General features: G+C 33.1%; 3 protein-coding genes across 4 annotated transcripts; 2 read left to right on the top strand and 1 right to left on the bottom strand.

Annotated features, from left to right (window-relative positions):
* The first annotated feature begins 3,453 nt into the window (after positions 1-3,453).
* Positions 3,454-4,293, top strand: LOC115886290 (U6 snRNA-associated Sm-like protein LSm4). The gene is made up of 5 exons (XM_030905381.1): positions 3,454-3,570; positions 3,625-3,666; positions 3,740-3,838; positions 3,892-4,075; positions 4,130-4,293. Exons 1-5 carry the CDS (start codon positions 3,568-3,570, stop codon positions 4,201-4,203), a joined length of 402 nt encoding a protein of 133 aa, XP_030761241.1. The 5' UTR covers positions 3,454-3,567; the 3' UTR covers positions 4,204-4,293.
* On the bottom strand, positions 3,647-22,732 carry LOC115886288 (protein FAM122A). Of its 2 annotated transcripts, XR_004050868.1 has the most exons (6): positions 22,407-22,732; positions 20,974-21,067; positions 20,673-20,911; positions 20,402-20,613; positions 17,941-18,218; positions 3,647-3,718 (listed from the first exon to the last, which is right to left on the bottom strand). XR_004050868.1 is itself a non-coding variant. In XM_030905379.1 (5 exons), the coding sequence occupies exons 1-5, from the start codon at positions 22,550-22,552 to the stop codon at positions 18,049-18,051; spliced, it is 861 nt and encodes a 286-aa protein (XP_030761239.1). In that variant the 5' UTR covers positions 22,553-22,732; the 3' UTR covers positions 13,126-18,048. The 2 variants fall into 2 exon arrangements, 1 of the variants encoding a protein (XP_030761239.1); XM_030905379.1 differs by lacking the exon at positions 3,647-3,718 and having other exon boundaries at positions 13,126-18,218.
* A 411-nt stretch (positions 22,733-23,143) lies between these two features.
* LOC115886329 (arf-GAP domain and FG repeat-containing protein 1) lies at positions 23,144-122,095 on the top strand. Its single transcript, XM_030905423.1, has 8 exons — positions 23,144-23,411; positions 100,790-100,990; positions 104,040-104,264; positions 106,368-106,465; positions 113,605-113,777; positions 116,858-116,981; positions 117,038-117,225; positions 120,987-122,095. The coding sequence occupies exons 1-8, from the start codon at positions 23,248-23,250 to the stop codon at positions 121,032-121,034; spliced, it is 1,221 nt and encodes a 406-aa protein (XP_030761283.1). The 5' UTR covers positions 23,144-23,247; the 3' UTR covers positions 121,035-122,095.
* The last annotated feature ends 1,162 nt before the right edge of the window (positions 122,096-123,257 follow it).

Here is a 123,257-nt window from a genome sequence, read left to right as displayed (position 1 = left end):
ATTGTGCCTATCATTTTAATTCACAAGCAGATAGTATTTTATGTAATTTTTGAATATTATCTGTCGAAATTTTCCCTGTCTCTGACTGTTGGACATTTAGGACATAGGCTCGTATGAAGTTTATTTTTATAAAATTAACCATAAATATATCCTTTGAATATTAGTATACAGGGTGTTCCTTAATGACGTGCTTATATACAGGGTGGCGCAACTCATTCGCCTCGGTTGATTTTACTGATAATTTTACTGTTCATTTTACGTAGAATTGACTGCAGCAAACCGTTTAACGATATTTCTAACAGATCTTGAGTTATTTGAGAATTTCTACAAAAGAAAAAAAATTCTCGTTTTACGAAATATTTAACAACGAATATCTCTGGAACAAAAAGTTAATAATCATTAAATCTCAAAAACGAAACGGATTTGTTTTATTTCATTTTTGAATTGTTGGGCATAAAATAAGTTATTTATTATGAAGGTTTAATATGTTTAAATGCTTTGGTTTTTCAGATATTTAAATATTTTTAAATATGCAAGCTATAAAAAATATATGTTATAATATACTTGTCTGACTAAACTTTGAATAAAAAGTGATTTTTCAATAAAATTGTAATCAAGATGGCTGGCGTCGCCATGGCAATTTTCTAGTGATATTTAGTAGCTATTTTTAAAATCGACATTAGTTTATGGACTTTATTTAAATTTATAACAGGTTATTTTAATTTAATTTACCTACAATAAGGTTAATAAGTTACTATTTATTATTTTATGAAGAAAAATGAAGCAGTATCTGCTGGCGGAAGGAATGGGTTACTATAGTGATTTTATTTTGTGAGGACAATTGCTTGTTGGCCTGAAGGGTATATGCTAAAACATATCCAAATACCAATTTTCTTGACAAGCGTTCCTTTGAAAAATTACTTTTCCTATTTCGCAGAGTTCATATAGTGTGGTATATGAAAAACCTATTAGGCAGAAACCTGTTTTTGGAAGTGAAGAAAATGAATTTGCCTTAATTGGTTTGGTTTGGTTCGTCGGTTCCGTGTGGATAGAAAGTCACAATTTATTTAAACACAATTTATTTAACACTAATTAACAAAATAAACAATAACGATAAAAGACTTAAAGAACTATTTACAAACGATTTACAACTATTTATCTAGAAAGAATTTATTTTTGAATTTAGCGCGTCAACTGTACTCGTCTATTTATATCTATCCTCCTCAGGTCCAGCCGTCTGTTTATATACCCACAGCTCTGGTTCTCGAATAATCCATTGCCGCCAATGACTAAAGAATCCACGGACAAATAACACCCGAGAACAAATTGTGACGATGACACCAAACAGTGCCGTGGTACATATTTTTCTTAACCTAGCTGTTTGAAGCAATATTTATATTTTTTGATAATTGTTTTGACTACGCCTATGGTGTTTCATCCTAATTAATTACGAAAAAAACGTATTAAAATGTTAACAAAAGGTACAAAACTAGTATCGATGTATAGCACATATCAAGTACATATAGATGTTAATTGAAATTGAAGAATAATTATCGAATTCAATAAGAAAAGGCTAAAAAGTTGGAGTGGACTGTTTATTTACCTATGAAACGTAACTCCTGGCTCTTTCTTATCGCTGCTGCTTTTACACTTGAAAGCTGAACAACTAATCACCATTGTAATAAAGTTTATACAAAGTTTACTACATACAAACTATTAAAAATCTCTAAAATTGTCGCTGGCGACCAAATGATGACTCATTGTTTGCCACCAAAACAAAAAAAAAGGTCACAAATTCTGCTGCAGTTCGTATAGAGGCGTTACATGTCCTTATATTCTTTAGTCATTGGTTGCCGCCGAGAATTTTCCAATCGCCTTTGAACGGCGCCAGGCGTATTAGTCAGCTTAGACCGGGCGGTCCGGGTTCACACGGGTCCACAACAATTTCTACAAGTCATTGTAATATAAATCAAAGAACTACTTGTTTATTTTTCTTCATAAAATAGTAAATACTTACTTATTAAACTATTGTAGTAGGTAAATTAAATAAAAGTAAACTTATAAATTTAAATAAAGTCAATAATAAACTAATGTCGATTTTGAAAATAGTTACTAACTGTCACTAGCAAATTGCCATGGCGACACCAGCCATCTTGATTGCCATTTTATTGAAAAATCGTTTTTTGTTCAAAATCTGAGTCAGATAGGTATAGGAAACCCTAACATAGTTTGAAAGAGTATTGAAATCTGCTTCGACTTTTTTTAAAAAATACATAGTGTTGCATTTGAAATAACGAAGTTTTTATGTAAAATAAATATTTAAAATAGACCAGGACTTTTTGATACCCCTGTATACATTTAAGGAAGCGATCAAATTTTTTAGTAAAGTTTATTTCTCTGGCTTGAAAGTCAGTACAAGAATTAATTCTCAAAAGTAATGTACAGGGTGTTGACAAACATTTTTATTATAGCATGCATATTTAAACATCTTTAAATATCTCAAAAACCAAAGCATTTAAACATAATAAACCCTTATAATAAATGCCTTATTTTATGCCAAAGAATCAAAAAATTAAATAAAATACCGGGTGTTCCATAAGAAAAAATATACCTTTGCTATGGATCTTAGTTCTGACACACCCTGTACATTTCAAAATAATTTTAAATTATGCACATTGCCTGTCTACATATACCCATAAAAAATTACTTATTTTGTTCCTGCATCTTTCCGTTTACATATAATCAACCGAAGCGAATTAGGTGCGCCACCCTGTATATGCATATGTAACGGAAAAATTGTTTTTTTTTAGGTTTCAAAATCGGTAGATCTTCCGAAATATCGGTAGAGTTGACATCACTGCTTATGATGTTCTTCTTCTTAAGATACTGTGGCCCCGAGTTCCGAATGTTTTCAACGCCCAGCCCGCCTTGCAGCCAGCCCAGAGACCCATGCCAGAGACAGAGATCCTATGTCAGCCTATGTCTCTGAGCCACTATTCCAGCTACTGCTTACGAAGATTACGAAGTTAACACGGTGGTTAAATTTTAACTCAGTAAACCTGTGGTTAAACTTAACTCATTACTAATAACCATAGATTAAGTCTAATAAACAAACAAACTAAAAAACTAAAAACTATGTAAAAGATTTCGAGTTAACGCAGTCTCCTTTTTGCTCTCAGGGCTAATCTGGACGGGGTCTATTTTGTTTACGCGGAATCCGAACCGCGGTCCTCGGCCATATCATGGTCAATGGCCTACCGACTTGGCAAGTGTCTAAATCGACTCTTTACTCACGAGATATCCGATCTCATCCGGCGTGAATGAGCGGTGTGTGTTAATAGATTTTACACTTTTGCCTTTTTTGGACAACAGCACGATACAGAGTTTCGAACCACTAGAACTCACTAGTATCGCCTTACATCTAAAAACTATGTGACCTCTGGTGCTGCCGCGCCAACATGGAAAAAAGAAGAAGAATATTTAAGGTTATGTACGTCATCCGGTATTAAAAATAAAAAGTATTTTGTATTTTGGTGATCTATTTATTTATTTCAAAAAGAAAAAGAAATGGTAAGAATATATTTTGTATTATGATACTCGTACTCTTAACAGAATAATTTCTAGCTACCTTTATCTCTATTACGAACGGCTCAAAATCATCCTATGGTAAGTTTTGAACTTCATCAAAATAAAGTATCCCTAAATATTGTATCTATATCTGAAAAAAACAAATTTTTAGTTAGTTGAGTTAAAAAATGGAGAAACATATAACGGACATTTAGTTAGTTGTGATAATTGGATGAATATTAATCTCAGAGAAGTCATATGCACATCGAGGGTAAATTATTAATATTCTTGTTTGTGATATAGGTACATAAATTTTATTATTAGGATGGTGATAAATTTTGGAGAATGCCAGAGTGTTACATTAGGGGTAGCACTATAAAATACTTGCGTATTCCAGACGAAGTCATTGATATGGTAAAAGAGGAGACCATGATAAAGAATAAACAATCGAGAGACCAAAAAGGAGGCAGGGGAGGCCAAAACCAAAGGAATAGGCCTGCTGCTAGAGGTAGGAGAAATATATAATTTCTGTCACTTATTTTATAATAATGATTATTTCTAGGTAATTTTGGAGGAAGGCCTAATAAACCAGGAGGCCAACAAAAATTATTTCAAAAACAAAAACCTAAACAGTAGAAAACCTTAAATTAGTTTCTTATTTATGATTATCTCCTACAATTAATTATATGTATATTACATTAATAAATAACACATCGATAATAATTTTCCAGATTGTTTTATTTGTGAAATAAATATGTATAACATTACACAAAATAAAAAGGGATTGTACAAGACAAAAAAACTAACTGTTTAATTTGGTTATTTAAAATTATCAGTCTCTATGTTTACACATATTGGCTATAAAAATGAACTCTGAGGGGGAACTCGGCTAAATTTACTTATCTATATATTTACCCATTTTTTCTACTCAACTAATTACATACCATTATTTAAAAAAGGTCTTTCAAAAGAATATGAAGCTATAATATTGTTTAAAACTATATTTGGAAAACCCTTTCTAAATTATAAAGTAATCTAAACTAATATACAAGTTATGTACAGCTATTATGTACAAAAACAAACTTTTTGGTATATACCAAAATAAAAACTTAACACCTAATTGAAATTAAATTTTGAATGAAGAAAATATTGATGTAAGACTAGAAAAAAAACAAGTTGTTTTCGATGACAAATATTCAAACGGAGTTTGTCATTTGAAATTGATCTTAGATGTTAATGGTAATTAGTTTTTTGGCCTTTTACATAGTATCACACTTAACTTGAAAATATATATTTGATAATTTTATTACAAAAATTCCATAGTACAGGGTGTCCCACTAAGAATAGCTCTCGGCTGTATCTCGGAAAGTATTAGCCGTAGCGGCTGCGGAAAAAAATATTTATAACTAAAGAGGCTATGGGAAATTGCTGGAAATTATTTTCAAGTTTGTAGAACGACCGCTAGGGGGCGCAACTGCAACAAAAAATAAGAAAATGGAGTTTTTACACAATTTTGCCTAGATAAGGTGTACTATAAAAGTAATAGCTTCATAATCTTCAGTAAATTTTGAATATTTTCTGTTAGAACCATTTTCCCCTATCTACCAAAATAAAGTGGTGGGGGAAGGTTAGATCTATTTTTATTTGAATATTAATAACTCTGGACTGGATGATCGGAATTCAACAAGCGAGGGCTCGTTTAAAACAGCGTTTCTTACTCTATATTGTACCATATAAACAATAATAATAAGCTTTTGAACGTAGACGCTAGGGGGCGTTGTCTTACAATTTAACAAACATTGCCCGTTTTTTCAAAAAAAATAAATAAATGCAATAGTATATGTAATTTTAGCTGATAGTAAAGAGTAGTAAAAGCTTAAAAAGTCAGCGAAAACCGCATCTTGATATCTTCTTTCAAACCGAAGATATTAGCAAAATTATAATAAATACCAAAAAATAAGCGCTTAATTACCTTATTTTTACAACACGGTATCAGTAGCCCTCTTGATTATGCCCATTCTAACCTAAAAATAAGATAGAAATAGTTAGTTTATTTTAAAATCGACCATATACCAGAATATCATAATATCAGATGTATTAATATCTAATAATTAAGATATTAATAATAGTGAACAAGAAACGATGATTCAGTGAAGTCATGGTAGGCTTTGGAAAAAAGTTGCTTTTGACGTAATAGTATAAACGTCAAATTGACTTCACTGAATCATCGTTTCTTGTTCACTATTATTAATATCTTAATTATTAGATATTAATACATCTGGTATTATGGTATTCTGGTATTTCGTCGATTTTAAAATAAACTAACTGTTTCTATCTTAATTTTTGTTAAAATGGGCCTAATCAAGAGGGCTACTGATACTTTATTGTAAAAATAAGGTAATTAAGGGCTTATTTTTTCTAATATCTTCGATTTGAAAGAAGATATCAAAATGCGGTTTTCGCTGACTTTTTAACCTTTAACTACTCTTTACTATCAGCTATAATAACACATACTATCGTATTTAATTTTTTTGAAAAAACGCGCTATGTTTGTTAAATTGTAAGAAAGCGCCCCCTAGCGTCTACGTTCAAAACCTTATTATTATTTTTATGGCATAATATAGAGTAAGAAACGCTCTTTTAAACGAGCCCTCGTTTGTCATCATCCAGTCCGGAGTTATTAACATTTAAATAAAGATAGATCTAACCTTCCCCCACCACTTTATTTTAGCAGATAGGGGAAAATCGTTCTGACAAAAAAATCCAAAATTTACTGAAGATTATGAAGCTATTATTTGCAGTACCCATTATCTAGGCAAAATTCTGTAAAAAATCTATTTTCTTATTTTCCATAGCAGTTGCGCCACCTAGCGGCCGTTTTACAAACTTGAAAATAATTTCCAGCAATTTCTCAGAGCCCCTTCAATTATAAATATTTTTTTCCGCAGGCTTTACGGCTAATACTTTCCGAGATACAGCCGAGAGCTATTCTTAGTGGGACACCCGGTACACTCATCGGTACGAAAAACGGACATCTTAAAATTTTGATGTATTTTAAAGTTAAATATATTTTGTTCTAGTGGGCCGATTTTGATTATTTTTTAAGCAGTATGTTGCTAAATTATTTGACTTTTTATTATCCCTTTCTACAATACAATTAATAATAAATAAGTTTCCATATGTCAAATATACGAGGGAAAACAGAGTGCTGATATTTTGGTGAAAGTTTGAAAACACCCTGTGGACTATGTTAAGACAGCAAGGAATTTAAAAACAATTTTATCCCCTAAATATGTCTTTTCTCGATAGTTTCATTTTCGGTTCATCTCAATAGCTTTATTTTTGTGGGAGATATGCGCTTTTGAAGAAGACACTAACATTTTTTGGTAATTTTTACATTAAAACCATGCCTTTGTTTTTGGTACTAATCAAGAGACCTAGTAAGTTGTGGTCCCAAAGCAAGCCTTCTTGACATAAGATTTACTTCGTTTAATCTTCTTACAGTCCATTAATTACATGGACCATTTTAATTACATCCACAATTACATGGACGTTCCTTGGGTGCAATTAATTGTAAATTTGAAAAGCTAGCTAACGGCGCGGCGGTTTCTTAGCGATAAACCTACAATAAGTCGATAGTCTCGATTGGAAGTTCTCTTACCAGTGGCGGACTAAGGGGAGGGGCGGAAGGGGCGGTCCGCCCCAGGCCCCGTCTTTTAGGGGGCCTTCAAATCTCAATAAGTAATTTTTTATTCAACTGGCGAACAAAACCAATATGTGTTCAGTAGTTATGAAGCAATTTGTAGGTGGAGTATGCAAACCATATGTATACGCAAACTATAAACAGTATAAATAGAAGCAGATATTTACTTAATTCCCAATTATCAGGCCCCAGTAATTCTCAATGGCATTTTCTATTTAGGAAATTAAATCAAGGGGTAATTTTCTTTGTTTAAAGTATTGAATAATTATTATTTTTTATCATTTTAAAAATTACAACAATTATGAATATAAACTTGAATTTATTTACTTTAGCTTTTAAGTTATATTTCAATGGTTTCATTATTTATTTTTACTGAATAAACATTTTAAATTACAACCAATGCACAGCAGAACTTTTATTCTAGTTTTCTAACCGATGCGATGGTAAGTACTGCCGTGTCTTTAGTATAACGGGGGCCACGAGTCTGAGACAGCGAAGGGGCCCCTCGAATTTTAGAGGACTTTAGGCGACAAAATCGCGATATTTTGTAGCGGTATTTCCCTGGAACGGTCGCGAAAGTAACGCGGCTCATTTGTGGAACCGATATTTCCATCACTTTGTCATCATAAGTTGCCATTAAATACAAGCGAACATTTGCTCGGGGATTTCAATAATTTAATCCCTCTAATTTATTACAGTTGGGTTTGGAACTTTTGGTATTACAACAGCAAAATAAAACACTAATTCACCACAATACACCAAAATACTTTATTTTTGCACTAGACGCGCATTTCGCTAACCATGTTAATATCATCAGCAGATGATTAAATCTTAGAGTTTTATGTATTGTGGGGAATTATTATTTAATTTTGCCACCTCTAATTTAGTTGACTATTAGGAAGTACCGGAAGTTGACAGCAACTTTCTTATTTTAAATGGGTGCCCCCATTTTTATTACATACTTATATTTTATTCTCTGTAAAATTCTAGGGATATTGATGTTACACTCTATACCTAACACTAACCATTTTTGAGAAAAAAAAATATTTAGAAATTTTGAACGAAAAAACTACCTGCCAAAAAAATTTGTATAGCCTAAAAGTCAAATTTAGCGAGCACAGCCACTGTGACATAAAGAGAAGGCATGTGGCTATCTATTTTAAAAACTAAATTGTTCAAATGTCATATAATAATGGCGGTGGCTGAATTACTAGCATTACATAAATCATTTTTTTGAAAGGAAACCCACTTTTTTTATTTCACTAGTGAAAAGGTTTTTCAATTCGTTACCAGTCGTTACTCTTTAACCATACATATTCCTATACCTAAAATAAATCGTTTTAAAGTTGTTTAAGATTTAGTTTGAAAAGATATATTTTTCTTGTCACTTAATGTCAAAGGAAGCTATATAAAATCTAGCTTCTTTTGACATTAAGTGTCAAACAGTCAGATCATTTATTTCCATCTGTCAGAAAACGAATTATTTGAATTTCCTATATTATAAATACAGCTGCTTAAAGTTTAAGAAGTGTATTTATAAAAATATATCTCGTATTTTCGATCTTTAGTGATATCTAATAGTTGATATTATTAATAATTTTATGCCGTATGATCGAAAAAAAAACAGCGCAAAGTTGACTTGGAAATGATTTCAAAGTTTCACAATATGACATGGCCAGATCTATGGTTTTATATGACTTGACGTTTAAAGTCATAGGCCAACTGGTTAAAATCAAGAAAAATATACGCTTTTAACTAAATCTTAAATAACTTAAGAACGATTTATTTTCGGTATAGGAACATGTATAGTCAAAAAGTAATTAATTGAAAAGCCTTTTCACTAGTGAAATAAAAAAACTAGATTTCCATTTGAGAAAAATGATTTATGACAATTTTTTAATCGCTCAATTCCATGACAGCTGCGGCCATTATTATATGACATTCGGCCACAATGCTTTATTCAGATAAATTTAATTTTTGAAATAGATAGCCACGTCTTCTTTTTATGGTACAGTGACTGTGGTAATCACTAAATTTGACATTTAGGCTATACACATATTTTTGACAAGAATTTTCTTTTGTCCAAAAATTATAAATATTTTTTTTCCTCAAAAACAGTTAACGTTAGATATAGAGTGTTTTATATCAAAATTCATAAAATTTTCCAGAAAATTTAAATATGTAAAAAAATGAGGGCATCCGTTTAAAATAAGAAAGTTGCTGTCAATTTCCGGTACTTCCGTAAGTGCCGCCATATTGAAAATGATTTTAATCGATAGATCTCGTTGTGAAACAATGATGTGCAAAAAATCTCCGATCTAGATATTGTATTTCTCTAGAAACTTCTAATGCACGCTCAGCCTGGGACACCCTGTATAAATACTTGAATTTTGTCAACCATTATACATACGTCATTCCATCTTTACAAAATGTGCGCTTTTTTTTAGAAGTATATCATTATCTGAACAGACCGGGGGCCACATTTAGCTTCGCCGCCCCGGGCTCCCGACAGGCTTAGTCCGCCACTGTCTCTTACCACGGTTTCTGGACATCTAGCATGTGAACTTGTCTCGAGGAAGCTACTACACTATATTTCGTGAACACCTAAATCTGTTAGCGACATAATTTTGATCTCTATCACCTTCAGTTAAAACCAAACCAACTATAGCGGATATAGCTTCTGGACTTAAAACCCCCATCTCTACTAGAGTAACTATCCAACAACAAACAGACAATAACAATATGATTTTTCAATAAGAGTGGCATTACATAAATCATAAACACTAGCTTACTTCTTATTTACTTTTTTTCTTATTAACGATTCTGAACCGTCCTAGAACTGTGATACGCATGCGCAGAAGGAAATATGGAGAAATTATTTCATTAGCGCATGCGCGGCAGAGTTCTAGGACAGTTCAGAATCGGTAATAAGAACCCGTACAAAGCTACTATTGTACATTCATAGGTCTGTTGACTGGGACCAAAAGTAAAGGCATGGTTTTAATGTAAAAATTACGAAAAAATGTTAGTGTCTTCTTCAAAAGCGCATATCTCCCACAAAAATAAAGCTATTGAGATGAACCGAAAATCAAACTATCGAGAAAAGATGTACGTAGATAATAAAATTATTTTTAAGTTCCTAGCTTTTTAAACATATTTCACAGGGTGTTCCAAACTTTCACCAAAATTACAACCTTTTGTGATCCCTCCTATAATTGACAGATGGGGACCTTCATTTTTAATTTAGAAAGAGACACTAAAAAGTCAAATAATTTAGCTGCAGATTGCTTAAAAGATCGTCAAAATCGGTCCACTAGAACACAATATATAAAACTTTAAAATACATCAAAATTTTAAGGTGCCCGTTTTACGTGCCGATGAGTGTATATTTTTATTTTTGATTCACACAAATTTATTACCCTTTTCAAAAGTTGCTAATAAAAATTTTAGTTTTTTTTATATTTCCAAAGGGCTATGCGTAACAGCACACCAATTTGGTGATTGGTGTAAATATTGTTAAAAAGATAATATGGCAACAAGAAATCTTGACAGGGAGTACGTAGAGTATCACACACCCTGTAAACACACTAATTACTTAAATACAAGCTTAAAATTAAATTTATACTAAATATATTACACTTTTGTTAAAATTAAATTGCTATAAATAGTAACAACTTAACAATTACACAAAGTAAAAAATAATACATTTTTGAATTTGCTCATGTAAAACAAATTATACTATAATCTAATATATTATGTAATATGATTTAAAATTCAAAAATAACAAAAATTTGAAATAAATATACTTTTAATTGGCTGAGTGTGTATGTTACAGTGAAAGTCACTAGGAAATAGGGTTTCTATAAAGGCTTTTAGAAATTCCGGACAAGTGAACTAAGAAATCCGGACAAATGAACTCTGAAATCCGGACGTCGCAAAAAAGTAACTATACATTTACTTATGAACTTTTATAGGACGCAAATAATAGCCCCGGAACCAAAAAATTATAAACCAAAAAAAAACGTTCATTTTCTAGGAGTGCACCAAAACTGAAAAATATATAAATAGAACATGGATTTCGAACGTGCGTCGGTTAAGTAGAGCTGTAGCATCGTAGAAACTAAAATATTCAGCAAAGTGAGAAATTAATTATGTAACGATTAAAATATTTTACTAAGTTAAATTGTTTTGCGACCATGCTTTTCCAAATCCGGGGCGGTCCGCCACTTTAGAAATCCGGACATGTCCGGGTAAATCCGGACGTACGGAAATCCTACTAGCCTTGTTTATACAGGTTGTTAATTTGTTTTTTACTCGCGGCAAGAGCTTTATGGTTGAAATATGGCAACCTCGACCCGCTCGTCGAGAGACGACGCGACGGACGAGACGAGTCGTCAGCTTAGCTTAGTACTAGTAAAATAAAAACACTAAATCACCACAATACACCAAAACACTTTTACTTTTACACTGGACGCGCGTTTCGCTAACCATGTTAGCATCATCAGCAGATGATTATAAACTACTATTATGAGTTTATAATCATCTGCTGATGATGCTAACATGGTTAGCGAAACGCGCGTCCAGTGTAAAAGTAAAAGTGTTTTGGTGTATTGTGGTGATTTAGTGTTTTTATTTTGCTGTGTAACACCAAAGGTTCCAACCCTCAACTGTAATCTTAGTACTAGTACTCATTTGGAATGTAGGTAGTGTTGCCATTCTGTTCCCCAATAAGTAACCGTCCAGTTAACAATCTGTATATTAACTAGTTATTCAGCGTGAGTTAGTTCTGGAAGTTCACTGATAGATGGCTACGAGAATTGCATCGCAGGAATTTCAAAAATTTGAATTTCTAATTAAGTGGGACAATCGCAAGAACGATAAATTTATTAAGTTAATAATTCTTATTAGTCAGAACAGTAAACTTATTAGGTTAATAATTCTTATTAGTTTACCGTTCTTGCGATTGTCCCACTTATCTATCAGTGAACTCTCAGAGCTAACTCACGCTGAATAACTAGAGTTAATATACAGGATTGGTAACTTGATATCTACGCATAGGAATTACATGCATTGGAATGAAACGCCTATAAAAAGTCTAAGCTTAAACAGAGATGGACAACAACTTCCCCGTTTCCACTTCCACTACGACTGTCGAGTTAGACAAACTCCAATAAGACAACAAATTTTGGAAATAGGACCGCCTCCACGCCTCCTCCCATCTACCTGCCACAGAGTTGCCAGGTCACCGCTTTCGTCTGTAAGCTACCGATCTACCGATTACAAAAAAAAGTCTAGCGATATGTTCAACTGCGTCTTTAGTCTTTACAATAGAAGCACTTTTAAAAATCTGACACATTTGGACTAAAAATTAAGCTACTATCGCATCGTAAACCCTATATTCTGACATTCGTAAATAGTATTGTTTATTAAATTTTGTTTAGAAATTATAGGTCATCGTTCTATCTGGTCGCAGAATTACGGAGACATTCTCAAAAATTCTTATTATCCTTGATTATGTGCTGTATTGCCAGCATTTCCGAAGATGATATATTTAGAAAATATTTTGTCTCATTCATTTACTAAAGTTGAACCCGCATTTCTCCCCCCAAAAAATAAACAAAGAACAAACTCTAGTTAAGAAACAAGCTAAATACGGACAAATATTTGTGTGCCTCTTCTGTTTAAAAAGTATATTAATAAGAAGAGAGTTGAGAGTTAACAGCTATGTTAACAGATATGAGTTAACCAACTTTGTACAAAGGTAAAAAGTGACTGATACCCCTACTTGTTAGTTTTAAATGTTTTTATTAATATATTAATATTATTTAAGTTAATAAGATTTTTTTATATTAAATCATATTATACCTAGCTATTTTTAATTCTTGTTATATTTGTTTTGTTTGTACTTTATTTGCATGTTCAATTTTAGGAACACATAGAAATGCTAATTTTGTACTTAAATATTATAATTTATTATATAATTTTCTAATTATTTTATTTAATAAAGCTTTTGATTTATAAATAAAAGATCATCAAATAGGGAAGAAATAAATTTACTATCTAACAAATCTGGCAACCCTGTTCTGCTACTCACCGCCGACGCGAAGCAGACGCTTGTGGTCCCGCCCCCGCCCCCTCAAGCAATCTTCTCACTCATCGTGTCACTTCTTCTAATCAGTGGAAGAGAAAACAGAGGTATATGATACAGTTATCTGTCTTTGTTACACTGCAGGGTAGACTGCAGCCGTGCCATCTTTTTTTATCGCATTGAGAATCTCCTATTGCTAACAGTAGCTTTGCCAAACGTGTATAAACAAGGCTAAAGGCTACTGGGAAACATTAACAATAATTATGCACTGGACCAGTGAACTTATAAGTTTTAGGAATTCCTAATGACATGACTATATCATTTACTAAAAGCTGTCAATAAAAGGTATTCTATTGTATAATAGGGAGCGCATTGGTGGAAAAGTTGGAACAAATAAAAGTTTTAAGAACATTGAATCACCTCCATATTAAAGGCGATCCACTCATCTTAAAATTACAACGAAACGATAATAAAACAGAAACACCAAAATTAAAATATTTGCTTTTATACCTAACCTTAAAAAGTTTCAATCGTCTAGCCGCTGCCGGGTAACAGGCTATCATTAAACATAAAGTTGCACAAATGAGTTTTGATTGCTTTTTTTAACCTTTTCCTCTTGTTTTGGTTTTAATTTTAATATGAATATGGTTGCTTTGAATATATTTATTTTAAAATTGAATGTCCCACGTCAAATTTTCAGTCGGCCACTTTATCAATATCACTTACTGGTAGCTGCTAGAAACTAGTCAAATAGCAAAGCGAACATAATTAAGTATAAGAAGTAAGCTTCACTAGTAAGAGTTTGTTGCAAAATTAGTTATTGAACTTTTACTGGCGTAGTGTTAGCAAATCAGTGAATGGCTAATAAGAATATCGCAAACTAGTAATTTAATCAGTGAATGTAAGCTTTAACTAATAATTATTAAAAATTAAACAACGATTTCCGACTTTCGCTGTAGCATATACATCATAAAATAATTGTCACTACCTACAAAAAAAAGTTAAGGTATATTTTAGATTTTGATCATCTTTACATCTGTCTTCAGAACAGGTAAGTTTTATTAGATACCTTAATAAATAATTGTGCAAATGAGAGAATATATTATTTTGAATATCTGTTCACCTAGTCTACTATTTCCTCTATTCTAAAATTAGTATCTAATTGCATTAATATCAGATATATGTGCAAAATACAGAATTACAGTTTGAAATGAATATTCGAAAAATGTATGTGAATATTGAGATATGCCATTAAAAATACCTATATATCATAACCATGCCCATACTTTTCTGTAAATTGCTACAAACTGGTGTTTTTCAGTTTTAGCTTGATAACGATTAGTGATACAACTGTCTCTACAAAATTTAATAAAGACAGCTCCGTAAATTGATGTTAAAAATTATTATAAACTGGAAATTTTTTACTAATTAATAAATTTGAAAAATAAAACATTTCACTAGGTAAAAAATCGAAAATAAAAAAAAATAATTAGAATATAATCTCCAATTAATTATAGTCTCAATGTAATTAAAGAAGACAGATTAAAGACACTTTCTAATATACACTAAGCTGAGATTCACAATATACAGGGTGATTTGTGGCGATGGCACGTTAGACGTTTATGGAGAACCGGTAATAGGATTCTTTTGAAAATATGGATTTTTACATAAAGGCCTGCTTCATCTGTCTAAATTATTTTCAGCATTAGAGTGTTGCCGCCCCAGACACTCGTGCTTTTCGTTTGTCTTGCTTGCACAGGCTTAAGTTATAATGCAAGACGCGGTGTGTGAGAGGTATCCCGTTGTCCGTCTTGTTTATAGTGTTATGCATGTTAGCTGCGCTTCTTATTTTGGAAATATGACTGATCTGAGACTGATGTTGCGACAGTTTCTCTCAGGTTTTATTGATTTATATAAAAAACATGAATGTTTGTGAAAAAGTAAGAGCAAGGAATATTCAGACAAAAATAAAAAAGCAGCTTACAGTGTTTTGATTTGGACCACATTTTTCAGGGTTTCTCTTTTTTTTTTCTTTTTTATGATTAGAACTGCTGCTGCACATAAAGCTAATTTCTCACAATCCATGGGTTTTTGACTGAAGAGAAAACTGCGCTTAAAACGGGGTGTGTGGGATTGAGTGCGTTCCGTCTTGTACTACAACTTAACACAGTGCAAGCAAGACGAGCTAAAAGCATGGTTGGAGCTAAAAGCATGGTTTGGTTAAATCCATTTAAATCATGAATTCGGCATATTGAAAGCTGAATTATTTTTTATAGGTTAAGGAAAGTCGACATATTCGATCTGTCTAAATCTTGTCTAAATCAACGGATGAGATCAACAAAAAAAATCTGTTTGTTATAAAATCCCTCAAATTACTGTTATTTTAAATTTAAGCCTATGTATATCATTTAAAAAATTAAAACACAAATAAAATTGCTGTTCAACAATATATCATGTCCCTATACCTAAAAATTCTAGTTTAATCAGTAAAGCAATTTAAAAACTTTGAATAAAAAGATTAAAAAGATAATCATTCTATTATAATTTTTTCGTTTAAAGTGAATTGTTACCATGACAAATATTCAAACTTTATATGTATCAATTAACTTTATTAACTATTATTTAATTTTATGTTTTTTAATTTTTAAATAGCTCTACTTAAAAACCTGGTAGGTTATTTAGGTATAGGAACATATATCGTTGAAAAGCAATTTTATTAGCCTTTTGATTTTTAAAAAATATATACATAGGGTTGTATTTAAAATAACAAATATTTGGTCAATTCTGTAACAAACGGAAATAATTTGTTTTTACTCTTCCTGTGTAATATCCAATCGGTTGATTTAGGCACACCGAATATATCGACTTCAGTTAACTTATAACCCAAATGTCAACTCTAAAAATATTCGATAAATGACTTTACCAATGCTTATTCAAAATCACGTTTTTGTCAATTTTATGCCGGCTCCAGACTCGCGCCGTGAAAAACCGTGATTGGCCTTGAATTTTGCGGATCCGAACTTCTCACCCACACTCGCAATGCGGTGATTAACCATAGTAAATTGTTGTTATTTTTCATATAAAATTCAATTGAAGTGATTAAAAAGTACTCCCTCAATACAAAAAGAAATGCAACGAAGTTACAATTAAGGAATAAATAATAAATCAAATTCAATACAAATTTCACTGGTTTGAAATGACGCATAGAAAATTGTGACGTCACCTATCAGCATTCGACTGAACAGTTGACAGAGGGCGCGAGCCTTTGAAGAATAATATTATGGCCTGTCTAGTTCTCTGCTACAGTATTTACACAATATATCTTAAAATCACGTTAGATTTTTCTATTTTTATTATGATCGTTAAAAAATACGTTTTTATGTAGGATTATTCTTTATTACCCCAATATTAAATTTACTCTTATATTTTTTACTACTAGAAATTAAAACTTAAATTTTTATAATTAACAGGTTACTGCCATTTTTATCGAAGCACTAAACACTACCAGTTGTTCGAGGGTTCGAGGTTAGATTTGTATTTTGTGGATTTTGCGTTTGGCGTTAAATACTTTGAGTTTTCAATTTTGTTTTATTGTACCCTCTTTATTATTTTTGTAATGAAGAGTGTTAAAGTTTGTTTTGTGAAGGGCTGTCTAAATAACTCTGAAGTCTCTCCAGAAAAAGTTTTTATAACTGTTCCTTTGGATGAAAGCCGTCGAAGAGCCTGGTTTGAAGCGGCAAGACAACAATATGTCAGCAAAAGTACGATATTTTGCCGTGAAGATCGTTTTAACGTAAGTTCCTTAAGTTTTATTTTACAATTAATTTTATATCTACTTTAAAATACATTTAGAAAAATGGTTTTTATTTACCTTTGTACCTCGTGGCAAACCGTGACACTTTTGATAGGTGACGTCAGAGATTGCAAAAGTGTAAATTTGAAATTCTTAATATTGATTATTTTTTTTTAAATGGGATGAAATTGAAGTAAAATAAAAAATACGGGTGTCATAAAATTGAATGAAGATTAATTATTTGCAATAAAAAAACTATGGTTAAACGCCGGATTGTTCGCAGTAGTGTTTACGCCTTCCAGAAGAAAAGATGAAATAATAATATAACTGCTAATTCTATTTTTCTCTTTGTATTTTCTATGTATGACATCCCATAAGACAGGTTCTTTTTTTTTGGTACTGTTCCAAAAATTGTAATTCTAAATTATTATCACACAGTCAGATAAAAAACCAAAAACAAAGCTAAAAAATTACACCAGCGACACGCACTATAAACATGTAATCTCTAAATAGATTTTATGCACAGCACGTCGTGAATGTGGAGAGCGTTCACGTTTCACGGGCGCGAACTCTTTGAAGCGGCCAAAAATACCGACTTCGAACGGGAAACGAGCCGCGAACATGCGCGAGCAGGTGCTTTTATGTAAAAATCCAAATTTTCAAAAAAAAATAATATCACTGGTTCTCCATAAACAGATAACGTACCATCGCCGTGAATCACCCCATAGAAAGAATATTTTTTAATAAGCATGTTTCATTATATCTATGATTATATTCAAAATATCTCACCAAGAATGGTCTAGTTTCCTACCACAATATATTTTAAATTTTTCCACTTATTTTTCTTTGCTCTTATGCCACCTTTAATTAAAAATCTAAACTCGGTATTGCACCATATTAACTAGGACTCTCAGTCATATCATGGTCATTCTTGCCCACAATCATAGGTTCTCCTTGGCCACCTTGGAGGGTTGGAGACGGACTATCGACGTTTCTGAAAGCAAAACCAGAACCGGGAGAGTCTGCACTGGAAAGGCTTTCTGGGGTTCCAACTGAACTTAAAGACCCTAGAAAAAAAATACAGCTACAGTACATCCAAATACATTTACAGATTGACAGCCAGGGCAGGGGTTATTTTGTTTGTGTCATTTAGTTTTAGTAGGTACTTATTATTTAGGTGTTCATACATTTTATTTTTGTACTTTAAACACAACTAAACAGTTTTTGTCAATATCTTTTTTGTTAATATTTGACAAATCTGTCTTTTAAACGCATAAATTTATCAACATGAAAAATAAATAGAAAAAATAATTATTTTAATATGAATTTAGGGGATATAATTTACCAAATGACTAGAATTTACCCAGTTTACCTATACATATAAATGCTTTAACAAACCAGTCATAATATAAACAGGGAAGTTCCAGTTTCCCCATTTTGCGGGAAACTGGGACACTATGTATCAACAATTATAAAAATAAATTTTATACTAAACCTGTTCCCATAACGGAGGATACATGGTATTTTCCTCCTCCGACAGGCCCTTTGGGTATGCCAACGATTTAGCTCTTGCCACCCGCAGTAAAAGGGCGGCAAGGGGGGGGGGGAGGGAAGCTAATGGCCTACTATCAGAAGACCTGTCTGTGCTGGGAAAATATTTCGCAAACTGGAGACCAGTCCCAAATATGAATAAAACTGAAGTGTCGTGCTTTCATCTCAATAATAAACAAGCACGCCTGGAGCCCCATGTATACTTCAATAACAACTTGCTACGTTATAACCCTTATCCAAAATATCTAGGAGTAACAATGGACCGAACACTCTCGTATAAAAGGCATCTAGAGAATACCGCAGCTAAAATAAAAACTAGAAATAATATAATACACAAACTTTGCGGTACTACTTGGGGCGCAAAGGCATCCACTCTTAAAACATCAGCTCTCAGCCTAGTTTACTCAGTTGCTGAATATTGCGCTACAGTTTGGCTAAACAGCTGCCACATAAAGATAATTGACACCAAACTTAATGAGACTATGAGAATAGTCAGCGGCTGTTTAAAAAGCACACCTCTACCTTGGCTACCCACTCTGAGTCATATTGCACCTCCCAGTATTCGAAGACAGGAAAGACTCATTAAGGAATATGAGAAAATATTATCAAATCCCCATCTCCCAGTCCACAACCAGATGCCCGTCTGCGGAGACTGGTCTAGATCCCCCCCACTACTATTAGCAGAACAACTTTTGGGAGAAAACTTCAGTATAAATGATAAATGGAGGGAGTACTGGGACTCTTTGAAACCAGATCAAGCAGCTTATGTCATCGACCCTACAGCAGCTCTACCAGGGATGGAGCTGCCCCGCCACGAGTGGAAGGTACTCAATAGGGTAAGAACGTCTCATGGTATACGTCGTGATTCTTTTTATAAATGGGGACTGACCGGATCACCGACTTGTGACTGCGGAGAACTACGTCAAACTGTTCATCACATTGTAACTGAATGCCCTCTTACAGCATGTGAAGGAGAAGCGAGTGATTTCTTTGAAGTCACAGACACTGTGTTGAACTGGATCAATAGCCTCGATTTTAAAATTTAAGTGTACTTTTGTAATGTGTTTTGTGTATAAATTTTTTTTATAAATTTTTAGATTTCTAGTTTTATTTTTACAATTTGTGACAATCTATTTACATGTTATATTGTGTTTGAATATATACATTTGATGTTGTAATTAAATCCATGTACGCCATACGCTAAATAAATTTATTGAGCTACAAATGAAAGGTCCAGGGGAAAAACTTGATAAGCGCCAATTTCTATGTTAGGATTTTACCTTTGGATTTTACAATATTATAGTAGGTCTAACTGGTCCCTACAAAAAGTATAAACTCTGCAGGGCAATAAATATGCCTAGTAAAAATATAGAATAAACTACCTGATAACCATCAGCCTTCCAGTGCTCTCCTGTAAAATTAGTAAAATGGCGTTTACCATTTTTTCCCCTGGACCCTCCAAATGTAACCCATTATAGAAAAGTCTGTTTACCTTTTACTTCTATACTTCTATTTGAATGAATGTAATTAAATAAAAATGTAATTAAATAAAAAATAAAAATCAACGCCAAGACGTTAACTTTGTTATAATTTCTTACACAATAGTATTGAGACAAATTCTGGTATTTGTTGTAGAAATATATCCTATCAAATACAAAAAATATATTATTTGGAAGAAGCTGTTACTAAATGCTCATACCTGGCAGTGAATTTGATGTGGTTGTAAGGAGACCTCTGCTATCACTAGCTGAATAACTATATACCCTTTTTGCTCTTGGACTAGTGTGAAAATCAACATCCTTATCATCAATTTTTCGCTTTACACCTAGTGGGCTTGGACGAAGCACAGGACTTTCACTACGTCTAATAAATATTTGTTTCGATCTTGTTGGACTTTGAAATCCATAACCCCTAAAATATGTATACTGTTTTAGCAAATTTCCTTAATGTACTTTTTATCTATTTCTTACCTTGTAGGCGATGGAGAATTAGACATAAAACTATTAGATGGTAAGGATACATGAATGGGCCCCATTCGATTGCTCTTGGTTTCATTTGAATTTTCTATCAAGCTAAGATCCTCCCATGATTGTGAAATTTGCATTGCACTGTGGATTTCTTTTTCGTGAGCCAATTCACGAGAATTAGATACGACTTCATGCTCTTCTTGTCTCAACTGATTTATTCTTGGTGTTCTTGGTCCCGATACCTAATTGGCAAAACAAAGAAAAAATGATTAAACCAAAAACAAAACTTTGTTGGAACACATACTGGAGAGCCTGGTACTGGACTAAAGCTTGCACTGAAGCGTCTAGTTCTTGTTGCATTTACTGTGCCAAATAAATTGTTGAAAGATGGTTGATTACTATAAATATAAAACATAATCTATTAAGTGTAATTGTATTTTTTTAACTATAGATATAGATATTTAATTATCAATACAGCGCCAAATCAAAAAAATACGGCGTCAGAGAGGGCTATGAAATGAAGAGCACTGTCATATTTTATATGAAAAATTATATGGGGAACGTCATCGATCGTCATTTCCAAGCCAACTGGACGCTTTTTTCATATGTAGATCTTTAAAATGGAGTTAAAATACCGTATGATCGAATAAAAACAGCGTCAGCGATGGCTATGAAATGAACATCGATGACATTTCCCATATAAATTTACATATATAGAATGACAGCGATCTGCATTTCATAGCCATCGCTGACGCCGTTTTTATTCGATCATAATAATACCAGTGATCGTGTTGGATGTCTAGACTAGGTACTTGTATATTTATACCTGAGTTGAAAAAATAATTTTTTTTATTTTTAACAAAACATGTGTTTTTTATGGTTTAAAACACTTTCTACTGTTTTAAGCATGGTTTCAATACTCAAGTCTGGATCGTGTTTGAAGAACTTGTTTTATATGAACGCTCTTTTAAACTACATAGTGTATATAGAAAAGGTAGCAATTTTTTTTTCTCTAAACATCAACACTTTTGTGGTAGGTAATCTCTGCGTTGTAGCATAGAGTAGTAGTAGCTTAAAGTGATTAGTATCATATTTCTTATGAATTCTGTTATCCGAGTTAGGAACATTTTTTCTATTACAAGTTGAAAGATTTATTTTTCCAGACAATATTAGGTTGAAGTGATTACTCTGTTTTATTCCTTTAGTACTAGTTTCTTTATTAAATAGTTGAGAGAACGTCTTATATTCATATTTTTTATTGAAATAAAAAACAATCTTACACACTAAACATGTTTAAAACAGAGTTTTAAACGAGTTTTTAACAATTTTTTTAAAAAGAAGTGTAACTAATAATGGTGTTTTAACATGACTGACTTGCTTTTAAACAAAATATTTAAAATGTAACATCCCGGTATATAGTTTTTTAAAGACATTTAACTATTAAGCAATATAAAACTTTAAAATAGAGTTAACATAGCAGTGACCATGTCAAATGTCTAGACTACTTGTTTATTTAAATTCTATTAAAAAATTATGAGAAATTTACATACAGCAAAGAATACAGAAACGTACATTTACAGTAATACTCTGATAAGAACATACTAAATTTAATACAGATTGGTGCTTTATCAGTAACTTCTGTAAAACATAATTCAACAAAAATTGGGAACATTCGCTTATTTTAAAATTCAAATCATTTAATAATAAGTATATAAAAATAGTATCTATTATAGGTACCTGGCTGTTGAATTACTAGAACTAGCAGATGTCATAGCTGAACTAGATGCTTCATTAATCATTGGAGCACTAGAACTTCTCTTTAAAGGGCCAGGGGCATTCCCAGGGGCCCCATCAACATCCATAGCAGAGTTGGACGACGACATTGGAAACACTAATCCATGTCACCATTTGACTTCTATTTAGGTATTTAATCCATTTCCCTTTAATGTCAGAAAATAATTTAGCGCTTGCAACGGATTCCCTAAAAATCCGACTCAAAAAGAGTATCTAAAAATTAAATTTTAATCTGATCAGAATTCCAATATTAAAAGACACCGACAGCGGTTTTGACGTTTGGAAATTGAAGAGAGAGAGAGGAAATTTGGAATTCTGTCAATGCTAGCCACTGTTGCCAAATTTCTTTATTTTCAGTTTCAAATTTAGACACCTGTTGTTTGAAAAGTGAGCCTTTCATATTTGCTCGTAGATGTCGCATGCTTTCCTTATTTTTACTTTATTTAAAATTATTTAAAACACACAATAATAAGTCGTAAAAAAGGTTTGTTTTATATAGGCTAATATTTCTTATTGCATAGAATTACCGACTGTTTTATTATAGAACATTTTACAATAAATTTTTGGACGTAATGGCTATGGTAATGGGATTATAATTTAAGAATAATATATGATTTTTCCGTACGTCCGGCAACGTTGCGCCATAGTGATTGATAGACAAAATACAAACTTGACAACAAAGCGAATTTTAGTTAGTTGCTTTTCGCTAACGTAGTGGTTGTGTTAGCTAGTTTATTCTTTATTTTTACGGAATTGTTTTTTATAGTGTATATAGTGCAGTGAAATGGCATCGTCGCGAAAAAAACAAGACGAAAATAACCTGAAAACTCTCAGGGAACTAGGCTCTTTACCTCAAAACAAGTTCTGCTTTGACTGTGGCCAAAGGGGCCCCACTTACGTAAATGTTACAATAGGATCTTTCGTTTGCACCAAATGCTCAGGAATCTTGTAAGTACCGTTTATAAAACCTACATTTTTATGTATCTAAACTGTACATCAATTTCTCTTTATGGTAATAAAAAAAAAACATAGGTAAGTTCTAAGCTAGGTACCTACCTATGCTTAAGCTTTTAAATGAAGGCATCTTGCATCTACATCTCTTAAAATATCCATCTATTTCATGCGCTTATAAACATTAAGGAACAATGGCACTGTCTTTATTTTTAGGTCGGTTGTTTATTTTGAATGAAATTTAGAAGTGCTCTGTCCTTGAAATTTTTCGTGCCAAAAAGAAAAACTTCTATTTTGTTTATTACTTTCGACAATTGGTAGACATAAACGCATTTTTTATGCTTTTCAGTTCACTAATAACCGTTACCCTAGATCTCAATTTTTAGTGTTTTTTCGACCATAAAATTCCCAGGAACTGAAACTTTCCTTTTATTTATAAACGTGCATTATCCAGGTACCACCTGTTCAATTGCAGTTTTGTCTAGACTTCTACTAGGTATATGGTATATTGTTATTTTTATTTCATTGTGGATTTAAAGTTTTACTAGGTAGGTATAATAGAAACAAGAATAATAACCAACCTTTGTCTTTGTATACGTATCATAATGTGAGTAATATTGACATTGTTATCAAAATTATTACAATCCATTCATAGGTACTCTCATCGCCGTCGTCGTCGTCGTCATAAGAATACATTGAAAACAATTCATTTTTTAATTTACGCGAATCGGTGACCTAAATACCTGAATGATTAACATGTCTAACCTCAGTCTCAGTAGCCTTAATTGTCGATGACATCCACAAGGGAAAATTGAACTTTTTAAAGATGTATTTGGATGAACAAGAGAAAACAGCTGCGATGTGGTTTCTGTGGTATTTAAGTATGATTGGAAAGCCGGACGCATTGGAAATTTGCGCTATCATCGAACTAAGTGAATGGTCTTTTTCTTCGCAAAGTAAAATTTAAATCAGCCTAAACTGAAATACAATGCAGATTAATCTAATATTTGTTTATAGGAAACGCCAACGTTATTCTTGACCTTTAATTTTAATTTGAGTTTTATTATGCAATAAAATAATTAAAAAAAGTACCTACCACACGTTCGAAAAAAAACGGCGTCAAAGACGGTTGGAGGACAATCGTTGATAATTTTGGCGAGGTCAATCTCTAGACGTCATTAATTGGCTCGAGTTATAATGGTAATATGCTGAAAGATTACATCAATCAGTATGGTCGAAAAAAAAAACGGCGTCAGCGATGGCTATAAAATAAAGATCGCTGTCATTTTATATGTAAATTTATATGGGAAATATCATCCTTATATCATCAATTAACTAATTGACTACAACTTTTGATTGTTAAATAACAGACTTGGTATTTTTTTTACTTTATTCGATAGAAAATGACACTCTACATCTATATCTCTGACTACTACTAACTGCTACTAACCAACAATTTGTTTTGTGTGGTCCTCGGTGTGATCTGTGGTCTGGTTTTGTTTAAATGTTTTGTTAATTATTCATGTTGGGGATTTATTTTTAAATTAATGTTAATCGTTAGGCAAACTCAAAATTGTCACTCTAAATTTGACATTACCAAAGTGTTACTCTAAATAAATAAATAAATAAATAAATAACGTCTTTATTTTTTACTCGGCGAAATTCAGCAGAGCTGTTAAGTTAAGCGAGCATATAAAAAAAGTAAATAATATAATACATTTTTAAAAAATAACATTCAAAGAAAAAAGAATTAGTAAGAAAAATGAAAATTAACAATATACTTTAGATAAGGAAAAATCAACAACTTAATAAGTTAAAGCAAAAACAGTAAAAAATGAAAATTGTTCCGTAAAGGATACAAAAATTAATAAATCAAATTATTGTGTAATTCTATATCCGCTCAACATATAAGTTTTTAATTTTGTTTTGAAAGTGAACGTCTTTAAATCAAGGGAGTATAGATTCAAGTTGGAATTGTACATCTTGGTTGCCAGGTAGGAGAAAGAACGCTGATATAGCGCCGTGCGATGTTTGGGAATTTCCATATTATTACACTGCCTTATAGCATAGTTAGAGTATCGAAATTTAAGTTTATTAGTTAAATACTCAGGAAACCCATTCCGCAAAATTCTGTGTAAAAAACATGCAAAATGTAACTTTTGTCTGTCTTCAATATTTAGCCAATTCAACATATCTAGTTTATATGTAACATGGTCTCTCGATCTTAATCCGTATATTAGGCGAATACATGAATTCTGTACTTTCTGTAACTGTCTCTTAGATTTTTGATCGAGACAAGGCCCGTAAACAAAATTACAATAATTGGACTGTGATAATACAAGAGCCTCACATAATTGCTTTTTTAATTTATAGTTTAGAAAATCTTTGTTTTTGTATAGGTTTCTTAAGGAGATGAACGATGCCCTGACCACTTTACTCACTTGAGATCTAAACCTCAACTGCGAGTCAAATATAAGTCCTAAATATTTTGATTCCCTTTCTACGGAGATAATCGAATCAGACATTTTATTTTCATGTTCTGGGCCGCCCAGTTATTATTTGGTCGAAGTAAACGATTACTGACTTTGTCGGATTTAGTTTTAACCCGTTCTTGCTGGAATAAGTGTATATTTTTTCTAAACACTGTTCAACTTTGTTCTGGGCTTCGTATGCTTCTGATTTTCTAAAACTTAAATGTAATTGGGTATCGTCGGCATATCTATGCATTTTGCAGTGGTTATCGTCCACTGCTATGTCCATGGTGTATATAATAAAAAGTAACGGACCGAGAATGGATCCCTGAGGAACGCCCTTAGTAGTAAACTTTGCCTCCGATTGATTACCATTCATCGAAACAAATTGGGACCTATCAACTAAATAGCTGTGAAAGAAATTAACAGCAGCCACAGAGAACCCGTAATACCCAAACAAGCAACATGTGGTCCAACGCGTCAAATGCCTTACTATAATCCAGCATTATCAAAGCAGAAGTTCGGCCTTCATCAGCTGCAGATATAATGTCGTCAAGCACACTTAATAACACAGAAGCTGCGCTATATCCCTTTCGAAAGTCTGACCGAGTGGGCGGTATAAGGTTCGAATCGTTCAGATAACTAACAAGTTGTATGTATATCGCCTTTTCAAATATCTTTGACAAGGTAGGTAAAAGGCTTATGGGTCTTAAATCTGAAAAACTACCAGGATTATTTATTTTAGGAATAGGCGTTACAGTAGCTACCTTCATTGAGTCGGATAAACTCTGGAAGTTATACATTCATTAAATATGTGGGCTAGAAAAGGAATAATCACTGGAGAGCACAACTTAATCATTTGTAGGGATAACCCATCAAAGCCACAAGAATTTGATTTTAAATTAGATATAGCATTCAACACATCAACTTCCAGTATAGTTCTAAATTGAAAAACATGATTCGAGCCCCGGCCATTTTCGTATTTTTTTACTATGTCAGAATCGACAGTCAGTGCTAGCTTATTAATGGAGTCCAGAAAGAAGTCATTAATAGAATTTGGATTACATAAATGCTTGGGAAGAGTTCTGCAGGTTTTAGCCTTACGATAAATATTCATACCGTTCAGACTTTTCCACAGAACTCTTCTATCAGTCGACTTACAAATATACTCCAGGTACGACCTTTTCTCATTTCGAACGGCTTGGGTGAAAATATTTCTCATATTTTTATAAGCGGCCCAGTCACATTCCTTTCTTGTTTTTTTGTACTTAGACATCAGTTTATTACGTTCTTTCTTCATAATCCTTAAGACATCAGTAAACCATGGAGCCTTTTGCTTGGTAATCCGTACAGTGCACATCGGCGCATGGCGGTCAAACAATTGTCTTACTTTATCAGTAAGCAGCATTACTTTATTTTCCACATTCGGTTCCTCAAGAACATCATACCAATGAGTGTTTATAAGATCCGCGTGGAACATTTCACTATCAAAATATTTAAAGTTTCTGTATTTAATAATTTTAGGCGCTTCTCGAGGAGCAATACAATTCAAAGTGCAGAAAGTGAGCTGATGATCGGTCTCTTCATGCATATCATGATGTAATACCTTTCCAACAATTAATCTGTCATTAGATGTAATAATATAATCAATAAGACTATTCTGATTATTTACAATTCGTGTGGGTTCTGCGGTTAATTGTTTAAGTGAGAAAGATGTGAGAAAATCGTTAATCGAAATTGTAGCATTATTATAGTTTAAAAGATTCACATTCATATCGCCCAAAATAAAAATTTCATCGGACATAGGAATAATTGTTGCCAATGCAGTCTCAATATGCTGCAATGCGTCAACTAAATTACTTTTAGGTGGCCTGTAAAATACACCTAAACCTATCTCAATATTATTAACTTTTATTACTAACCACAACTGTTCAATGCTTTCTGAATTCTCAATATCTATTTTTCTGCTCACTATATTATTCTTAATATAAATACCAACTCCACCCCTCGAGTTTCTCGATCATTTCTAAAAAAATTGTATCCGTCTATTTCTATGCTATTACCAGAAATTCGCTCTGAAAGCCAGGTCTCCGTAACTCCCAATATGTCCAACTCCAACCTATGAACAGAATCACTCACGCTATCCAGACTAGGCAACAGTGAGCGAATATTTACATGACCCAACTTAAGATTCTTTGTTGAAATATTTGCAGTAGCCATTGTGAATAATAAAAATAACAACAAAAATAAAGTAGTAAATCATAATGAAAAAACAAATATAGAAAACAAATATAGAAAACGTAAACAACTAAAAATAAAAATATGTATACATATATGTGCAAGCCCAACCGATTACAAATTTTCCAAAGAATTACACAGATCGTTCAACATGGTCTCATTTTTTATAACAATGACTTCATCATCGTCTCTTCTTCGCACCATCACTTTACAATTGCGATGCCATACATATTTATATCCACGAGTTTTAAGTTCTTTTGCCTTTTTGAATAGATGATATGTTTCCCTAGTTAATTCCTCGTCGATGAAAATGGGTTGGTCGGATTCGCCCAAGCCAAGTTTTCTGTGTGAGATTCTTCCTCGCTCTGCACGTGCTTTTAAAATGTTATTCTTCAAATCCGCATTCACCAGGGTGACACTAACCTTAGGACCATTTGGAGTATCATAAAGTCTAACACTTTCGAGATTTTCTTCTTTCACTGGCACACTTAATGAAGTAAAAAGTTTTATTAATTCCACTGGCGCAGATTTCTTATCTTTTACGTTACCAGACAGACCAGAAATGCATAAATTGTTTTTAATATTATTTGCGTACTGTTTACTAAGAGCATTTTCCAGTTTCAGCACTTTAGCCTTCAACACTTGATTGTCTTTTGAAATTTCCGAGAACATTTCGGATATAATCTGATTACGGTTTCTTTCTTCCTCGTATTTTTCGTTTAAGAAATCCATCGATGTTTTAATTTCCCTCAGCTCAGTGCGCAGCTCGCCGATAAGCGACTTCAATTCATAAATATCTCCACTGTTCCCGCTGCTTCCACTCCGAGTCAGACGTTGCGATTCTTGATAAATAGAGCTTCTTCGGCTTAGGCAACTCTCACATGTCCAAGGGGTTGAATTAGTTTGCATCAGTCTCGCGTCTAGTTCTGATACTCCCCCGCAGCCCAAGTGAAAGTAGCATTCACAGCGACCGCATTGTAATTTAATCTTTTTGCCAATACTCTTTAGACATTTCTTACATATTTTATTAACCATTTTCAATAGTTCGTATATTATTACTTTAAATTTCCAGAAAAATAATTAACAACGGCAACGTTGCAGATATCTTCACTGATCAACCGTACTATCAAAGGTTCAAAGTTCAATACAGGTGGACCATATATTAGTTTTTCGTGAATATTGCATGCTAGTGAATTAAATGTGTTTCAAAAAAACTCACCTACATACGGGTGAGGTTTCTGCCAGTTACCTCGACAATTTCAACAATTTAAATCACGGATAAGGCTACGAAACTTCAAATTTTCAGGAGATAAACAAAATAACCAACTAAACACCAATGCCACAACGTTGCCCATCGCTGTCTTTTTTAGACAGATGTCACTTGTCTTGTCATTATTATTCAATTCATTATTCGAATTCTTAGAATGTTGCTAACAAAAGTATGACAAAAGTTTCATCTTAAAATAAAATTTTAATCAATCACAATTGTTTATCTCCGTCATTTACCGGATTAATAATACAGAAATTATAGTTCAATTACAAACAATTCTTTATTTATAATGATTTACAGTAATTTTATTAAATTATACGAATATTCTCGTTATAATCAACGAGAATAGGTTTGAAATAAATATGACATAATACTAACTTAATTCTAATTCTAAGCTGGCAAATGAGCTAGATGTTTTACCTAGACCGTTATTCAGAAGCTATAATACAATCCTATTGATGAAAATATGCATGAAAATTTAGTTCCTAACACACAAGGTTGGTACAATATCAAGTTTATTATAGTGATTTTTTTAGCCGCGTATGGCACATATCGTTACCCAGTGTTGCCACAAGCTTATTTTTCATCGGGGTTGATTACCAAGAGATAGCGGGGTTAAATTGTTTTACAAAGGGATAGATCTACCCCGAATGGGGTAGCTGTGGCAACACTGCCCCTATCACTTTTCCTCTCGCTAGCTCGCACATGGCTCACGCGTCACGGCCGTCGTTCAAGGCCGAATGTCACGGCCCAAGTAAAGAAATTTCACCTCAAAAATACGTTTTTAGCGTTTTTTGCTACACTATGCAACGGTATTGCTAGTAACATCTCTGCGAGCATCTCGGACTCTTGGATATCTTTTTTGGCACGAATTCGCTTATTAGGAAGCACATCTTCGAGCACTTCTTTTTCATCTTTCTTTCAGTCAACTAGATTTAATATAGAATCTTATTAACTATAACACACGTTTTATTCGTGACATTGTATTTTGATCACCCTGTACTTACAGAAAACAATCTTCAATTTGTATGTAAATATCAAGGTTTTTAAAAAGCTGTGACGTAAAAGACGTAATAAGAATATTGTCGATTTGAATTTCTTTATCACCGCAAAATGTTTTGCTCATGCATGTATGAAGCGTAATTACTAATACTTAATTAGTGCGTATTTGCTTGATTTTATTGAGTAGAAATTATCATTATTTATTTTTAATATGATGCGAGAAATCATATTTCGGGTACCTACATAACCGGAAAACATTATCATCTTGGCTGACTGAAGGTCTTTGATAACTATCCTCATCCTCTATCCATTCAAAAACTGTTCAAAAGTTAAATTTATTATTTTTCATTGTCGCATTGCTTCTTTGATATTAATTTTGATATATTTATCATTAATCATCTTTTCTTTAAGATTGCCATTTTTTTATCCTTTGCCCTTAGTGCCAAAGTGTTGAGATTAGGGTTTCCAATTTTCGGGATCGGGATTCCGTTGTGAAATCCCGGGATCTCGGGATTGGCTGTCAGAATGAGAAATTTAATGTAAAGAAAAAGTACTTAATAAATATGCAGCTCATATATCAAAAACAAAATAAGAAAAGAGGTGTATTAAAATAACGAAACAAAGTAATAATCATATTTGTAATTAAAAAAAGTACAATTCTTGTTTTGCAAAAAAATATACACAGTAAACACGTCGCACAGTGGTTTCGGCAATGAAAAAAAAACAAAAAAGAGGGTGTTAAATCGGGTTTAAATTATCCTATCTTACATCGAGTTAGTTCAAAGACAATATAATAATATTACTTCTTTAATTTAATTACTAGTTTTGAATTTACCACACCTCCTTTTTGACAATTTTCTTAATATACGAAACGCGCAAAAATAAAGCGAAAACAAGTAATATTTTACAACCCTTCTTTTAATTCCTAAAAATCGGTATTACCCAGGCCAGGAACTGTTTCGTTTATCCATGGGTATTAAAAGTAAAAATCATTTTGCCAAAATATACCGTGCCTTTGATGCAGTTTAGTTCGAATCTATTCCTAATAAAATTACTTTACTTCTTACTTTAATCAGACTAGAACAAAAAAAGCTTTACTGAGCTTTGGTCTCGGATTAATTTGACTAAAAAAAGCAACTGTTAAAGTAGTGATTCTATAAATTTTATCGCCACATTCAGCCACGTTTGTTAAAAATTTAAAATAAAAGATAAACAGTGTGGAAAAAAATAAAAACTACATTCTTCATTTTTGCGGATGCCGATTCATTTAATATAATTTACTTTTTTGCCACTTAAAATTATATAAATATCATTATATTGTATAAGATTTAAATGTTATAAATTATAATAATTTGAACCACAGTGTGTAACTAAACTGAGCATCAATTGAAGCTTAAAGTGCAAATTTTTGCATTAAGTTTAACTTCTTGTATTTTTTAAACTTCTGAAGAAATTTGCCAGCCAGATTCTAAAACATTGTTTTATGGACTATCGAACCGTTCTTTGTAGTTTTTTTCAATTATTGGTCAGGACCCATAATACAGGGTAAAACAAAAATGCGCGCATTTTTAACAAAATTTTAAGTGAGCCTCATTTTGTGGAGGGATGGAGAAGATCCATTTTTTGTGGGTAGTTTGAAGGAGGTGTTTTATACCTCGGGACGTTTATGAGTTTTTTTGGCTATCGCTCTCCATTGCGATGTTTTCGATATTCTTATGATTGTCGGTAGAGTTTTAATACTAATAATTTTATCTCATTGTGAAATGAAGATATCGTATTTTTAAGCATTATGCATTTTAATGTATAATTAAATAAAACAAACAAATAATTTTATATAACTAAAAAGTGTTACAGTTATACAGGGCGTTAAAAATTTATCTAGCTGGTATATTGAAATTATATGAACAGGTTTTATTATGTATCTTGGCATAACAAAAGAAGCATTTAACACTTTTTCATTAACGATACAGTATAATCACTTAGTATAATCATTAGTTAATACGCATACTACTCAAATATACAATACATTAATATTTCATAATGAGATAAATTTATTAGAATTAAAACCTTACCGAAAATCATAAAAAAAAAGAAAAACATCGCAATGGAGAGCGATACCCAAAAAAAACTCAAAAACGTCCCGAGGTATATTGTATTTTTTTGTATTTGACTAAGAGTGGGTTCCAGGTGGGACCCTCCACTGCGGCCGCGAGGGCCTATTGTGGCTAGCCCGAGGTATAAAACAGCTCTTTTAAAATACCCACAAATAATGGAAATCCTCCATCCCCCCCACAAAATGGAGGTCATTTAAAATTTTATAAAAAATGCACGCATTTTTGTTTTACCCTGTATTATGGGTATTGACCAATAATTAAATAAACTGCAAAGAACGGTTCGACAGTCGATAAAAAAGCGTTTCAGAATCTGGCTAGCAATTCAAAACGCCTTCAATAGTTCAGAAAATACAAGAAGTTTTCAACTTGATGCAAAAATTTTCACTTTACGTTTCAATTGGTGCTCAGTTTACTTTTTTAAATAAATTTATTAAACCATGTTGTTTGATGTATTTTATTAAGCTGAATCGAATAAAATCCGTCCCAATGCGATTGGATTAACGGTTTAGGAAATATAGGGTTTTTTCGTTATATTATCAGTTTCACGCCACTGTGCGTCGTCCCGTTGGCTGGGAAATGACGATCGATAACATTTCCCATATAAATTTACATATAAAATGACAGCGATCTTCATTTCCTAGCCATCGCTAACGCCGTTTTTTCTCGATCATGCGGTATAACCTCGGATATAACTTTTAGGTATTGACGTTCTGCTTAGCATAAATAAAATATGGCCTTTGAAAGACTAAATTGTTTAAATTCGAATTATTTCAGATTGGGCATTTACATTTTTTGAGATTTTCTGGATCCGGGATTTAATATTCGGATTTTCAGGATAAACATATACCGGGATCCTGGTTTAAAAACCCTAGATAAGATGCTTCGGAAAATATGCGGGGGGGGGGCGTGGGGTTGAGCCCAGGGGGTCCTAGGTCTGCAAGGCCGGCATCCCCGGGCACCACTGTAGTTACGCCAATGTGTGTCCTGTATAAAGAGTTCATTTTTCTGTTCAGCTTTCTTGAGCTGTTGTGTTTTATAGCTTAACATGTTTAAGTTACTGAACGGTGCACTGTGCACTGCTTAGGATAAATCTCGCCAAGTAGCCATTAGCAATCATTTTGCAAAACTATATCTATTAGTCTGAGAGCCAGCAACGTTTTCGAGAAAGTATTTTAAGACATCTGGCTCTTTGATATATCTTTTACTATGCTCTCTGGAACAGCATGCGGCCCGTCTGGCTGCTGATACCCGTTGTGTTCACTACTGCGCATAGGAAGAAGATCCTATATTTTTTTTTAATTTAGTACTATAAATTCTAGTATTGAATATAAATCGAACATGTCTCCATAGCGCAGTGCGTAGAGTTTCCGACTACAAACCGAGGATTCAGAGTTCGAATCCGGGTCAGGGCAAAGACTTTTTTATTTTATTTTCGTCGAAATTTTCGTTTATATTCTGATAGTAAAGTATTAAATAATTCTGGTGATTAAAAAAAACAAAATTTAATACTTTACTATCAGAATATAAACGAAAATAAAATAAAAAAGTTTTTGCCCTGACCCAGATTCGATGACTCTTCGCTTGATAGGCGAAACCTCTACGCGCTGAGCTATAGGAACTTCTTTCAATGCGCAGTAGGGAACACAACGTTTACCGGCAGCCAGACGGGCCGCATGCTGTTCTAGAGAGCATAGTAAAAGATATATCAAAGAGCCAGACGTCTTAAAATACTTGTTTTTCCGACGTTGCTAGCTCTCGTTTCCTTTTCCAATAACATTGAATCAGATGCTGGTCGCTGCGACCGGTCGAGTATGTGCGACCAGTATGTGTGTGGTGTGACGAGTGTTAATATCTTGTTTGGTGCTACCAGGCTGCTCTACGTAAATTTATTTAATAACTCGGTTATAAACATTACTAGCAAACCAAGTTTGCAAACTAAAACGTATTAAATACGCTAAAAAATATATTTTTTTGATTACTATTTAGGAATTTGCTCGGGAATTTGTATTACGTTTTCATCTGAAATAATATATTATTTTCAACTAGCTAATACTATCATTTAGAGCGTGTGACTATGGTATTTTATTTATGCGAATTGTTTAGCAATAACAATAATGCCAGAGAAACTGACATGAACTGTTATTGAACTTAATACGTGTTTTATATTTAAGCAAGCTGATGTAGTTTTCAGGTGAATGACAATTCAAGATCGAATTTAAATATAACGAGGAACTGTTTTATATTGTTTTGGGCCGTTGAAATTATACAGGGTATGTTAATATTTAAGGGGGTGATTCTTGGACCTATTCAAAGAGAAAAACTTATGAATGTAGGTATGTCCTAAATATCTTAATTTCTCGGATACATCAGGTCGGTAAAATTTTCTAAAAATAACTTCTTTTCATAATTACTCTGATTTTATTATACATATCTTTATGAAACTTGTTTTATGCATCATAATACCTTTTTTGATGTACGAAGAATTTATTTATTTCAACCAGTGCCGTCCATATGGGTTTTACATTGCATATTTTTGGAGAAAAAGTGGTACACCACAGACTTCTCTTAAAATAAAAGGTACAATTACTTTTATTGTTTGTTTTTTGAATATTTTATGGGAATGTTTCACTTTAGATCCCTAAAATTTAAGAAATATGTTATAAAACGAAGTAGATATTCTGAATTTTTAGACAAAAACAAAAAGCTTAAAGTGAGGAAAAATGCAATTTTTCGTACATTATAAAAATTATACAGATCGTACTGCGAATAATTCTGACTGACAACGAAACCCATTAAAAGAAGAATTAAGAATTAGCAAGCAACGGGGAAGTCAATGTTAGTCGGGAACTATTGTGAACTAAAGACCTAGTTTAAGGAACTATACGTCTAGAAGAACTAGAATTACCATCTCTAGGCTGTAGAGGTACTGGTTCATCATCTGGAAGTGAAGAGTTGGAAATGTTAGCGACAGAAAGGGATTCTTTCAAATGTGTCATGCCGTCATGCCATCCTGTACGAGCGGGTAGCAGTGGTGCGAATGATTACGAATACGACTGATGGTAACGTTCACCAGATGTATTATTTTTGGCCCACCCCTGACTATCAGAATATCTACAGCAAACTTACAGGGTATACTCGACTGTTGATTTTAAAATTTATCCTTATAGCCGTGTTCGTTCAGTTAAATCACGATTGCTATCGTGCTGCAACAACAAAAATCTTGTTTATATAACCAATGACGAAACACGCTAATTAGCGAAGCGTTCAAAGGAATCGGGTTTTTGCCACCGTATTCATGGTCAATGTCAGAACGCCGCCACAGAGAACAACAGAATTCTAGAAACATAATCGGGGGTATCAATATCGCTATATTACCTTCGTCATTTTGTTCTGTACAGGGTGTTCCTATGAGGAATTCATTTTAAGGTGGAGATGGACTTGAACCGAGCGTTGTAATGTGACCTGTTCCATAACATAAGTCAATGCCGGGAAATAATCGGCTCGCGAAACAACGGTGCTCTAGGTACATTGAAAAATTTAATTTGTGAATTTAATAACAATATTGATGGTTATTTCTTGCCACAGATTATCGTAGTAAATTTACCATCCGTTCTTTAGTTTTACAACTCGTTCTTAAAATCGCTGTATGGCTAATTTGTGACATGTATGTAAATATGTTATAATATATCTTTATATTCACCCGAGGGGTTAACATCTTCTGGCAATGCTGTCACAAATTGTCGGCAATCGCTCGCAATTCATGGCAATCTCTATTCGCAATCACACAATCGCCGTTGCAATCGCACATATCTAAAAGAATTTATTTTTTTATTCAGTAAAACAGTGATATCCTAGTTAAAAAGTGAGAAAAAAAAACTTCTCAGACTTTTTTTTGACATATTTCAACCTAAGTGATGAAAGTGTTGTAACGTATTTTGAACAATACTTTCGTAGTTTTCGTCCTTAGAGTTCCCAAGAAACTCAATCAATTACTTCTTTAAACACGCTATGTTTGTTAAATTTTAAGAAAGCGCCCCCTAGCGTTTACGTTCAAAACCTTATTATTATTATTTTAATGGTATAATATAGAGTAAGAAACGCTCTTTTAAACGAGCTCTCGTTTGTTGGATTTTGATCATCCAGTCCGGAGTTATTAACGTTTAAATAAAGACAGATCTAACCTTCCCCCACCACTTTATTTTAGCAGATAGGGGAAAATGGTTCTAACAAAAAAAATCCAAAATTTACTGAAAATTATGAAGCTATCATTTATAGTACCCATTATCTAGGCAAAATTCTGTAAAAATTCCATTTTCTTATTTTCCATAGCAGTTGCGCCCCCTAGCGGCCGTTTTGCAAACTTGAAAATAATTTCCAGCTATTTCTCATAGCCCGATTAGTTATAAATATTTTTTTCCGTAGGTTCTACGGCTAATACTTTCCGAGATACAGCCGAGGGCTATTCTTAGTGGGACACCCTGTACATTGGACATCCGACAAAGTGCCGCTTTGTACAAATATTTTTTGCTTAATAATTTTTTTATCCATCAATTAATGGGTATTCATATAATTTACAAATACTTAAGTAAATGAGTATTTCTTTTTTATTTTATATTTTCAATAAATTTCAAGATTTTATTGATTTCTTGTCAGGAAATCTTGATCTTGAGAAGGAATTTCTTGCCTTGTCTTGAAAACCATAAATTATTTCTTGTCTTGAAATCAAGACAAGATCAAGAAGTTGCCAAGAAAATGACGACCCCTAAACATATTCATGTCATAGGTATGTATATTATTAAAATAACATTTGTAAGAGATAGAGCGCTATAAAAAAAATGACGTGAAAAATATGGCGTTTTTTGGAATAAGGGCGCCCAAAAATATGCAAATTAGCATAACGTAAAAAAAAATATGCAAATGGGTAACAGGTTTCAAACATCAAAATCACTGTAGATGTAGACCTGTGTTATCAGTCTATGGTGCTGCCTTTATTGACATTCTAAAATTAGAATAGAAGGTCTTTGGTACTTTAGTACAACTGTGTCAAATATATCTGTATGCAACAATATTTTGGATTTTGTCGATTTAGTTAATTTTATCCTCGGTTTTATCCTATACATTATTTGTTCACATGCTTTATATTTAGATATTTAATTATAGTACAGTTGTTTAATTAGTTATGCTAAAGACATCAAACAATTTGCACTTTCCGTAAAATGTCATGGGCAATATATTCTTCCAATCAGTATGCAATGACATACAAACAGACATAGCACCTTAAAACGTTAGTTTTAGATTTTATTACTTTACTACTTTTTAAAATTGCATTTTCCATTCTTTAGGTTGATCGGTTAATTAGCGATAATGTATTTCAAATGGCTATGAAGAAATCGACTATAATTATAAGAAAAAAAAATGAAGAACCTTGTTCGGGGAGACGGATTTCCCACAAGGGAGATTGTGTGTCCTTTTGTGAAATACATTTATAGGGCTAAATGTAATATAATTAATTTGTTAAGCTATAAAATAAACCTATAGTGGTAAGATTCGTTGCTGTTTTTGCAAATTTGTTTTAAAAATAACATATAAAAATAAAACTAAGTTTTGACACAAAGCTAGAGCAAGTTAGCTATTTTTATGTTATCTGTTATATATCTGATACTTAGTATTTATCTGTTATTGCCCTAGAAAGGTTTTTATTGCTGTTTTCATTAATACTCACTATATACCCGCAAGGTGGGTATTTTTTTATCCGTATTAAATATTCATTGTTGTGAGTGCCAGTGAGTTATCGCAATGACGATATCAATACAAGCATCAACAAATCTACCACCCCTATGGAATTGCGTGACGTATACCAATGTGTTCGTTTTCTTTATTCGTAACTATAGTTTCGATTGCGGTATGTTTTTCAAAAACTTTTTCAGGTAATAAAACGAAATTTGGTTGCGGTGGCTCAAGCTTAACAGCGCTTTCAGATGATCGGACAGTCCGCGAATTCGAGCAAGTACCATGCGTTTATACTAAGGGGCTGGCAAAGGTTAGTCTTGGGTCGAGATTTTGCTTATGTAAGAAGAGTACAATGCTTATATACTGAACAAAGAGAGAACAGTAAACACGTTGCCAAACGTATGAAATAAACCGAGAAACTGTGCACATTGCTAAGAGACGTGGAAGGGGATAAGCAGACTTGTCGCAGTCGACCGGTTGACCCAATCAGTACCTCTGTCAGTACTTAAAGTTCTAGGAAAGGTGTATATCATGCGTTCAGCTTCACGATTTAATTACGTCTCGTGATACTTTATTTGTTTATTTACTAACGAGTCGTAATTTTCCCCATAGCTTGAAAATTTTTAAATGCCAGTTCGAAACACTTACATTTTTCTTCTGAATTCAAAAATCGATATCTCGAAATCTAATAGAAATAATTGATTGTAGTTTTTCAAAAACTTTCTTCGCAGACACTATGTAAAAATCTTTATAAATAAAAAAGTTACACGATTGCTGAAAACTGCTATGCACTAAAAGTAAACGAAGGCAATGGCCTAGCTACGTTGAAACACCGGTTCCTATTAGAACACCGAAGTTAAGTGACGTAAGGCGATACTGGATGGACTGGTGACCGGTTCGAAACTCTGTATCGTGCTGTTGTCCAAGGGAAAAGTGTAAAATCTATTGATACACACTGCTCATTCACGCCGGTTCGAGGCCGGATGAGATCGGATATCTCGTGAGTAAGAGTTGATTTAGACGCTTCCTAAGTCGGTAGGCCATTGACCATGATATGGCCAAGGACCGCGGTTTGAATTCCGCGTAAACAAAGTAGGCCCCGTCCAGATTAGCTCTGGCAGCAAAAAGGAGGCGTTAACTGAAATCTTTACTTTTACTTAAAAGTAAACGGATGGGTTGTTTAAAATTTTAGAATGGAAAAAAACAGCCTTATCGAATTTTTCTTATACACATATTGTAATATTTCTTATGCACATATTGTAATTGATCAGATCTTCAAAATAAAAAAGCTTCAATATCTAAAGTGGTTCTAAGTTATGGCGTGTTATGTGTTAAAAAGTTGAATTTTTAAATTATTGCTGCCAATTATTACTGACGTTCTCTAGTTATAAAAAATGGACACCCTAACGATAATTCCATTTCAGATGCTCAGAAATATATCTAATGATTTTATCTAGTTACTTTTTCGAAAAAAAGTCTTAAAAATAAGTGGTTTGCGATCGTGATTTTACTTTATTGATAGGAAAAGGCGTACCGGCAACAACGCAACAGTACACCGTCGCATTTCTCTCACTCCGACTTAATAGATCCCTATGCGGTTTACTTCCACACATGTAAATACCGACCCAAAAGTAACAGTTGCCAGCACGGTATGAACAATTTTACATGGGCGCGTATGCTCTGAATCAAAAGCAGGTAGGTTCTACTTTTATAGTTTTTGGTAAGTTTTTGAATGGTGGCGCTAATCCAAATAATTTGCCTTAATATATTTATAGTTTATTTTTCTTGGTTCGTATCGAGGAAACTTTATCGTCTGGCGTGCGAGCGACTCGCAGGGGCTTCAAATCCAATTTCCCGACAGTAGATCGAGGATAATTAAGGGTCCCACCCACGTAGCAACTCGATAGCGAATCCTAATTTGCATTGACGCACGTTCCAGTCGCTAATTCGTTATCGATACATGCGGATATCGATCTGTAGCTACTAACTCTATCCGTTCGTTGCATAAAGGTAGTATATGTAGCTGGTTAAAGCAAAACAAATGCTATAAAATACAGGATGGTCTGAACTGTATTCGTAAACTTCAGTAGCATATATTCTGCTGTTTTTAATAATAATAACTTCTTATCCGTACCTGTATAAAACTACTGATTGAAAAAATATTAATTTCCATAATTTTTTACGTAAAAAAGGTCTCTTGGTAAAAATCGCTACGAGCAACCGTTCTCAAAATATTTAGAATAGTAATAATGAATACATCTCATTATTGACAAAAAATAAACATGTTGGGTATATTATTTTGACTGAAATGATAAATTTGGAATATTTTTGGAAATGTTTTTAATCAATCATAAATTTTTCTTTGAAAGAATTATGATAAAACAGGTTTTGTTGGACTTTTGGCAGCAAAACATTTCAATTTTATTATTTCAGTCTAATAGCTATCTCGTCAACATGTTTAATTTAATGTCAGTGTGATGACATGTAATGATTATTTTGATGACATACCGGGTGCGTCTCAAAAGAGGCTCACCCCTATAACTTTTTTTAAGTTAGGTTAGGTATTAACCTAAAAAGTGAAAAAATACCGAGTGTACCATTTAAAAATCAAAAGTTAAAACAACTGAATTCGTCAATCAATCCTAATTTATGCCATATACTAATACTGGGTGCGTCTCAAAAGTGGCTCACCCCTATAACTTTTTTATTTTTTTAGATAAAAAACGAAATTTGGTATGTTAGTATATGACATAAATTAAGATTGATTGGTGTATTCAATTGTTTTTGGTCACTTCCTGTTTTACATATTATTTTTTATTTTCATATGTCATTCTATTCAGAGTGACATTTTCTATCGAATAAAGTAAAAAAATACCGGGGGTGTCATTTAAAAATCAAAAGTTGTAGTCATTTCTGGTGAAAACGGAAGTGACCGAAAACAATTGAATACGTCAATCAATCCTAATTTATGTCATATACTAACATATGAAATCTCGTTTTTTAACTAAAAAAAAATAAAAAAGTTATAGCGGTGAGCCACTTTTGAGACGCACCCTGTATACCAAATCTTGTTTATTTATCTGAAAAAAAATGCAAAAGGTATAGGAGTGAGCCACTTTCGAGACGCACCCGGTCTATCTCGAGAACCATTACTCGTATCGCTTTTTACCGAGAGATCTTTCTTACGTAATAGGGAAATGTCTTCTCACTTCTCTTAAGCCCCATACTCACACTTCGCTACTTCCTAGCCTTACTTCCTCGCGTTACTTCGTCCAAAAATCTTATATTTACTATGGGAAATGTAGATTTTATGCGACTGTATGTTCCTTCGTTCCTTCGTCAAAACGCTCCTTCGCCCGTTTACTTCCTCGAAACGCTCCTTCCCCGTACTGTCGGTTTTTGGACGAAGTAGCAAAGGAATTATCACGATCACAAAAAAATATTAAATTATATAAAATATATAAATCGATCTTGGATTTCATTCGTAGTTGATTTCTTGATTTGGCAGTACGTCTGTACAGGGTGTCCCATTTTCGTGTGTTTTGCAGGGTTTCTCGTTTATGAGTCGAGATACAAAGATGCGGTTTTCACATTACGCTGTTACTATTTTATGAAACTAAAGATGCTACATACAGATATGTCCTAGCTCTCTTACTTCCTAAAATACAGGGCGAATCTGAAATTATTGCATTTTTCGATCCCCTTTGTATCATAAGTTATCGAAAAGGCGAAAACGGTCTCCCGTACAGTTTTTCACGTAGAATGCAGTGACGTAACTATTTCTTCGTTGGAATCTGTCTTTTTTTAAATTGACTAAAACCGAGACTAAAACTTATATGTTTTTTTAAATAGTATATTTTGTATATTATTTTATTTTCCTTGTTACGAGCTTTCTAAAATACTTATTTTCATAAACGGGGTAAAAATGCATTATTTAACTTTATTACATAGTCGGCCGGTTTAAATTAGGTAATCAAAACAATCAACTAATTTATTCGACGTAAAATGTTGGTGTTGTTGCATAATTGACTAATTTCCAAGCATCGAATGGACGAAGGAAGGAAGCGAAGGGACGAAGGAACGCGAGGAAGTAAGGCGAGGAAGGAGCGAAGTGTGAGTATGGGGCTTTACTGAAGTTCTTTTACTCAATAGTTTTATGCAAGTGCGGACGAAAAGTTATTGTTCTTCAAACAAGTTAAATATGTATTATGGTAGGAGTCATATTGACATAAAAATTTAGTCTGAAAAGGTTCAAACATTCACCATCACATGAACTAAAACAGACATGAACTTTTTTACTTATTACTAAAAAATCAAATGCTAATGTAATACATATTTTAGTTGTTAATTTATTTGGCCGCGCGCTGTTAAAGATATTTAGAATAATTAAATCAAGACGATATTACGAGAATCGGCTAAAGTGTTACAGAACGTTTACACACTAGATGATTGTAGGAGAGTTCCTGCGGAATTGTGGATCCAATTAAACGAGAGATGTGGACCAAGTGGCACGGTAGGTGAATTCGAGACGAGTGTTTGGAGGTAGAATTCGGTTTTTTCCTGTTATGATTAAGGAGTGGTGTTTTTACAGTGCGGTATTATTAGAAAGAAATGTACCTTGTTAAAATTAAACTCTCTATACGTCTTAATATAAACAATGTATGTTTTTTTTATTCTCTTTACTTTTTAAATTATTAGTGAGTGAATTCCAAAAATGGGTCGCATTGAATGAGCAAATAATAACTAAAAAATTAACAAGTAGATTCTTGCCAACAATACACGGAAAAAATGGTGAGAATAATGCTACAATAATAAAATCTTTTGTTGCGAACTGTAGTGGTAATCGGGAATGCAATCCCGCAAATGCGGGATCCCTCTGTGATTCCGCGGGATCAAATTTGCGGGATTTACAGTGCGGGATCGACACCAGGGGATTCCCCTTACGGCTTGGCCATTAAAAATAAGTGAAACAAACAGGTTAGTTGTTAGATTTCTTTCTAGCGTGACGTGAAAGTGAAGAAAAGCGTTTAACTAGTACTTGTGGACAATTTCGTTAAATAAACTGCCGGACATAATTATCGGGACAAGCAAAATTTTAGGGTAAATTTAATTTGAATATCTCTTGAACTAAAAAAGATTTTGGGATGCGGTTTGGACCAGGTTTGTATTGTGATTAAGATACTATCTATTGTGATTAAGATACTATGTGATTTTCGAAAATATATTTAGCGAATTCTCGTATACAGGGTGTTTTATAAGAGTGTGAAAATTTGGTTAAGAATCTTTTTTACCGCAAATTTACAGTTTTTAAAAAATCGATTTTTATCAAGTACGACTAATCTGTATTGAAATCAGAAAAAACAATTTGATAGTTTTTTTTTGTTTTAAGGAAAATACGACGTTTTTTCGAAAAATATGCATTTTTAGTCATACGATGGTCCTAAATGGTACTAACTTTGTACATTCTGCATATGCCAAAATATTATTGATATAGAGTGTATCTAAAAGCAGATAACTAACACAAATTGAAAAAAAAACCGTCAACATCAAAATAATACTTTTATTTATAAAATAAGTAGATAAATTATAATAAAATTTAAGTTTATTTAATATTAAATATATTTTTTGAACACCCTGTATACATCGGTCCAAATTTCTGTTCAGCTAGTTTAAGATACACGCTATATCAGTATATTGTGGGCCTATGAAAAATGTACAATGCCTTTTGTACCATTTAGGACCAAATGTATGACTATAAATGCATATTTTTCGAAAAAAACACAAGTTGTTTTTTCTAATTTCAATACAGATTAGTCGTACATATTTAAAATTTCGATTTTTCAAAAATTGTAAATTTTCGGTAAAAAAAAATCTTAACCAAATTCGTACACTATTATAAAACACTCTGTATACGAGAATTCGCTAAATATATTTTCGAAAACCACATAGCATCTTAATCACGATCGATGCGTCTAAAACCTGGTCCAAACCTCATCCCAAAATCGGAGAGAGAAAAGAAGAGCATTTATTGTTTACAATTCCGCAATTTTGCGGATCCGCGGGATTGATTGCTTTAATCCCGCAGGTTTGCGGGATTGAGATTTTGGTGCGAGATTGCATTCCCTAAGTGGTAATATGAGCCAAATACAAGTTGTAACAATATCTACTATTATGATTATTGTTAGTTCCCAGTAGTTAATATGCAGATAAAAAAATCGTGGGTGTTTGGGAAGGCTTGAAAGGAAACAATGTTTTTGCGACGTTTCGCGACTTTAAGAAAGCGAAACGTCGCAAAAACATTGTTTCCCTTTCAAGCCTCCCCAAACACCCACGATTTTTTTATCTGCATAATATCTACTATTTTTATTGTAGTTAAAAAGTTGCAGAAGCGGTTCACAGTTTTATTTTTATAAAATACGGACCTATATTTTTCATTTTCTTTTTTAAAAGCTTATGATTTCCCAAATGCGGTGATGTATCACAGTTGCACGGCGCTATAATTATAAAAGAATAATCTACCATTGCGATTACTAAGTAAATCTAAACAGTACCATTTCAGAATAAAGTTTTTTATTTAGTAGAATATAGAATACCATATCGTGCAATTGCCAAGACATTATAAGTATTACGGAAATATATTATAAAAATGTCTAATATTGGTACTAACAATTATTATAACAAAATTGTTGAATAGGTGCTTTAGTAGAAACTAAATAAATAAAACTGACTTGATTTGACATGATATCTTAAAATACACTTTTTATAGTGGAAGAATTGCGTTGCGAGACTTGACATTTTTTTATAGTCTATGTTTTTGATGGGATTCATTATTTTTAAAAAGTCTACAGTAAACGCATGTGTTCTTGTTGACATTATTTCTAAAACATACTCTTATTTATTGCCATTAAACATGACTCAATTAAAAAAACAAACATAATATACCTTAAAAAAGTCGATTGTTAATTTTTAAAGTTAAATTTTAGGAAGGTAAGGTCACTGAAACAAAAAGTACACAGTATTTCATTTATTAACACACTTAACTTTGTTATAAAATTTAAGGCCATACTTTAAATTTATCCATTTAAACTATTTTTAAGTGGCACACACAAATCTATACCAACAGGAAACCATTAAATGGTTCTAAAATTTATATTTTATTTGTATTAAAAAATTTAATGTATGCATTTCCCTGTGATCCTGTATCTTTTTTTAGCTTGCGGTTTTAAGTTCATTTATTTGTATTTGGATTTTTGCTTGGAAAAAAGTTCGGAAGTTTTGCAACTTTTGAGGTTTATAGGTTTTGGGGTCCCTAACTAAAATCCATAAAATGCACATTTCCAGATTTGCCGCCAGCGCCGCCATCTTGCCAAGATGGCGCCCAAAATCGGTATTTTGTGAATATCTAGAAAACTATGCGTTTTTCGCGAAAATTTGAGGAGAGCAAAATTAAAGAGAATAAAATTTCCTATAAAAAAGGTTTCATGAAAATTTTCACTAAAGTCAACCGTTTAGGCACAAAATCGCTGGAAATTTTACAATTTTGCGTAAAATATGATATATTATGTATAGTCGATTTTCCGAAATCAAATGTCGATTAGGGTTCACTAAAACTAGTTTTAGTTTAGTTTCTTCAGTTTTGTCATAAAACAGTGGCGTATCATTAATTCGCTCATTAATTTATGAATAATTAATTTTAATTATTCAAAATGTGTACTTGTTTCCACACCACCCAAGAGGTAAAGTATATGGCGCGTTTATTTTAACTTTAACTTATCTGCACAAGCCCGACGGATCCGGCTCATTGATGTCAAAGTCGATCGTGTCTGATGTGCTGGGCTCATCAGCGTGGTCTCTCAATACGTCCAACTCTTCATCTTCAGCCGCCAGAGGGATATCTACAGGCAAGTCCAACTCCTCTTCATCGGATTCGTCGAGTGACACTTCAATGACGTTGTCACAGGGTTTTCCATTGCAGTATGCACAAATCATTGAACATTTTCATCCTGCTTTTCTGCATCCGCAGGCTTTACCATAGTTGTTGGTTTTGCATTTACAGGATAAAAATGCCAACAGGGATTTTGGAGCTGGATTGTTCAACGTTGTGATTGGAGTAATGCCTGTTTTTGTTTTCTTCCAACCCCATTCTTCGGCATCTTTGGTACAACCAGACCAATGCTAAACCTGGTGGTAAGTTCGCAATGAATGCTGTCCAGCACGACAATTAACAATTCATAAATAATTAATAAGCGAATTAATGATACGCCACTGTTTCATGACAAAATTGTAGAAACTAAACTAAAACTGATTTTAGGGAACCCTAGTCGACATTTGATTTCGGAAAATCGACTATACATAATATATCATATTTTACGCAAAATTGTAAAATTTCCAGGGATTTTGTGCCTAAACGGTTGACTTTAGCGAAATTAGCGAATCTCTTTAATTTTGCTCTCCTCAAATTTTCGCGAAAAACGCATAGTTTTCTAGATATTCACAAAATACCGATTTTGGGCGTCATTTTGGCAAGATGGCGGCGCCGGCGGCAAGTCTGGAAATGTGCATTTTATGGATTTTAGCTAGGGACCCCAAAACCTATAAACCTGCAAAGTTTCAAAACTTCCGGACTTTTTTCCAAGCAGGCTCCTTTTTTGATCCCCAATGACTGAACTATTATGGTAATATCATCAGCGAATCTTAGATCATTCAGGTATTCGCTATATATATTTATTTAGACCTGTATTCTTTCATTTTAATTTGTCGAACTAAAGTTACTGTGAACAGTTTTTTTTTTGGAAAATTTAGTTCTAATTTTTTCGATTTTGGAGAATTCTGAAAGCACAAACAGAGAGGTTTGCATTTTCACTGATACAACTAAGTTTTGTGCGAAATTTGGTGAAAACTGTTTTTGTGACATTGTTTTATTCAAAGAATATACCTATTGAGAATATTTTTAAGATTTTAAAACTTCAGAAAGAAATCGCGATGTTTTTAAGGTTATCGTATTTTCTATTTATTAAACGTATTAAAGCAAAAGTAATACATATCAAATAGAAATTTAAAAAGTTGTTTAAAAATATACTAGTTTGTAAGTGTCGCTCCAGTTTCCTCTGATTTCTCTCTTGTTAAACACTCGGTTAAACATAAGTATTCACTTAATATTTTTTTTATTTCACTGTTATATTTTTAGGAAAGTGATGACCTCGGAGATGACAGATTAATTAATACTTCAATATAAATATTTAATTTTAGGGGGCATCTATTAATTGCCAGAGGGAACTAAGGGGAAATCTAACTCAATCTGATGTAGGAGGGAGAGGGGGTTTTGGAAACTATCGCGTAATTTTTTTCGGGCAAAAATAGAGTAAAAATGTGAGAAAATCAGATTACTTTAAAGAACATCTAGACTAAAATATGTCAAAATCTGACACAATGCTTCTGTATCTTAAAGTACATGAATAGATAATTATTATTAAATAGCAAAGTTATTTATTATTGATATATCCAAAATCTGGTCCTTTATTCCTTATTGGTTGGTAAATTATGATGCGCACTCGGGTGCGCAATTTAAAATTTCACAAGACGAGCGTCTGTGTAAGTAACAACGGTTTAGAGTGGCTAAATCAGAGCGAAGGTGATTAGAGCAGATGATTTTACCGAAAATCACATGGATTTGTCAGTACCAACATTCAAGGAGGCCATAGAGAAAGAGGGATATGTTCTCTATTATAGATCCGGAACAACACCGGTATCAGGTCTTAGAGCTCAGACGCACTGACGACCAGGTCCCTGCGACAGGGTCGTCAGTGCGTAGTTACTAAGGAAAGACCAAGTTAAAGAGGTGGAGAAAATGGAGACAAATCCTCCGCCTCACCGGTACCTCAGCCGGAACCAGCTTCTCGACTGTGAAGCGCACGGAGGGCTAAACCCCAACCGTTGAAGGTGGAATACCCTCGGAGGAAAAACATCTGTTGTCGCAGAGGAGGATGGAAAATACCCTGCCCACCCTACAACGGGAAAACCCTTGTATATTATAAGACGTATATTATAAGACTGTATGATGAATTATAACTCAAGGAAGGGTAACACAATAGATCTTTGTGGTAATAACCCCCCCCCCTCCCACTCATTCTACATTCTAAATTCTTCTAGTACCAACAGTCACTCTTGTGACTGTGCACTATTCTCCATGAAATGAGAATGATATTTATGATACTTAACTAACTGAACTACTAAAATGAATAGGGTATATTATTATCATAGTATAGGGAAACTAGTAGCTTTACTCCTTGTCAAATCCTTTGTTCTTTTTCTGCCACTTTATATGATCTTGTTCTCGCGTCCTGTGACCACTGACGTAGCTGTATAGTCGTGGTCTATAACTAGGCAAAGTATAGTCGTGGCACTCGCCATAGTTTCACAGAGATGTATTTAGGAAAATATGAGTTCACAATAAAATAAAATAAAATAAATTGATCATCGAGTAAAAATTTGCTTGAAAATAGAATATTTTCACATTTCGTGTAAGTAACAATTCTTCGTATCTGAAAATCTTCTGATGGGAAGAGGTGCGGAAAAAATATATAATGACATATTTTTATATTATTATCTATTTCAAAGATTTTCTACAACTTTTTTTTAAATTTAAAACAAGTTTTAAAGTAATTAGTAATTTTAACATTCATGTGTTTGTTTTGTAGGAATATATTGGTTAGGTAATTTTCATTGGATAACTTATACATTGAACAACACATTGTACTAAATAATAAAATAACATATTTAGACTTCAATAATTGCTAATAAACATTAGAGAAATTTCAAAAGAGAAAAGAAGCAAGAACAATAAGAAATAGCATCAGTACTTTCTCACGTAATAAAAGAATATTTTTTTAGTTATTGTTACTGAGTCCCGAGGGTACCGAAAGAACCGGGAATTAATAATTTCGAGTCCCGCGGTTCTTTGATATATCAAAAGAACCGAGAATTTCTGGTTTTGAACCCTAGTTATCATATTATCAAGAAATTATGTTTTTTGACTAAAAACTAAAAAAATTCCAACTTTTTTTCCAAAAAAATGTGCACAGAAAAATCCTCATATTTCTGGGGCCAAAATATACTACCCTAAAAATATTTGCACTTATTTAAGACTCACCCTGTATAGTGCGATTCACGGTCATGGTACGTTATAGCGTTTCCGGAATCGGAGCTGTTTTTCGGAACCGGTAATTTCGCTACCATGCCTCGAAGGAACCGGGATTTCCATTTTTTTTCGGTACTTTCGGTCCTAGCAAATTTTTGTTCAATGGAGGTGCAGGTTGTCACAAGTAAAATCGATAAAAAATTGAGGTTTAAATGAAAATAGCATCAAATTATTAAGTAGTAATCAGTCATGACAAAATTAACCTGAAAAAACTTAAAGCACAAATTTTTGAATTATTATTACAACCAATAGCAGCACACAGTAAGGCACTCATTTTTTGTCAATCCATCTCTGTACTGGGACGCAACGCTCTAACCTCGCAGGTCGACGGACGGAACTCAATTGAAACGCTCTGCAATCTGCCGATATTCGATAGATTGCAAAAACTGGCAGAAAATATTTGGGAGAGTGCAATTACTCTTTTCCTTCTACTATATTATTATATACTTTCAAAAAATCCTCAAAAACGCCCCTCGTAATTTATAGAGTATTTTATGGACGCTCCCTTACAGAAAAAATATTTCGTATTGTCAAGGTGTTGCGACATCTGTCGGGAAACGAGCCAAGTAGAAGAAAAAAGAGTTCTGTAATTTAGAGCCAGACAACAGAATTTACTGGTAGGGGGGAGAATGTTACAGGGAAAGTTACAAAAAGTTCTAGAAATAGCCGCTACAGTAAATAAGTTTTGAAATACAATCAGTGACAAATTTAAAATCACGGAATCCATAACAATATCAAATATAATTTAGATCTCTGTTGTCTGTCTATTACAGAACTTTTGGCGTGGGTTTGCATTTTTTATCTTATTTTTTATAGATTTAACGTAACCTTTTTTTGTACTGTCTTACCCGAGGTCTTACTACAATAAAAATCAAAAGCTAAGTAAATAAAATCATAGACCACTATTTATTCGACGCTTTGACATCATTTTCAAATATATCATCAATTCTATTTTAATGTTCGACAAACTTTATATCTAAACCTACACATGAAACTCAAAATCTATTTTTGGTATCTTTTGGTCACTTGTTTGAAACTGTTTAACTTGTTTATCTGATTTCTCATTTAGACCGCTCTAATTGCCAAGATGAAAGTAAATAAATTAGATAATGCTCGTTCTAAACAACCTTCAATACTTTGAAATTTAATTTGCCAAATAATGCATAAGTTCAGTAAAAGTACGCACTTAATAGATGCTAAGAGTAATTAAAAATGTAATTTCTAGTAATTAGCTTCGTTCCAACACATAAATTTGTACCGTTCTAGAATGGTAATTAGGTTCGTCGAGATCGAATTTGTACGCATGTGTTGAATTAAACAGTTCTGTTAAGATATCAAATTTAAAGGCGGGTTGGAATGAGGTTTGAACTTATTTTTGAATCAAATTTATAATCTAATTTTTAATTATTGATATAGGTTGGAAATAATTTGGATATAAATTACGAATTTTGAATTTTATTGGACGTGAATTACACAATTACCTTTGCTTTAATTCGCAAAAGTTCTACATTATCTTTACTGATATACACAGACTCAATATTAGTGTTTTCGCCACTCATCATATTGTCAAGAACAAGAATTGTAGGATTTAACATTAAAATAAATCACCCAATATATTCTATTTAATATATTGGGTGATTTATTTTAATGATAAATCCTAGAATTCTTGTTCTTGACATTCAGTTAGTACAAAAATATAGAAATCTTTATTTAAAATATGTATAAAAACGATAAATACAAAATAAATGAGGAGTCAGCAAATTAAAACCAGAAATAGGCAAATATTAAAAATAAGAGGAGATTTACCGAAATGTATTAAATAACACAAGCGTTATCGTACGAAGAACGGTTATCTGCTGTGTTGGAACGAACTTATTGTATTTTATTAAATTGATGTGAACTGAATTAAATATACAAGGCTGCAAAATTAGAATAAAAAAAGCGCTTGTTAAGTCTCAAATTGGACTTTTTTCTACAGTGTGAAGTAAATTTTCGTAAAATTATAGGCACAAAAGCACAATTTGCAAAATTGCAACTTTAATATGTATGACTTACAATATCAGTATGAATTACCCTGGACTCCCCAACATAGGTATACGGTTCTATAATTAAATTTGCACTTGAAATTGACATTGAAGGAAAAGTTTAGAACAAAATTTATAGTTTAAACTTTGTTGTAAACGTTTATCATATTTGTGTCTAAAAAGAGAGAAACTCGTGTTTCGAAAATGAATCGACAATAAATGGAAACCTTGTTTCCAAAATGTTTCTATTTAGCGCTATCTGTGTAGAAATTTCGAACTAGTCACCTGTCAACAACGCCAATCAAGATTTGTGGTCAAAATAATTAAAAAACATTTTTATTTACTTATTATAACACAATTAAAACATAAAAACATATATTCCATTGTGGAAAAAATAGAAAAAACGTATGCTGGTAACATTTTTCCTGTTTGGGTATGGGTAGTGGCTGTTATTACATTTATTCCTAAAACAAATCATCTCTGTAATGCGTATAGTAAATTATTAAAATCGCAGAACAAAAATATCTGTATTTGTACTTACCATATTATGTCCCTCTTTCTGATTTTTTAATTATAGTACTATAAAAAAACTTGAAGAATGCTTAAATGGCAAAAACCGCCGAACAAAATCCAAACAATGAAGTGAGGTTATGTTCTCATATTTAACACAGAATATCAAATAAATTATGGAAACTTCAGGCAAAAAACTTTATTTTTTTTCTTAAAAGTTTGTAACACTAAGATCTTTATTGTTATAGCTTATGTAGCGAAACCATGTTTTGGTAAAATTTTTCGAAACAAAAAGCGATTTATGTTACGAATCATACGCATGTACCAAAAATGTGACGAACTGTTTCGCAATGTTTCTCAGCAGAGATTTAGTTTCGATTTTGTGTCTAAAAATGCTACTTGGGTATTACCTCAATATACGTTTTTCGTCGAGTCATTAATAAAAGAAATCTTATAAGTTTCCAACAAGACAAGCCCAACTTTTTGCAGATCCATAAATACAGGGTGTCATTGAAATGGTGTAAAAAAATCGGGGCTGAGAGTACTCCTAAAAATAGTAAAAAAAGTTTCCATAAGTATAGGGCGGAAAATGCATATTAAGGGAATTAAGGGCACTGAAAGGGTGAATTTAAAAAGCGGTTGTTTTGAAATTGTAGGGCTTAAAAAACGAGATAAAATTTCGAAAAAAACTTCCTCTGCTATAAATTTTCACCCTCAATCAAATGGTGATACTGAAAAATTATTTGGAAAAGCGGAAAGGGTAGTTTTTGCAAGGGTTGGGGGTTGTTTTGTGAATAACTTTTTTGAGGTTATTTTTTTGTAACGTGGGTTCATTTTTTGAAAACTACATACTTTTTCCTACAAAAAAGGTACTCTTGTTGCACATCGTCCAGAGCGATGGTTTTCGAGAAAATTGAATGCAAAGAGTTTGCTCTGATGTCTGATGGGTTGCTAACTGGTTAATCAACATAAACTTATGAAAGTTATGGCGGTTCAAAAGTAACCAAGTAGTTATTAAATAATTAATTGGAAAATCAAAATTTCATGATTATTAAAACATCTTATTGCTTTAAAAACGAAATAAACTTTTTTGGTTTTAAAAAAATTTGATTTACTCAGTGCCGATTAATACTGAAGAACAACTTACTACGTCAATGCATTATCGACTGTTCCAATCAAATTCGGACAACACCAAGGATATTCCACAGGGTACGCAGATCGTGGAGAAGAATATCAGGTGTCTACATTGAGATGAATGGTGGTCACTTTGAAAATTTACTATGAATGAATTAAGGAATGCATTATTTTAATATGAAATATTGGTAATTGCATTATTTCGTTTTTTAAAGCAATAAGATGTTTTAAAAATCATGAAATTTTGATTTTCCAATTAATTATATATTTAACAACTACTTGGTTACTTTTGAACCGCCATAACTTTCATAAGTTTATGTTGATTAACCAGTTAGCAACCCATCAGAGCAAACTCTTTGCCTTCAATTTTCTCGAAAACCATCGCTCTGGACGATGTGCAACAAGAGTACATTTTTTGTAGGAAAAAGTATGTAGTTTTCAAAAAATGAACCTACGTTACAAAAAAATAACCTCAAAAAAGTTATTCACAAAACAACCCCCAACCGTTGCAAAAACTACCCTTTCCGTTTTTCCAAATAATTTTTCAGTATCACCATTTGATTTAGGGTCAAAATTTATAGGAGAGGATGTTTTTTCGAAATTTTATCTCGTTTTTTAAGCCTACAATTTAATCAATCTAATTCCCTTAATATGCATTTTCCGCCCTATACTTATGGGAACTTTTTTTTACTATTTTTAGGAGTACTATCACCCCCCGATTTTTTTACACCCTGTATACATAGAAATACAGCTCTCTTGCTAGAAATTTTTGCAATATGAATATCACGAACAATCACGAAAGCGTGGAAACGTCCATTATAAGAAGCGCTTTCGAAAGGCTTCAATTTATACGTCAAAAGTAGTCTGGTAACGCATCCTTTGTCATTCAATGGCTGCTTCACATTTATTTTCGTTTCCCGGAAAGGGATTATGACAATATTGGTAGGAACATTTTCTACAGCCATAAATTTATTTGGTCGTCATTAGAAGTTAATCGATTTGAAAGCGAACGAGCTTCTTTCACTTTTCATTTAAATATTCATTCCACGCACAATACCATTTAAAAAATCTAGTTTAAATTGACTTAGGACATTATTTCACTTTCTTAATGACTAATAAATATTGAATGAAAAAATATGGAGGGAGTCAAAAACCTTTTTATCTCTTCGTTAAAGACTGAAGGAACAATGTCATAGAAACTTTATTGAAACTAGATTTACGCGAGTTGAGTTTTATTGTGTTTATTTTTTATTATTTCACTGTTTTATAATTGGGATTTATACAAAGTGTATAAAACTGGAAAAACATAGCGTCAGTACTTGAGTTGCAGTGAGATAATTGTGAATCTTAATTTGAGTTTTCAAGAATAGTTATCTGGACAGCGTGGGCTTGTTCTAAGATTAAAACCATGAAAAATAATGGAATGAGTTTCCACTAGTAAGTTATTATAATATTTTACTGGTAAATCAGTCAGTTAGGAAATTCGTTTAGAGTTAATTAACTATGATTTTAATTTTGTATTTTTGCATTTTCCATTTTCCTGTTAACCTACTATTTGAGAAAAATAATTATGATCCGTTAATTTTATGAATTTCTTTTGTGTCTTAATCAACTATCTGTATTTTTGTTCATATTATACAAGGTGGTTCGCGTTGTATTCAGGAAACCCCAGCAGCATATAAATTTAAGTCCTAAAATGCTTCATTTTGGAGATACAGTAGAAATTTCATTTATATGTCAATTTTTTCAAAATAATTTCTGAACTAATGTCGATATTGGGATGAAAATTGGGTTCTAGGTGTTTGTTGACATTAGAAAATTTGATTTCGATGTCAATATGACTCCTATTGGTAGGGGGCGCCACATACATATTTTTAGCTTTTTAGCGTTTCCGCCATTTTTTACCTAAAAAAAGGTCTCTTAATCAAACACGCTAGTAGTAATCGTTCTCAAGATATTTGGAATGTAGATTATAACACTAAAATGATAAATTTGGCATTTTTTTATGTAATTAATAATTTTTTCTATAAAAATATGATGAAACAGTTTCTGTTGAACCTTTTGCACAAAAACATTAAAATTTATGGATTCAGTCTAATAACTATCCTGCCATCATATTCAATTTTTGTCAATGATGACATGTATTGATTAATTCGATTTAAAATATCTCGAGAACCATTATTCCTAGCTATTTTTACCAACACACCTTTTTTACGTAGAAAACGTCGGAAATGTATATTTTTTCATTGAGTTGATTATATTCATCAGTTGATTATATCAATTGATTATTCTCAGTTGATTATATAATAACAAAAAGTTAGCGAAACCAATTTTCCCATGTCAAAAAACTCGAAGAAACCAATTATCAGAAAATTAGAAAAACCACCAATTAGATTCCATCAGAAATTATTTGAAAAAATCGAAATAAGAATGAAACTTCCACACCCTGTATCTTCGAAACGAGGTACCGTATGATGGCTGGGAAATGACAATCAATGACATTTCCCATATAAAATGACAGCGATCTTTATTTCATATCCATCGCTGACGTCGTTTTTTTCGATCATACGATATTTTAGGACATTTTTTTATTTATTTTTATCTGCAGAATATACGACCGAATACAATTCCGATCACCCTGTATAATAAAATTAACTTGTTTTTATTAGAAACATATTATTTAATAAGTATTAACCCTCGTATTAACCGTAACTGATCTTGCTCTCGCACAAAAAGCAAGACCAAGACTAGTAGTCTGGATGCTAAACTGGGATTTTTGGCTTAACCTAGAAGTGAGGTACGGTGAAGGTTTTTTGACGGTTTTTAGTTCGTAAGGATGTCTCCTTTGAGAATCCGTTTGATGCCACTCTGTCACCCTTGAGCATTTTGAGAAATTCAAGATGGCGCCCAAATATATCTGCAAAAAATACAAAAATTAAATTTTTTAAAAATATGGGCATGTAGCACATCGATTTTAGGGTTTTTAATCCTTCTGAATTTAAATTTTTAGCTACAAATATTTTTGGGGGCGTTTTGGAGGAGTGGGGGGTGTTTTTAAGGGGTTAATTTTTATATTTTTTCAATATTAACGTGTCGTATATCGAATTCCATATCAAAATGGAGGTACAGCAAGTTATTCAATGTTAAAAAAGTAGAAAGAGCCCAGTTGAAGATTTCTTCTAGTGTTGCTGTTAACAGCTTTGGGAATATCGCGTCTCCCTATCGTTCTCCTTTGCCAGTTGGGAACTCTGGGGTTGTTTAATGTATCATTATTCTTGCTTTGACTTCTGTGTATATATTGTCGAGTGTTTCTATGTAAGGCCTGTCAATACCTTGTTTCGCTAAGGCTTCTATTATTGCCTTAGGATATATCGAGTCTTCTCAAAGTCTATAAAGGCTATGGCTAGTGGAAGTTCGTATTCTTTTGTTCGACTGATAGTTTCTCTTAGTGTATGTATGTGATCAATCGTGCTGAAGCCGCTTCTAAAACCTGCTTGTTCTCGTGGTTGTGCAGCGTTTAGCGTGTTTTGTATTCTGTTGTTTGTTATGTTTGTAAATATTTTGTATGTTACTGGTAGTAGGCTTATTGGTCTATAGTTTCCGATGTCTTCTTTGCTGCTTTTCTTATGAAATATAGAATTATGTTGGCGCTATTCCAGTCTTGTGGTATGTTTTCTTCTTAGACAGCTGGTGTATATATTTGCTAGGACTTTCCAGTTGTTTCTACTAGCGTACTTAAGTATTTCAGCTGTTATTCCGTTGCTCCCTGCTGCTTTTCCATTCATATCTTGAAGCGCCTTTTCTACTTCTCCCACGAGAACTTCTGGGGCATCGTTTTGTGGTAGGGACAGTCTTCTTCATGTATGTATATTCTTTAAATATTTATTTGCATCAAATTACTAAAAATATAACATATTATTTATTTAAACATATTCTATGTAAAAAATGCATCTAGAAAAATCTGTTAAAAAAAGCAAGACTTGCAGAAGGACAAGGACCAAGACTGGACCCTGCAAAACTAAGACCAAGACTATTAACTGCAAGACTCTCTGCATTTGCTCGTTATTATTTACCATTGCTGGTTCATCATAAGTCAGAACTGGCAAATTATTGACCATGTAATATATTAAAAAATACAAGACCGCCCCCACCACCCATATTATTACGGTGGTTACGCCATAAGTCGGAATTGATGTCAACCATTTTTAAAATTTTTTGAGTAAAAACTTTGTTGTAGCCGTTCATAGACAATAATTTCAACTATGGAACTGTGCAAAAATAATATTGTCTTCAAACTTGTTTATTTTCAATTTATTTTAAAAATTGTAAAATACTTGTACTTATTTAGGGGACACACTGTATGGTTATTAACTTTCAGGAGTTCAATGGCAACAGCGTAAAATTTATTTTAATCTGAAACCTACACATAACATGCTGTTCAGAAGACAAATATGAACTTTTATGTTCCTGCGGTGATAAAGCAAAATAACTGTAAAACCTTCAAAATGCATTTATTTAAAAATATATTATGATACGCTATTTGAAGCAAAATGTTTGGGATTTGAATTGGAGAATTGATTCCTAACTACTATTTAAATAATTATTTGCAATAGAAATATAAATAAAGAAGAGTGTATTCATATTCATCGTGATGGGAGGTTAAAAAATAATTTATGATAATTTATATACATTTCATTAATAAATTGCTATTCGTATTCAGTTCCGTCTTTTAGAATGCAGAAATATTAAGTACTGCGTTTTGAACAATGCAAAGGTCTTACGTCCGGGGTTATATTCGTTAAAGTAAAATATGATATGTTATCTACATTAGGGTTTCCGGAGCCAGAGCTGTTTTTCGGAACCGGGAATTTCGGTACCGCGTCTCTTAGGAACCGAGGTTTACAGGTTTTTTCGGTACTTTCGGTACTGACTAATTTTTGTCAATGGTGGTGTAGTTCATCAATCAGAAAGCAAGGGACAGTTTTTCAAAGTAAAATAGATAAAAAATTGAGATTTTCAATGAAAATAATATCAAATTATTAAGTGATCAGTCATGAAAAAATTAACATGAACACAAGTAAAGAAAAAAGTATAAGTAACTTAAATTTCACATCAAACAACATAAACCAACTTAACTGAATTTGAGACGAAAGCCCTAAAATATTGAATTAAAAATGCAAATATCTATTAAAACATAACATAATAAATTTTATATAGGAACTTCAAAAGAGAAAAGAAGCAAGAACAAGAAGAAATACCATCATTACTTATTTAGAAGAGTTTGATTTCGACCACTAGAAAGTATGAGAAGACTTTCTCACCTTAACATTTTTTTTAATTATTGTTACTAATTATTGTTTTAATTAAAAAAAAACTCAGTTTATTATAAATTTTAGTATTTGACTTATTATACAGGGTTAATAGAAGAGCTGCTTTTTACTCTATCTTTAAAACGCCTTGTGCAATAATTTTGTGAGCAAATTTTTCTAAAATATTATTTTTCGGTTAGAACCATGTCTCCTGAATATTTTGTTTTTTGACTCATATCAACAAGACAGGCCTTTGTTAATTTTTAAAAGCAAAATGAACTTGCCACAAACATTTAGCAATGTTTTCAATTATCGTTACTTTTTGATGATATTCTTCATAATGACGCGGTGACTTTAGTGGTTATTGTTGTGTACGATTGAATATGGTTTTTAGTGTCTAAAGGTCACTTGCAACAAAACACTCCGAACCAACCAAACGCGCCGCGCACTCCAAACAATCTGCATTATCTGCAACAAAACATTTTTCGGGCGCGGAGCGTTCCGTCTGTTTGCGGTTTTGCTGCGTTTCCACCAGTAATCAGTGTTAGTGTGTTTGTCGACATGGATGCTTCGTATTTGAGTATTGCTCAAACACTGACTAAGTAATTAAATATACTTAATAAAATTAAAAAAAATATATATACCTATTTTATTAAATGTAGGCACAATTACAATAATTTCAATTACTTTTTACCTAAAATAAATATGCTTAGCTTTGAAGTTTTATACTTCAGTTGACACATCTACAATTGACAGAAATAATATAAAATATGTAATATACCGTATGATCTAAAAAAAAACGGCGTCCAGTTGGCTGGGAAATGACGATCGATGACATTTCCCATATAAAATGACAGCGATCTTCATTTCATAGCCATCGCTGACGCCGTTTTTTCTCGATCATACGGTATTTTAATGCAAATAATAGTATTCCATTACGTTGGGAATAGTTTTTTAATTATAAGAATTTTTGGTATTTACCCAATTTATAATAAATATATTAAATATGTATAATTAATCAGTAAAGTATCTACCGATAAGCATTTTTTATCAAAGTCATCTGATTAGCAAGTATGTTAAGTGGGCATAAGTACCCGGGGAGGAGATTTTCTTATTTTCGGCAAAGGAGTTGCTAAACATTCGTTTCATTTCTCCTATATTTAAGATGCTTTACAACTTTACATTATTTTTTGTCTGAGCTAGAACATTTGAAGAGCAAGGGGAGAAAAATCGACGATGTCACAAAACTGACTTTTACAGAAAAAACGGATTTAATGTTGCCAAATACCATGTTAAAGATACAAAAAATATTACTGTATGCGTTATTATTTGGACGTCGTTTGATATATTCAATTACAATTCAGCATGTGTTTAGGAGTTGGTATTCACATTCACAACAGATTAAGTTGATTTTACCTACTTAAAAATTCCTATATAATAGACATCGTCTGTTTTTTTCTCCTTACCCTTTATTTGTTAAAAATAAATTATAGAATTTTTATTCAACTTTTAATATGTATTAAAATAAATTAAAGTTTATTAAAACCGCAGTAGTGCCATTCACCAGAAAGCGAAGTTTGAAAAACTTGAAAAGAATCCATCTAGAATGGAAAGAAAATACTGCCATCACAGGAAGTGAAATATCTGGGAATAACCCTGGATAGTAAATGACTCTAGAACAGGCATATTAAGAACATTACCAGCAAAGCCACAAAGGCTCTCATGATATGCAGAAGGCTGGCGGGAAATAGGTGGGGCTGCGCCCTTAACATTTTGCGCTGGATGTATACCATGATAGTAAGACCCATGATTACTTATGGAGCAGTTGGTTGGTATACAAAACTAGAGCAACGTACAGCAAGGCAAAACCTGTGCAAAGTACAGAGACTGGCATGTATTTGCATCACAGGTGCCATGAAAACATCCAACAGCAGCAATGGAGGTCATTCTAGACCTAACACCACTGCATATTGTCGTCGATAGTTATGCCAATGCGACAATGATTAGAATGGTTATTAACGGAAACAGTACGGGGAGAATTTTCAGGTCAGTGGCTTGGAACACCTTCAAAAAGAAAATTCCACTTCTCCAACTCCCAGTGGATGACATACCAAGAATTTACAACTTTGAGAAGAAACACCTCACTGTAGTATTGAGTAATAAAAAGGATTGGAAGAAAGAAACGCTTTCTCAGCATATAAAAGACCATACCATCACGTGGTATACTGATGCTTCCAAAACCAAAGCAGGGACAGGGATAGGAATATTTAGGCCGAAAACTAAATACTCCGAACCAATAGGCACCTACCCCAGTATCCTTCAGACAGAAATTTGCGCTATCGAAAGATCCGTACAATTTATCTTAGATAGGAACTATCGAAAACAGGAAATTGCCATCCTATCCGATAGTCAAGCAGAACTTAACGCGATCAACTCAGTAACCATCAATCAAAGCCAACTTTTTTCTTTGCCTAATTTGTTGAGCTTCTCTAGGCATTCTTTGACCAATCAAAGAATGCCTAGAGAAGCTCAACAAATTAGGCAAAGAAAATAAAGTCCTCCTACTCTGGGTGCCTGCTCACCAAGGGATAGAAGGCAATGAAAAAGCAAATGATCTAGCTAGAAAAGGAGCGAACACTCCACTAACTGGACCAGAACCGTTCTGTTTTCCAAACGGGAACCAACTGAAAGCGGAACTGAAGAATCTGGAAGACTTCATCCGTAACTTGGAATGCATGGGTGTCCTCCAACGGTCTAAGACACTCGAAAAAGTTCCTCCGAACTTACGACCGAGAAAAATCAAAGGTTTTCCTTGATTTAAGTAAAAACAATCGGATTGTCACGGGGTTTCTAACACGACACTGTCTCCTCAACGAACACCTTAGTAGGCTGAAACTGAAAAACAATGGCGAATGCAGATTTTGTGGGGAAAATGGGGAAAGACCCACTTTATCACTGAGTGCGCCGAGACGACGATCATTCGTGCCATGAAACTTGGTACGTCTGATGTCGAGGATGGAGAGCTGGCCTCTGTGGAGCCAGATACAGTCTCAGATACTGACTTTTGTTAAAGCCCTGAGACTGTATGATGAGTTATAACTCGTTAGAACTCAAGAAAGGGGAACACACAATAGATCTATAAGGTCGCGGTGATTAACTCCCCTTCTAAACATTCTACATTTTACGATATGTATTATCAAATATTCATACTCGTTCTGTTTCAAGATAAGGGTATATGCCGGTGTATCTTCCTTTTAAAATATTTTCCACTTTGTATAAAATTGTCTATGCCCAAAATATGATATGATAAAATGAAAAATACTCAAAAGAGCAATTTTTAGCCGAAGGTATACAATATCTATTCATGGAATTTCTTTATTAATTGTTACTAAACGATGGAAAGTTTTTCTATGCATATATCTAATGAATTAAAAAAATCTGTTTTTTTTATTCAATGGGATAACGATTGTGATATAATATACAATAATGTTCTAGCCAATCATTAATTAAAACAGACATTTAATATTATTCTTGGAAGTGTAGTTAAATAATTCGCCATTAGAAAAAACAAGTACGTATACTTACATATTATATATTGAGTTCTAAACAGTGACGATGTATGAAAAGAATGCAAATCCTCCCACCCATTGGTACCTTGTAGTACGATTTACTATTAGCAGAAAAGTAAACATTTTAACGTTTAACATTGGTTACATGTTAAATGGGTAATATGCAACTGTAAATAAAATTCTGTTTATATTAACTGCATTCAATTATTACGATAATTTAATTGAAGTGATTGAATTGTGGAACAAATAACTTTAAATTTTTATTTAAGCCAAATAATGTCGTATAAAACTTGAGGAAAATATCGTATTTCATGAAAAATAGGTAATTTTAACCCTCAACTGCCGTGGTGGGGTCCAGCGGACCCCAAGCACTATTTAAACCTCTGTAAAATGTTTACATTTAAGAATTAGGCCTCGCCGCGCCATTTACCTTTAAGTTAGGGTACCAATATGCAACTGTTAAAGGCGCACTTGATTTTATCAAGTATTGTTCCTACCAGCGGGGGCTAAAGTTTCATTGGGGTCTGTGTGGCACCACCACGCCAAGAATGTTACATTATTAGGATGGTGGGTAGTATGCCTCTAAAAAGTATGCCTCACTGGGGACGCTAATTTATATATAACAACTTTGGTTCCAAGTTCCAACATTGTAATTATTCGCACTTTATTAAAAGCACTTTTTCTTAAAAATGTGCTTTTTCCAAATATGCTAATGAGCCAACCTCGCTCTATTTAAAAAATATTGAGTCATTAAAAAAAATACACGAAAAACATTAGACGATCAATTCTATCTTTCAAAGCTCCTCGAGTAAAATTTAATTGTTTTAACACAACCATGACACTCTAGATTGAAATTTAAAATGCTACTTTTTAATTGAAAATGTCTGGAGTTGACGTATATTCAGAATGCCTGTTTCGAGGCCTTTTCATATCAAAGAAAGTAAAAAAATCCGGGGTAAAAAGAAGGGTTTTGAATAAGCCGCAATAGCTGCTAAGCCATTTAGCAACATTGACCAAATTAAAGTTAAATTAAACTATATCAATATACCCAAACCAGGTGTCTTAATGAATTGGAACAAAGAGATATTGTAAATTATTAACATTAAGTACGGAAGCCAGATCACCATTCAGACCAAGTGATTGTCTAAGTCCAAGTTAATTAAGGAGGAACATTCTATTAGGGGATGATGCACTGTTAATTGGTTGCCACAAAGAGAGCAGATAGGCGGGGGGTCACATTTTAAAAGAAAAAATCTGAGCCAATTCCAAATGCCTTCTTCATTTCTGGATAATGACTTAATTACCGAACTACAGGAGCTTGAAAGAATTGAGGTTTACATTTATTTTATTTAGTTTAGTTGTATTATAGTTCAGTGATAGAAAATGCGAGTGGTATAAAATCTCCATCATTCGCCGCAGTCTTAGCAATTTTATCAGCTTCTTTATTACCTCTTATCTCGCCTCTTATGCATGCCCATATGGCTAGGAATCCATACTAGATCTACAGTTGAGCCTTTAGATATGGAGGAGCGATGCAAATCGAGCGATTTAACGGCTAGAGGATGTTTTGGTGATAATCCGTTGAGGCATTGCAATGCATTTAGTGATTCTGAACATATAACCCATTTGGAAGGAGGTAGGTTGGAGATTATTCTTAGTGATTCCTTAATAGCAAAGAGTTTGGCAGAAAGGACGCTGGTGGTAGGAAGTAAGCGATATTTATAAGACACATTGTTAATGCCCAGCCTGCTGCATGGGAGAATTTGGAACCGTCCGTGTATAATATTATATTATCTGGAGATAGATCTTGAATAATATCATGAAATGATGCTTTGATTGAAGATGGAGGGCTTCCTTTTTGTCTAATTTGATGAGTGTAAATAATTCCCAGAGAGGAGTGGTAATATTTCGAAGTGGCATGCATTCAGGAATAGTGATATTGTGATATTTGCAAAAATTGGAAAAAAATTGCCCTGGACTATCGGATCTAGAATCTAGTATAATGTTTAGAGAAACAAGTGGTCGAAAAAAGGAACTATATGTTAGGATAAATGGTTTGAATTAAAGTGGCATGACGTATTGAAAAAGCAAATAACAGGAACAAAAAAACAGGAAGTGATCGAAAGTCGAAAGTAATTGAATAAGTCCAGTCAATCAATCCCGATTTGTGTATGTCATATACTAACATACGAAATTTCGTTTTTTATGTTAAAAAATAAAAAAATTATAGGTGTGAGCCATTTTGAAAAATACCCGGTATATTCTGTACCGGAAGTGTTCAAAATTTTTATCATTTGCTAAAGTATTTTCCTATAATATATGATCGTTGTTAACATCGTTAACGAAACCGGGCAATTGTGTTCGCTGTCAGACAGTCTGTTTAAATTACCGTACGATATTCTTTAAAGGCCACACCATTTGTAATCGGCAAGCGCGTGCAGCTCGTGTTTTATACAACGGCCAACATGTCGCATACGAGGAGAATATTAATTAAAAGGCAGCCAACCTGAGCCCGAATTTACAACTTCCCGTTCCCCATAGAACAATGAAAGAATCGACCGACCTCTCCACTCTAGCAACACGGAGAAATGTCAACCGATAAGGAAATTCGATACAGACTTTTAACGAAAGAAAGTCTAGCCGCCGCTATTGTCGCAAGGTGGTACAGGCAGTTTAGTGAATATATTTTGCAATGATAAAACGTAAAGTAGTTAACAACGCGAATACATTCAAATTAGATTTTTATTTTTTTTTGTAATTTTAATATAACTCATTGGCAAAAAAAAACAGCCACTAAAAACTAGTTCCAATTTCAAAGTTGTGTTTCTCGCGAACCACTCATTAGATTTTGATGATTTTTTTTTAAATTGTAAATTAATCCTTTCTTAACGGATGCTACGTCAGAAATTTTTATTCCGAATTAATTTTGAGCATATACAGGGCACAACAATAAGACGAAGTTTTTTGCCCCAACTTTGTAACACCCTGTAGGGTGCAGCAGCTGTTGTAGCTATTGCTAAATCAAATCACATTGTAACCTCATCTTTTGTGAGTATTTTGTTTTTTTAATAACGACATTATCTCTGTTTGTATTGGAGATACGCTGCTTTAAAGCGAACGTCTCGGAAAAATGCTGCGCAGGCAGAAAATTTTGTGTAAAGAATAGGCGACATAGGCTAAAACGGATTTATGAGTATTTGCAATATGACAACAACGCTTGCCAAATTAAAAAATCCCATTATCTGTGATGGATGTTGCTCGTATTGTGGTTTTAATTGGGGATGGCCGAAGTGAACGTTATGTGTCCGATACCCTGGGTATACCTCGAACAACAGTCCAGGATACCTGGAATCGGTGTATGGAAACGGGAACTTTCACCAGGCGAGTGGGTTCCGGAAGAAAACGGAAAAAAGACAAATGCAATTGACGACCGCTTTACCGTTTACAGCGTACTTTACGAAAGTTACATTGTACTTTACGAAATCGTAGAATTACAGTGTTTCAGAATCAACATCTGCTACAAGCCGTGCGTAGAACTCAAGTCAGTGAGAGAACAATCCGTTGAAGACTAAAAGAAAACAGCTTGTCTGCAAGGAGGCCTGCCACAGGACCTCAGCTACTTCCAAGACATCGTTTTCAGTTTACGCGTTTACATGTGAATTGGGATATTGAGCAATGGACTAAAGCTTTTTTCGAGGCGTGTTTTAAACCAACGTATCTCCAATACAAACAGATAATGTCGTGATTAAAAAACAAAATGCTCACAAAATATGAGACTACAATGTAACTTGATTTAGCAATAGCTAGTACAGCTGCTGCACCCTACAGGGTGTTACAAAGTTCGGGCAAAACACTTCGTCTTATTGTTGTGCCCTGTATATGCTCACAATAAATTCGAAATAAAAATTTCTGACGTAGCATCCGTTAAGAAGGAATTAATTTTCAATATAAAAAATCATCAAAATCTAATGAGTGGTTCGCGAGAAATCCAACTTTGAAATTGGGACTAGTTTTTAGTGGCCGTTTTTTTTTGCCGGTGAGTGTATTTAATGTCAAGCGGTTACATTGTCAACGGATATTAATATATCTACCATGTAGGGTTTCCGGAACCGGAGCTGTATTTCGGAACCAGGAATTTTGATACCGCGCCTCTTAGGAACCGGGATTTCCCGTTATTTTTCGGTACTGACTAATTTTTGTCCAATGGTGGTGCAGTTCATCAATCAGAAAGCAAGGGATAGTTTTTCAAAGTAAAATGGATAAAAAATTGAGATTTTTTATGAAAATAATATCAAATTATTAAGTTATCGGTCTTGAAAATAATTCTTGAAACATGAACACAAGTAAAGAAAAAAGTATAGGTAACTTAAATTTCATATCAAACAACATAAACCAATTTAACTGAATTCGAAACAAAAGCCCTAAAATATTGAATTAAAAATGCAAATATCTATTAAAACATAATATAATAAATATTATAGGAACTTCAAAAGAGAAGAGAAGCAAGAGCAATAAGAAATAGCGTCATTTCGACCTCTAGAAAGTATCAAAGAACTTTTACACGTAACAAAAAAATAATTTTTTAATTATTGTTACCGAGGCTCGGTTCTATGATGGCCAAAAAGATCTGAACCCTAATTGGTAGTAGGTATTAATTAGAGTTTCCAGAACCGTACTAAAATATTTTCGTTCAACGATTGTGAAGAGTTCGTCAATTAACAAGCAAGGATATGGTTCTCAACAAAAAATAAAACCGGTAAAAAATTGAGTTTCAAATGAAAATAATATCAAATTATTAAGTCATGAGAAAGTAAACATGAACACAAGCGAAAAAAAAAAAGAAAACACATAGGTAACTTAAAAATTATCAAACAACCATCATCAAACCTAAACAAAATAACTTCAGAAGTAAGAACAGTCAGATATAGCATCACACTTATTTAGAAGAGTTTGATTGTAACCGCTAGAAAGTGCGGAAGACTTTTAATAGTCTTTCACGTAACAAAAATTATGTTTTTAATTATTATTACCGACTCCCGAAAGTACCGGAAAAACCGTGAATTAATATTTTCGAGTCCCGGTTCTTCGATGTCTCAAAAGAACCAGGAATTCTCGGTACTTTCGATTCCGGGATTTCCCGGTTCTGGATCCTACTACCATGGGCCGGTTTTGACTTAGGGTGGAGCAAAAAATTGTCAAAAGTCAGTAGTAAAATCTTCTAATCTTCTTTACCTTATACCGTATGATCGAAAAAAAAGCGCGGCGTCCAGTTGGCTATATAAATTTACATATAAAATGACTTCGATCTTCATTTCATAGGCATCGCTGACGCCGTTTTTTTTTCGATTATACGGTACTTTACTTTTTCGCTTCTTGAACCAATCTGCTTTTCATCCAAGACTTTGGCAGATGATTGGATGCAAAAGTTGTACTAGATTTTTTACGGTTATTAAGCTATCTTGTACAGGGTGGGTCAAATTCGATGTTTTTAAATGGAAACACCCTTTTCTGTAGGAGATAGACGAAAACTAATATCGGTATCTGGAGCTCTATTTTCATCAAAAACATGATGGTGAAAACCGCACATCAATATCTGTTACAGTTTCGGAGTTACGGGGTGTTTTTCAAAAATGTGCATTTTTAACAAATCGCTGTGACTTTTTTGCTATGGAAAATTTTGTATTTCTATGAAAACATTTCCAAAGCACTATTTTACGTAGAATTTAATGGTTTAAGTATATTTTTTTTAAATTAATAATTTAAGAGTTATCAACAGAAAAATTGATTTTTTATTTGGGACACCCTCTATATTTTTAATTAACTGAAAATAATTTAAAATTACCTTTCCAGAAATATAGCACACTTGATATTTTGTTATAATCCCCTTCGAAATACAGAATTTTTAAAAGTTCGCCACTTTTAACTTAGTATAGTCTTTGGACCCCTTATTGATAATATGCCCTTAATGGAACTCGAAAACATATTTTTCCAGCAAGACGACGCACCTGCCTCTGAACGCTGAAGTTATCAGCAAATTTTTGCAGCCAATTTCAAGTATAGCTAACCAAGATCCCAGCCGTTGGCCGTCGAGGCCACCTGACTTAGTGCCCATGGATCTAATCCTATGGATAAATTTGCGGAAGAATAAAGGTTCCATATTCTTCCGTATAATCTAGACAAGAATTAGAAATACTTAGCAGTTATGAGAGGGTATCTTTCACCCCCACTGAGTTAATGTATTCTGCGAGAAATGTTCAAAAACTGCCCCTTCTTTCCATAACAGAAGACGGTCGATATGTCGAACACCTGTAGCAAAATCTCATTTCTTGGTTTGCTATTTATTTTTATTGTTATTAGATATAGTTTAAATGTGTTGATGTTGGTTAAATATATTTTAAATTGTTATAAAATTCTGCATATATCTCATAGCAAATATTATTTTCGTTTTAATTCATTCTCACAGCTAGAATGTTTTGCTTTACAGCCGGTGCCGTTCAAAGCCTACTTATTTAAAGCGGGCGAATTTTTATATACTCTATATCTCGAAAAGGAATCGAGCAAAATATCAAGTATGTTATATTTTTGGAAAGGTAATTTTAAATTATTTTCAATAAATTAAAAATATACAGGGTGTCCCATATAAAAATCAAATTTTCTGTTGATAATTCTTAAATTATTAATTTTAAAAAAATTATACTTAAACCATTAAATTCTACGTAAAAAGGTGCTTTGGAAATGTTTTCATAAAAATACAAAATTTTCCATAGCAAAAAAGTTACAGCGATTTGTTAAAAATGCATATTTTTGAAAAACAACCCGTAACTCCGAAACGGTAACAGATATCATTATGCGGTTTTCACCATCATGTTTTTGACAAAAATTGAGCTCCAGACACCGATATTAGTTTTTATCTCCTATAGAAAAGGGTGTTTCCATTTAAAAGCGTCGAATTTGGCCCACCCTGTACACTTGGCACTAAAAGAGGTTCCAGAAAGAACAATGTTCTACTGCAAGGTCTGCTAGTATACATTTTCAAGCTTAAAGTATCACAACACTATTTATTTAAACCAAAAATTCGTAATACAAAACTGAAGTGTCTAAATGAATGACAATGTCAGGAAATAAATAAGTAAATGCGACAACTTGACATTTTTTACAGCAGAGCTACCACCTGAATCCCCAGCGCAAAATTTAAATTCCAGTTAGTCAGCACGACGTCGAATATATCCACGGTTGGCAACAATGCGTTTAAAAATCGCGCCCTCAATTACGTAACTAAAAGTTTAATTGATATCAAATATATTTGCGGTGTATGACTTGTGTTTGATGTTCATTACTCCATCACTATCAGGCCTCGCTCATTCCGCATACATCTACTATAATTAAAGAAATAATCGAAATATTTGTAACTAAAGGAACTTATTTAAATGATTTTAAAAAATTTAAAACGTGATTATCAAAAAATTAAAAAAGAACTTTATTAAACAACTATAGTAATTAATAAAATGCTCACTTAATCCCCCATTCATAGTTAAACAATACCTCAAATGATAGCGAATTTCACGTCCGAAGATACAAAGCTATCTTTAGCATTCTTAGGGGAGTTAGGAATGCTAAAGGCATCGGCGTAGCTAGGAGAGAATCTTCAGCATTCCACAGAGATGTCGTTGTCAATTCATCCATAACCAACATGACATACAGGCCAGATGAGACATCGATTTGTGACGTCACCGCAATATTCGGGCTTTTGAATTGTGCCATAAGGTACTGCATATAGTTTTTGCATAAATAATAGTATTTATTGATAGTTTTGCCACATATAAATATGAAAAATATTATACACAAATGTATTAAAAAATAACATTAACTTTTTATCGCGTTAAAGTAATTGAATAGCATTAAAATTTAGATCTAAAATACGAATATCTTGTGATGTTAGTTTTTAGTTATCGAGGTAGCATCTACATTAAAGAAAAACATATTGTTATATTCGCCAAAATTTATACTCAAAAATCCACCCTGGATACACAAAGATAATTTCAAGTTGTGCTACTTTACATTCCCTAAAGCTTGTCTTTTTAACATTTTTTGATAATTCTCAAAACAGCTGAAATAATGAACTTTATCCTTGACTCCTGTACTATTAATGTACAGAATATAGCAACAACTGTGTAATTGGCTTTCATGCATAATAAAGGTAAATTAGCGATTAATCGTCTAATGCCTAATAATATTACTTTTAAAAGTAAATGTAAATACAAAATTATGAGTACAGCAGAAATGAGTACCTTCTGCGACCCAAGACATAAATGTCAAACTTTAAGGATATTTTGAAACATGTAATTCAATTTAATTATACCGCGTAATCATCAAATTATCTACAGGAACCACTGTATCTGTATATATTAGAAAATATCTCTAATTTATTTTTAGAATCGGCAACGGGAGTGCAAATTATTGAAAGAAAGTGTTCTTAATACTAGTTCAAGGTAATGAAGGTTTTTTTGGTTTAAATACAAAAAAAATTGATCGATACCGGCTATTAACTTTGTCGCCCCTTATTATTATTTATTTATATCATTATATACCACGAAAACCACAACCTAATAGAGAAATTAAGATATAAGTGTGTTCTTTCTTTTGTTATCAAGTGTTCTAGATATATTGTGGTAAGTGAAATCGTTGTTAATATTTTAGACATTGAGTTCGACGTTAAAACTAGTTATACAGAGAAACAGTAAGTACATACTAAAAATTAAATATGTACTTTTCATTGAGCTGTTTAATTCTCTCTTCTCTAATTGAACTCTAATTAAAATGAAAAGGAAAATATTTAAAAAAACACAGATTATTACATAATTTTATTAACATATCCTCATCTGATACATTATTATACTTCGCAGCCTCGTCTCAGATTATAAACACCCTGTAGTTGCAGCGCGACTATCCTATCTACGACGTTCAAAGAAAAATAACAATTTTTTGCTTCCCTGACTCAGCGTACCGGGCCACGTCGAGCCTCGCTGCTGATAGTTTATTCATTGTATCGTGTCGTATCCTATCGGAGAGTGCGTTCAAAATGCCTAAGCGTAAAAGTGATGAGTTTTTAAGGAAAACTTAATAAAAAGCTTAAGGCGTACAACATGGTAAGTATATTATACTAATGCTTCCTTTTGTTTTAGAAAAGGCGATTTGAAAATCAGCTTTTAATACAAATTTTAAACGCATGCTCTCTGTGTTTAAAATCAATTAATTTATTGATATACCTGCCTTATTTTATGATGATTAGAAGTGACATGCAATAATAATATGTAGGCAAAGGTCAGAGGGGCCGTAAATCTTAACAGCAGGAACAAAATAAAAACATCGTAGTGCAATAATAATAAGTATTATTTCCTCCCGAATACCAATCTTGGTTTTTTCGGTATGACCCTGAGATTAACACTGAAATACCTATTTCATGCTTATCTGAAAGAAGCAAAGGTCAGAGGGGCCGTAAATCTTTACAGTAGGAACAAAATAAAAACATCGTAGTGCAATAATAATAAGTATTATTTCCTCCCGAATACCAATCTTGGTTTTTTCGGTATGACCCTGAGATTAACGCTGAAATACCTATTTCATGCTTATCTCACAGAGGCAAGGGTCAGAGGAGCCGTAAATCTTTACGGCAGGAACGGAATAAAACATCGTAGTGCAATAATAGTAAGTATTATTTCCTTCCGAATACCAATCTTGGCTTTTTCGGTATGACCATGAGATTAACGCTAAAAGTTTTCATGCTTATCTCGCAGAGGCAAAGGTCAGAGGAACCGTAAATCTTTACGGCAGGAACAAAATAAAAGAATCGCAGTGTTTTATCTGTAATATGCGATTTCTTTGTGTTAATCAAGGTAATCAATTGGCAGTCAGTCTTGTTTATTCCTATGGATAACGAATATTTAAGAAAAGTAATTTGTGGATATTATATTCTTTAACCATTTACTTTTTATTAATTGTTATATAAGTATACTTATAGATTTTAATCACACGCCTGTGTGGTTTAAATTATTATAATATTATATGATTATTTCCTCCGAATTCCAATATGGGATTTTTCAGTATGGCCTTGAGAATCACGCTGAAACATTTCAAGCTTGTGTCTCGTAGATAAAGGCCAAAGGAGCCGTAAATATTTACGACAGGCACAAAAAATAAACAAACGCTTATCGCAGTTTGAAATAAAGAATAAATTAAAATATGCAGTTTCTTTAGCTCAGCTCATAGGCAGGCAACATTGTTATTGTCCTATGAGTAAAGGGTTATTTGAATAAAATATTAAAAATGTTTTTATGTATAGACCCATTGAGAATGAACTGTCACATTATATCTGCTCAAGAATTTAAAAAGCCGGAGGGGAGCAAGGGGGACCAGAAGCTGAGGAAGAGTTGGAAAATAATGGATTTCAGGAAGTAGTCGAGTTAAATAATATTGGTTATCTAAGTAACTTTTATAGTAATTGGCAAAATATTACAAAAAATCCTCTAGTTTTAGAATGGATTCAAGTTACAGACTTCCTATCCGTAAAACACTTTTACAAGGTGGTTTGGGTCGAAATCCCGTTACTCAATTTTCACATCAAGAATTCAGTAGACTATTGCTGATCTTTTTGATATTGTTGCTATATCTAAGTCTTACCTTGAGACAGATTAATTTATTTAGTTTTTTTTATAATTAAAAATCTATGGGTCGTTACAGTTTATATTAAATCTTAAAAGTTCACCTATTTGGTAGACCCGCCACACTTTATGTAAAAAAAAAGGATTATAGAAGTGTTGAAGTTTTTATTCATCAAAATACATTTTTATGCAAAATTGACTTAAAGAATGCTTAATATTCAGTGAAGATTGACGATTAATATAAAAAGTATCTTAAATTTGAATACAATGGGCAGCTGTTCTTTAATCGCTTACCATTTGGGCTCTCTATTGCACATTATATCTTAACCAACCTATTAGGACCAGTCTTTACGTACTTAAGAAATTTAGGTATTGTATGTGTGGGCTACCTAGATGATATTCTATTAATATCATCAAGTTATGAGTAAGGCATTAAAAATGCTAATAAAGCTGTACAATTGCTGACGTCATTACGTTCCGTTATAAATTAAGAGAAAAATATATTATTTCCCACACAGGAATTTAAATGTCTGGTTTTCATTTTAATACTGTTACAATTAAAATGTCGTTACATTTCGAGAAAAAGAAAAGATTGTAATAATCTCTGATCAAATTCTTAATCGAAAGTCCTGTTATATTCGTGAAATGACAACTTATATTATTGGTGTGCCTAGTGGCAGCATGTCCTGCAACACAATATGGTTGGGCACCCGTAAAACTCTTAGAAAGGGCAAAATATTTAGCGCTATAAATAATTATAATAAAAGATTGAAATTCCTTTATCTATTAACAAGGAAATTTCGTGGTGGCTTAGTTGATTAATATCAATGAAATAAAATATCAATTAGAAATTTTATCGGATTCATCGAAGGATGGGTGGGTAGCCGTATGCAATTCTACACGTACGAGAGGATATTGGAACACTAATGCAAAAATTATCATAAAATATTTTGGAATTAAAGGCTGTATTTAACGCTCTTAAGTCTTTGCTTAAGTTATTGCTAAAGGTAGACAACACTACGTCAAGAGCGTATATACAGGTTGTTAATTTGTTTATTACTCGCGGCAAGAGCTTTATGGCTGAAATATGTCAACCTCGGGCCGCTCGTCGAGAGACGACGGACGCGACGGGACGAGTCGGCAGCTTAGCTCAGTACTCATTTGGAATTAGATGCAGTGTTGCCATTCTGTTCCCCAGTTAACAACTCATATATGTATAAAAATTTTAACAAGATTGCACAGGATATTTGGGAATATTGCGAGATTCGAAATATATGTTTTCGCATCCTATATCAGCAAAAATCATAATACAAGTCCAATCTAAGTCATAATCCAGAAGTCTTTAAATTCAGACTAAATATGAACTTTGAAAAAAAAAAAAAAAAAAAAAAAATATATAGTTTTGCTAAAGTATGTCATATTTTTAAGCCTCCAGAAATAGATTTATTTGCTTCGAGACTTAATACAAAATAATACAAAATGTAATTTATATATCTCATGGAAACCGGACCATTCCATTGCAGTTGATGCCTTTCTTGTATCATTGGCAGATGGTTATTTTTATGCTTTTACTTGATCGTTATTTTTATGCTTATTACATTACAAAGTCATATACAAAAAAAAAAAAAAAAAAAAAAAAAATTCTTGACGCAACTAGCATTATAAAGCAAGTGGAATTCTAATAGTTCCTAGACGACACTGGAGTCAATTCTGGTATCTCTTGTTTCAAAGGTCTTTATTTTGTGTCCAACAAAACTTATTGTTGTCTCCTTTCAGAAAACCTCACTTTCTGTACAAACAGCTTATCTGGGTTGCAGGGAGGTTATCAGAACATCTTTCCTCAAGAGATCCGTTCCTGATGTTGGTATAAAAGTCATTCTTGTCTCAATAAATGAAAGTACCCATCGACAGTACGAGTGTGTCTTTAGAATATGATGGAGTTACTGTGGTAATAATCTATTTGACTGTTTTTCATATAGTCTTCATAGTTATTTTTCGGGAATGTTTTAATCTAATATTATAATACCTTGCCTTCAAGGAAGAAGATCAGTATATCATAAAAATATTTTTAAAAAAGGAATGTATAATGGCCATCCCCAAAACCTAAATAGGTACAATTTTACATGGGATCCACACTCGGTATTAATAAAAATATGGAATGGTACCCCTTAAACAATTATGTTTTAAGGTGGTAGTATTGTTGGCCTTAATATCCGGGCAAAGGTTACAGACCTTGACAAAAATCTATATTAAACATATTAATCAGACTAAAGATAATTTACAAGTTTTTGTAATAGAAAATATTAAAATATCGGGAGACAAACCTCAACCAGTTTTAATGTTACCATTTGTTTAAGGGAAAAGCCCGAACTCTGTTTAGCTTCTGTAATTATTGAATATTTAAAAGTAACTATATTGTTACGACCAGATAAAAAAAAAAGTAAAAAAAAAAAAAAAAAATTAATAATAAAAAATGCTGTCTCCAGTCAGACGATTGGTTATTGGATTAAGAATATTTTAGGTATCTGTAGAATAGGCACTAGTATTTTCTCTGCCTATTGGTGAAGACATGCATCCACATCTGTATCTTTTAAGGGTAATGCGAATATTGAGTCCATAAGAAAAGCAGCAGGAGGACTGAACGGTCTAAAATGTTTTCTTTATAATAAACCAATATTGCCAAACATTTCCGACCTTACAAACAGTATGTTAGAAAGTTCAGGGATTATTTAAATAATTACTATTATACCAAAAATAGAAAATATGTGTTTTTACTACATAGATTGTACCTTAATTTGTTATGTTATTATTACAAATGTGTTTACTATCTAGTCATATAGTACGTTTGTTTGTTATATCTTTATTATTATTATTGTTCTGTTATATTCTTATTATACTATCATCAATATTTATGTAGATTATTTGATATCATATTATTAGAAAATTCAAAGGATGTAAACTGTCCTTCGAATAAAATAAATATATCTTATTCTCAACATAGGGATTCTCAGTCTAGATTGCCATATTCTTTAAACATCTACAGGGTGTTCATAATCTGAGACGAGGCTGCGAAGTATAATTATGAGATCAATCGACTTACCTGTAAGGAAGAGTGATCCTAATTATACGAGCAGCCTCGTCGAAAGATTATAAACACCCTGTAGTTGCAGCGCGACTATCCTATCTACGACGTTCAAAGAAAAATAACAATTTTTTGCTTCCCTGACTCAGCGTACCGGGCCACGTCGAGCCTCGCTGCTGATAGTTTATTCATTGTAAGAAAGGTCTAGATTGCCAAGGGTAGGGATCAACTCAACATGTGATGTCAATAAGGGCTGGGAAGTTTATAATCTTTCGACGAGGCTGCTCGTATAATTAGGATCACTCTTCCTTACAGGTAAGTCGATTGATCTCATAATTATAATATCAATGAAGTTATTATTCAATATATTATTATTACACTAACTTCAGCACATTCAGATATGGTTGGTTCCCCAGGAAAACATATTTCCTTTAATAAATAGAAAATTTCGAATGTATAGGATATATTATTATAAAGGCTATAAATATCATGATATATATCTTAACCAAGAGGCCGTAAAACATAGAGAAGATACGACAAAAGACCCAGGTAATAGATGTCATCCACAGAATGAAATCACTCAAGTGACAATGAGCAGGACACCTGGCAATAAGAACGGACAACAGATGTACCACAAAAATTACAGCATAGTACCCACAAGGAATTAAGAGACCTATAGAACAAGACCAAACCTGAGATGAGATCATGATATTAGGAAATTAGCAGCGATAACTTGGGCCCGCATAGCCAACAATAATACAACAATGGACCCAACTACATGGAAAGTATCTAAATATGTGTGGGAGGCTACACCATAACTGGAAATGGTTGAATAAACTGAAAATGATGATGATTACCTATCATATCTTGATAAAAAAGAAGAAAGAATTTATTGGGCAAGCCTACAGTAAGATTAGCCATGAGACATGACTAAAGCATGACTACCCGTAGACACTCAGTGTTTCTGCCTTCCGGCTTCGAGGCAAACGAGGCATTAGACGCCTAACAAGGCTGCAAATGGTGCCTTGTGCCTCGTTTGCTTCCCTTTTTCTTTCTTCAGGATCACTAGTTCATCGCTGCTGATTCCTCCCGTATTGATGAAGCCGGAAGGCAGAAACACTGAGTGTGACAGAAACACTGTCTACGGGTAGTCATGTTTTAGTCATGTCTCATGGCTAATCTTACTGTAAGCTTGCCCAATAAATTCTTTCTTTTTTATTACAGTCCCCACGATAACATCTTTTGTTTATATCTTGATATATGTATATGTGTATTCCCTGAACCCTGTTTATATTTTTTTACGAAGTATGTTTTACACTAACAACTCTTAGACTCTTAGCTCAACTCGATAGTCATTGGTTAGAATTTGGTTCATTTCTATTATTGTTAGTTCATTTCTATTATTTTTTCAGTTTTTGCTCTATTCTGTAATATCTATTAATGCGAAATCTTATTTTGGAAAATTCATAATTTAGATGTTTCAGCTGAACATATTTAAACACGGTTAACGTGAAAACATAAATGGATTTTTCTGTCGTATGACACATTTCTTAGTCATCAAATTACCGTTATAGTTGGTTATAGCACGGTGGTTATAGTTTCAATACCTGGTGTTGTTTTTGTCTTTTGGCATTACTAATATTAGCTGAAAAGAAAGGTACAAGCTAGCAGGTATTAAAGAGTTAATAGATTTTCGTTTTTTATTAGCCTGTCTAAAATGTTTCAATTGTAAAATACTCAATAGTCATTATACATTATTCGCAGGAATAATAGTTATTTAAATTTAACCATTATTAATTAACTTAATACATAACCACACTCAGGGTTATAAATAGAAAAGTTTTTATCGCATAGTTTATGTAATACTAATAAACTCTGTTATATCAAAGATATATACAGGGTGTTCAGGTTGAGTTTGCTCTAGAATAAGCTAACATATTTGAATGAGCGATTTCCATCTAATTAGTTATCGTCCTTAAAATATATTCAGGACTGTATTGTGACACTTCTATGGAACTACCGTCAATTAATAAATTTATTAGTTTAAATGTTGATAAAAAATATTCTATACCGGGTGTCTCTCAAAAGTGGGCCACTCCTATAACTTTTTTATTTTTTCAGATAAAAACGAGGTTTGGGACATTAGTCATATGATTTCATATGACATAAATCAGGATTGATTGACGTATTCAGTTGTTTTCGGTCACTTCCTGTATCACCGGAAATGAATACAACTTTTGATTTTTAAATGACACCCCCGATATTTTTTACTTTATTCGATAGAAAATTGCATTCTGAATAGAATGCAATATTATATATCAACTTTTGACATTTTCGCATTTGAAATTGTAACATCCGGTTCATAACGACAATTTGATTCGAAATACCAAGTCTGTGGTACCTACCAAGTAAAAAGAATCTTTTTTGAAATATGCTAATGAACCACTTTTGTTCCAGTTGAAAAAATTGAGATATGATTAAAAATACGACTTGAGAGACACGAAAAACAGACGATGAAATCTATTTTTCCAAGGCTCCTTGATTAAAAATTAGTGTTTTTAACATAGCCATGGCACTCTAGATTGAAATTTAATAAAACAATTTTTTTGAGCGAAAATGTCAAAAGTTTGACATATGATATGGCATTCTATTCAGAGTGTGATTTTCTATCGAATAAAGTAAAAAAACGAGGGTGCCATTTAAAAATCAAAAGTCAGGTCCTTGAAACTTAGTTATATCCGGTGAAACAGGAAGTAATCGAAAATAATTGAATACGTCAATCCCTAATTTATGTCATATACTAACATACCAAATTTCGTTTTGTTATCTGAAAAAATGAAAAAGTTATAGGGGTGAGCCACTTTTGAGAAACGTCCGGTATATCTAATGTTAAAAGTTTTTGACAAAAAATAATTTATATTTGTTTTTTTTTGGAGCGAAAAAGTCTCAAAATCATATCGTGTAAGGTGTAAAATTAGAGAGCAGGACAAAGACTAACGTAAAGAGATGACATGCAAATCCAAAAATAAAATCTTTGAAAAATTTTACATTAGGGGATGCAGTCGTTTCTGAATTTAGGCACAGAGATATATACAGAGTGTAATTCTTCTTCTTCAGTGCCTTCTCCTCATCGGAGGTTGGCGACCATCAATTGGAATTCCTCCCTGTCTTGAGCCAAACGGATAATTGCACTGGCCTCTTCTATATTAAACCACTGGCGCAAATTCCGCAACCAGGAGAACCATTTACGCCCGATGCCTCGTCGTCCTTTAATCTTTCCCTTAACGATCAGCTGTAGGAAACTATAGGATTTGTTGTTTCTAAAAATATCACCAAAATATGCTGCCTTCCGTCGTTTTATTGTAGTCAATAGTTCTTGGTCCTTACACATTCTTTCTAATACTTCCAGATTTGTTATTCTTTCGGTCCGTGATATTTTCAACATTAGTCGGTATAACCACATCTCAAATGAATCCAAGCATCAATCGACTCCGTACAACAATTATCCAATAACCAATCTCCGTAACCAATATTTCAATTCTATGTTGATTTCTTCAACAGGATCCCATTTATCATTCAGCCAGCAACCCAAGTACTTAAATCTTCTTACCCTTTCTATAGTTTGATCTTCTACTTGTATCCTGGTATTTTCAATATTTAGTTTGCTGATAATCATAAATTTTGTTTTGTTTATGTTTATTTTAAGACCATGATGACTCTGACTAATACTGCTAACTCTGTCCACCAGGCACTGCAAATCTTTCTCATTGCTAGCTAGGAGCACCGTATCGCCAGCATATCGGATGTTATTAATAGGTTTACCATTCACCTTTATTCTCACTTCTAAATCTTCCAACGCCTCCTGGAATATCGATTCAGAGTATAAATTAAACAGAAGTGGCGATAATATACATCCTTGTCTGATGCCTTTAAGAATTTCTCTATCCGTTGTTGACATATTTCTGATTTTTATATAAGCTGACTGATTCCAATATAAGTTTCTAATGATTCTTTGCCATCTAACCCAATCCGCCTGAGTAAATGTATCAGCTTGTGTTTCACGTTATCAAATGCCTTCTCATAATCTCTGAAACATGCGAAGGCACTTGTCTGCTGATCGAGGCATTTTTGGACTAAAACCTGTATCGAGAACAAATCATCTCCAAGTTCCCAGTCCACGTCTAAAGCCGAATTGAGTTTCACTTATATTTTCGTCAATCCTTTCCATAGTCTAGCGTGCAAGACACGCAGAAACACTTTTAATGTATTACACATAAGGCTTATCAGACGATACTCGTTGCATCTTTTGGAGTTTGACTTTTTAGGGAGAGTTACAAATGTGGATTGCAGCCATTGTTTAGGTATCTCTCCGGTGTTGTAGATGCGATTAAACAATTTAAGTAGAAGACTCATATTTTATTCGTCTAACAGTTTGAGGATTTCACCATTTCAATCATCAGGACCGACAGCTTTTCCATTTTTAGTTTCTGTCAAGGCTTTAACTAATGCCTCCTTTAGTATGTCTGGTCCGTGTAAGCAATTGTCCCATTGATCTGCTGACTCTCGATAATCATTAAAACATTCCGTTATATAAGCTCCCCATATATCCAGTTCTTCCTGTTCATATATCACCAGTTTGTTTTTATCATCAATAAGTTTGCCCGGTATTGTACGTTTATAAGTGAGTGTCACCTCTTTGATCTTTTTATGAAGGTGAAAACTGTCGTGTTTTTGTTCCAGGGTTTCTATATCAGCGCACTGTTCGTTTATCCATTTCTCTTTAGCTATTCTGATTTCACGCTTGATTATTTTAAGAGTGTAATTGCATAAGGACAAAAGTAAAATATTCAGGAGGTACAAGGTTTTGTACCAACAGAGGTACTCAACAGAGGTTTTGAAAAATAGGGGGTATTTTCTTATAAAATTATTCAATTTGGCGTTTCCTTACAGTGATTTGGTCACATATGTAGATTGATTTAGTTTTATTGTATTGTATATTGATTTGTCGAATTATCTAATAGATCTAAATTGATTTCGTTTATCTAACGATGTTATAGAGTTTAGTGTTTCTTTGGCTTCTCTACTTTGAGTGCCTGACATAGCCCGACGATATATTTTTATTCACTCTTATTGGAAAAAATTCACAGATTTTGCAACATGCGCAACCAAACTAAACCTTGTTTGCTGGAAAGCAATTTGACATTCATGACGTCAGCACTCCGGCAGTCTAACGTAAACGTATCATTGATCGCTATTCACAAATATATTGCAGATACGTATAGTGAACAAGTTCAACGTTCGCAACATTAAATAATTTTGATATTTGATTTTTATCGTGATGGATTTTTGTAAAAGTGAAGAATTTAGTGAGGAAAATATTAATGATGGAGATGAATGTGTGCGGATTCGTGAATGGTCACGATCACGGTCACGACATTATGACGGGCTCCTACCCACGTAGGAGCCCAAACTATGCAAAAAGGGGGTCAGTTTAGCTTAAGTTTAGATTAGGTCTATATTTTTATTAATGCAAAACCAACTAAAACCTAATTCTAATCTAACCTAAACTCACTTCTTCTTTTGTATATTTCGGGCTATTACCTGGGTATTCCTATGTTTAACCAATATTCGAACTTAGGTGTAAATTTACATTTATGAAATAGAAAACAAATTTCTTGCAGTATAGGTATATAATAAAATTATATAAGTATTCTTGCCACTTAACTGCTGATATAGAAATTTAATTCTACGCTGTGTTTGTCATAATGTGGATCAACCTGCTCTCACTACCGGTTTCGGAGCCCTACGCCACCATCAGGTGAGCTTGGGCAGATCCACAAAATGACAACCACAGTGCAGAGATAGTTAATTCCGACTTGTCGGAAAGTGTCGGTTAGATATTAAGTCCCGAACGGGAGATAGCGGCCTGCGCGCAATGGTATTTACAACCAAACCAAACCAAACCGAGTTTAAATATCTTTGGGCCAGAAGTATTTTCAATACTAAAAAATTGAAAACTGATTGTGAATCTGATGTGTAATGAAATATAGAACTAAGAAAAGAAGTAAAAGTTCATACAATGTGGGTGCCTGACTGCCTGCATTTCTTCGAAGGACCTTGGTAGCTGCATGCCGGTATAGTAATGTTTTTTCTTCTGATTTGAATGGGTTTGAAACAGCTTTATTACTATGGGAATAGTTAAAGGTAAATTTACTAGAATATATGATAGGAACTAAGAAATATCGGGTTTCACACTTGGCATTATCGAATTTCATTCATAGAGTGGGGCATTACTGTGTTTTTAATATAAACGAAAAATAATTGATAAACCGTAGCTTTCCGTAGCTTTTCTTTCGGATGTATATGTTTAACCCATTTTTATCTCCCAATATTATCATGGTGCCTTGCATACTAAGTCAAAAATGTTTTTACAAAATTTATTTCTAACCTCAACTTAAAATAAAATATAAACTTTGTGTCTCGGGCATAAATAGACTAAATTAAGGCCTGCTTCACTTAATTCAAAAATTAAGATTTATTTTTAAGCCGTTCAATTGGTGGGCATACCGGAAATATCACTGAATTGTACCACACGTTTAACGCGTTCATTTAAAAAGTGCGCTACCTCATGACGCATTTGTTTGAAAACGATAGAATAGTAAGCAGTCTAACCTATAATTTACTAAAATATTTGTTTTTTTCGTTACTTTGTAATAATATTATCACGTTTAGAAATATAAAACAAATCGCATTCTAACCTCCAGTATGAATAATTTATTCCTATATATTATACAGGATGAGTCTTAAATAAGTGCAAATAATTTTAGGGGTGGTATATTTCGACCTCAGAAACACGTCTATAATTTTTTTTCACAAAAAAAAGATTTAAATTTTAATTTTCCTGTATATTTTAGAAAACTTTTTAGAACTGCCTGTTCACCGTAAATTTTCCCACTGTATAATATTTCGTAATCTCTGATATTACCGTGGTTACGGATTTGCTCTATAGTTACGGCAGTACAAGGAATACAAATACAGAAAAAATGCGGTGGATTAATTTATAATCGAAAAAATGTCGACTAGTTTTCTGATAGTTTGCAATTTAATTATACCAAAGAAGTACCAAACATATATTTTTCTGTCAGATATTCGTAAAATTGCAATTCTATTTCGATTTTTTATTTGTTAGATCGAAGAGACAGATGGCTACGGTTCTTTTCTTGTCACATATTTAAATTTACAGTTCATATAAGTTTTTAATCCTTTCGGTGCTTTTAATCTAAAAATCCAATTTTGAAACCTATTGTTTTTTGGTTGGAGACGTAGTATTTTTATCGCCTATTAGTATTACTTTTTAAAATGTACTATTTTTGTTAATTTAAAATCTACCACTGTAATCTGTAGTAATATTAACATTTAGTTGATTTAATATCTTAAAAAATTTTCAGCGAGTGTTAGGTATTAATAATTATACTACAAGGTAGTAGATCTGCAACAATATAAAATTCACACGTTAATTTACACTCATTCATTTAATGAAAAACACTTTACTCATCATTTAAATTTGAGTAAGCAGTTTATCTGCCGATAGGGTTAATTAGTATTACTATAAATAGGTACCTGGAATAATTAGATTTAGGGGAACCGAAGGCAAAACGGACCCTGCAGGCAAAACGGACCGCCTGTATATTTCTCCTATTAATGACGACATCTATGGGAGAATTCATAAATTAATTTCTTATTCGGTTAGATCCCGCGGACATTTAGTCATTTCCCGGTGAAGTGCACAGGTGCCCTTTTGTCAAGGTAAGTAGTTTTTTTCTATCGTTGATCTAAAATTTGATATTTTTCTGTGTGCTGCATTTTTGATTGAAATAACATACAAAAATGTTGTAGTGCTTACCTGAAATAGCAATATATTGGCTTTTTAAAATTAGTTTACCGGATTGTTTACGTGTAACATAACCCCAAAGTTTTAATAACATTTTGTGCTTGCTGAAAAGGCAAAACGGACCGGGCAAAACGGACCAGCTGTACCGTTTTGCCTTCTATGGTCCATTGTGCCTTCTAGATTGTGCCTTGTGATTGCCTTATTAGAAAAACCGGTGGCGAGTGGTGGAAGGTTATATGGTCTCTTGTTTTACTTTTACTGAAAATCTGCTTTATTTTTCAGATGGTTAGCAACTATAAAGAAAAACGAATCGACAGAGCTGGTCCAGCGAATCGATGAAGAATGCCGTTGAAGCCGTGTATAAAAAGGTCATGGGGCTAAGAAAAGCATCAGAAATGTTTAACGTTCCCAAAACCACATTAAAGCGGAAGGTCGACATGTATACGAGATCTCAGAACCTCGACGGTGCGATTTCGAAGAAAATGGGTAGATTTGAACCTATATTTAGCAAAGACCAAGAAAAGGAGTTGGGTGACTATGTCAAAAACATGGAATCACGCTTTTTTGGGTTAACGACCAAAGACTTACGGTCCTTGGCTTATGATCTCGCCGAAGCAAATAAGATTCCGCACAATTTTGATACCACAACTAAAATGGCTGGAAGATATTGGTTAGAAAATTTTTGGCTAGAAATTCTGATCTGAGCCTACGGAGACCAGAGGCTACTTCTGCAGCCAGGGCTAGTGGCTTCAATCCAACGGCAGTAAAGCAGTTCTTCACTTTACTAATAGAAGTTATAGATAAATATCAGCTCAAACCCGAAAATATATTCAACGTCGATGAAACCGGTATTACGACGGTTCCTAAAAGTTTGCCAAAATTATAGGCAAAAAAGGAAAAAAGCAAGTTGGATTGTTAACCTCTGCGGAAAGGGGCCAGCTGGTCACTACTGTTTTTTGTTTTGGTGCCGATGGATCTTACATGCCCCCAATGTTTGTGTTTCCACGAAAACGGATGAAACCAGAACTAATGAATAATGCACCCAGAGGCTCTTTTGCCGAGTGTCATGAAAGTGGCTGGATTCAAAAAAGACATTTTTACCAAATGGTTCGAGAAGTTTGTAAGATTCTCAAGAGCTACCAAGGATAACCCAGTTTTACTGCTCCTAGATGGACATGCGAGCCACACGAAAAACTTGGATCTCATACGTTTAGCTCGTGATAATGGTGTGCACATACTATCATTTCCTCCCCACTGCACACATAGATTGCAGCCCCTTGATGTGGCTTTCATGAAGCCATTGTCTGCATATTATTCAGATGCTGCAAAACAATGGTTACGATCTAATCCTGGCAGAACCATAACGCAATTTCAAATTGCAGAATTGGTGGGTGAGGCATTTGTAAAAGCCGCCACTCTCCCCACTGCTTACAACGCATTTCGAGCAACTGGGATATGGCCACCAGATCCAAATATTTTCACAGAAGCGGACTTCTTAGCAGCAGATACCACCAACATTGATCAATCAACTGATGATCCACCAAGTTTGCCACCAGATTTTGCCGAAACCAGTAGTCATACCCAGCCAGGTTGTTCGAAGTATTTGCCTGGTAAAGAACCAACATCAATTTTAGTTCAAAATGAGAGCGACGATTCTGATGAAGATGTTCCACTGGCACAAATTGCTATGCGTAAATCGTCAACAAATTTAATTCGAAATGAGGGTGATTCTGATGAAGATGACCTAGTGGCAGCAGAAACCATTAATGATCGTCCGTTAAGTTTGTTGTCGGCTAATACCGAAACCAATGCCACTAAAGTCGATCCTCAGCCATCTCGGACTGGTAATTTAATTCAATCAATAGACTCCTTAAATAAAAATAGCTTTTTGGTATCACCTGAACTAATTTTGCCCGTACCACGGACAAAACAAATTAAGAGAACTACACGGAAGAGAGGTAAAACCACAATTATTACTTCGTCGCCATACCAAAAAGAGCTGGAAACCGCACAAGTTAATGCAAATCAAGTTAAAAGGAAAGTTACTTTTGGTGATTCTGCTGGGGTGAAGAATAAAAAGAAAGTAAGAAAGGATGCAAAGAAGGAAGTAGCAAAAGAAGTATCGGAGTCAAAACGTCACGTACAGATATCATCTGATGAGGACAAAGATGCGCAGTGTTTGTACTGCCAATATTTTTATTCTGAATCTACAGAAAGTTGGATTCGGTGTTCAGTTTGTGAATTATGGGCACACTATTCATGCGCTGGTATAGACAGTACTGACATTGAAACTGATTTTGTGTGCGAAAACTGTCAGTAATATTTATTGTTCTGTTTATTTATTTTTAAATGTTTAATTCGCCTATAACCCTTTATTTTGTTATTATATAATATATTTTTCACCTTGGTCCATTTTGCCTGCTACAATGTACCATTTTGCCTTCTAGTGCAGGCAAAACGGCCCATTCAGTTGTTTTTTGTTATTGTTTTTTTTAACTAGTCTTAGTTATTTTTTTTGCCGTGTGTTTATTTTTTATAAACTGTAAAACTTAGAGTTACAATTATGTTTTTTCCCACGAATAAAGATTTATATTTGACAAATTTATTTTCCATTTTCCTTAAAGGTGCCATTTTGCCTTCGGTTCCCCTACTACAAATTTACGGCATTGAAATAAACAACAATTTTTTTAGCAAAATTAATTTATTAAAAAATATTTGTTTTGTAGCCCTTGTTGCTATCTTTGGTATACCGGGTGCCTCTCAAAAGTGGCTCACCCCTATAACTTTTTTAATTTTTCAGATAAAACAACGAAATTTGGTATGTTAGTATATGCCATAAATTAGTATTTATTGACAAATTCAATAATAATTGTTTTCGGTCACTTCCGGTTTCCCCGGAAATGACTACAACTTTTGATTTTTGAATAACACCCTCGGTATTTTTTTACTTTATTCGATAGAAAATGACACTTTGTATCGAATGACATATCATATGTCAACTTTTGACATTTTTACATATGGTTTATTTGAAATCATAACATGTGGTTCATAACGACAATTTGACTCGATATACCAAGTGTGGTATCAAATTATTCGTAAAAAAATATTTTTCCAAGTATGCTAAATGAACCACCCTCGTTCCAATTGAAAAAATTGAGATATGATTAAAAATACGATTTGGGCATCTTTTAACCGGCCAGGACAAGCCACTAAAAACATTAGATGATCAAATCTATTTTTCTAAGGCTCATTGTTTAAAAATTAGTGTTTTTAATACAGCCATGGCACTCTAGATTGAAATTTAAAATACAAATTTGTTTTTGAGCGAATATGTAAAAAGTTGACATATGATATGTCATTCGATACAGAGTGTCATTTTCTATCGAATAAAGTAAAAAAATACGGAGTGTGCCATTTAAAAATCAAAAGTTGTAGTCATTTCCGGTGAAACAGGAAGTGACCGAAAACAGTTGAATACGTCAATCCATCTTCATTTATGTCATAGGAGTAAGCAGTTTATTTGCCGATAGGTTTAATTAGGATTACTATAAATAGGTACCTGGAATAATTAGATTTCCTACAAATTTACGTCATTGAAATAAATTAAAAAAAATTCCCAATCAGTTCAATTTTACAACTTTTATTAACCATTAATCGGAATATTGCTCATATACTAACATACCAAATCTCGTTTTTTTATCTGAAAAAATAAAAAAAGTTATCGGGGTGAGCCACTTTTGAGACGCACCCGGTATATCAAGTAATATTCCGGCGCATGTAATTATTAGACTACTGCAGGAGGAACGAGAAACACTTCAAAATTAATACGACCAGCCATTAGCGTAACTATGGGGGTGCCCGGGGGTGCCAGGCACCCCCCATAGAAATCTTGAATTATGACAATTGAATTACGACGAAATCTTGAATTATGACAATCTTGAATTATGACTTGGCTACGTATTAATTTTTATTTGCTTGTGATGTAGTAAAAATGAGGTTTTCTAGTTTTGTTTAGTTAATATTATTTTGTTGTGTTCAAAAAAGTGTTAATTTTTATTTTTTCAAAAAAGTTGTAGGTAGGTACCGTAAAATGGGGTGAATAGAAACAGTTTTGTAGGCTATTAGCGATATACCGGTTGATAAAAATGTGGTATTATTTTCCCGAATATTTTAAAACATGTGTCTTTGTTTGTTCTTTGCGTATACATATAATTTGATTTTTGAAAAATATGCATATAAATATTAAATAAAAATAACATTTGTGTTTCTATTCACCTGCTATTCGGGAGAATAGAAACACACATTGATGTTAATGTTTTTATCTATTCTATTTCCAACAAGGTGATTAGAAACAGTAAATTATTACATATTTAAGTAGGTTTAACAATAATTAACAATACATATAATATGACAACTTACATGTACCAGCTTATGTATTACTTTAAAAATAAATATTTTATTTATAAAGTTTTCGCGCCATACAAAATAGGTGATAAATCGATCTCACATTTATTGATCAGCTGATTGACAGAAACAGTGCTGCCACAGATAAAAATATAGTTTTTACATTTTATTGTGTATTACCAATGATAGAAAAATTAGATATGTCGACTTTTTTTACTTTGAATATTTTTAATCGTGATTTGATTTTTTTCGGAAATTTTGTTTCTATTCACCACTATGTTTCTATTCACCCCATTTTACGGTACTTAAGTAATCTACCGGAACACGGTTTGATATAATCAAGTCTATGAAATTTATTGATAGAGAAATTCATATAAACGTTTTATTCAAAAAACGTGTTTTTAAAATTATTCTTTATTTTTTAAAAAACAAAAGCCCTAGCCCCCTTCGTCTTCATAAACGTCTTAATAAAAGTTTTTTTTAGTATGAACATGAATTATCTTTTTTTTATGCTTCTGTAGAGATTACTGTTAACTGTTGTTTGGTGAGAGTTCTTTTTACAATTATATCATTATTTTTTCTAGTATTTTTTTAATCCAAGACAATCAATATGTGTAGAATTTGAAAATCAGCTGTGTAATTAACATGAAACTATGAAGGTACATATATGCCTAATATATAAATAAAAGCAGTTAGTAGGTCCATCACTATTAAATGCATTGCTGTAGTATATGAGGTTTTTCTTTATATGTGTAAAATTGGACAAACGGAAATTAGTACAATTATTGAAAATTGCCCTTCTCAATTATTAAGTTCCGATTTGGAATACCTTTTATATTTTATATGTTAAATATGTCATGTATATGGCAACTAAAATCCAATTCAAATACATTTTGTCTTGTTTTTCTTATTATCACAAATTATATTTGCTCCATATCTTGAATATATAATTTTGTTAGAGTTATCGAAAAAATATAGCTAATAAAAGTAGTCGCAGATATTGATTGGTAATCATGCGACAGATGCATGTTAATCTAATTATTATTGTTATGTGTTTTTGGTTGTTACTAAAATAATAAGATTAAGTAATTACCATTAGGATATTTTCCACCAACTTTACAAGCTTTATGATGAAATGTATTTATTAAACTAAATTTGCAATTTAACTATACGTACTTACTCCAAAACAACTCAAGTCTAAATTTATTATTTCAGAAATTATTCGTTCGCCTTTATTGTAATTTGTAATACAGAAACTGGAGCTTTAGGTTAGGTTAGGTCAGGTTGCTGGGGTTTGGGATCATATTTGATCCCTCACTCGGAGGGATCAAATATGATCCCAAACCCCATATCATATTCTCGTACAAATACCCTCAATCAGAGCACCAGCCTTAATCGTTTTTTTAGATGAAGCTTCAATAGAATTGAGAACCCGACAAAATCAGGTGGTAGGTTAGGTTAGGTTGCTGGGGTTTGGGATCATATTTGATCTCTCACTCAGAGGCCTTGGGCCCATTGCGATACCCCTGTATTGTTGTACCAAACCTTCCTCTCATTCTTTCTTTGCTTTAAATCACTTCCAGCTCGCAAAGTTCCCGATGTCGCTGATGTTGGCTTCTGCTGCTTTCTCTACTCCCTCCAAAAAACCTTGCCCTAAAGTTTTAAAGCGTCGGGATTCCAGTGCCGGACAGTGGTACAGCAGGTGTTCTATGGTTTCTTCTTCCTTTCCGCATTCTCTGCAGTAGTCGTCGTCAGAAACTTTCCATCTCACGAGGTTTACCCCCGTGGGACAGTTTCCAGTGACGACACCTACAATTATGCGTACTAGGTCCTTTTTGTGCTCTAGTGGTTGTTTTGTCTTTTTGCTATCTACCACTGGCCATAGTCTTCGAGCTGTAGGGCAGTCCTCACGGTGTTGCCCCGTCTTTTAACTGGAGCTTTAAATAGAAGATAAATATGCTTAATGATTAATATCAATACAAACAGACGCAAGTAATAAGTACATTGAAGGAAATATGTATTAAAAAACTAATGTTAACACACGTAAGTAAATACATACATGATCTAGCAAATTATTTTTACATCACTAAAATGTTTTCGTGGTGTATCGTCCGACGCACGCCTTAAAAGTGAGAACACATACATATATTTTTTTTATCTGAAAATGTAAAACAATTATAGGGGGTGAGCCATTTTTGAGAAACGATAGATAACAATGGAACCAGATATATTCTTTGCCAGGAATATTATATTTAATATTGTATGTTGTTTAATCTTGTCCATGTTTGTGTCAGATTTCCTTGTACTCATATAGTCAATGAAATTTGAAACAAATAGCCTGTTTTTTTCTGTTTCACAGAAAATCGTATTTTGACGGATTTTCTGTGTTTGTTTCAAAATATAAAATGTTAAACTAAATATAAAAATTAACAAAATATAAAAAGGTAAACCAAATTATTTTATAATAAATGTTTTTTACGGCAACAAAAAATCTTGTTGAACAGCTACTTTAATATAAAATACAAAATGGACATTTATTGAAAAAATGTTTATATTTTGAATGGTAAATAAAACACATCCTAATATTCAGAATCGCATATAATAATATGAAACTGGTTTCGGAGTACTAATTTATAATTGGAATTACATGAACCAGAAGATAACATATCATTATAAATTATTTTGATGTTTCTTGATCTAATGATAGTGAATCATGAAGCTGTGTTTTTTTGTCGGTCTTCCCGTATTTTGAGAATATGCAATGATAGTGTAAAATGACGATGTGATATCAATGTTATTGCTAATTTATTATGTTATTTTAATACTGTTCTAAAGTTTAATTTAAATAATTATACCAAGTGTGTGTGAACGAAATCGTTATAGAAATAGCAGTTTAAGGACTTTTTAAATTTTATTTTTTTTGCGATTTTTGTCTTATATTTTACCGTTCAAAGAGCAGAGAAGGCTCTTGAAGTTGAACTGTTGAAGAAGCAAGAGAATGTAATAAAACCGTGAAAATTTTTGAAATACTTTAATTACACAAATGTTATTTTTAAATTCTCTATCTAACAAAGAAATAATATACATCGCGTTCCATTGAAATAAAACTTATTTTATATTTTAGAAAGTTTGTCATAGAATTTTGAACTCCCTGTTTGGTTTAAGATAAATATATTTATAAGTAAGTACAGACCAACTATAGTAAATACGCAGTATAGTTTTTACTTCAGGATATTTCTTGTATTTTTAATATTTTTTTTAAAAAGGCTGTAAAATGTTTTATATATAATTATTTCTTAATATCTCCATCAAAACATATTTAATTTAACATTAATATCTTAGGACTATGCAAAGTGATCAGAAAAGAAGTCAAAAATTAATAATATACAGGGCGTTTCATTTAAAAAAGATAATCTTGATTGACTAACACTTTTTTGAGCTTTTTGGGTGTGCACTTGAAAATTCTTAAGTTTTTTGTTACCTATAGGAGAAAATATGGTGCCCGACGCACTATTGCCGGACCCTATATAATTAAAATTAAATAAATAATCGGACAAATATTGTTTCTTTTTTCAAAAAGTTTAATTTCCTTTAAATTACTTAAAATACTACATTTATTTCAAGATCTTATATGTAGAGAGTTCCTTTAGTAGAAACTCATTCTAAAAGTGCAAAACTCGAGTCCGAGATCCCACTGATGAGGTTCGAATTTGGAACACCCTGTATATTAGTATGTGACCAGGGTCGCACTGGGTCAGAGGGGCCCGAGTGGAATTTTTTTTCGCCTTACGTTTTGGTCAATAGTTCCCTATATTGATTTGTTGTTAGTGTTTGAAATCAGGAAACTACCTGTAATGCAATGCAAATGTAAATATTGTTAATCAAAAAAAAGTTTGGGGAATAATCTCAGAATATTACCGTCACTTTTTTCCGTTTCATCTCTACACTGAAAAAAACATAAAATGGCCCGTATGAATAAAAAGAAAGCAAATGCTCATGAGTATGAGCAAACGCTCCAAGTAAGAGCTTAGAGTAACAAGTCGGATAAGCATCTACTCGAGTTGATATGAATAATGATTGGCTTATACTCAAGAGCATGCATTTGCGCCTGGTCATTCCTGTCGAAACTTGCAAAAATTAACGTACACTCGAGTTGCGTCTGCACTAATTTGACCGTGTTTTAATTGCAAGTGTAATTAAAATGTCTTCAGACGAGGGAAATGAGGAAGAAAAAGGTATCAATCTGAAAAAAAATCATTGCGGCTTCAAAAAAAATATATTAATTATGGCCACTGGCCACCAACTAAAAGCAACAACAGAATCATGTGACGACAATATGAGTGCTATTAAAGTTGGTACGATTTACAAAAAAAAACGCCTTTCTTATAGATAAATATTTATTTTGTTTACTTCTAATTTAATTTACATGAACCCACCATTTTTATCTAAGATCTTAACCAATAATAACATTTGCTATTTCAATAGTAGAAACCCATCTTCTACTTCGTAGTCACCACCGTGCACCATTATGATAATTGTCGTCTGGTTCTGCATTATATTCAAAATCAGCATCTCCCAAGTATTTGGCAATATTGTGAAGCACAATACAACAAATAATGACGGATGGAACTTTTTCTAATTTAACTCGGCATATATATTTCAAAACTGGAAACCTGCGCTTAAGTTGGCCAAAACACCTTTCAATTATAACCCTTTCTTTCTTAAACAGTATGTTGTAAGCTCTTTCCAATGCGTTATTAAGGTTTCTAAACGGAGTCATTAGCCACGGTTCTAAACCATAACCATCATCACCCAGTAGTACTGCACCAGGAAACTGTTGCATAGTTACACGTAAATCGCAGTTCCTCCAAATTATTGCGTCTTGTACAGAACCCGGCCCACTAACATCAGCACTAGTAAATATTTCCACTGAATTACATTTTGCCCGCACATTTAAAGTCGCCAATCCCTTTCTGTTGATGTATTCATCACCGTGTTGATTCGGTTTTAAAATATGAACGGTGCGTGCAATCAATCACTCCAATAGCACTTGGAAATTGAAATTTCTTGCCACGCTTGCTGTGCATCATTTATTTTGGGTTGGGTTGACTGAAATGTGTTCCATAAATGGAACATTTCAACTATTTTGTTCATTATACAAATGAAATTGTTTTTGAAACAGTCGACTGAGTGATTCCCAATTCTTCTGCTACACCCATCTGAAATCCAGGATTGGCCATATATCGCAAGAAAACCTTCATTTTATGATTTGAGCGCCTCCTCGTCTTTTCTCCCAAAAAGTACGTTGCAATCCAATTTACATTTTCTTCTTGAAATCTGTAAAGAGATTTAAAATATCGCCAATTAGCTTCCCTTCGCACTTTGTATTGCTTCTGTGCACGTAAATTTACGAATTTTGTCATTTTATGACCAGCTTATTGCAAGGTGCATCTCCTACTAACGAGATGCAAAAATTTTGGAGCATATGCTCAACTAAGTAAGCAAAGCATACATTTTATTCATAACAAGTTGAGCAAATACTTAAACGTGAGTAGATGCTTCTGCGTCATCTACTACAAGTTTGAGCAAAACCTTTTATTTACATTTTTATTTATAAACTATATGTATAGCATATGCTTCAAGTTTTGCAAGTGAAGGACACAAGTTTTGCCCTTTTTTTATTCATACGGGCCAATATTGCACCAGATTGTACATAGGTTTTTTTAAACATATGACACACAATAATTGTTGTATTAGCTAAGTTATTATTCTGCCCCAATACAATAGTGTCTAGTAACAGCAAATTGTATTAAAAAAATAGTTAGTAGTGCTACAATTTGTAATAATGATTTTTATTAAAATTTCAACGAGTACAACCTGAATATTCTCTGACACAAATTGTGAGAATTGCCACCACACTTGTTCGCTATTTTCGTATAAAATCAATCACTATTTAACTATTTTGGAGAGCTTGTGATATAAATAAAAGCTACAACGTGATGCCTAGTACCATTTTAGACGCAAAATGCAGCAATAGTTTCTACAATTGTGGGGTTTATTACAATTTATTTTTTCTAAGACAGGGGCGCCCGCGAAGGCTGGAGCCCGGGTGGCAATCGCTATGACCAGTCCGACCCTGTATGGAACATAAATTATCGCTATTAAAACGGAATCACCCATACTGGATCTCTGGGGTTACCTAATCGATGCCGCCGAGGTTAATTTGCGACGAGATTTTTAATTGTCTATAATTAATGGAAGCGATTAGTATAGGCAGGCGTTTTTGATTTTGCCGAAAACGGTGCAGCAGCCAGCGGCGGCGGCGCAAGAATCGTTATCGCGAACGCCGGTCAACGGTTATCTGGCGCTTCCTGCGAAACGCAGTCGCGTTTCAGGGTCGTGCCAGGCGCTGCTCGCCTCCAAATATTGAACTACTGCACTCGCGTATACAGTGTGATTTAACTTGGAATAAGTTCAGTAAATCAAAGATGTCTAATTAATTTTTAAAGCCATGTATCGATATACTCTGTTTTGCGAGTCAGGCAGATGACGGCTAATACCAATCCATTTATTTCACTAAAAAAGTTTCTAATATTTTTTAAGTTAATTATGTTAGATGCATCCGTAATGCGTCGTCCGTCGTTGGTTTTATGCAATTTTATTTGTTTATGTCAAAAAATTGTGTGTGCACTAGGTGCGCATATTTGAAGTGAAATATCTTACTAACAGCTATTAAATTGAAGGATTTCAAGGATATATTTTTTTATGAATTCTTTTTATAAACTTCAAAAAAAAATTGGAGATAATATAAAACTGTACCTATACTATTTTAGCATTATAATTTTTTAATGCTTTTTTTTATTTTTATTAAAAAACGGTAATTCTATCAACCGGCCGGATAGCCCTGGCAGCTGTGGCCACTAGACCAAAATACTACTATATCTATATCTCTGACTACTACTAACTGCTACAAACCAACAATTTGACACACAACAATTTGTTTTTTGTGGTCTGTTTTTGTTTAAATGTTTTGTTCATTATTAATACTGCGGATTTATTTTTAAATTAATGTTAATCGTTAGGCAGCCAGTAAACTCATTAAATGTGTATTTCTTTTTTATAATCAAAATTGTCACTCTAAATCGCTGTTTTTTTAGACAGATGTCACTTGTCTTGTCATTATTCAATTCATTATTCGAATTCTCAGAGTGTTGTTAACAAAAGTTTCATCTTAAAATAAAATTTTAATCAATCACAATTGTTTATCTCCATCATTTACCGGATTAATAATTACAGTTCAATTACAAACAATTCATTATTTATAGCGATTTACAGTAATTATATTAAATTATACGAATATTCTCGTTGATTATTGGTTTGAAATAACCTAACCTAACTCTGAGCTGGCAAATGAGCTAGATGCTTTACCTAGACCGTTATTCGAACGCTACAAACTTATCGATGAAAATATTCATGAAAATTTACTTTCTAGCACACAACCAGACCATTGCACTGGTACACATCAAGGATTTTCTTAGCCGCGTATTGAACCAAGATCGCGTATTGAACCAAGACATGAGATTTTGCTACAGGTGTTCGACATATCGACCGTCTTCTGTTATGAACAGACGGGGCAGTTTTTGAACATTTCTCGCGGAATTTATTAACTCAGTGGGGGTGAAAGATACCCTTTCATAACTGCTGAGTATTTTTAATTATGTCTAGATTATACGGAAGAATAAGGAACCTTTATTCTTCCGCAAATATATTCATAGGATTAGATCCATGGGCACTAAGTCAGGCGTCCTCGACGGCCAACGGTTGGAATCTTGGTTAGCTATCCAATTATGCTTGAAATTGGGTGCAAAAATTTGCTGATAACTTCAGCGTTCAGAGGCGGTGCGTCGTCTTGCTGGAAAAATATGTTTTCGAGTTCCATTAAGAGGGCATATCATCAATAAGGGGTCCAAAGTCTACTAGTTAAAAGTGGCGAACTTTTAAAAATTCTGTATTTCGAAGGGGATTATAACAAAATATCAGGTGTGCTATATTTTTGGAAAGGTAATTTTAAATTCTTATCAGTTAATTAAAAATATGGGGGTGTCCCAAATAAAAAATCAATTTTTCTGTTGATAACTCTTAAATTATTAATTTTATTTTTTTTTTACTTAAACCATTAAATTCTACGTAAAAAGGTGTTTTGGAAATGTTTTCATAGAAATACAAAATTTTCCATGGCATGGTTAGGCCATGTCATGTCAAGGCATGGTTAGGCAGATCATTACACAGTGTTCTCACACGCTTATTTTTCATAGGGGTGGATTATCACGAGGTAGCGGGGTTAAATTGTTTTACAAAGGGGCAGATCTCATATACGTATTATTTAAAAATATACTCCGGGTTCCCTATTTAACCCCGTGTGCAGTTTCTGTGCCGTAAGAGAATGACAACATAACCCAGCTCCATATTAAAACTGCATAAGTCTATTTCACCCAGATATGGATTGAACTGCGCTTGCGCCAAACTCCGATTGATTGTTGTTTTAGTTCTGTTTGGATTACTTTTTATTTGTGCGCGTATAAGAGTGATTTTGTTTAGTTTATTCTTTCCAACTATTTTTTAATATTTTTCCAACTCCCATGATAATGTGTTATAAATAATAAAAATATAAATAAAATTGAAGGTTAGGTGAAATGTCAGTCAACCGCTTCCCTTTAAAAACACCGACCAATGAAAACTTCTTCAGGTAAGGCATGCGCAGTTAAATGAATATCCGGGTGAAATAGACTTATGCAGAATTCCATATTTCTCTTTCACTGTTTGGGCTTCAGTTTTTGGAGATTAGACTGAGTATGTAAATAATGCGTATATGGTAGATCTACTCCGAATGGTGTACCTGTGGCAACACTGCCGCTATCACTTTTCCTCTTCAAGGCCGTGTGTTACGGATTGAATTTTTACTCCCAACGCGCGTAAAGAAGTTTTACTTCAAAAATGTCAGCTTATACTTAAATATGATTGGAGTGACTGAACGACGTATAACTCATCCTAAAAATCGGTCATGCGTCGTTTTTTTTAACCAATCTTATCGGTTTATTTCAAAAACGAGAGATCATATTTCAATATGATTGAAATGACGGAACGATCAACGATGCACAGAAGAATATACCATAGATAAATGAAACAAGTTTAGATTGGAAAGTGCCCATAAGGACAATGTAAACACTATTTGGCGCTATTCTTGCAACGGTCGCGACCCAAAACTTTTGAAAATTTCGGAGCGGTTCGGCTTTTTCCGGAATTATATCGCCAAATATTGTTTATTCAAATTTATTATTATTTTCGTTTAATTTTATAAATAAAATACAGTGTGTTCATACAAGAAACTTTATTTTATATAAGGACGCATGTATGAAATACCTATGAAACATTGGAAACCGACGTTATGCCACGATCCACGATGGTTTTTGCAGTTTACAGTTCTCAGCACAGCTTTTTAAGTTTTTAATGCCACTTTTTCACAATTATTACCGGTTGGAGTAAATAAAACTTGAATTAAACTCACAAGATAGCAATAATTACTTTGAAAATGGACGCTATAAACACTTTTCGGAATTTCTTTAGTGAGAGCGGTTTAGATTTTGAAAGATTATTATGATTTTTGAAGATTCTGACTTTGACAAGAGAAAATTATTTCTGTTTTTGTTTGCCGTTGTTCTTAGCGACCGCTATAGCAGCGCCAGATCGCGTATAACGGTCGCGACCCAAAATAATTTCGCGACCTAAAATTTTTACGGGCTTTCCAATCTAAACTTGTTGCATTTATCTATGGAATATACGTATGAACTGGACTTAAGAATTTTGCCACTTGTCAAGCTTTTTTCAAATTAAAGGTTATTTGATTCAAATTATGTCAAATAACCAGTCTTGCTAGGTTACTATGTGATTAAATGACCTCCAGAGAATAGGTACATTAAAGAAATGCTAACTTCATGTTAAAAAATGGAAACAGACGCCACCTGGTGCAGCCTGGCAGTACTAGCTAAATTGAGGGGAATTGGAGGGGCGGGGCTTAAAAGAGGGGAAATTTTTTAAAAAATATTTTTATAAGTATCACTGATTTACTGTTTAAAGTTAATAAACATATTTTTATTACTTTAATATAATTTAAAATATTAAAAAATATGTCTATTAACTTTACACAGCAAATCAATGATATTATTAAAGACTTATTATTTTCAGAGAAAATTCATAGTAAATAAATTACACATTTAGTAAACAATATCATTTATTTTTTAGAGCTGCGATTTATATTACAATAATATTGAAATATATATATTTTTAATAATGAAAAAGAATATCCCGGAACCTGAAAAATAAAGATGATCAATTAATGACTTAAATTAGTTCAAAATACATTTTGCAAATAACTAGAAATAGGAAAGATAAACATACTATTAAAAATACATTTTAGTAGTATGTTATCATCTATTACTGATAATACATAAGTATATAATAACATGCATATAGGCACTATGATACAACTACCTAGTAGTTGTATCAAAATAACACACTAATATCACAAAAATATGTGCTAATTTAAATTCCTTTAATGATCTAATGAAACACTATCTATAGCCTCAATACATGCCATTCCAAAGGCAAAAAAAAATATTATACAAATAAATATAAGCTGAATAAAACATAAACCAAGCCAACGTGCATAAAAAACCAAAAAATGCATCAAAAAATACTTTTATCAGATCATACCCTTGGATATATTATGTATTTTATATATCGCACATCCCGTTCAAAAGTTTACTAACTCAAAATAGAGAATATAGAGAACATTGTCAAGAGAAGTAAAAGAAAATTTAAGTTAAGGCAATATGCTCCTTTTTGGATATTAATGGCCAAATAATATAATGTTGATTTAATAAAATTTTACTGGCATCCTTCTGAGGTATAAATCAGATTAAAAGGACATTGTTTTTGTAATAATTGTTTGTTTTGTAAACATTTTTTGAAGACAATACAGTTTTGAACGGGCTGTGCGATATAAACAAGGATCTTACTATTATTTGAGGTTAGAAAGTATTTAAATAACATAAAACATAATCAAAATCATTTGTCATCATAAATTATAGAGGTACTTACGTGTTTTGATATTATTATCAGGAAATAATACGTTTAGTTAAACAGGTACGCTGCCAGGCAAGTTCTATCGGCGGGTCTTTGCAAAAGTTGAAATCTAAAAATACAAAACTACGTTTACATCTTAGTTGTATTTACGAATAAAGTATTTGTGTGTAATTTCTGACTTACCAGTTAATTGAATAATCGCATTAAATACATCCAAATGGTAATTTAATATTGTAAAAAGCAAAATTGTTTTAAATCACTTGCCAGGACAGCCGGCCAGCTTCTTTGTTGACAAAATGGCCGCGGTATCATGATTTAAGCAATGTGAGTGACAAAGAAAGCCAATGCCTGGCAAATGTTGCTTTCTTTGTCGTTTATCCTGGCACGTTTAAATTTGACTGTTGCCTATTTTCCCATACAAGTGACACCCCCGTGATGACCTCTTTATAAATTGACAGTTGTCAATCGAATTCAGTTTTTGTTAAAAAAAACACCTTTCGCACGAATTCGGCATACGTTCGAGTCCGTTTCCATTAAAATTGAGGGAATATTAAAAAAGTTGAAGAAGCTCGACCAGCGTTAGTTACTTCCACCTAAAAGGGAATCCATTTACCAAAAGGATTATAAAAAATACCTTCAGTGGCCGGGGGGACAGAAAAATATTGTAGCAGGGGATGTCGATCGAACTGTTCTCGTGTAAATTTATTATATATGACATTAATGATGTAAATAAATTATTAGAATAGCTAGGTGAGTGTCATTTTTCATTTTATGTTTTTACTCAAAATATCTATTTTATTTCATTGTTGTTAACTATAAAATGTAGAGGAAATTGTGGCATCTTAAGAGTCCATTTCACTAGTCTGAAAAAGTAGCAAAATAAGCGTTCGGCATTTAACGTTTGATGTAAAACTGGCTAGGTATTTTTACATAAATGAAGAAGAAAATTAAAGATAAAGGATTATACTATATCCGTATTGTAGCACATTTTTAGACAACTTCTTAATTTTTAAGATTTTGACTGTCAAACATCAAAATATTCCTTATGTTTGGACTAAATTTTCTCGAAAATAAAGAGACGATTTAACATTCCGTTACAATACGGAAGTAGATTGAAGTTTTGTGATTACAGTGATATATAATTTATATGGTTTTGTAACAAATTACTCGCTATTTTATGACAGATGCTGAAGCTCTGCAAACCTTAATCAAGCCTTAATTAAAGCACGTGTGTTTGGAATTTTAGGTGTGACTTAACACGACAGGATTTTTGAACACACCCGCGTCACCCGACCCCTGATAGCGACATGAAAGTACAGCGTAATAGACTCTTAATTTTCGTTAATCATGTCCCAAGGGAGATATGACTCTATTAATGCCTAGCGTAACCAAGACGATGTAATATTTTATAAGAAATAAAATATTTAAGTATTTTAGTGATATGTTATCTTGTTTCTAAATTTATGCTACGTTGACTTTCCATCTTTTTTCTGCCATCTCGTATTAGAAATGCTGATTGTGATGAACCTAATTTGAGATATTTATTTCCATAAGCCTGTTATTTTTATATTGTATTAAAACATTATTTGTTTGACAATTGACAATTACCTATTGGTACCTATTGTTTCAGGAGAGGCTTAACCCCACCGCACCGCGTCAAATCCATATCGATGGCCACATTCACCACAGAGGAGATAGATGTCGTTCGGAACAGAGGAAACGACTATTGTCGGAGGGTGTGGCTAGGTTTGTACGAGGGCGTGGCACCCACGCATTCAGGTGACGAACAACAGATCAGAGACTTTATGATCGAGAAATACGAGAGGAAGAGGTTGGTATTTTAAAATTCAAATCAGAATACTTACATATATCTGGGATGTATTAATGCCCTTATTTCAATCCAAGGTTAGATTTTTTTTAAACATCAAAAAATGTAATATGCCGATATATCGATATATAAATGTAATATCTCGAATGTACAGGGTGGGCCAAATTGGACGCTTTTTAAAGGGAACCGCCTTTTTCTGTTGGAGATAGACGAAAACTAATATCGGTGTCTGGAGCTCAATTTTTATCAAAAATATGATGGTGAAAATCGCACATCGATATCTGTTACCGTTTCGGAGTTACCGGGTGTTTTTGAAAAATGTGCATTTTTAACAAATCGCTGTAATCTTTTTGCTATGAAAAATTTTGTATTTTTATGATAACATCCCCAAAGCACCTGTTTACGTAGAATTTAATGGTTTAAGTATATATTTCTTTAAATTAATAATTTAAGAATTAACAACAGAACATTTATTTTTTTACATGGGTCACCCTGTATATTTTTAATTCATTGAAAAGAATTTAATAATTAATGCTTATACTTGATTACTCGATTGCTCGATTACTCTTCGAGATATAGAGTAGGCTTTGAACGGCGTCGGCTGTAATGCAAAAAAGTTCTAGCTGTGCAGCAATTACTTAAATAATATTTGCAATGAGAGATGGCAGAATTTTATAACAATTTAAACTATATTTAACAACATTATACACAACACATTTAAGCTATGTATATCTAATAACAATAATAAGTAATAGCTAACCAAGACATGAGATATTGCTACAGGTGTTCAACAATGTCAACCATCTTCTATTATGGTTATGGTCAGACGGGACCGTTCTTGAACATTTCTCGAGGAATTTATTAACTCAGTAGGGGTTAAGAGATACTCTTGCATAACCGCTAAGTACTTCTAATTCTTATCTAGATTATACGGGCAATTTAAAAATAAGAACCTTTATTCTTCCGCAAAGATAAAAATCCATAGGCGTTGTCGGGAGGCTTCGGCGGCCTCGACTGCCAACGGCTGGGATCTTGGTTAGCTCTCTAATCTTGGTTAATTATTATCGAAATTGGCTGCAAAAATTTGCTGATAACTTCTGTGTTCTGAGGCGCAGGCGGTGCCTCATCTTACTGGAAAAATATGTTTTCGAGTTCCATTAGGGGCAGATCATCAATAAGTGGTCCACTAGCTTACTAGTTAAGAGTGGTAAACTTTTAAAAATTCTGTATTTCGAAGGGGACAAAATATCAAATGTTCTATATTTTTGGAAAGGTAATTTTAACTCCTTTTCAATTAATTAAAAATATATAGGCCGTCCCAAATAAAAAATCAATTTTTCTGTCCATAACTCTTAAATTATTAATTTTAAAAAAAAAAATACTTAAACCATTAAATTCTACGTAAAAAGGTGCTTTGGAAACGTTTTCATAAAAATACAAAGTTTTCCATAGCAAAAAAGTTACAGCGATTTGTTTAAAATGCACATTTTTAAAAAACACCCCGTAACTCCGAAACGGTAACAGATATCGATGTGTGATTTTCACCATCATATTTTTGATAAAAATTGAGCTCCAGACACCGATATTAGTTTTCGTCTATCTCCTATAGAAAAGGGTGTTTCCCTGTAAAAGCGTCCAATTTGACCCACCCTGTACAGTGTGTCCAATTTTTGTCTGTTTTATGGGGTTTCCCTTTTTTAAAATGAGTATAGAGATACAAAGATGCGGTTTTCACATCACTAAGTTACTTTTTCGTGAAACTAAAGATGCTACATACAGATTTGTCCTAGCCTTCTTAGTTCCCGGGGGTGAATTTGAAATCATGGTTATCTTATAACTTATCAAAAAAGTGAAAACTGAATTCCGTAGAGTTTTTTTACATAGGATCCCGTGGCGTAACTAATTTGCTGGGAGCTGTCATTTTGAAAATACGACCCAAACTTATGTTTGTTTTTAAATGGGATACCCAGTATATTACTTTTTTATTTCATTGACCTTGTTATAAGCTTTTTATAAATATAATATACTCTACTTATTTTTATAAACAAAGTAAAAATGTATTATTTAACTTTTTAACATAGACCATTTAACTTTTTAAACAATCGAATAATTTATTCGATGTCAAATTTTGGTTATTGGCTATTCCACACCAATTTCTGTGTGTGAATTGATTGTACAAGTGCATAGAAAATAACAATAACTCTGATTAACAGCGTTTTGTCTAAAAGCTGCTCAAGTTCATTTTCAGTGCAGTTTATTAAGATAACACGATGTAAAGCAAAATTATCTGGTTAAATTAAATAAAACAAAATAATAATACTGTTTTTTAAGACTAGGGTAATTTATGTTAAAAAGTTAAATAACGCATTTTTATCTTTTCATTTTTAGAACGCTTATTTTAACTTTTATCCAAGGAAAATAAATTAAATAATAATATACAGGGTGTCCCATTAAAAAAAAAGATTAGTTTGGGAATATTTCGAAAATTACGGCTCCTAACGAAAAAGTAATTATTACTATATTCGCCACTGGATTCCACTTCAAAAACTCTACAGGACACATTTTTCACCATTTCGATAAGTTATATGATAACTAAGGAGGCTAGGACAATTGTGTGCGTAACATCTTTAATTCATAAGAAAATATCACGTTAAAGTGCCAGATTGACTGTACTAACTGGATTCTACGTGAAAAACTCCACGGAACTCAGATTTCACCTTTTCGGTAAGTTATAATCAAGATACGAAATGCAAAATTTTTAAATTTACCCTGTTTTCCAAAATACGAGAACGCTAGGGCAAATCTGTGGTCGCATCTTTAGTTTCATAAAAAAAGTAGGACAGTTATGTGAAAACCGCATATTTGCATCTCTACTCATGAACGAGAAACCCCATAAAATACACGAAAATAGGACACCCTGTACAACTCATCTGAATTTTCAACACTATTTGTTATCCGCTTCGTAATTGATATGATAACAAGAATTGGGACAGACACGAAGCTTCCCAAAAAGATGCAATATTCGACTATTCCATCGTGCGTTCTCTTACAGGTACTATATGGAAAGTGGCGCGAACAAAATCGAGACGGCGACGCCCGTCATTATCCCGACGCAGAACGGCACTAGGAATGGGTTAAATCGTAACAGCAACAACAACCAAAACGGTGTTATAACCAATGGAACGTCGAGGAGTCGCCCCGAGCCTAGAACGACGCCTAACTACAATAACAATTTGGTTGGTGGTTTTGCCGATTTCGACAAAGCTGATATATTTAGGTAAGTAGTTAGTTAAATAAAACACAATAAAAAACCTGGTCTATAAAGTGAAGTACACTGAAAAAATTATTTTATGAATTTAATAACAATATTGATGGTTATTTCTTGCCACAGATTATTGTAGTAAATTTACCATCCGTTCTTTAGACAACTCTTTTGTAAAATCGCTCTATGGCAAATTTGTATGTAAATATGTTAAAATATATCTTTATATTCACCAATATTCTTTATGAATTTATGTAAAAAATGTGTAGCTCAGAGTAAATTTACTTATTCATTGTAAATTTATCTTTTAAAATCGCCAACTTCTTGTACAGGGTGGCGCCTCTCATACGCCGCGGTGCTCCAAGGAGAACGACAGTTTATATTGAAATGAAATTTTATGAGCATGTGTAGGTTAATTCAGAGCACTTTTTAAAAATATAGAGAGTTCTACAGGGTGTTCCCAAAAAAAGTTACATATCAGAGTTGTGTTTTTTGTAATGCACAACATTTTAAATTACAATAAACGCTACCTAAATTGGAATTTACCCGGTATAGCTTAATATGTAGTTAAATTAACTATTGTACTTTAAATCAAATTAAAACTTGGTCCAAAAACTTATACAGGGTGAGACAAAATTAACATTGAACATTAGTCACCTTTAAAAGCATGTTACTCTTTTATTTAAAATGGAACACCCAGTATATTATTCCGATATTCAATGGAGAATTCATGTCTCTTCAAAATACTATTAAGGTTGCCTACCTCTCAAACAAAGATTTTCCTAGATATTTTCATTTACATGCTTAGATCTGAGTAGCTCTTTATTATTTGATAAAATCTAGGTGGCTGTGACATGGTCTGATGTTACTTCAACATTGCTGTCTAATTAGTCCAACTTTAATAACTAGTGATCATTTTGTGTCAGTTAAAACAAAAAAAAATCTCAGAAATTTGCCGAAAATGCAATTCATATCAGGAGCATTTATCCTGATTTTATCTAGTCTATGTTTTTTTCATGGAGATATGTTAAAGTGTTGTCGACAACATGAGAGAAATTATTGTAGCTGCTTTTCGAGGTAGAACTCCACATAATGCCTTTGAAAATGAAAAGATCCTTTTGAAAAGACAACCATTTTAACAGGAAAGGAAGCATTTTGAGCATTTGATTTCATCTAGCTAATTTTTGTCACATGATTATAGGTTTCTATCTAGTTTTAATTCTGTAATAACTAAAATATGTATGTTTTAAACGTGTATCTTTTTATAACCGTTGAATATTTTACTCTACAATCTTTAATTTTTGTTAAATTAACAAAAGGGTATATCACACTGCCACCTAGATTTTTTTCAAATTATAAAGATCTACTGACGCAAAATCATAAAAATTAAAATATCTAGGAAAATGTTTGTCAGAGGGGTAGGCAACCTTAATAATACTTTGAAGATAATATATAAATTCCCCATTGAACACCAGAAAAATATACTGGGTATTTCATTTAAAATAAAGGAGTAACTTGCTTTTATAAGTGACTAATGTTCCATATTAATTTTGTCTCACCCTGTATAACTTTTCGGGTCAAATTTCAATTTGGTTTAACATACAATGGTTACTTAATTAAATATCAGGCTATACAAGGTCAGCTAAAATTTGGACAGCTGTTATCGAAATTTAAAATTTACTCTACATTTTCACAAAATGTGAAAGATGTCAAAATCCTTAGATTTTAGGTATATGCTTATTTAATAAAACTCACCTTTATTTTTTTCCTAGAATCCGAAAATCAATTAATATATAGGGTGTTCTATTAGAAAAAACACAACTTTGATGTGTAACTTTTTTGGGAACACCCTGTATAATTCTATATATTTTTATAAAATGCTTTCAGTTAACCTACATAAGCTACCAAAATTTCATTTCGATATAAACTACCGTTCTCCTTGGAACTTCCGCGGGGTATGAAAGGCGCCACCCTGTATAGGTCGTAAGACACGGGCAATCGCCACCCTGACTTTGGGCCAGTCCGGCCCTGCCCAGGGTGCAAAAGAAATCAGTAAACTTTGGTTATACTTTCAAAGATAAAACTAATTGATTTATTATAATTATTTTGCTTTTTTAGTGCCTCAAATACCGGATCGTCACAGAGTTCACAACAAAATGGATTTGCTGATTTTGAACATAATTCAGTATTTAATGCCAGTAGTACTAATAGTAATGGTGAGTACTTAAATTAAAAATTATTATATTACTTGGTTTTGCGTTATCGAGTGAAAAGTTTATTTTTGAAGGCGGGTTGATACGATCCAAGTGTACTTGGACCAAGTACACTGGATGCTGCCGTATAATGCCGTAAATATGTGATTCATCGGTCGCTACCATGTGAACTAATCTGTTCAAGGTCACATAACACTTAATTCCAGTGCCGTGGTGTTTCAAGTCATATGTATAATAATCAATATATAATCTGTTTATGTTTTTGTACATGCAATTTTAATTTTATTATTGTTGATGAATATTACAAAAATATTTATTAGTAACAAATTACTTAAAAAAGGATTCCAGCAAACTGTCAAAGTCTTGTCAAAACATATATTTGGTTATAAATATAAACTGGAATGCCCCTTTGGTCGCACTAGAAGCACACCAATGGACTGATGCACAAAAACGGATCAATCAAAGAAACGCGATATAGTCTTTGTCAATCACGCTAACATTTTAGAATAAGTAGGAGGAGCGCAGGCAGATGATTTAGACGGGCCTTTAAAAACCTACGTCTGCGGTAAAAATTTACGTTTTTAATGTAAAAATGATTGCGCGCGTGTCGATTCTAACTTCATCAAGCGATGAATCACTCCCAAACATTCGTGGCGTTTACTATACCTACTGATGTGGATGCTGCGCGCATTGTACTCTCTCGTCTCACTTGTACTCTACTTGTATCGTATTAACTGTGTTATCCAAGTTGAGACCATACAAACAGCTATTACCTAATACCTGCACAGCTTCAATTACCTAACAATATAGGTATCCTATAATATAATATACAGGGTGGTCCGAAATGTATTTGTAGATAAGTAAAAAAGTTTGTATAAATGTATGTCCTAAAATGCTTAGTTTCGGAGATACAGTGTGTAGAAGTTTCATTTTTATTATTCGAAATAATTTCTGAAGTAACATCAATATTTAAAAGAAAATTGGTGTCTGGAAGTTTTTTGACATGAGAAATTTTATTTTGATGTCAATATGACTCCTATTTGTCGAGGGCGCCACCTACATTTGTTTTAACTGTTTTGTAGAGCAATAACTTTTCGTCCGTACCTACATATATAAAACTGCTGGGTGAGAAAATGTTTTTGTAAAAAATATCTCTTGGTAAAAATCGCTACGAGCAACCTTTCTCAAGATATTTAGAATGGAAATAGTCAATACATGTCATTATTGACAAAAAAATAAACATGAGTGAGTAACTATTTGACTGAAAATTATAAATTTGGAAAATTTTTATTTTTTAAATTAATCCTAAATTTTTCTTCGAAAAAATGATGATAAAACAGTTTCTGTTAAACTTTTAGCACAAAAACATTTTAAATTTATGATTTCAGTCTAATAACTATTTTGTCAGCATGTTTAATTTATCTCAATGATGACAGGTATTGATAATTTCGATTCCAAATATCTCGAGAACCATTACTCGTAGCGATTTTTATCAAGAGACATGTTTTACGTAAAAAACTTCGTAAATTTATTTTTTTTACTCAGTAGTTTTATACAAGTACGGCCGAAAAGTGATACTCTTCAAACCAGTTAAAAAATATGTAGGTGGCGCCCTCTACAAAGTAGGAGTCATATTGACATCAAAATCAAATTTCTCATGTCAAAAAACTCCTATACACCAATTTTCATCCAAAAACGACGTCGACGTCTATTGATAAACAGTCTATAAAAATACCGTACGATCGAAAAAAACGGCATCAAAGGGGAATGACAATGCATGATAATTTTGGCGGGTTAATCTCTAGATGTCATTTACTAAAAATTGATATAAAACTTGTTAAAAATTAACACTAATTAAACAAAGATTAAAAATGAATAGAATGTTTCCAAACAACCAAATTGTATTTAACTGTATTTCGAAAAAAATATGTTTTCTCTAATTTGAAACTATACCATTTAAAAATAATTTTTATTCAATATGAAAAATAGGGTATACTCTTCTTAAAGTCAAGTAGCAGTAAGCGCCATTAAACAATAAAGAAGAGTACAGACTAAGTAATGACGTTTAGGGCTTGACCTCGCCAAAATTATCATCGATCGTCATTTCCCAGATGTCTCTAACGCCGTTTTTTTTTCGATCGTATGGTAGAAGTAGATATCTTTTGTTAAAATTATAGTTAAAACGAGATACTGTTTTTATAAGGCTTGTATTAACGGCGTTATTTTCATAAGATTGCTATATTTTATATCGTTCGTCCTAAAATACTTTTTATTTAATATGGAATGTCGGTTTTGGATGGAAACCCGCACTTTGTTACCATATCCTTTCTTCCGCAGAGTTTATCATTCGGAACGATGTCTGTTCTCTGTGCGACGGACTGTAAATTGCAAACTCAACGGGAGCAGTGTCAAGCAATAGATCTTTTTTGCAAATCTGACATTTTTTAACTTTATTTTAACATTTTGAAAAAACTACCATTTATCATTTTCAGCCCACGAAGAATTGTGTGTACAGGGTGGCGAAAATTTCGATACCAATCATTGGTGTTTTAGAAACTAGAAACTATTACCGGGTGCGTTTCAAAAGTGGCGCACCCCCTATAACTTTTTTATTTTTTCAGATAAAAAAACGAGATTTGGTATGTTAGTATATGACTTAAATTAGGATTGATTAACGGATTCAACTGTTTTGGGCTAATTCCAGTTTCACCGGAAATTACTACAACTTTTGATTTTTACATGGCACCATCGGTATTTCTTTTATTTATTTGATAGAAAATGACACTCTGAACAGAATGACTGTCATATGTCAACCTTTGACATTTTCTCTTAAAAGAAAATTGAATTTTAAATTTCAATCCAGAGTGCCATGGCTGTGTTAAAAACACTAATTTTAATCAAGGAGCCTTGGAAAAATAAATTTCATCGTCTAATGTTTTTAGTGTCTTGTCCTGGCCGGTTAAAGGATGCCCAAATCGAATTTTTCATCACATCTCAGTTTTTTCAGATGGAATGATGGTGGCTCATTAGCATATTTAGAAAAAGCATTTTTTCAATAAAAAGCAATAATTTGATACCACACACAACTTGCAATATCAAATAGACCATATTCGAAAATGTCCAAAGTTGACATATGATATGTCATTCTATTCAGAGTGTCAATTTCTATCGAATAAATCGAGTGTCAATTTCTATCGTGTCGCACTTTTGAGACGCCACCCGGTATATAAATTTAAAAATGATTACTTATTTAACGTTGTAACCTGAAATTAATCAGTGTGTCTGTAAAGCTAGAATTAGATGATATCTAACGTTATAAAATTGTTTGCATCTGCAAACTATTGGTAAAGTTTAACTGTAAACGATTATTACTTTATGATCTAATCAGGCAAACACCGTAATAAGGCGGCTACTTCAACGGGTTCTGACTTCGTTTTATCTTTACGATAGATGGAATGTAGGTAATCTACGTGAAATCATTGTGGTCGTTAGATCCGGGTAATAAAACTAAATTAGAGGGTGGCGCCCTTCCAGCGCAATTTTGCCGGCTTCCGTCAAGCGTTAAAAAAGTAACAGGCTCGCCAGTAGACCAGACCGTACTCTGTTTTGTTGATTGGATTTTTACCGTCTTTGCAGCCGACGACAATTTCAGCATATTCGACCTGCAGTTCACTAGCAACGGCCCCACGCTCAACCAGGTGCCTCTGTTCCCCAGGTGTCGCTCCAATCGATGGAGTAAGTGAGCGGCTTTCGCGCTTTGCACCACCATCATTCTAGATCTAGATTCTATAGTTCCTTTTTTTCTTTCTTGAACATTTTCTATAGGCTTGTTCATTAGCTTTTATAAATTAATGAGCATTTAAGAATAATAGTAGACTACACATCATACAACATCTTTTTTTTCTAGTTTTAACCATTGTTTAGTACCAAGAATATTAACTAAAGACAAACTGTCGTAGTATTCCTGCTGAAACTGGCGTGTCATCCAAATTATGGAAAAAACAACTATGCCTACTCATATTTTCCGCTAAAAAACTTATACCGTGTGGTGCATCGGAACACGGGACATAAAATATCCCATGCAAATTTTGAAGAGATCAAATATTATCCCCCAGATAATTTTATGCAAAAGTTGTATTAGACTTTTTTGAAGAGGCGTTAAAATTGTACTTTTGTCTATCGATTCATTTGGAATAGACATAATCTGTTTTCAAATTATCTTCAATAAAATCTTTGGTCAATGTCAGTCATTGTCAAATTCGATGTCACATTTGTTTACAAAAGTTTGTGTGGTTTCGAAAGGTTGTTTATTTTACTACGTCTTCACACTTCCATGTGCTTAATACCGTAACTTTCATTTTTTATTCGGTATAGGCTTTCCGGGACACTATGCTGCGAACATATCACAGCGGGAATACTATTTCCAGCAAAATGCCATTTAACCATCGTGACTTTTTCAGAGGTTGCGAAAATCATAATTATTTTATACAAAATTACTCAATCTGGAAACTTCAAATTCTTTTCAACAAAATGTGACATCGAATTTGACAATGACAAAGTCACATTTTGCTGGTATTTTAATTGTAGCTTTCCCTGGACCGTATTATAAATTTTACAAATTTGAAGATAGATTTTTGCAAATAACTTTTAAAGGCCTATTTCGAATAAAAAAAATTAGGAGATATGAAAGTAGTTTCCAAAAATGTAATAATATACCGGGTGTTTCCTTTAAAATAAGAAAGATGCTACCACTTTTCAAATGATGCGACAATATTCTAACGCTGAAAATATTTGGAGCAGGTGCCTTTGGATCACCGGTTCTCCATAAACGTCTAACGTACCATCGCCCTGAGTCGCTCTATATAAAGGTTGGCATTTTTCGTGAATGGGACAATAAGAACCTTTCAATAAATTTGCACTCTTTGTTAACTATTGCCTAATAATTTAGGATATCTTGTAGAACTTAACCATAGAATAATTAAAAGTTAAAGTACGTCTACTGGATCAGTGTGAGATGAATGGAATTTCAAAAATGCGGACACAATATTAGAGTATGATCGATTTACCACAAAACACATTTAAATAAACAGCAATATATTTTATAGATCTCTACATATACACTTGTGTGGACTTGACGACTATATATAATCACCGCAAAACACACTCTGCCCACTTGCAAATTTGTCGAATTTTTTTGACGGGGCGCGTCGTCTAATTTTTTACGAGAAACATCGATTAAAAAGGTAGCAGACCGAGCTTGGAGAACACGGCAGTTGTTATCGGTAAAGTAGTTGCGTGATTTTATTGATTTTTTATTGTTTTTCCTAATTTTTTTTTAATTTTTATAAAGATTATGTTTCATTTACGTTGAAAAACATTTTTCTATAAAAATATCTTTATATTGGAACACGAGATTATTTTTTAAGAGCAATACTAACTTTGGCAATACTAGTACGTTGGCAATACTTAAATGATCGATTTCCATAAGTTTTAATTCAATTTTAAATAGGTATTTCCTTAGATGTGAAATATTAAGATGATTAAAATTCTTTGTGTAGTAAAATTATAATATATACATATGTAAGAGAATTATTAATTAATTGTAAATAGACTATTAACATTTGTTTGGCAAAAACTCTTTGCGACTTGCCGCCTATTTCATCAAAGGAAAATCTATTCCTGGATGCTTCTACGTTCAATTATTTACACAGTTTATTTTGATACGTCCAGGTGTTCAGTGAGGTATTTTCGTCTTTCGGTTTTATTTTTTACTGGTTTTTAATTACCAAGTGTTTATTGTATTTTGTCCAGCCATACTTCTATCGACTGATTGATTTATTTAATTATTTGATCGAAAAAATATTATAAAAACTAAAATTTATCAGATTATGTCATTAAAATTGGGTACAGAAAAGTATAATATTCTTTGTTAAGTCAAAATTTTCCGAATTCTGTAACGTGCATTCACAGCGAATGCATTCAAATGTGTCACACATACCACCCGGTGCGAGCGGGTAACAATGGCACCTTAAGCCGAGGATAGACCTGACGAACGTTACCATTCGATCGCATTTGTTTGCATTCGCGACGAAATGTTTTTCAGGTGTGGACGTGCATTCGCAGCCAATGTACGTCAGGACGAATTGTACGAACGAACGCTTCCATCTTCTGCTTCTGGCGGTGAAAGTGAATATATCAGAGAAAAATGCGAGCCGCGAATGACTGGAAACGTTGCAGTGTAGACGTATCGGTAAAAATGCATGAAGTGGAAAGAGGGCGAACAGTGGAAATGTTAGCGAAAGAAAAAGATTCGTTCAAATGTGCCATACCGCCCTATGCGAATGGGCCATAATTGTGCGAATGGCTGCAATGCGAACGAAAGTTAAGGTTCGTCAGGTCTGTCCTCAGCTTTACGAATGGTAACGTTCGTCAGACCTGGCTAATGTTACCATTCGTTTGCATTCGCAAGGAAATGTTTCTCAGGTGTGGACGTACATTCGCAGCGAATGTACGTCACGACGAATGATTTCAGCGCGAACGAACGCTTTCCATCTTCTGCTTCTGGCGGTGAAAGTGGATATATCAGGTCTGTCCCCGGCTTAATGTTGTAAAGAAATATAAACTTAAATGTTTGTTAAAATGGTGCGACTTCAGCGTTTAAAGCCGAGAAATGCAATGAAGCAGAGTTTCATTGAGAGATATGCTTCAGGATGAGGTGAGTTACCTGTTCCGCCTCACTCATATTCGTCTACTCAAGATGAAGAAAGATATACTCCGATAAGGGGCGTATCAGCAGATGATAGACTGGCTTTTAGCTTGATTTAAAAATTCTCATGAAATTTTAATAATGTTAGATTAATAAGGAAATATTAAATAATAAAATAATATTCCTTGAAAATTAAAACTAATTTTTAACACTGGCTAATAATGCCGAGTCTACATAACACATTGTCAAAATGTCAAATGTAAAAACAAAGGTGTTTATGATAGAATACAATAAAACAATAGCGTTTATGGTAGAACACTGGTCACATAGATGCAGCTAAATCGCTTAGAGTAGATAATATTCAAATTAATTTAAATACAGATATTATACATAAATTCAATGTATCTTAGTCTTAAGACTCACACTTTCGTTTCAGGTATGCCCATACCAACGACAATAAATGCTTGGGTGCCAACCCCCACGCAACAGAACGGTGTTTTAAATGGTTTAAATACATCTCCATTGATTAATTCCACACCACCACCTGTTGAAGACAAATATGCCGCGCTGAAGGATTTGGATAACGAAATGAAGCAGCAGCAACAACAGGTAAAATCTAAGACAAGTATTATTTATATTACTCCGTATTAGATTCGTTTTATTTTATGCCATTCGTGAGAAAAATATGTTTAGAATAATTATATTAATAAAAAAAATCGGTGTCCGTGTATAACGTATAGAGATCTGATATGTATACCTCCGATAGGAGTGTCTCACTGTGTCAATCGCTGGCAGTCGTTAGCATCAGTCGACTATAATTATATGGTAGACATAGGCAGTCGTCTTCGCAATCATTGGCAGTCGTTTGGCAGTACATGTACAGAGTGGGTCAAATTAGACGCTTTTAAAGGGAAATACAGTGGGCGGCCGTAGCTCCAGCGTTAGTGTATCGATCTGCGGAGCGGAAGGTACTGGGTTCGATCCCCAGCCAGTACGGTCGGTTTATTTATTTAAATAAAAATATTTATTTATCTAAATAGAGCGGCCAACCACCTCAAGGAAGGCAATGGCAAACCACCTTGAGTATATTTGCCTTGTACAGCCTCTCAAATAATGCCGTTCGGGTTCGGTAATAAACTGTAGGTCCCGTGTACTTGTGAAACACTAATGACACACATCACAAGTGCATGCGAGAGGTAGCCGACGCTCTGTATAGAGTACGGCACTGTAAGAAGAAGAAAGGAAAAGACCATTTTCTATTGGAGATAGACGCAAATTAATATCGGTGTCTGGAGCTCAATTTTTATGATAAACATGATGGTGAAAACCGCACATCGATATCTGTTACCGTTTCGGAGTACGGGGTGTTTTTAAATGTGCATTTTTATCAAATCGTTGTACTTTTTATGCTATGGAAAATTTTATATTTTTATGAGAACATTTCCAAAGCACCTTTTTACTCAGAATTTAATGTTTAAGTATAATATTTTACAATTAATACTTTAAGTTATCAACAGAAAAATTGATTTTTTATTTGGGACACCCTGTATATTTTTAATTATCTGAAAAGGACTTAAAATTACCTTTCCAAAAATATAGCACACTTGATAAATTTTAGTGACGAACTTTTAAAAATTCTGTATTTCAAAGGAGACTATAAGAAAATATCATCCTTTCGAAGGAGACTATAACAAAATATCCTAACCTAACCTAACCAAACAAAATATCTTTTGTTATAGTCTCCTTCGAAATACAGAATTAAAAGTTCGTTACTTTTAACAAGTAGGCTTTGGACCCCTTCTTGATGATCTGTCCCTAATGGAACTCGATAACATATTTTTCCAGCAAAACGGGGCACTGCCTCAGAACGCTGAAGTTATCAGCAAAAAAGTAAAAGTAAAGATTTCAGTTAACGTCTCCTTTTTGCTGTCAGGGCTAATCTGGACGGGGCCTACTTTGTTTACGCGGAATCCGAACCGCGGTCCTCGGCCATATCATGGTCAATGGCCTACCAACTTAGGAAGTGTCTAAATCAACTCTTACTCACGAGATATCCGATCTCATCCGGCCTCTAACCGGCGTGAATGAGCAGTGTATATCAATAGATTTTACACTTTTCCCTTGGACAACAGCATGATACAGAGTTTCGAACCGGTCACCCGTCCATCCAACAGTATCGCCTTACGTCGCTTAACTTCGGTGTTCTAATGGGAACCGGCGTTTCAACGTAGCTGGGCCATTGCCCTTAGTTATCAGCAAATTTTTGCAGCCAATTTCAAGAATAATTGAATAGCTATCCAATATCCCAGCCGTTGGCCGTCGAGGCCGCCGGACTTAGCGCCTAAGAATTTTTATCTTTGCGGAAGAATAAAGATTCTTATTTTGAAACTGACCGTATAGTCTAGGCAATAATTAGATGTACTTAGAGATTAGGTTATGCGAGGGCATCTTTCACCCCCACTGAGCTAAAGAATTCCGCGAGAAATGTTCAAAAACGGTCCCATCTGTTCATAATAGAAAATGGTCGACATGTCGAACACCTGTAGCAAAATCTCATGTCATGTTTTGCTATTTATTTTTATTGTTATTAGATATAGTTTAAATGTGTTGATGTTGTTTAACATAGTTTAAATTATTATAAAATTCTGCATCTCCCATTGCAAATATTTTCGTTTTAATTGCTGCTAACAGCTAGAATTTTTTTGCATTACAGCCGGCACCGTTCAAAGCCTAATTTATTCAAAGTGGGAGAATTTTAAAAAACTCTATACCTCGAAGAGGAATCGAGCAAATTATCAAGTATGCTATATTTTTGGAAAGGTAATTTTAAAAAAAGTTTCAGTTAATTAAAAATATACAGGGTGTCCCAAATAAAAAATTAAGTTTTCTGTTAATAACTCTTAAATTATTAATTAAAAAAATATATACTTAAACCATTAAATTCTACGTAAAAAGGTGCTTTGGAAATGTTTTCATAAAAATGCAAAATTTTCCATAGAAATTACAGTGATTTGTAAAAAATACACATTTTTGAAAAACACTCCGTACCCCCGAAACGGTAACAGATATCCGAGGGGTCTCTCACTATTGGAATTACCTGTACATTTTCTTGGCAGTCGCTGGCAGTCATTGGCAGTCTTATGGCAGTCGCCTATAATAATTACATGGCAGTCATAGGCAGTCTTCTTCATAGTCATTGGCAGTCGCTTAGCAGTGGAACGATATTTTGGCAGTACGTGTACATTTTTTACCCGAGTGAGACACCCCTCGCAGATATCGATGTGCGCTTTTCACCATCATGTTTTTGATAAAAATTGAGCTTCAGACACCGAAGCTAGTTTTCGTCTATCTCCTATAGAAAAGGGGTGTGTTTCCCTTTAAAAGAGTTCAATTTGACCCACCGTGTACATTTTTTGAACGTGAAGAACGCGAAGTGAACACTCCTCCGTGTACTTCAGAGCTCTCCGGCCTATTTCGGCCTCCTCTCTGTTTCTCGATGGTAACGGTTCGTATTCAAATTTGTTCTAATAGTTGGAATATGAAAAGTGGCCGCTTTAGACTTTATTAAAGGAATTTCAGGTTAATTCTACTACTAATTTACTATAAATTCTACTTTTATAAATAAAACTTGTTAAATGTTAAGTAAGTAAAAGTATGTTCAAATTTAAATTACGAACATATTGTTCTAGGACGTATGGTCCAGTTCCAACACGGGTTCAACAGGTTCACTCTACAGCTCGTCGACCCCAACTACAGGGTCAGTTTACGGTTCGCCCTCTCCTCAGGGTTCAATTTTTGGATCTCCTAGTCAAGGTATCCTACCCCATATCTGTGCTCCACCTATCTTATTTACCACTGAATACTTTCAGGCCAGTTTGTGACAGCGTTTACGCCCTTTCAAGAAAATAATCCGTTCGGTTCCAACCCATGGGCGCAGAAGCAGCCATTAGTCAATCCATTCAAAGAACAGAACAAAGGTACTATCTTGCAGCCTATCCTGCCAACCAACGGTATCACTAATGGATATAGTAATGGTTGGGGTGGTAATCCGTTTAAGGTCAGTATATTAATCATATTAGAGGTGGGCAAAGATTGAACGAGTCGTTAAAGAGTATTAAAAATGAAGGCTGTACTTAAACTGCCGTTAAACGGTAGCTTACTAAAATGCCGTTAATAGGTATGACGTCGTTGATGTGACGCACTTGACGGCTTTATGAAATATAGGAATTTTATAAGGACTAACCAACGCTATCCACCCCACCAAATAACCAACTTAACCAACGCAACTAACCTCGACACTGATAAAAAAAAATTAAAAAACAAATATAAATTAGTAAAAACCAACCAACCCCACCAAATAACCAACTAACCAATGAATTAACACCCTCCAAATAACCACGCTAACCAACCAGCCAAATAACTAAACCAATCCAACCAAAAAGAGTGAAACCAATGCAATAAGATCACGCTATAAGCAAAAAAATATAAAAAAGTCTTGGTCAGCGTGAGATTTGAACCCCGAACCATTCGCTTACGAACCGATAGCCTCAGCCACGGAGCCACAGGTGCTCTTGCAATATGCTTATGGCTAGGCATTACTTTCCGCCGACATGAACGACGTCACAATTTCTATCAACGGCATTTTAGTAGGCTACCGTTTAACGGCTGTTTAAGTACATCGAAAAATGAATCGTGAGATTCAATTCACCGACTAGAATACGGTTCGTTTAATTGAATCGTGCCCAGCAGGGATTCATTGAATTTGAACGAATGAGTCGTAAAAAAGACTCGTATGAATTGAATCGGATCACAATGCGACTCGTTCGTTTTTATAGCTCGTTCGTTCAGAGTCGTGAGAATTGATTAATTTCTTACAATACGGTTCGTTTAAACAACTATAATATTATAATTATATGCTATGAGCTTGAGTATAGTGTTTCTAAAGTCAGTTGGAATAGATTCGGACTCTTAATTTCGGCACATTCTTTGTCGGCGTCTTTATGTAGTGTCGACATCCATCTGTAATGGAAACATATAAAGTACGACAAAATCGGTTAAATCGTTGAGTGAAAGAATTGGGAAGATACGCAACCTAATGGGCGAATTCGTGACAAAGCTGATTTGATTTCCCCTTACGTCTCAAGTGCTATACGGTGGAGATTGACCGCAGAATGATACACTTATTTTCTCTAATTCAGCCAACGAAGGCATATCGAAGACGGTGTGGATCTGAAAGCGAGAGTGTTGCCATATTAAAATGTGTGATATCTGTAATACGTTTGACGATCTTTGGATGAAAAATCCGCGTTTATGCATTGAAAATTTATTCGTGTTAAACATAGAATAAACAACAAAAATAAAAATTCTTTATAGGTACTGAATATGACGTATTTACCATAAAATTTTGCATATAAAATAACAGCGATCTTCATTTCCAAGCCAACTCTGACGCCGTTCTTTGTTTAATGATATAATATTATATTAAACTGTTTAATTATAGAAAATCCGTATTATTAACGTACTGTACCCAAAATCCGTAAATCTACGGATTAATCAGTAGTTCTGGCAACACTGTCTTCGGCAACCACTCACTCTGTCGACTGAAAGCAGAACTACGGCTGCTACGATACAGTATTCAGCGCTCAGTGGCGCAAAGCTAAACTAAATCTCGGAATTCTCGGACCGGCTGACGGTAATGCCAGCTACATCTCAGACAGGTTTTGTGCCACGAAATCGTCCATAAGATTGTGCATCTTATTTCTTCAACCAACGGTTAAATTTTATAAAAAACATATTTTTGTGTTTGTGGTTGTTCTGAAAATTAACCGTTTTATTTTATGTGATTTTAGTCCCATCTGTATCTACAATAAATTAATATGATACTTAGTAAGAAAATCGCTAATTGGCAATCCAAGAAAATTAATATTAACATTTAAAAAATGGTACTTAAATTGAATTCTGGTTGTCTTGACTTCAGGGTAATTATATTGATTTAAGTCATTTTACTGACTTAACTTGCAGATCATCATGATTTAAGTCAATAATATATAGACTTAAGTAATAAAAACGACTTAAATAACTTTATATTGATTTAAGTCAACTTTATATTGATTTAAGAATTCCAAAAATGACTTCAGTTGAAAAAACGACTTAGGACTTAGATCATTTGAGCTTTATGTTGAATTTGACTTGAGAATTATAAATCATTTTGGTTTTAGAAATAACGTATTTTTAAAACTGACTTGTTGCAGGTCTGATAGTTACCTACCTATATATATAGTTACCAGTGAAAATTATTCCCTTATTTATATCGATTTTTGACCACGATGTACCGTACGATGCACAACAGACTATTATACAGGGTGATTCAGATTTTACTAGAATAACTTCATATATCGATAGAACTAACCGAAATAATGATAGTTTGTATTATAAACCATATTCCAAGAACGCTTCCGCTTGGAGTAAAGTGGCGCCAAAATTTGAATTAAGTTCTCCATGGCATGCTGCTAATTAAGTAACATTTTTCGAACGCAGCTGAGCTATGTCCGGAATTTTGTGGAATATCTCGAAAACTAAGCGATATATCAATAAAATTTAAGAACAAGAAAAGTTAGTAAAAAGACGGAAGGTATCAGAAAAAAATACGTTAAAAAAAGTTCTACAAGGTTCCGTGCAATTGACACTTACAAAAACAACACCCTGTATAGCAATCAATCCAATTTTTTTCACACATAGCCACGTTGCCCTTTGCATTTAACCAAACACTTGCGTATTTAGATCCTCTGGCTTACGAGTAATAAAATAAAAACCGAAAAATAATTCAAATTTTAGCGCCATTTTACTCCAAGCGGAAGCGTTTTTGGAGTATGGTTTATAATACAAACTATCATTATTTTGGTTAGTTCTATCGAGAGATACCTGAAGTTATTCTAGTAAAATCTGAATCACCCTGTATAGTCTTCTTTGGGATTCCCAATAATAATAGCATAAATAAGCTATACTAAACGCCACGAATGTTTGGGAGTGATTTATCGCTTGATGAAGTTAGAATCGACACGCGCGCTATCATTTTTACATTAAAAACGTAAATTTTTACCGCAGACGTAGGTTTTTAAAGGCCCAGTCTAATCATCTGCCTGCGCTCCTCCTACTTATTCTAAAATGTTAGCGTGATTGACAAAGACAATACTATATCGCGTTTCTTTGATTGATTCGTTTTTGTGCGCCAGTCCATTGGTGTGCTTGCGGTGCGACCAATGGGGCATTCCATTTTATATTTATAACCAAATATATGTTTTGACAAGACTTTGACAGTTAAAACAACAAATTACAACAGATTATATATTGATTATTATATGACTTGAAACACCACGGCACTGGAATTAAGTTTATGTGACCTTGAACAGATTAGTTCACATGGTAGCGACCGATGAATCACTCCTAAACATTCGTAGCGTTTACTATAACAAACAACAAATCCGTAAAATTTCAAATCAAATTCAAATATGCCTATTACTATAACAAACAACAAATCCGTAAAATTTCAAACCAAATTCAAATATGCCTATTGAAACGTCAACAAGAACTGTCAAAAATGGGGGCTCATGATGTGGATTCTCTCTCTAATGCTTGAATACATGAATCTTATTATACTCCTTTCTTAAACTTTTTATTTGAAGGTAGATGGTTTTATTGCGTTAAAAATTACATCAAAGCTGACTGCGAAGTTTAAATTAGAAAGAACTGGCGAACACCACGAACTGAATATTTTTATTCAAACTTTTGTAAAGTACTAATTGCTTGTTTAATTTACAGGTCGGGACAGTATCGTCTTCGTCGAACGTCAACAATCCATTTTTATGAAGCCAGCCTTTCTGACTATTTCTTAACTTATGCTCGCCTTAAACGTACCTCAATAACTCCAACCCTTCCCGAGTACGTAAAAAATAACAATTCTGCCTCTGTCACTCTCTCTTTTGTTTAGCTTTAATTATATGTATCAGAACAAAGATGCTTCTTGCATAAGACTAGAATTTATTCTCTTCGATTTGCGTTGCACTTAGCAGGCTAACCGAAGTGAATAAATCCGAGCTAATAGCCTAATTAAGCTGTAACTTATTGTTTTTTTTTTGTTATATTATGGTGTATATTTATTTTTTGTCGAATCTTTTTCCATAATGGCCTTTTTATGGTAAGGTGACAAGGATCAAGTTTTGATAGTAGGGTGAGAAAGATTGTGAGGGGGTATGAAGTCACTGAAATTTTTTGCCATAGCGTAGCCACTCACACACAGATATTTTGTATTGTTTTACCACAAAGTAAAAGCAATAGCTAACTAGAAATTTTGTATCTCATAACTGGAAACATCGTATTCAAAAATATTTTTTTAACATAATTAGTCATTGAACTTAAAAGACAAAAGAATAAGAAATGTATTGTTTACCGTAACAATAGTCTTGTGAAATCAAAAGCGTACATACGAACATTAATGCCTTTTTATGTGAGTGCTCATTATATTAACGTTATTGTTAAACTAAATGACGAAAAAATTGATTGTTGATAATTTTCAGTTTCGACAGAAAATTAATCAACAGACAATACAATCAACAACGTCATATTATATGCAATAGTTATTAAATGTGCTTAGAGATATAAAAACGATCCTAAATTAAACACTAATTTTTTGATAGGTGTTCTTTTACTACAGTTTTGCTGAGTAAAGTTTAATACACATACCCTGCTGGTCATCCAATTTATGTGGTCTGGATTTTGTGTGACAGGGAATAATATAAATGGCCGGTTGACAGCACAAAACATCCCCCTTTAGAACTTTTTCTTTAATGGCCATAAGCGGGAGTAAAAGACCAACCGCCCGAACAAACACTAGAGGCACCACCGGTCATCAAATGGTGTAAAAATTGCGAAAATTTAATCATCTAATTTTGACACAAGGGGTCGCGCTTAACTTTTTCAATTTTAATTCAATAATTATTGTTTTCCAAATTATATTTATAGACTTTGTTGTATTTTGTGAATGTATAAATGTTTTCTTAGTATAAAGTCGCATTATAGTAATTTAAATTATATTACATACATATTTAAGATTCAAATATTATGACATATAATATGTCAGTTGCCGTCTAAAATGTCATCTTGATAACAAAAAGTTAGTTATTGTCAAAAGTAGTTAAAATCATGTTAAAATATTAAAATTTACAAGTTATAATTCGATATTTTATATTATTTCAACAACAAACACATAATAGTACAGCGTAATGTTGATATGCAGGTCCAAAACAAAAAGTGCCGTTATATTTTTCAGTTATCGTTGTCAGCCGCGGAAGTTTCAGTGATTTTAGTGTTGTCGGATATTTCTATTTGTGAAATTCTATTGTGAAATAGAAATATTGCGTTTGGATTGCAAAACTAAAAGTGGAAGTTTTATTGCAATGTAAGTAAGCGTTTGTTCATTTTATATTTTACTTTTTTCATACCTACGACAAATATACATATATTGAAATTTTATAATTCGTTTTATTTAAAAAATGTTAGAAAACAAAGCTTATAATCCTGTAAATTTAACAATTGTTATGTAATATATTCCATTTAAATGTAATATATTACTTTACAATTAAAAAATGTAAATTTAAAAAATATATTAAAAATATATACAGGCATTAATTGAAATTTTTTGAGTGCGAACAAACACGAGAGGCGCTTTATTATTTACTTTCATTTCTTAACATGACAGACGAAGTTCTAAAGGGGGATGTTTTGTGGTTGACAGACAGACAAAATCAAATGCGGCATACAGTGTTGCCGGTTCTTTACGTTTGTAGGAAAATGTGTGTAGAAAAATATAAGCTATTTTTATATAAAAATATAAGCTAAAACTTTCATGTATTATTATTAACTGAATATAATCTACTACAGTTGTAGTAAAATGAGTAACTAATAGTGAAAAATAAAGTTCCAACCCTAAATGCAACATTTTTCGTAAAGGCCTACTTGTGCGGTTTGAAATTTTAATAGCACTTTTTATGTAGTTACATATTGGTTAAACAGTACAAAATAGATATTTGGGTG

The sequence above is a fragment of the Sitophilus oryzae genome, unplaced genomic scaffold, assembly GCF_002938485.1.
Source record: "Sitophilus oryzae breed Bouriz unplaced genomic scaffold, Soryzae_2.0 scaffold_482_pilon_pilon, whole genome shotgun sequence".
Taxonomy (NCBI): domain Eukaryota; kingdom Metazoa; phylum Arthropoda; class Insecta; order Coleoptera; family Curculionidae; genus Sitophilus; species Sitophilus oryzae.
Note: the sequence above shows the minus strand (reverse complement) of the source record. Positions and strands in the feature narration are given on the sequence as shown.

What these genes read in the sequence shown, in the direction of transcription:
- LOC115886290 (XM_030905381.1), top strand. An exon ending in CGGCTCAAAATCATCCTATG is followed by an intron (nt 3,667 to 3,739) that starts GTAAGTTTTGAA and finishes ACAAATTTTTAG; the next exon opens with TTAGTTGAGTTAAAAAATGG. An exon ending in GAATAGGCCTGCTGCTAGAG is followed by an intron (nt 4,076 to 4,129) that starts GTAGGAGAAATA and finishes GATTATTTCTAG; the next exon opens with GTAATTTTGGAGGAAGGCCT.
- LOC115886288 (XM_030905379.1), bottom strand. Translation starts at nt 22,552, where the DNA reads ATGTCGTCGTCCAACTCTGCTATGGATGTTGATGGGGCCCCTGGGAAT. An exon ending in TCTAGTAATTCAACAGCCAG is followed by an intron (nt 21,068 to 22,406) that starts GTACCTATAATA and finishes TTATATTTATAG; the next exon opens with TAATCAACCATCTTTCAACA. An exon ending in GTCCAGTACCAGGCTCTCCA is followed by an intron (nt 20,912 to 20,973) that starts GTATGTGTTCCA and finishes TTTGCCAATTAG; the next exon opens with GTATCGGGACCAAGAACACC.
- LOC115886329 (XM_030905423.1), top strand. Translation starts at nt 23,248, where the DNA reads ATGGCATCGTCGCGAAAAAAACAAGACGAAAATAACCTGAAAACTCTC. An exon ending in GACAAAGCTGATATATTTAG is followed by an intron (nt 104,265 to 106,367) that starts GTAAGTAGTTAG and finishes TTGCTTTTTTAG; the next exon opens with TGCCTCAAATACCGGATCGT. An exon ending in TTTTGGATCTCCTAGTCAAG is followed by an intron (nt 116,982 to 117,037) that starts GTATCCTACCCC and finishes GAATACTTTCAG; the next exon opens with GCCAGTTTGTGACAGCGTTT.